At 41.7% G+C, this 141,632-nt stretch overlaps 5 protein-coding genes and 2 long non-coding RNA genes across 20 annotated transcripts; 3 read left to right on the top strand and 4 right to left on the bottom strand.

Moving 5' to 3' along the window:
- Nucleotides 1–1,231: 1,231 nt before the first annotated feature.
- On the top strand, nt 1,232–42,711 carry MIB2 (MIB E3 ubiquitin protein ligase 2). Of its 6 annotated transcripts, none has more exons than XM_035557785.2 (21): nt 1,232–1,318; nt 1,545–1,676; nt 13,595–13,631; nt 13,894–14,235; nt 15,233–15,404; nt 23,044–23,150; nt 25,475–25,669; nt 26,217–26,359; nt 26,926–27,033; nt 28,208–28,312; nt 29,020–29,182; nt 30,158–30,291; nt 32,210–32,358; nt 32,734–32,890; nt 33,213–33,367; nt 34,270–34,396; nt 34,692–34,922; nt 36,901–37,079; nt 38,595–38,779; nt 39,525–39,590; nt 41,494–42,711. In XM_035557785.2, exons 4-21 carry the CDS (start codon nt 13,989–13,991, stop codon nt 41,733–41,735), a joined length of 2,865 nt encoding a protein of 954 aa, XP_035413678.1. In that variant the 5' UTR covers nt 1,232–1,318; nt 1,545–1,676; nt 13,595–13,631; nt 13,894–13,988; the 3' UTR covers nt 41,736–42,711. The 6 variants fall into 6 exon arrangements, with proteins under 6 accessions (XP_035413678.1, XP_035413677.1, XP_035413679.1 ...); XM_035557786.2 differs by having other exon boundaries at nt 1,236–1,318; nt 13,595–13,714; XM_035557784.2 differs by lacking the exon at nt 13,595–13,631 and having other exon boundaries at nt 1,233–1,318.
- A 9,872-nt stretch (nt 42,712–52,583) lies between these two features.
- MMP23B (matrix metallopeptidase 23B) lies at nt 52,584–67,376 on the top strand. Of its 5 annotated transcripts, XR_004780426.2 has the most exons (10): nt 52,587–53,139; nt 56,279–56,424; nt 58,270–58,409; nt 59,280–59,447; nt 60,444–60,608; nt 61,480–61,590; nt 62,581–62,707; nt 63,387–63,962; nt 64,204–64,263; nt 64,751–67,376. XR_004780426.2 is itself a non-coding variant. In XM_035557783.2 (8 exons), the coding sequence occupies exons 1-8, from the start codon at nt 52,963–52,965 to the stop codon at nt 63,559–63,561; spliced, it is 1,209 nt and encodes a 402-aa protein (XP_035413676.1). In that variant the 5' UTR covers nt 52,588–52,962; the 3' UTR covers nt 63,562–67,376. The 5 variants fall into 5 exon arrangements, 1 of the variants encoding a protein (XP_035413676.1); XR_004780424.2 differs by lacking the exon at nt 64,204–64,263 and having other exon boundaries at nt 52,584–53,139; XR_004780425.2 differs by having other exon boundaries at nt 52,588–53,139; nt 63,387–64,263.
- Nucleotides 67,377–67,521: 145 nt separating this feature from the next.
- On the bottom strand, nt 67,522–82,509 carry LOC118253431 (cyclin-dependent kinase 11B). 2 transcript variants are annotated; one of them, XM_035557779.2, is made up of 20 exons: nt 82,427–82,509; nt 82,197–82,329; nt 81,403–81,518; nt 80,758–80,882; nt 80,013–80,151; nt 79,356–79,486; nt 78,094–78,216; nt 76,819–76,914; nt 76,578–76,709; nt 75,740–75,805; nt 74,959–75,134; nt 74,468–74,558; nt 72,305–72,426; nt 71,859–71,964; nt 71,128–71,249; nt 70,858–70,965; nt 69,877–69,993; nt 69,438–69,586; nt 68,318–68,507; nt 67,522–67,937 (listed from the first exon to the last, which is right to left on the bottom strand). In XM_035557779.2, the coding sequence occupies exons 2-20, from the start codon at nt 82,305–82,307 to the stop codon at nt 67,845–67,847; spliced, it is 2,313 nt and encodes a 770-aa protein (XP_035413672.1). In that variant the 5' UTR covers nt 82,308–82,329; nt 82,427–82,509; the 3' UTR covers nt 67,522–67,844. The 2 variants fall into 2 exon arrangements, with proteins under 2 accessions (XP_035413672.1, XP_035413674.1); XM_035557781.2 differs by having other exon boundaries at nt 74,959–75,128.
- A 256-nt stretch (nt 82,510–82,765) lies between these two features.
- On the bottom strand, nt 82,766–96,677 carry SLC35E2B (solute carrier family 35 member E2B). Of its 3 annotated transcripts, none has more exons than XM_050714963.1 (11): nt 96,498–96,677; nt 95,890–96,028; nt 93,954–94,195; nt 92,155–92,676; nt 91,312–91,447; nt 90,299–90,426; nt 89,290–89,410; nt 88,483–88,536; nt 88,025–88,097; nt 87,193–87,338; nt 82,766–86,295 (listed from the first exon to the last, which is right to left on the bottom strand). In XM_050714963.1, exons 4-11 carry the CDS (start codon nt 92,477–92,479, stop codon nt 86,049–86,051), a joined length of 1,230 nt encoding a protein of 409 aa, XP_050570920.1. In that variant the 5' UTR covers nt 92,480–92,676; nt 93,954–94,195; nt 95,890–96,028; nt 96,498–96,677; the 3' UTR covers nt 82,766–86,048. The 3 variants fall into 3 exon arrangements, with proteins under 3 accessions (XP_050570920.1, XP_035413675.1, XP_050570921.1); XM_035557782.1 differs by having other exon boundaries at nt 95,876–96,028; nt 96,498–96,634; XM_050714964.1 differs by having other exon boundaries at nt 96,433–96,507.
- Nucleotides 96,678–108,176: 11,499 nt separating this feature from the next.
- Nucleotides 108,177–130,255, bottom strand: NADK (NAD kinase). 2 transcript variants are annotated; one of them, XM_035557508.1, is made up of 12 exons: nt 130,051–130,255; nt 125,435–125,648; nt 120,378–120,461; nt 116,786–116,915; nt 116,460–116,568; nt 116,132–116,217; nt 115,732–115,834; nt 114,748–114,899; nt 114,110–114,209; nt 113,309–113,466; nt 112,117–112,199; nt 108,177–111,498 (listed from the first exon to the last, which is right to left on the bottom strand). In XM_035557508.1, the coding sequence occupies exons 2-12, from the start codon at nt 125,605–125,607 to the stop codon at nt 111,357–111,359; spliced, it is 1,320 nt and encodes a 439-aa protein (XP_035413401.1). In that variant the 5' UTR covers nt 125,608–125,648; nt 130,051–130,255; the 3' UTR covers nt 108,177–111,356. The 2 variants fall into 2 exon arrangements, with proteins under 2 accessions (XP_035413401.1, XP_050570838.1); XM_050714881.1 differs by lacking the exon at nt 130,051–130,255 and adding an exon at nt 127,241–127,317 and having other exon boundaries at nt 125,435–125,801.
- Nucleotides 130,256–130,747: 492 nt separating this feature from the next.
- Nucleotides 130,748–137,826, top strand: LOC118253288 (uncharacterized). The gene is made up of 3 exons (XR_004780374.1): nt 130,748–130,868; nt 132,252–132,302; nt 137,520–137,826. It is a non-coding gene; the product is annotated as an uncharacterized LOC118253288 (long non-coding RNA).
- Nucleotides 133,540–135,130, bottom strand: LOC118253287 (uncharacterized). The gene is made up of 3 exons (XR_004780373.1): nt 135,017–135,130; nt 134,133–134,391; nt 133,540–133,616 (listed from the first exon to the last, which is right to left on the bottom strand). It is a non-coding gene; the product is annotated as an uncharacterized LOC118253287 (long non-coding RNA).
- Nucleotides 137,827–141,632: the final 3,806 nt, after the last annotated feature.

The raw sequence follows: 141,632 nt of genomic DNA, 5'->3' as shown, positions 1-141,632 counted from the left end.
ATTTTATAAAATGTCCAACTAAAGCCTTGCACTCAGTCCGTCAGATTTCATTCACTCCCTTTCACATTTACCCAAACATACGTGATTAAGTGGTCTGGCGAACACCACTTTTACACAACACAGAGGACAAGAGACCTGACTGCTCAGTCCTCCTCTTCGGCTTTTTTCAAATGGCAATGAAAAGCTTGGTTTTAGACAGGTCTTTGTTACGGTAGCTGCTAGAATACTGTGACTTTTTTGTGTCAGAATTTTGCCCTCTTCAGTCTTCACGAGCTCCAGCCAACGCTGCTGCCCATTGTCTTTGTTCCCACCTTACGGATTTTAGGGCCCTGGACAGCCCTCCTGATGGGCTAGCAGGGAAGGGAATGGCAGATGTGATGGTTTATGATCTTGCTGCCATATTCCGGTTGTGAGTGCGGGATCTCATGGCATGAAGGTTTGACAGCCCGATTAGGAGGTGTCTGGCCTCAGCAGTGGAAGAGGAGATGGAGTGGGCTCTGCTGCACGGACAACAGCTCCACAGGAGCGTGTTACCAGTGTCATCAGTGGAGAGAAGCAATGCAAATTCATGCCTCTCTGAGGAGGAAATCATTATAAATGCAGTAACAACACCTCGTGCTTTTAGGCTCACCCATTTTGAATATGAGTGTCAGCAAGGCCCCAGCTGGGCTGCCTTTCTTTGCCGAGGAGACATTCCTGGTGGGAAGCTGAGCCTCTCCAAGCCCTCCTGACCACCCGCAGAGCCAAGTGACACAGCACCTTGCTGGGTCTGACGCCGAATCCCCAAATCTCCCTCACAGCGGACTAGCTTACCCTCAAATGTAACACTCAAACGTTTAACAAACGCACCTGGGACCTTATAACTGCATTTTTTTTCCAGTCAGAAGAGCCCACGGACTTCAGTGGCCATTCTGCTTGGGCAGAGACGACCCCCAGTGTTTATTTTCGACGCTATGAAGGGATCTGAGGCACAGAACTCAGACGCGGCAGGGGCAGGGGCTCGGAGAGGAGACCATGAGGTCAGGTGACAGGACCCTGAGGAGCGGGGCCCAGCGCGGGCCCTGCCCCAGCCACCACAGGAGCCCCCATCGCGCCCACCCCCGGGGCCCCGCGCTGCCGCTGCCTCACGGGACTTGTAGTCAGCGCCCCCCCGAACGAGGAGCGGCACCGGGGCGAGGAACTAGGAACTACACCTCCCAGCATGAGCCGAGCTGCGAGAGGCCTGGGCGGGAGGGGAGGCGGGGACGGGCGGCGCCGCTGCTGCAGCACCCGCGGGGCCGGCGGGCCGCGGCCCGGCTCCTCGGCCGCTTCCCCGGGGGTGAGGGGCTCCGGGGGGGCTCGGTTACCTCAGCGAGGCAGCCCCCGGTGCTTGGCGGCCCTTGGGGGCTGGGGCCGGGGTGGGAGAGCCGGGGAGGGAGCCCTGAGGGAGCCGGGGGAGGCTTCTGGTGGGGGGCGACTCCCGGCCCGCGGCCGGTGCTCGGCTCCTGCCTCACAGGAGGGATCCGGAGGGAGCCGCAGCTTCGTGTCTTCTGCTCTCCCCTCAGGCCGCAGAGCGGGGCAGCTTGCAGGCTCCTGCACCGAGGATGAAAGAGGGAAGGAGACAAACACGGCTCTGGCTACAGGACAGCGGCTTGCCGAAGGGCTGCATGAATTCTGCTCTCCTCCGTCTCTGCCAGGTATGTGCCTGTTGTTTGTTGTTGTTGTTTTGTTTTTTTTTTTTTCTTCCATTTTCTTACACTAAGCAAGGGATAGATTTACTCTAAGCAGCCACTTTTCCTTCTGCCACATTTACCAAGGGTTGAGCCCGCAGTGGCATCTTGCTCCTGCTTTATTTTTGCTTCTTTTCTTCTGGGTGGCCAGCGGCAGCTGCATCAGAGGGCGTAAATACATCAGAAGGCGTAAATACATCAGAGGGCGTAAATCCAGGTGTGTTCCTGTTCTGAAGGCGTGTTCCTGTTCTGAAGCAGGAACTGCTGGTAAGCCCTCGCTGAGGTGGGAGCTGACAGAAACATTGGGATTGATTCCTCCTGAGCATGTCGTATCACTGGAGCATAGGCCTTATGCTGAATTATTACTCAGAACTGAAACACCTGTGGCTTTTTGTTCCCTCTGATTATTTGCTTTTTCCTCTGATTTATTTGATTTGATTTATCTCCTTGAACTGAGAAAGCAAGAAAAACAAGGGCAAAACTTAGATGTAGAGAAGGCAGTTCAGCTGCGTTGGAAGCTCTGTGTGTTTGGGTCGATTTCCCTGCAGACGCTCAACTCCAGAATTTAATTACTTGAGTAAGAAGTAAATGAGGAACGTGTTTACTGTAAATAACCCCCAGTTTTGTGTTTGGAGTGATGCCGTGTGTCATATTGGTAGTGGAAATCAGAAAGAAGCCCCCATAGCCTTGGCAGAGCTAGCAAAGCCTATCTTGCGCTTTCTTTCTGCTCTGGGTTACGAGTGTCCAGTTTTGTACCTGGAGCAGGTAACGTCCATTGGGCAGATGGTGGTTCCCTTCAGGAAGTTCCTCCTGAAGGCAGACAACTACCAGAGCAGCAGATCAAGCGTCAGGTGACTTGCATCTTAGAGGTTTTTCCCAAACTAAATGATTCCAGGATTCTATGATTTCTGTGGTGACAAGATGTAATGAGTTCATTTAGGACTGGCAAATGTGTCTGCAACACATGGAGCAGAGTTCTCTAGGCATTTAATTTAAGCATCACGACTGGTTCTGTTTCTTGAATGATTTTTCTCATGTTAAGCTTCAACAAAGTAAATGTGTTTCCCATCCCTTTCCACAGCACACCTCTGGTTCGCTGTTGTGAGAATAATTTTCATAAGTGTACGTTATTTGTGTTGGCTTAATTCTCTGCTTATTGTGATATTGCTGGGTAGCTTCCTATGTTTTGGTGTCTGTCTTGAATGCACGTTTGAAACAGTGTGACTGTGGAAGTCCTGTGCCCAGTTAGCATATAAAGAATTTTACAGTTTTCCAGCTTTGCTCTTGAGTGGTCACTAAGCCACTGCTAGGATTGCTTGGAAGAATTGGGATTCCGTGCACAGTGTTTTTCTGCTAAAACTTTTATGGAAGTCGCAGAAGTTACAAAAACTGTGGAAGTGCCACAAATGTGGTTGCAAATGTCTCCTTCCCATTTATTTGGGACCACCGTGGGCTATTCTGAACTGTGGTAGTTCTCTCTGAAACAAGCTCATCTCTTGCCTTGCGTTCGTGTGGTGTTAAAGTATTTGTTGCTCACGGAGACAAGTTGCCAGTGGCTTGGCTGAAGGTGAAGACTTTCTCCAACCTGATAGCTGGTCTCTTCTAGGTCATGTTGCCCCTGCCCGCCTGTTCCTGTTAAATCGGTTTGTTTTGCTCATCGTCTCTGATACAGAATCGCTCCCGGGCCCCAGCAGGATTCAGGGTCACGCTGAATGTGACCGTGCCACTTGCAGCAGTACTGATCGTGCACTTTTATTCTGAGCTTCTGTATTTCAGGGACCCGGGAATAGAATGCAGGGCTTGGTGAGCAGCCTGTTTGAATCCTAGGTGTTTTGTAAGGATTCTGATTCATGGCTTATCAAGGGCATTTACGGAGGGGCCTGAGTGTTGCGATATAACTTGCAGCACGTTCTCACTAGAAACTCTCACTGGGGAGCCACATAAACCCTCCGATATGTTGTTGTTGCTTTCCCCTTATTTGCTCCTTCTGTTGTTTCAAGTGTGATCAGGTCAAATCGTGTTACTGTCCCACACTACTGGTTCCTCTCTGATTCCCAAAGTACCTAATTATCGTATTCCTCCAGCAGTCATATTATTGGAATAGCAGTTAGCAGAAAGAATACCCTCTCTTGTTTTGTTTTTCTTTTCTTTTTCTTTCCCCATCAAGGTTTTTGGTGGGATGCCCCTTTCCTTGACAGAGGTATGTTTCTAAGGCAATGCTATCCTACCCGAGCTGGGAAACTTCATCGTCCCCTTCCTGGTTCTTCTGTGTGGTTTTCTTTGGAAGCAGCAGGCCTTAATCCAATAACGATTGGGCTTTGCATGCATGCAAACACTGAGCTGTTTTCTCCAGAGGTACCGAGCTGATGATATCGGCAGGTCATTTGGGACTTCTTCGCTGTCGGAATACAAGCCTCTTAAGCCAGTTCATTTTGTTTGCAAGTGGTTGAACTTAAAAGCCTCTGCCTTTCTTACAGTCCGCTGTAAGTTATCTCCTTTATTGTGGAATTGCAGTGCAACTCCTGTTGTGGCTGGTACCTGGGAGATGTGCATCTGTGCAAAAGCAGGCAAAGAGACCTTAGATCAGAATGAACACTTTGGTTGTCTGAACAGCGCAAAAAAAAAAATCTGCATTGAATTAAACTGTTAAAATTATATCTCTGTGCGGTAGATATCATGGGATATTTTTCCATCTTTAAGCAAAGATTGAAAAAATGGAGTCTGTTGTTTACTTCTGCTCCCTTTGTAATGAGAGCTGTAGTTTTGTTTGGAATTTCCCAGAATAGGGAGACTTGGAGCAAGGATATGTGAGTTTCTTGCTGGCTCTGCCACCAATTCCATATGTAACCATGGCTCCATTTTCCATCTGTGAAGTGTTCTTGCATTCTTTAAAGCTATCCAGAGCTGGAAGATAACATCCATACTTCTAAAATGTAGACTCGTAAGTGAATTGGTGCGTGTGCTGACCCTCAAACCTCTAAGTCCGAGGAAGGAAGGTAACAGCTTACTACTCAATTCATTCTGCTCCTATGCAGCTGATGTCTCTAGCCAAAGGCAGGTCAGGATAGATTAGACTTAAACCTTTTGATTTGCTTTCAGAGCACAGAAAGGGCAAGTTCTAGGCTGGAAACCAGCAGGAGAGCAGTGTTGGCCATTCTAAAAGCCTGAAGGGGAATCTGAAAGATGGTAGGATGAGCTATCAAGGCTCATCGGAGATTCAGAGGGTTTTATGCTGCAGCTTGCTCTATGCCAGAGCCTGAGGCAGCATCTTTTCATTTTGAAAAGTTGGAGAAAGTTGGGTTCGTAACTCAGACGGTCAGTAATCCTGTTGTGTCACCACCGAGGGCACCCGAGTCTAAATACCTGCGAACAACCTTGTCACAGAACCACAATAGTGTGTTTTCCAGAGCACTGCTCGATCCGCACTGGGGCTCAACACCACCAGCTGTGGGTCAGTTACGTGTTTCTCAGAGGCAAGGCTCAGAGCAATGTCAAAGTAAGAACGCGGTTGAAATCTGAAGGCAGGAGAGACTTCTGGATGTTGGAATATGTTTCTGTGTGGTACTGCGTTCTGAGCTGATTGAAGATAGGGCTGGAAGGGATTTTCAAGAGGCTGCCTCATCCTCCTTTTGCCAAAAGGCGCAATAAGCTCCACCTAAGCCATTCCTGATAGTTATGTTGAGCTTGTACTGTAACAGATTTTTCAGCTTCCCTGGATGAGTTGGATTTGGGTCTATGAAATCTGCTGTTGAGGAAAAAGTAGATGCTGCTCAGCCCCAGCTACTGAGATTTCAAGGCTTTAGGCAGCAATCTGCAAGCTGTCAGGTCCAATTAAAGCAAATGGCTGGAGCTGGTGTGTTTTTCTCCCTCCTGGAGAGAACACAGTTCATCAAAAGCCGGAAGGAAATTTCATCAGGCTCATGAGCAATTATCTTAGGGGATATAGTAAGAGAGAAACGCCAGATTCCCAGTGTGAACTTTCCCTTATCATCACCCCTAATTCTCCAATGAGCAGATGAACAACGATCCCACGGGTTTCAAGTTTGTGAAGTTTTTGTTGGATTTGGCCGATGCTGATTTGTAAACATGAATTTCAAACGTATCTGACTTGGCAAAAGGTATTCCACCTCTCTGTGGTGCACCACGACGTCTGTTGTGGGAAGCTTGTGACAGCTGTTTATTTTTGATTGACCTGTGGTGCTTCCTGAAGGTTGTGTTCTCATCTGTATGGGCTAAAGCAAATATTGACCTACTCGCAACTCCAGGGATTTCATCAGCCTGGTCCATTAGTCAGCATTGAGCCGATTCATTAAAAAAAAAATTACTTTAAAAAAATTACTTAAACCCAAGAAATTTAACTTTTGGAACAAGGAGAATAGAAGATAACCCTGCAGGTTGTTTTTTTTTAAATACCATCAGAATTTTAAATACCAACCAGAATGCTGGCCTCAAGCTTCTGAGCAGGATTTGCACAAAACTACTGTTACTGCATCTTAATAAATTCTCTGGTGCTTCTTTTAGGCCAGCATCCTTTATCAAGGTAAAAGAATAGAAAGGCAGGATGATAACCACAAAAAGTATTGCTCCTACAACTTGCGAAGGGAACATTGCCTTCCCTTCTCACCAGGAGGACTCGGTGCTAGAATACAATCGGTGTAAATTGAATGCAAAATTCAGCCTAGACCAAACGGATCAATAGGCTGGCATTTGTATAGGACGAGTGTTGATTGTAGAGGTGAAAAGCAGGCTTCAAGCCTGATGGCTGGCTAGCTATTCTTAGCATTTCTTCACTCTGTGTCCCAGTATTCCAGGATGTGCGCCTGCTCTTATACAAAACAATTAGGCTGAAATGACAAGATGTTAATCCCCGAGTGAAGGCATATTAATCACCTGCTTTATTCTGTTTATGTAATACAGTTAAATATACTGTGAGAGCAGGTGAGGTTTGGGGTACGGGAATGGTTCAGCCTCGTTCAGGCTTTTTCATGGCCGATCGGTTTTAATAGGCAGCTATCCCGCTTCTAATTTTTCTTTCTGCTGAGAATAGTTTGTCAGTAGGGATGGCTTCATTTATCTGATACTGATATTTAACCCACGGAAGCATCATCTGCTCTTCTCTTCCACTCCGTGCCAGCGATGCCATTTTGCAAAATTCAGACTAAGCAGAAATTCTGAGAGCACGAGAAAAAATATCCCTGTCTTCGGTGAGCTGCGAAGCAGAGTGGTAGTGAGACGCCGTGGCGTAGCAGTGGAGTAGAAGGTGATTCCCTTCCGCCAATTTGCAAATTCTTTTGGTGGGCTACGGAGGAATTCCAAGGGCTTAGTCCGATTCTCAGTGGTTAAGTTTGTAGCATAATGCCTGAGGTGCTGTCACTCTTCTGCGTTAGAAGATCTGCTCGTCCTGGGAGCGAAGAGCCTGTATCTTCTGTGCTCTTTGTGTTAGCCACAGGAGATGGAGCCTCGGAACAGGTAACGGTGCTGGGGTAATCCACTCGCTGCTTGCTGTTGGTTCCTGCCAAGATGAGCGTGCTTTCAGCCGGAAGATAGCTTGTTCTGTTGGTGTTTTACTAAGGTACCTATCACCAATTTACGCTAGAGCATTGTTTGAAAGATTAGCCTTAGTGGCAAAATTAAGGTAGGACCATACTAGTGAGGTTTTGTTTCTTTTTTTTTTTTTTTTAAATTGCATTTAGTTAGAACCAGATGGCTGTTTTAAAGAGGAGCGGTGCTGTCAGGGTTGGGGTCCATCCCTGTCTTTTTTGGACTCGGTCTGATATCGCTGCCGTTGTTTCATGACTTGGAAGCGATTGGCTTCGCTTTGCCAGTCCTTGGGTCCGATCTGCGAAATGTGCAGGAGTAGTGCAGCTCCTGCTCGCTCGACTCCGCCACCCAGTCCCTGTTCTTCAGCCTCAGCGGATAAACGAGGCCTGATCAGACAGTGCAGCTCTTTGTATGAGCATGGGCTGTGGAGTGAGATCTGGGAAACAACACACAACAAAATGGGTCTGACTGCATGCCTTGCCACAACAAGAAGCAGGGCTGGCACCAGTGCTGTGTTAGGAGGCAGTGCTAGAGCCCAGTGTTTGTGCATTAATAATGCATTGAAAGGCACAAAATCTTTACCGTGCATTGCAGTTGAATGTTAGCCCTTATACTAGAGGTACTTTTCTCACTTGGCAGGATTTTATGCACGTTTTTCAGCAAATAATTTAGCACAACTGATTTTATGGTAAATGTCTGCATAAAAAAGATGGAGGTTTTCTCTGCAGCCTTTTGTTTCTTTTACAGCCAGCCTGGGCATCTAAAGGAGGCAGTTTGTGCTCTTGCTGCCATATTATAAATTCCAAATACAGGCAAAACGTAAACCCGACTTTTGCCCATAAATGACTCCTTCAGAGGCCAGTTTATGGGTTAGGTAGATGCATGTTGCACTCCTGCATAAATGGACAGTCACGTGTATGTTAGGGCTGCAAGCGTTACAAGAGAAAGTAGTACCTGCAGCATCACCCATCACAAGGCCAATCGGAAAGAGATTTTTTCAGAGCATCTTAAAAATACTGCTCTAGTTACTTGAGATAAATGACATATTGCTCTTATGTATGCTTATATGTCTGGCTTTTCCTAAAACAGGCATTAAAATGCTAGTGAAAGACTTGTGTGGAGATACTGCCATGGTTTGCCCAGCACTTCACATTGACACATTGTCTTTACACCTGTTGGTGCTACAGTTCTAGCCCAGAACAAAGTCATCCAGAAATGTTTGGGTGCTGTGTGCGAAGGAACACCGCTGGAACAAGCAGCAGGCTGGCCAGAAAGCACCATTACCAGGCGGCTTAGAAAGAGGCCTGCTAAGAAGTTAAAGATTTTTGATCTTTGTATGGTGGTAAGTCAAAAAGGATTGTTTTCTGCTCTGCTCTCACTTAACAGTGAGTATATTCAGCTGTGCGAGTAGCCTTGAGAGAAATTAGACTGGGTCCTGCTGGGAGAGCACACGTGTGCCTGCTGTTGTGCTGTCCTGGGGTCTTACTGCTTGCTGAGGAGGAAGAAAAGTGAAGGCTAGGTCTGAATTTGGGTTTGTTGGCGTGAGAGCTCGCTTTGGTAATGACTAACTGAGCAGCTTGGAGCCTTAGTCAGAGGTATTTGATCCTGGTTGTTGTCTGTGAGTGAAGAATCTCTAATAGGACAGTGTTTATTTCTGGTTTGCAGCTAGGGAAACTGGGGTGGGGAACAATACTTGTGCAGATAGCTACTGAGCTGGCGCTGGTTTCACACTGCTTGTGTCAGGAAAGGGGGAAAATTCAGTCAAATCCCGCTTCTATGGGGCATAAGGAGTAGTGTGGAGAAGAGTCCTAGCAAAAGCCAGCTGCACAAGCACAGTGCTCGTAAGCCAGGAGGAGCTGGCGTAATTCAGCCGTTACATCTAACTTGTTTAGAGGCCTTTGTTTCCAGTGTGGGGGTATAAAAAAGTAAACCTTGAACCTTTACACTAGTGGTAGCTGATCAATCCTAATGTTTAATGTCTTGATATGACTTTTAAAATGGCACTGTGTCCCTGATGCTCCCTTGGAAACCCAAATGTGGCGTGTGTATTGTGAGGGCTTAAAATAAGAACCTTGGTGAGTAGGAGCCACTTGGAGGCTGAACAAGGAAGAATGGTTGAAGAAACAGCTCCAGAGTGCGTCAGGTGCCTCTGCTGCCTCTCCGAGGAGGGAACAGATCCTTTTGATCCCCGACTTGAACTGCAGACCTCTGTTCTTGGGTAGAATCCCGCTGAAACGACCAACAAGGCCAGCAAGGTCACAACCAGCTCCTTGCGGAGGGTTGTTGCTGAATTGTCTCCTGAAGAGTGAGCACCACCGCGCTGACTGCTTGCTTGTGCTGCAGTGAGGTTATTCTGGATTTCTGCTGATGCAGGCGGCGCTGGGGGCGTGCGCTGTTCCAGGCTGCCCGCACCGTGCGTCTGTAAACATCTCCTGCTGTTTGCCCAGTCTGCGCTGGGACCAAGGAAGGGTAAAGCAAGTGGCGTTGGTCTTGACAGACCTCATGGGCTTGCGGTTATTTTTGTGATGTCGAGTGAAGAACGCCTTGGCTGCTTGCTCTGTTTCTCTCTTCCCTGAGAGAGATGAGCCGAGGATCAAAGAGCAAAGCACAAACCCACTATTCTATGAGAGGGGAACTCAGGGCAGGAGGGTGGGTCTTAGAAAACAGGATGTAAAACTCCCCAGATCCTCTTCTAATTAAAATAAGCTTATTTACCCGCCTCCCAGTTGTGCTGAGGATGCAAGAGCTTAATTCTCGTGCTCGCTGCTCGGTACACCCTGTGCAAAAGGTCGTGTGGAAGGGTGGGTTTATGGCTGCGCAGCGCTGCCGTGGGCGCAGTGTGAACGCACCGCGTGTCAAATAAGCAAGTAGTTTCAGGGAGTGTCCTGCCTGGTTTTGTCAGGCAAAGGACAGTGTGTTTTCTCCTCCTAGTAGCGTTACATCCTTTCTGTCCCTGGGTGGGAATTTATGGCAGAAATCTTGACTCCCGGAACAACCACGAGGCTGTCACCCTCGGCTGTCTGGCTTGTGTGCCCAGTGGTTGTGTTTGCGTCGAGCTCTGTGCTGCGTGAAGCCAGGGAGCCCGAGCCTGCAGCCCCGTGGGTCCGGACACACACACTGCAGCCCACGCGAGTCTGGTGTTCCTTGGAGGCCGCTGAAGAGCGAGAGGAGGACGAGGAGCAGGCAGCTTGACCCCTGTGGTAGGTGTCGGGTGCTGCAGATCGTCAGCAATTGGACGTGCAATGATACAAGGGCAGGAGGAGAAGTCAGAGACCGGCAGTAATAAGAGATGGGAGACGATCTTATTTCTCCAAACGCTTAGTGCAGTAACAACTTCTTGTGGGGCTTGTGAATTAACGGCTGGGAAAGCTGGATAGTTCACGCTCGAGCGAAGTTATTAAAAATAATTCCACAGCTCATGTGAGCTGCTGTGAAAAGGGCCCGGTAATAAAAGTTCTGCTGCAGCCGTCTCCACGTGAGCTCCCAGAGGATGCTAAGGAGCTAGGGACTCCAGAGGAGCATCAAAACCTGAGCTTTGTGAGCTTGTGCTACCCTTCTGAAAAAACAAACGGCATTTGCCATGGCCCAGGGCACTTAAGGAAGCATCCTTAGGATTGGCAGAGCTCCCTAAGGTGAAGTAATTCCTCCCAAAAGACAATTCTAGCTGCAGAATACATCTCAGAAGGGAAAAAAAAAAAGAGGAGGGGGGGAAAGAAACACCTGCCTCTTCCTCTGTTTACCATGCTGTCGAAATAACCTGATAACCACGTTACGTGCATGGGTTTTGCCAAGCTGCTCACACCACCGCTCGGCTCTGTTTACCGTGTATCCAGTAGGGCAGCAACCTTTGCCTCTTACAAGCCGTGTGTTGGGCTGCCTCTAGAGCACCTCTACCAGCAGCAGGGTTTGAGTGTTGGCAGAAAAACGTTGCAGACTGAAGGCACTTTCCCTTTGTTCCAGTTAAATATTACTTCTATTTCCTAAGAGTGGTTTGATTACACCTGGGCTGTGCTTTTCCATGGCACAGTAGATGGGGTCAGAACATTAGGTCAGGATTCAGAGACATGTTTGTGTTTTATGATGGAGTATTTGTTCAGAGCTCTCTTTAAACTCCTCTGGGAAACTGTTGTTTTCTCTAAACCGTTTCTGGCAGCTACACCTATCCTTCCCTGGAATCATTTACACTCAAACAGCTTCGAGGGAGGAGCAGGAGCATTTGCTTCAATGAGTGAAACATTTCCACTTAGGAAGTAAATAACGCTGCTCTCTAGCATGATTTAGACCGCGTGTGCGTCGTAATTCATCTCCTAAAGACTCTGAATGCTTTTTCCTCTTGTTACATTGCACTACCCTGCGGATTAGATGGAATGTGGTGCCTTTGGTGCCTTCTCGGGTGGAAAGAGAAGATTGGTGTTAAGAAGTCAGCCTTCAGATCAGCGAGCAGGAGATTACGTGGGGGTCACTGCAGCCCAGAGCAGCATTAACCAGCGCTCAGCATCACAAGCGTGCAGTTAAACTGCGGTAGCTTTCCTGGGTGTTGGAGTCCCGGACATAAGCTCAGAGCTGTGGGATGAGTCCATGTGCAGCTCCTTCGTGAGTAACAGGAACCTGCAGAACCCAGGGAAGCTCGATGCATGTGGCAGCAGTAAAACTGTTTCCGTCTGGATCCAGCGTCTTACGGGCTACTGATCTGACGGATTTTTGTCCTTGCAGCTTGGTACTTGGGGTATCAACAGAGATTGCGTTCCTGGCCTGCAATAAGCATCAGGCCTGTAATTACAGAACTGCCAGGAGACAGCCGAGTGTTTTCTGTAAAGTGGAAAACTTAGTTAAAGCAGTGAAAGCTTAGTTAAAGCAGGAAGGCATCCATTTTATTCAGAGTCATATAGGTTGGAAAACCCCTTCAAGATCATCGAGTCCAGCCGTTAACCGAGCACTGCCAAGTCTACCATTAATCTCTCGTCTGGAGGAGGAGCAGATCATGCAAATCTCATTAGGTCTTGCGATGCTTTTTAAAAAGGATATTCTTTCTCTTAGTTTCATAAAAGCAATAACCAGTGGTGCACCTTAACCTCAGCAACGTTGCGTCCACCTCCACAAAGGTCCAAATGAAAGTGTTGCCCCAGGCATCTCTTAGTGATGATTAGAAGTAAAGATGCCACAGAGTTCACAAGGACATTTGCTTTTGGTGTTCGGATGTCACGGTGATGTGCAGCAGAAAAAGCCTGAAGCTGGGGAGATGCTAAAGCTGAACAGAAATCCGGCTCTCTGTATGTTAGAAACTTCGTTCTGCGTCACATTACTCCTCCATACATTTAAAAGGGGATGTTTGGCTGGGGGAAGAGTTTATTTTTAGCCCTGGGTGGTTTTGGTTGCTTTATTGGTAGGCGGCAGCGTTAGCTGCACGGCACAGCGCTGCTCCTGCTGCCACGTCTGGGTGCACATCCTGTGAGCCTGGTGGCGGGTCTGTCAGCCTGGGGTGAGCCGGCTGCGTGTCGTGGCACTCGGTAAGATTTGCTGTGCTTTTGGAACCTGCACAGTTTGGCCCTTGGCACTCTGCATTTTTGATGCATGTGGTTTTTTTTCATAATTATTTCACAAGATTTGGGGTGTTACAGATAGCTTGAGATGAAGAGGGAGACCCAGGGATGCCCAAAGGTAAAAGGATGCGACAGTAGATTTCTCCTGAGCTCTAAGAGCAGCTTGGCCCTAAATATCGGAAGCTGTATTCCTCCGTCGTCTTCTAAAAAAGACATCTATAAATCCAGAAAGCAGACTGACAATCTGTGATGGAATTCGGAGCTGTGGACGTGCTGCATCCATGTGGTGTTCACCTCATTTACCAATTGTCATGGCAACAGTTGGAGAGGCTATCCCAAGCTTTTCCTGCAGTGCTCGCTGCAGATTAGCTGCCCACCCTTTCCTGTTCCTGCTGTAGCTAGAATAGCAACGAAGGTTGACATTTCTCTAACGTTGGCTCTCGTTTTAAAACTGCTGTCGCTTTTGGAAAACAGTTACATATTGCTTTTCTATGCATCTTTAAGGCTTCCTGTGTCTCAAAATCAATCACAGACTTTCTGGGCAAGATGAACACAGCACTGCAGTATTATCTGAGAAGATATATGTGAAGTCTTCATCAAAAATAGAGCTCTGTTTAAATAAAATACAGATTTATCTACTCAGCATGTCAGGCCTAGTCTGTAGCCAGGTCATTCGGGGGCAGGGAGCGTGTTTCTTGCTATTTCGACTCTCTTTGTGGAGTTGATGTTAAGTTTACCTGTAGTACTATGAAGAAGCAGGACTTCCAATTTCTTGCTAAAGGCAGCTGTCATTTTTTAAAACAGCAGCTGGACTGCAATCAAGACTGAAGCTGAATAGAAGGTAATCAGGATGCATCTCAGTCATCCCTTTACGCAGCATCTCTTTTGGTGGTGTTTACAGCAGAGTCGGGTAAATACTTCAAGGTGGGCTTTGAGTTCTTTTCATTCGGGAAGCGGAATCTAGAAAACCTTGTGGGCCTGCTAATTGAGCATGAGTTTGTGCACCAGGGGCACAAGCTGAAATGGCATCCGCTCGCCTTGCTCTGAAGGTTGTTGCTGTGATGTACGGAGTGACACCACTTAATGCTGCGTTGTCTTCCCAGGTGTGCTGAGCATGCTGCTGCTGCTGGATGTGTTGCTGCTGCCCATCTCCCAGACCCGCGGCGTGAGGGATTTCTGAGGGTCGCTGTGCAGAGCGATGGACTCGGACCCCTATGCCAGCATGCAGGTTGGGATGCGGGTAGTTCGCGGAGTGGACTGGAAGTGGGGCAGCCAGGACAGTGGCGAAGGGAACGTTGGGACTGTGGTGGAGATCGGTCGCACAGGCAGCCCAACCACTCCGGATAAAACTGTGGTCGTGCAGTGGGATCAGGGCAACAGAACCAATTATCGGACTGGATTTCAAGGAGCTTATGACCTTCTTCTGTACGATAACGCACAAATAGGTAAGTGTGGCATGGACAAGGAGCACAAGCATGTGCTGTAAAGCCATCTTCAGCATGTGTAACCTGCCTCACCTGCTAACTGGCACGTGAGCCTTTTGCAACTACGTTGGAATGAATATTTGAGTTCAGCTGTGCTGCTTTTCTATGGCAGGGCCACGGAAAGGCATTGAAATTGAGCAAGATAATTCAGAACAAATGAGATGTCTTCTTAGATCAGTATTAATTCTTTCGGTTCCCTTGTTTAGGCTTTGTATCTGAAACGTACTGAGCTGCATTGTCAATTGTTTGTGCAGAACAAGCTCCCAAGTATTATTTGAGCTAAGTAGAATTTATATTGCCTGTTTTGCATAGTAAACAGCTCGAAAGTCAAGCATCAGAAAAACTGAGCAGCCAAAAATTGTTACAGTTGAATTTTCCTGATTGAGCTCATTTGTTGTAGCTGTGCTTACTTGATTGAGTAAGGGCAGGAGTTATCTGTTGTTGGGAGAAAGATAATGTATTGGAGAGATCTCTAAACAAATACAAAATCTGCTCTGGTTTATTGCACTGGATGAGCTCTAATCCTCTTCGAGTATCCCCTGCTTTCATTTCATTCCCATGCAACCATTTGAGTGTGAGCAGCCTTGTTTTGCTGCTCTGGTGGAAAGAGCAGGGAGACGTAAACTAGTGCCAAACTCAGGGCTGCGTGGTAGTAGTAGTGGGGACCTCTCCTAACGTACAAATCCATAGAGACAGAAGGCTTGTTGGCTCAACCTTAATGCCACCTCAGGGCATTTGTAGGGTTTCTGACTTGCTTAGGTGGCAGCCAGATCAACCCTGCTCAGTCCTAGAACGCTGTGCAGACTTTCCCTTATTAAGCTTAGATGTTCTGTCATCATCTTCAGCACATGCACGTGTTTTCCCTTTAAAAGATGCTAATATAATTCTAACGGCCTTGTCAACCTGGTTTCTCTGAATTTTGTGGGGATATTATATTCTTTTCCTCCTGTTCTCCTAGGTGTCCGTCACCCTAACATTATCTGTGACTGTTGCAAGAAGCACGGTATCCGGGGAATGCGGTGGAAGTGCAAAATGTGCTTCGACTACGACCTGTGCACGCAGTGTTACATGAACAACAAGCACGATCTGTCCCACTCCTTTGAGCGCTACGAGACAGCACACTCACAACCGTAAGTGGAGCTACAGGGGGAGTCCAGTGAAATGTGTTGAGATTTATAAACTACCCTTCTGTAGCAGTGGTCTCCAAAGTGGGGTGCACGAAAAATTGTCAGCACTACTTTCAGTTGTGCCTCCTAAGGTGGGCATGAAGATGAATTTTGTAATCCTAGGGTAGGTTATAGGAAATCAGCTCTTGTGTCTGTCGCTGATTTTCTTTTTTTTTTTTTTTTTTTTCCTTGAAAATATCACTGTGTTGCATCTGTCTTTAGCGACATAATTCCATGGACAGTGCTGTCTGATCTGCAGCTGGTTTTCCTCCCGTATGGGAAGTTCTCTCTGGGGTTATTACCATGGTCTTGCCGGTATCGTTGAGGCAGAATTCTGAGTGCTAGCAAGGGGTAGCTGCTGCTGTCCAAAGAGATCGTCTCTGAGCTTTAAGGCTCGTGTTTATCCACCAGATTAGGATGTTTCTTGAGCTTGTGTTAATACGACAATCCGGACAGATCCTATTGTGAAATGAGCGTCATGATTTCCACTGTGTGTGAATGCATATATGGGTGTGTGTATTTAGTGGAAGTATAAATATACCTATATTTTTACTCTCAGCATTATAGTTAGCTCTAGACAGTTATTCAGGGGCACCTGCTTGTCTGCCGTTAAGGTAGATAATCTTCCTAACATTCAAAGGAAGAAGAAAAAAAACTAGACAACAGTTATCGTACGAGGCTGCGCTGTTGCAGAGCTGTCCAGGTTTGTGGGCCTCTGTATGGCTTCTGCAGGGTGCTGCTGCTTTGGGCCAAATGGTGCTTGGGCTGCTCTGTCATCTTTTCGGACCCTGATCAGGAACACCCCAGAATGCTATTTTTTCTATCAGGAGGGAGATTGCCAGGCAGCTTTCTCCTCAGAACTCTTATCCTTCGCAGAACTTTTCCTTTTCTGAGGAACCTAGATGGCAAAAGATGTAAATAAAGCAGTTTTTCCTTTCAGGGCTTGTATCTCACCTGTGTCCAGGCTGCTTTTAAATTAGGCAATAGAGTGCTTGCCATCAGTGTGAGAAGAGAGCACGGAAGGCTGCTGGTAAACTTGCCAGACCTAGAGTTGCCCTCTGTGACTTGTCTGACTTCGCCAGTACACTGCAGCACCGCTCTGGAACGTTGCCTGAGAAACCTCTGAGCTCTGCTGGGGTCTCTGGATGCAGCTCTCCACCAGCGCAGAACTTGATGTCTGATGATGTTGCCTCTTCGTGCCCTTTTGGTTTATTTGGCTTGCTTTTTTTTCCTGAAATTCCTTTCCTTTTTCTGCAGGTTTGTACCACCCAGCGGTTAGAGATGTGATATAAATAGGCTTTTATTAGTTCTTAAAAGGAAGTCTAGACATAGGCCAGAGTCTGTGATACCGAGTCTTTTGTTAGAGCAGGAGGGTTCTGAGTTACATCACTGTATGTTAGCAGGAGTAGGGGTCTTCCTAATACTAGGCAGCTAATAAAAAAGGAAAAAAAGAGCGAGGGGCACTGTGTGAGCCTGCCAGATGTGGGAGTGCAGGAGCAGGAAGAAGGCAGGACACCTTTGCTGTAATGCAGATATAATCCTGTGATTTCTCGGTCTGTCCTGTGGGTTGCATTAAGAATGGAACTTTCTGATTTTAAAAAAATTAAAAAAAAAAAAAAGAAACCTATGGCAGCAGCTGGGGGTGGGGAAGATCACCTTTGAGCAGCACCATGGAGAGGATTTCTTTGGGATAACTGAGGTCTGAGCTGCAAAGACAACAGTGCCTTAGGCAATGCAGCGTCCTTTTCGAAGAACAGGAATTGCTTGCTTATGAATCGCTGGAGCCCTGGTGTTGTGAAAAGACAACCGCTTAGATCATTCATCTCCATTTTTTTGCTCAATAAAGTAGAAGAGAGAAGCTTTGACAGGTCACCAAAGACTAAAAGGAAAAAAAAAAAAAAAAGCCGTGTATTTAAAAACACGGTAACTGCTGTGTGGATTTGGGTTTTCTCGGGGTTTTGCTGTTACCTGCTGTTGAGCGCCTATGAAATAGAGAAATAGTCTCCTTTGGAGATACGGTTTCTCTCACCTCCTTTCTCGGGCAGGAATGGCTGGGGTTTGGTTATATAAATGGGAAGCGGACAGCCTCAAGCACAGCACTGTTTTCTTTCAAGGCCATCGGTGCGATCAAATTAAGCCCCGTGCAATGCAGCTGTGTTCCAGAGCTTTCCACCAGCTCTCCTTTAACCACAGATCAGGAGCTGGGGCTTGGCAGCTTCCCCCTGCTCTCAGCCCGTTGTGACGGGGTGGATGATCACCGTGCCTCCAGGACTGTGACCGCTGCCACTGCTGATGCTTCGCTGTAGGAAGCTGAGGGGAGCACAGCTTGCGATGGCAGCGCAACGTCCTTGTGCAGCAAATTGCTGCCACCTGCACTGTTGTTGCCAGAACCGCCGCACGACACCTGTGCAGCTAAACCTAGGCAAGGCCGGCGAGTAAATGTTTATAGCAGCTCGCTAATCCTAGGAGTTTTAGAGACCTTAAGCCCAGGCAGACGCTGCAGAGCATTCCCAAACAGTTTCCTAAAGAGGCTTTGAAGACACCTTTACCTGAAAGCTATTTCAGGTCTTAAATAACCTAGTTTGACCTGCTGCTGGCAGGAAGTACTGATTTTGTATATTTTGCCATGTGAACTCATCTCTTCCTGGCATCTGCCAGTTGCTGACGTTGTTTATTGGTCTTCTGCGGTTTGAATTTTATGGGTGCTAATTTTGAGAGAGGCTTTTATCCTTAGTTTAAAAGGCTGGACAGCTCAGTTTCACTGAAGACCTGTGTTTTTCATAACCTAGTATCCATTTGCTCAGTAATTGGAAGATAAGTCAGTGTCTGTAAGCAGCATAGCAAAGCAAAGCTTACCGGGTTTTGTCCTGGCAGTCTCCTGCATCGTCGCAGCCGGTAGAGAAGGTGCCAGTTGCCTCTGCCTCGGGTGCTGTGACTTTGCAAGCAGCTTTGCCAGCTTCTAGTGTCTGGATGCGAGTCCGATGGCCTTTTTCTCCGTCATTCCTGAGAGCTTTCCGAATAGAAATTGAACTGCTTAGAGGGAAAGAGAGGAGAGCTGCGCGTCCTATTGGCAGGATGGCACAATCTTTTGTACTTTTCACTTGATCGTTGTTTTCCCTACCTCCATTTTTTTCCCGTTAGTGACTGTTACTGGGACTAAGCTTTACTCACCAGTAAACCACATCCTTGACAATTCTTGAAAGTTCTGTGTAATTAAGCTTAAAAAAATCTGAATATTTTCTTGCGTTGCGTTTTATACTGTAGTCAGAAACAGAGTTTGCAGTTATTTTCAACCGTAATTCTTAACAGCTCTGCCTAGTTCACCACTTGGACTTCCAAATCGGACACATTAAAAGAACAAGCACGTGCTGTCAGCCAGATACCTGTGTGCAATGCTGGCCCACTGAAGGCAGCTTTAATAGTCCAGCCTTCCCTCTGTGACTGCTTATAGCTTAAGCCTGAGCCGATCGAGCAGCTGAGCGGCAGCCGCTGGGCGTTTGATTGCTAGGCAATAAAGGGGGTGCAGGTTTATTCCCTGTAGTAACCTCTTCAGTGCATGCTATTTATGCAATGTCAGTTTAAGATGCTGGACGAAGAAATTTCAGCGAGTAACATTGAGTTAAATCTGACTCCTGTATGATGATTTATTTCCTAATGTTCTTAAAAACGTTCATTAAGTATGAATTTATTTATTAGCATGAATTTATTTGAATGTTAGGGCGTATCCTGATACTGGGGCTTCTCTTTTAGTTTGGAGCGTTAGTATGTGTCTGGCTTTGTGAAGGCTGCGCCTCGGCATGAAAGCAGAGGATTGACAATGGAAATTCTTGGTAAAAGCAGCTCCTGAAATAGGTTTACGTGATCCTGATCCCTCACTTACCAACGTCCTTGTCTTAGGCTGGTTCATGCTTGAGCAATCAGCATCCGCCCGCCATCTGTCAGAATTTCCTTTCTTTATCCTTTGCTGGAAGTGCTTCAGTAAAAGATTTGGAGGGAGGATTAGAGAATCTAGAATTTCTTGCGTCACGGTCAGTTTTACCTGGAGGTTCTGTAGGGTCCTTGTGCTGCCTCTTTTTTTCTTGAGGCAGCCTGGGTAGACCCTTCTCTATCCTAGAGGCAGTGTGGGTTTGTAACCACAGAAGTGCAGTTCTGGCTTACAGCCGTGTCTCTCTGAGGACATAGATGAGATGCGTGGCTTTGCTCTGCACGGAACATGCTCCCGAGTGTCTTCTGGACTCCGCAGTAATTTAATATCGTTGGAATTTGTGGGACAGGAATGACTGCAGTCCTCAAATGGCTGTTATAATTAAAATTGTTATTAAAGGCAATATTGCAGTGATTAAACTTATCCCTAGGGTATTTCTGCAACACGCCAATAACTTTGGTTGTTGCGCAGTATTTGGAGCAAAACATGTCAAATTAGACTACAGAGATGTGTTGGCTCGGGACAGCTCGTTCTTGCGTCGCCCCTCTGTGTTGCTGGTCAGCAGCGTGGTTCAAGACGAGGTCAGAATTTCTGTGAGGCCAAGGGCAGGAGGCAGTCATGGCGGGTTGTCTCCAGCATTTCAGTGGAATGGGACGTGGAGTTCCTTGCACGGGGATTAAGAAAAAGATGGTCTCTGTTTCTGCTTGTTCACCTACAGAGTAGACACAGGAAAGCGATTCCATACCTGATATGGATTATCTATTCCTGAGAGCTGGCTCAAAAGCTAATATTTTGGGTGGTTGCATGTTTTCTGCCTCTAATTATCTTTAATATCAGTTAAAGAACACTTGTCTATCAAGGAAGGGTCTGTAGTGGTACTTTGGGATGCCGAGAGAGAACTTTAGATTGTAGGATGTAAAAGCAGCAGGGGAATAAAGAAAAGGCCAGCACCCGTGAGAGAATGGTAAACACCTTGGGTTGTTAATGTTCTGTAGGTAACTTTCTTGTGGGTTTCCAAAAAGTTTGGTGGAATGGCTCTGCTCGCTTGCAGCTAATGCTTTGGAGGCCAACTTGTCAGTAAATCGGCACAGACGTGAGCATAGATGGAGTTCAGGCTGTGCTTGCTGGGTGCTTACGGACAGACCGCTGCGGTTAAAAGGCAATTTGATCCCGTCCGTGTTTGTAAGTGACATTAAGGAAACCCAGCTTTCTGAACTGGCCGGCTTTGTTTTCGTGGTCTCTAGCCACAAATTTCGCCAAAAGTGACGGCTAACGTGAGAGCTGATGAGATGGGGAAGGGCTGCTCTTAGGATTATACAAGCATAAGAAAGGAAAAGGGGGAGAGAAAGAAGTGTATTTTTATTGCTTTGTCTCCAGGCTTCATTAAGACATCTTTGCTAAAGTGTTAGAAAAGTATTCGACAAAACACAGTGCACTTAGCATGTTGTAGCTCCGCTGTTTCAGATGGAATACCCAAATCCACGCTGGTTCTTGAAACCAGCCTATAGCAGTTTATCCCTTTTTAAGGCATGACCAGTGCAATAACAAGAACACTGGTAAGCATTTCTTTTTAGCTGAGCCTCCTAGCCCTCTTTCGTGATTGTCTCTTCCGTAACAACTGACGGTGTTTAAAGAGTAAAAAAAAAACAACACCAAAACAAACAAAAACCCCTCAACCATTCAAAAAGTGGTCTTCATCTTCTCCCCTACAGAGCTACAATCAGGATAATGAAAATGAGATGACGAGATGAGTATGTGTAAATAGTCTCTCCCTCTCTTTAAACACGCAGGTGGGAGATCTGGTAACAAGTTAAGAAAGGTAGAAGACTTAGGCTTTTGATGGATCAGTAAACAGTGAGTTCAGGCATAAGCTTTTTATCCTTCTGAGTCTCTACCTCTCTCTGGAGGCATTAGATGGGAAATAAATAAGGTGGTGTGAGGTCAGCCCTGCTGCCAGTAGGCTCCCCGCCCCTTCCCTGTAGTAGGGCTGCTGAACTTTTCACTCCGTCTGGGATCCACTAAGCCTGTCGGGAGGAGATGGGCGGTTAAGGGTATGGATTGCAGCACCTCTGCAGTCACCTAGCAAAGCGGATTGCCCCCTAGGGACCAAAGCAAACAGCTCCGAGGGCTTTGGTGGCTTGGTATCTTATAAAAAGCTTTCTGTTAAGGAACTAGGAGCAGCAGAGAAGCTACTGTAACGTTATGGGAGTTGGAAGCTGCTTTAACAGGACGTCAGACCCCCTGTTCACTATCACGTAGGTAATTTTTTTTTCCTCCTTACGATGAATTGGTGTGTATGCCTGTGATGCAGAGTGCAGGGAAGATAAAGGTCTGTGTTATCCTGGAAACAGGCTAGCCGTAGCGCTGTTGGTCTAATCTGCTCCGCTTTTCAGAAAGTGAATGAGGCAGTGCAGCCTGCAGCTTATGTTACGAAATGTGCTGAACTCCTGAGGGCTTTGGGCTAGGAGGCTGCCTGAGCCATTCCTTACACGCAGGTAACGCCCACGGGCATCGCCTTGGAGTTAGAGGGACACCGGGCAGCCAAAAGGCAGCGCCCCTCTCCCCCTGACGTGATGTCAGGCTTCCTAGAGAAGTTGCAGACTTTGTTCTTACTTGTCCCCCTGTTTCCCCCTCTCTCAGAACCTGTTTTAGAGGTAAGTTTTTTCATTGTGTGAAACCTGTATTAACTGACTTGGGTGTTCATCTTGGGGAAATGCGGATTGTCCTAAAGGGCACAGGTGGCAATGAAAACTACCGTGCCCTGCTGCTGCAATGTTCAGGATTGCTTGATGGTATTTTTGGCAAGGCTTCCCCTGCTCTGTGTAGGCAATGGGGTGAAGTTACTAAAGCCAGATTGGGATAACTTTGGGTTGCAGATGTTGCACCTTCTGCTGTAGAAAGCTGGTAAATGCTTATGGATAAAAATATTAGTTTGCATGCATTCACCGTAGGCATAGTTGGCCCTCAGTGAGCTTCTTTGTCCTAATATAATTAGCAGTTTGTGCTTCCCATAGAATGTGTGGGGAAATATTTCTTCTTTGGAGCTGCTAGGTTGTATTTTTGCCTTACGCAGCCCCCTCAGAGCTCTTGAAGTTCTTAAATGATGATCTTTTTTTGATTCACTGCTGAGCGTGCTGTGTGCAAGTGAGCAAGTGTGGTTGTTTGGGATTTTTGTGTTCAGCTTTCAGCGAGGTGACGTTCTGGTGTCCCACACCGTGAGAGAGAAGCCCCACCACAGTTCTTCTTGTGTGCGGATATGTATGTCTCCATGGACTTTCACTGCCATCTGCCTCTCCTTGTGCTTGCACAGCAGCCTCTATCCCCAATTATCTGCATCCCACAGTTGAGGAAAGCCCAGAGCTTTATAAAGCTCAGTGTGGGTCTCACAAGTTTTGATAATGTTTGAAGAAAAGCCTGGATCCTTCTTAGTCCAGTATATTATTCACTCGTTGTCTTTCTGTAAGTATTCTGACCTTCCTGGGAGACCAGCTTTTAGGATCACAGTCCCTGTTCAGACACTTTATTGTTTTCTTGCATGTTTTACATGCTTTTCAGAACTCAAGCCATGCTTTTCTCTAAGTATGGCACACTTGGTCCTGATACAATGGACTTCAGTTGGAAGAGAGCTTTATAAAGTGAACAGTAATAATAAATTTGTTTTCTGATTTTGTTTTTCAGAGTTGTCGTGAGTCCCCGACAGAATCTGACTCGTATCACATTAAAAGGGACTTTCCAGGGGGCTAAAGTAGTCCGTGGCCCAGACTGGGAATGGGGTAACCAAGACGGTAAGCTGCTTCTCAGATGTCCTGTAAAAGACCGTTCCATTTTTTTTTCTCTCTTTCTTTTTGCCATATTGCTGGTTGAAAATGCACGTGCTGAGCTGTAGCTTCGAGGGAAGCTGTTCAGATGATGCAGGTTGCTGGTTTTTAAATATTTGTTTTCTTGTATTTGTTTAGAGACATACCTGTGGCATAGACTCCATGCATTCATTCAGGGTGTGGGAGGGAAATTTTGCTGCTCTTATTGCATAAATGTGAAAACTCGTGGGAACCGTCCTGGCAGATCTTTTATAGAACTGTAAGTGTACAGCACATTACAAGAAAATAAAGACCTGTCCTCTCTTGAAAAAGCTTCCGTTCGTGGTGGGAATTAAGGTTTGTCTGACTTTGTGTAGTATTCCTTTTTCCTCTGGAGTTCTTTGGAGTTATCCTTATTTGGACACTTGAGAACAGTGAAGAGGAATAGTCTAGGTTTGATGTGGAGCACTGATGAAGAACTGTGTGCTGTGGTTACTGGAGAATGACTTCTGCTTTCTGTGTGAAGTGTAACTTCAGGCTGAAAATGCAGAGAAAAAAGCATTTTCTAGACCTGATATAACAACTGACTCACTGATAGCAATTTTGTGTAGTGCTGCAGGGCTAAGGAAACTTCATGGTCCATTTCTATTCCAGAGCCTTATAGCTGCTTTTTTTTCCCTTAATAATTACAACTGAAGTTGTAAGTCCAAAGGTTCCACCACTTGGTGTTGACCCCACCATTTATTGCAGCTCTGGGTTCAGTGGAGGACGTGGATACTTGCAGGTTTGAGAGCAAAAGCAGCTTATGCTCAGTCCAGCTTAGCCATCCTTCTGAGATCAGATCAACATTTACATGTCTGAGACTGGTGTTGCTTACGACAGTGACGTGAAAGCAGTGGTATGTGCAAAACAAGTGAGAAGAAGCGTAAGGCCAGGTGCTCAGCTGCTCTCTGCTCAAACTGCCTCGTCTTTCCTTGGTGGAGCTGCCCCCATCCACTGCTGTCTGCTCTTCAGCACTTCTCTTCCTGGTAGCACTAACATCAGCTCTGTTTCCATTTAAGGAGGCAACGTGTAAGTACTGGTAATACATAACCTTGCAAACTCTGTCACAGCGTCCAGGGGAGCGTGGGTGTTAATTACGTGGTCTTGTGTGCCTGCTAAAGGCAACGGCATCTACTTGAGAAAGCTGATCGTATGGTCTTGCTCTTATTTGCCTGGGGCTTTTAGTATTCCTGATGCCCTTTGCAAAAATGAGCATTGAGTGCAAAACGTGCCAAGTGACCGGACTTCTTGTTCAGCTGTGCTCAGGGTTGACCCTCACAACTCTTCAGTCATTTAAATCTTTTCATCATATGCATATTTTTCCTTGCTGCCGCCTGAGTACAAACCCCGTGGAAGTGGATGCTAATGCTCTCCTTAGAAAAAATGCACCTGGACAGGGAGGGGAAGTTACAGTAAAGCAATAAAGATTACACTAGTTTGTATTATCCTTTTTAGATACTGTGCAGTTAGATGAGGAAGTAAACTCCTTTAAGTTGATAATTTCCAAAGCTTTGCAGGCAATCAGATCCTCACTGGCAACGCAGTGAGACAGACAGATGTTGCAGAGAGAGGGAGGGAATCTGCAAATTCAGACTGTCGGTCACTATATTCAGTGCACTTTGCATATAAATCTAAAATCTCCACTTTCTGGACTGTTTCAGTGGTGGTCTTCTCTGCTTTGTGTAGGTGAAGTACCTGATGTTCTTCCACCTCACCAGTGCTGGGGTGATGTTGGGCAGATTTTCCAGTGCTGCTGTGTTTTTACTTTGCCACAGTGTGGTGCCATGACGCAGCGTGCTGCCTAGCTGGGCAGCGTTTCTGTAGACCAGGAGAAATGGCACTTACACTGTAACAGAGTTCAGCTTTTCCATATTTATTCCAAAGCAAATGGCTGCGTGGCTTTCAGTGAGCTTCACGTGGAGATTCTCTGAGTCGATCAAATTCAATTGTCCTGTAGTTTAATTTCTCTAGTTAAAAAGTGAGTGAGATTGTTTGCACCTTCTACACATCCAGCATGTAAAGCTGGCCTATGACAGGGCCCCACAGAAATCCTTCCTGGCAGCAACTTCTCCGTCAGGATTTCATCTATCAGCTATTGACTTTCAGCTCTGGGCCTGCTCATCTGTGATGAATAGTTGGAGAACAGACATGTTTTCTCCTTGTTTTTGACTTAGTTAAGAAAAATGTTGTTTAATTTTTGTCTCAGGTGAGTTCCTGTGTGTTGGTCTCTGAAAATACAAGCTGGATGCTTTTTCCCCTCTTTCCATCAGGTGGTGAAGGTAAAACCGGGCGCGTGGTCGATATTCGCGGCTGGGATGTAGAGACTGGACGCAGCGTGGCCAGCGTTACGTGGGCTGATGGCACCACAAATGTCTACCGAGTTGGACACAAGGGAAAAGTGGACTTGAAATGTACTGTGGAGGCATCTGGTGGCTTTTACTACAAAGAGCATCTCCCCAAGTTAGGTGCGTAAGCATGTTTCAATTGAGAAATTGTGACTCTCACTGCCGTTTCCTGACACTAAAGCCATTTTGCTTGGAAGACAGAAAACGAGCAGGTGGTTTTATAAAGGTTCTGCATGATCTGTGTCATTAAAAAAAAAAGTCTGTGTGAACGTACTGTTTTATGGTCGGTAAAAAATAGTTTGGTCTTGTAGCGGTAAGATCATGTAAGACCATCAGATACCCACAGTTGTGTCCCAAGAGAGAGATCTGCCAAGGCAGCTTCTTGATGCTGCAGGTGCGTGAAACTCCCCAAGGAATGCCTGTGTTGTGTATCGTTAGAACTACCTCATGTTTCATCCATACCATGATCCAGTTAGTCAAATCCTCTCGATCTCTCTACGTATGCTGCCCCACAGAGTGAGTACGGCATGCTCCACGAGTAGAATTACGCTGTTCTGCATCAATTAAGCCTTATGCTGATTTGCTGCCCTTGTTACGAAGGCAAGCACAACACAAAGCTGCTTATTGCGTCCTCCATGTGTGTGGGTGGCGTCATCCTTCTCTTTAGGAAAACCAGCTGAACTGCAGAGGAAAGAAAGCACAGACAGGCATCCGTTCCAGCACGGGGACAAGGTGAAATGCCTCCTGGACATCGACATCTTGCGGGAGATGCAGGAGGGCCATGGTGGCTGGAATCCTAAAATGGCTGAGGTATGCTGCTGCTCCTTCTCATTCTCTTGGCACTACAGGAGTAACCCCTGGCTAAGAAGTTACCTGAATATCTTTGTGTAGCGTGTTGCCTTCTGTATTTATATTGTGTTAGGCAAATCACTAATACAAATTCTTTATTGATAGGACACAGGAGTCAGATTTTTACATTCAGATAAATCTAGGGTGAATGAGAATACCTCGCAGAGCCCTGCAGAATTTCTAAGACTCTGAGATAGGTCAAAAGAGTTGCTCCAACATCTTGGAAGCCAGTGCAAAAAAAAGTCTTTTTAAAAAAAAAAAAAAAAAAAAGATTGTAGTAATCTCTGCTCACCTTTATGATTTGGAAAGAGGAGGACAATTTGTGCTGCATTCTCAAGGATTTTTACGCTTTGTATACCTATTGCTGTCCTGCCCCCAGTATGCTGCTCCTTTAAGGGAGCTTCTTAAGCCTCTTTCCCTCCTTTTGCAGAAAAATGACTGCATCTCATTTAAATCAGATTCGGGATTAAGCAATGTGATTCATTTAGGGGTTTTCCCCTGCTTTTTTTTTCCTCCCCTATCAAAAGTTCATTGGCCAGACAGGGACTGTGCACAGAATCACGGACAGAGGGGACGTGAGGGTCCAGTTCAACAGTGAAACCCGCTGGACTTTCCATCCTGGAGCTCTGACCAAGGTATGTACCGACCGGTGAGCTTGGCCGGAACTACAAATGCTGCAGGGAGCAGCTGGCAGTTGAGCCTGCTGTGGTAGGATGCAAGGTGTCTCAAGCAAGTGCTGAAGAAATATACTGCTGTTGTAAAAGCAGCGGTACTAGGCAAAGTAGTGCAAGCACTCAGAGCCGAAACAGATAGCTGCAGACTGGGGGAGTTGGGCTACGAGGAGGTCCAGTTGCATGAACCTTTAGATTTTAAATGTTGGAAGTTCTTACCGTAAATTCTTTCTTAATTTCTGTTCCTTTGATAAGAAAGGTAACAAGTGACCTACAACACCTCATCCTTCTGCTGCCTTTCATCTGTGACAAACCTTCGTCCACATCATTTCCACTTCTTTTTTTTCCTTCCTCGTGTCTTCATTTTGTTCTACTTACATCTTTTTCTCTTGCTTCTCTCTGGATGACCTGAGCCTTTAATCCATCTCTTCTAACTCTGTCTGCATTTCTAAAGCTGATAGCTGTGGCCTTCTCCAGGGGGTCGTGGTCTTGAAATGGGGATTATTAGAAATGGGGCTCATAGGTATAGAAGGAGCTGCTGGAAGACTACAAAATTCTGAAAGAATTGTACAAGATCACAGGGCAAAAAAATCTCCAGCCAACACCAATGGATGGTCCAGTGTCAGACTGTTCTGTGCAGAATTGGTCTCCTTAAAAAGTGGGTTTTGACAGTGCCCCCTTCTTAGCTCAGTGAGCAGAGGGAGCGTCTGGCAAAGGATCAGAAAGAAACTGGAGGTTTTCCTGTTTTAAATAAAATGGATTTAACTTCCTTATTAAAGTGAATTAAAGTCTCCAGGTATAGTGAGGGGATAGACCAAGGAAAGTTCCAAGTACTTCAAGCTATTATTATTTACAAATGGTTTGAAGAAAAAGAAGATAATTGTTCTGTCCAAACTATTACCCTATTTAAATGTGTCCTTGGCTTCAAACAGAAGTACTGGAGCCCATGGACCGTGTTTGTTTTGCAGTGCATTGATTACGGATTTCTTGGGAACTGTACTTAGGTTTTGTAATGCCTTGGTTTTTGCGTGCATGGGCTTCGTGTTCGGTTGGGATTGCTGGGGGTGGGGGTGGGGACTGATCGCAATTTTTTTTGGCTTCATCCCCCAAAAAGCTTATGACTTTTTTTTTCTTGTAGCTCAACACCTTTTGGGTTGGTGATGTTGTCCGAGTGATAGATGATATGGAAACAGTGAAGCGATTCCAACCTGGTCATGGGGAGTGGACAGATGAAATGGCACCTGTGAGTGCGCGTCAGTTCCAGGACAGTCCAGTAACTTCCTGAGTTTTCCTCAGCAATTAGGAATGGTGACTGGGCTTGCATGGCCCTCCAGCATTCCTGCTGGTCAGTGGGAGCACAGACCCTTCTGGGACTGCTGAGGCTTTGCAAAGAAACGTTGCCTAGTGCTATTGGTAATACAATCCTATTGCAGAACCCAAAGCAAAGCGGGTAGGTGGGGAATCTGACGAAGAATTTGACTACCAGTAAGTCAGATAAGAGATTTCACTAACCAAGGTTAAAAAAAAAAAAAAAAAGTCCTCTTAAGCTCTTCCCAATTGTCTGGAACAAGACAGGAAAAGTGCTTGAGTGGGAAAATGGTCTGATTGGACCAGGAGTAATTAAATGCGTAGGGGAAACCTTCCCTAATCCCAATTTTCAGTACTCTTAGGGTTCTGCAGGCTAAGTTTTGTTGTTTCACCAGCTTTCTTTGTAGACATTTGTAATATATTTGGGAAACCCTTCTTACGTAAAGCCAGTAATAGAGAAAGTGCTGAGAACCCTCTGGTGTCCTCGAAGCGGGGGCTGTCTGTGCGCGTGTCACTGTTTAGTGCTTCTTTTCACACAGCAGGAGTGCCGCCTGCAAAACCTCTCTTAGAAGCGTTGCGTTGGTTCTGAGATGAGAAGCCTACTGTCTCACCTGTTAAAAATCCTTTGTCTTTCCATTGCAGACCCTAGGGCACATTGGCAAAGTGATCAAAGTGTACGGGGATGGAGACTTACGAGTGTCGGTTGGGGAGCAGTCCTGGACGTTTAATCCAGCTTGCCTGACAGCCTACCAGAGAGATGAGGAAGCAAATCTCATGACGACGGAGAATGCAAAGGAATCTAAAAGTGAGACAGTGAGAATGAAGGTGTCTGGGCTGGCAGGGGTTGAGAAACATTTGCTCTGCTTGTAATAACAGCAGCACACTGTGGACAGTGCTAAACTCCAGCTGCCTGTTCTTCCCCGGATGGAGCTCCAAAACCAAGCTTTGTCTTTTTTGGGGAAGCACAGCTGGTCCTAACAGGAAAATACCAAGTTCTGTACTGGGGAGCGCTAGCCATAGTACTGCCCTAGGTTCAGTTCTTTCTGCCCAGATCTGTCTCAATTTCCTGTTCTATCCTGCTGCAATTCCTGTAGGAGGATAATAATTTGTGAATGCTTGAAATATTCCCAGGTCTTTTTGTGGAAGTGCTGTCAAACCAATGAGTGTTTTCCCCAGTCCACTCTGAAGTTAGACTTGGCATCTAATGATGCGTAGAGGGGATTCTGCCTGTTTTGCACATCTGCTCCTAAAATTGCTTGTAGCCTCACTAGTTTCCTTTGTAGGTTAGGATCATGTGGGAGAGAAAACAGGCTTGATGACTTTGTTTTGCCACGCAGATAGGTCATAAACTGTTTCCTCAGTTTAGACTCCAGGGAGAACTTGCATACAGGCCCAAGCTTTTTAATTTTGCCCTGCCTGGATAACTGTAGAACCTCCATCCATTCAAACATTCAAAAACCGGTGGCTGGAGAGCAGGTCTGCAAGGAGCTGTATTCTTGCCTCCTACAGCATCCTTCCCAAACCCAGGCATTCCTCTTCAGATATTTGCCTTTTGGTGGTAATTCTTCTGTGTTGGTGTTCTGAATCATGGTCTCTTTTGGGTTCTCAAAACATAAGGCTTGTAAAGCCAGAGTTCTGTGCAAGCTGCAAATCTGTGAAGCTCTTTGTGTGAGCTAAGAGGTACTGCAGGCCTGTACGGTGGTTATACAGCTGTGCTGTGCCAACTGTACACATGCTCTTCGGTGCTGTTAACCTGTTGCTGTTTTTTATTCCCCTCCAGGCACTTTGATTACTGTTTTGGAGAAGCTGTTGTCGCAGAAGACAGAGTCAGACCACGCAGGGTGTCTTGTTATTTGGGCAGCGCTCAAGAACACAGCTAAAGTCCGGGAACTCCTTCAGAAGTACCCAGACAAGGCAGGTTCTGAAAACATCCTGAATGGTTACTTTTTGTTGTGCTTTAAAATACTATCATCAAATTGTGTGGTTGAGTAGGGAGAAGAGTGGGAGAGAAATGGTAGACTTTTCAGACCTTGTGCTAGCTAATTTTGCTGCGATTTCGGATTAAATATGAAAATTAAATGTGAATATTGGATGGCTTCAGAGCATGGCATTGAAGCTGACCTGGAGCTTTGTCCCTACAGTGTGTTTCCAAAGCTGTCTTTTCCTGGATTTCCTGTATGGACACTGTACCTGTAGAATTAGGGAGACCTGTATTCATATATATAGATATATAGATATATGTATGTATGTATATATGAATATATATATACATATATATATATATGTATATATATGAAAACAGGACCAGGATGTCCAAGAATCTAGCCCCTCTTTGAAAGGAAAGCCACAGGTTATGTCTGACTGAATGCATCTGTCCTTACATAACCTTGCTAAATAAATTGTTGGAAACAGGAAAAAGAAAAGCTGCCCAGATCCCAGCACTGTGCAAGTCTGTGCAGAGTCTTATCTCCTGTCTGACTGGAGCAGGGAACTGGGCTTGCTGCTGAGAAATTTGTTTGCAGAGTGTCGCTCTTAGGATCGCATCAACTCAAGTCGCTGCTCTTACCAGCTGACTGAAGATTCCAGCCCTTTCAGTGAGGGTTCTAAGGTTTGTAAGCAGGTTTAAAAAGGAGAACTGGGAAATGAAGTATTTCAGCAGTGTCCTTGGAAACCAGTGGTAGCAAAACTCAAGTTCTGTTGAGGCCGTGTCTGCAGGCAGATGGCTGAAAGGACTGAAAGGACTGATTCTGAGCCCCTTGAAGCTGATGTAGTGGATTGTTTTCTGGTACTTATTGTAGTTCCTTATGTAAAAAGATAAAGGGAGCTCTGGAGGTGGGAGGAACAGCCAAACATCTGTGTTTGTTATCAGATAAGAAAGTGCCAAGAGTCAGGAATACATTGCTGTTAGTTTTATTAGATTTCTATTTTATATTCTACTAAAATATTTCTAATAATGAATTAGCACTTCTGTAAGAGTGTTATACGCAGCAAGAGTGTTATATACTTTGTAGTGCAAGTTAGACTTGCTTGCCTAGGGCTTTCTAGCTTATCAGCATTGTCTGTCTTGTGTAAATGGCAGAATAATGCAATGGCCTCTAATGCCTCCTTGCCTGAATGACTCACCCGTCATCGAGTGAATCGAAGTCTTGCCTGCCCTGCTCTCCTGACTGCTGCACAGAACCAGCTGCAGGGAAAAAAAAACCTTTGTTCTGCTTGCCAGTCGGCTGAGGTTTTGCCAGCTCCTTCGTCTCTTCTCTTTAGCCTCCTGCTGATTTCGGTAGCTTCCTTTCCTTTTTTGTCTTGCATTTCATACAGCCTTCTCTTTGTTCTTCAGTCCCTTTAATTCTCGAAAAATGTCACTGTAGCACCTCAGCACTGATTTACCCTCCTGCCAGTGTGCCTGGTGAAGTACCTGGAGTAACACAGAACAATGGGGGCTTGGCATCCAAAGCCTTATGCAAAGCTAATTTGATCTCCTCGTGCATTTTCCTAATAGGAAAGGAATTGCTGGCAGAGATGTCAAGAAGTATTCTGCTTGCAGGCATAGAGGAATTTGGCATCAGAGCTGCAAACAGAGCCCTGGCTTCCAGCTCTTTTCTCCCTTCTTGACTAAATGTGCTATCCCCTTCCCTGTTAGGAATATTTTGGGACAAGGTCAGCCCTGTAGTTGATGTTCTTAAAGCAGAGCCGGCAGGGCACAGATTCTGCGTAGCATTTCTGAGCATACCGCAGTTCTGCAGCTGGTGGCTTTCGTCCTGCCGAGGCCGGAACTCAAAGGAAGGTCTTTCCCTAACTAAGCAAGCTGTTTGCTGTGTCTTTGTCCTTCCTGTAGGTCGACAGCAAGAATCAGGGCAGAACTGCCCTGCAGATCGCCTCCTATCAGGGGCATCTGGATGTTGTCAAGATTTTGCTGCAGGCACATGCCACTGTCAACCTAAGGGATGAAGAGGGGGATACAGCACTGCACTACGCAGCTTTTGGGTACGAGATCTTTTCTTGCTATCTCTGAGACAGGACCTAAAGGGCTGCAGAAGGACATTTCTAGGTGTAAATGGACTGTCTGCGTGCAGAGCACGTGGGAGAAGCTGACGAGGGAGGGTTTTCTCCATGTTAGAAATTAGCCTGTGATCTTCAGGACCACAGGTGAATTTCGTAGTATGCTGACTTAATGTCCACAGCTAGGTCAGTTTCTATGCTATAAAATTTGGGGGGAATCAGAACAAGTGATAAGAGCGTTTGGTGATTAGAGTTTTAGTGGTTGGGATTAGTTTGGTGGCTTGGTTTTGGTAGTGCATGCGTTTTTCCTGTCTGTACAGCATTGAATCTGATCTGTCTTATTCCTTGCCTTTAAATCAGAAACCAAGCTGAAGTTGCCCGTGTGCTTATTAGTAAAGGAGCCAGCGGAGACCTGCTAAACAATGCAAAGTGCACAGCACTCTATGTTGCTGTCAGTCAAGGATTCGCAGAGGTGGTGCAGGCCCTCTGCGAGCTCAACTGTGATGTCAACCTCCCAGTAAGTCTTGGGGTTTGAGGGATTTGGGTTTCGGTGTTGTTTTTTTCTTTTGTGCTGGGGGGTTGCTTCTCTTAACATCATGCATCATTTGTTGCTTAGCAGAATTTGAAGGTAGTTCTCTGAAAACGCTGTGAGTTGCACCAGGGAAGTATTTGCTTACATTCAGTACTCTGAAATTCCAGTTTGGGGTCTACCCTTTCATTATTGTGAGTCTGCTTGGTTCAGTCCAGTAGCACACTGTTGTGCTGGACTCCTCCTTCCAGTGAGAGCTGACCTGCTGCTAACGTGTGGTGTTGTATTCTGCTTTGGTACCCTCTTACAGGATTCCCAGGGAGACACCCCCTTGCATTACGCTATCACTGCAGATTACAAAGTCATCATTGAGATTCTCACTGAAGTACCCAACATCGATTTCACTGTCCAGAACTGTCAAGGCTTCAACCTGCTCCACTATTCTGCTCTAAAAGGCAACAAGCTGTAAGTGAACGAACAGCAGTGTGCATTCCTGGGGAACACACGGCTTGGCTAGGCGGTCGGGGGTTGGGTGGTGGTAAAATGTTGCTTGAATGCTTGTTGAGAAGCTCTGAACCCTAGCTGGTTAGCACCCAGCTGAGCTGGGGGAACTGACTTACCTATAAGGCACTTAGAGCAGAGAACTTACTACTTTAGTTGTAATACCCATGTAGACAAAAACAGTGTGTACGTGGTGCCTGGGGTAAGGGTCAGTTTCTGAGTACTTTGCTTGATTTTGGGGGGAAAAAAAATGATCTCAAGAATCTGAGTGTTTTTCTTCCTTTTTCTCCCTTCTCTAGTTCTTAATTCTTACGCTAATGTGTTCATTCTCTGCGGAAATGGTTACTCAGCAAGGAAGAAGGGAAAGGCTGAGATCATCTAACTCATTACATCCAATCTGAGATATTTTTAGCAATGCAAGTACTCAGTGCAAAGCACTAGTACAGATGGGCTATGCCACTTTTCTGCAGCAAGGTTCCTGGCAATGTGTGCAATATTTGAAGGCAGCAGAGTGATATAATGCTCTGCCTCATTAAAGCTGCTAGCAAAAGTCTGTTAGAAAACATTGTTCCAATACTTGAGAGACAAAGGCAGAATTTGCCCTGAATTGTGTGCAAGTGTAGCAATACCAGAAAGGAGCGTGGTTCTCTGTGATGATTATGCTGACAAAATCATCAGTAAATGTATAATTGTTTTATTCTTGTAATTGTCTGCAAGATAGTGGGAGCACTCTGCTTTGCATTTGCCAGCTCATAGTGCTGCCAGTTTAAAATCGAGGAACCTAAGAGGCAGGCCTGACTCTTCTGCATTGTTTTCCTTCCCGATAAAGTAACTCTTGTGTGTCTGGTTTACCTCCAATGTTCTAGAGCCATAAAGAAGATTCTAGCAAGAGCTCGACAGTTAGTTGACTCCAAAAAGGAAGATGGCTTCACTGCCCTGCACCTTGCTGCTCTCAATAATCACAAAGAAGTGGCAGAAATTCTCATCAAAGAGGTAAGAAACAAAACAAAGCCACCAACAAAACTCCTAGCTCTCCCATTCCCCAAATCCCACGTTTCCTCCTAAGTTCCGTTGAGTTAATGCTGTGTGTGATGTGGATGTGTGTGGGTCATATGGACAGATACAGAGGGCTGGGTCATATAGCACTCTCTTGGAGATATCTTTATTTCTGTCCTGCAGATGGACTTGAGACTCAGGGCTTTAAGCAAGCACCATAACTGCAGCGCTCTTCTTCAGCCAAACTCAGCAGCAATAGCTCTTTTTGTTTGATGCAATTCTTCTCTTCAAGGGTCGCTGTGATGTTAACCTCAAGAACAACCGAAATCAAACACCTCTGCACCTGGCTGTCATCCAGGGACACGTAGGGATGGTGCAACTGCTGGTCAGCGAAGGCAGTGATGTCAATGCTGAAGACGAGGACGGGGACACAGCCATGCACATTGCCTTGGAACGACAGCAGCTGATGTCAGTCATGATGGAGAAGCGTGAAGGGGAGATGGGGTTATCCCTTCTTTCCAAGGTGAGCTGGGTACTGGAGAAATTCCAGCACCAAGGGCAGGAGAATGCATGATGATGAAGGTGTGGCTGCAGATAGTGGGATCTAAGGGGGCAAAGGACGGCAGTGAAATTGTGCAAAGCCTGTCCAGCTGAACATGAAGCAAACCTTAATGCTTGGGGGAAAGCAGTGAATAAATCTGCTGAGAGTATGCTTGGTTTTATAGCACGAAACTTCGCATAGTCAGACACCAATTCATCCTGTATCCTCCCATTTTTTATTAGCATTGTGTGCTTCTTTCTTGACATGGGAAGGATTACAAATCTGCTCACAGAGCCAAGAGCCTTTGGGTTTAATTCCTGCCCCAGAACCACAGCAATTCATTTCTATCTGATGGCGTAGAAAATATGAGGCTAGCTAACCACAAACACCCCAGTTATCTGCAAATGTACCGCAGAATGTGAAAGATGAGACGTATTATATATGATGAAGGCTATGTTGCTGTAAAGCCTGAAATGGATTTCACCATGTTGCTCCATATTCATGGATATATGAATATATCCATATATATGGATGTATGAATATATATATATATATATATATACACTTCTTTTTCCATCTTTCACTGCAGAGCAAAAGCAAATCATGCAACGCTAGACTTTTTTTTTGCAAGATTTGTCAATTTGCAAAAGCATAAATGCAGTGGAAAAAGTGCTTTTCAGCATTTCTGTTAGTTCTCAGGGATAGACTTTGTATGTATACCGCGGATGATGACATGCAGAAGAGCTGAATTTCTTCCTCAGTCTGAACATGGGTCATTTCAGGATAGGCCTTAGATCTAGAAGTCAGTGCATGATATGCAAGTATTGGAAGCTTAATCTGTCTTTTTAGCCAAGATATTAGATTAGCTTTTCAAAGTGTTTTGTCATCCGTATCAATACCAACATGTGCACACACCAGATTTGCAGTGCAAGCCAAGACTGCAAACACTGGTTATACATCACGGATGGATTGAGAATTATTCCATTGTGGGGATAATATTGAAAAATCTGGCATAGAGTTTTTATTGTAATTTGAAATGATAAGCATAATCCAAACTGACATTCTGAAGGGGCACATGCTGTGTGCCAAACTCCTATTCCTCCTTTCTACCTATTGGCACTTGAAAAAGTCTAGTGCACCACCCTTCTTTCGTGTTGCACATTACCAAGCTACCCGCGTTGATAGCAGGAATCGATGGCTCCAGTGCATGGCCAGCAATACTCCAGCCTCAGGTCCTGAGATCCACAGTGGCATCTCACGCCAGCTTAACAGTCACTTCCGAATGTCTCTGCCCATAAATTTAAGCAAAGGGATCAGCAGCAAAAATGGGTTTTACCATTTCGTTAAAAGTCTGCACAACAGCTTTCCTAGCTGCTGGGCTTTAGCTTGTACTAGGGGCGGCCGATAGCCAGTCCTGGGGACAGAAATCTCAACATGATGTATCTGTGAATGTCGTTCCCAATACTGTTAACAGTAATGCTGTATCTAGATTCTGCAGACTCCTTCATGTCGAATTTTACATGCCCTGATCTGCCTAAACACTCTGATCTTTTAAACCAGTAGGAAATTGTTCAGAGTTTGGATCGCATACATAAAAGCTTGGCTTTTTAAATAGCTGCTGCTGCTTAAGGCTCCATACACCAGCTGCTCGTCAACTGGTATTTACTGCGTTGCCTTTGGTGTACACTTCGTACTTTCCTTTCACTAGCTGAAGAAGTGAATGCCTATTGCTATGGTTGGTAATGATTAGGTACCACTTAGGACCAGTTTTATGTACTTCTGTTCCTGGAATGCAAGGTTTGAATCTGTTACTTGTATGCCGAAGGATCTTCTTGCATTTTGTGAGTGCAAAATTACACTCTTAAATTGTCGGTACAAGGATTAAGATTCTGTTTAGAATTCAATACAGCTACATAACAGACTTTTCTATTAACAGAGAGTGTTTCTCAACATCTTTTAGCTGCAGGCTTCTGGCTTTCTTGGAAATGTGGAGTTGAATGTTGGAACTGCAATTGCATGTTACTTAGCACAAGAAGGAGCAGATATTAATTATGCAAACCATCGGGGAAAGTCCCCTTTAGACCTTGTTACAGATGGAAGGATTGTCCAGATCATCAAAGACTTTTCACAGAAATTCAGGTAAACCCACATCCTCTGGGAACTAGCTGCAGTAAATTTCCTTGTAAAATGTCAAGTGCTCCCCCAGCACTGTGGTGTCACAGCTGCCATGCCAGGAAGGATGAAGCTTTCCTGAAACACATCAGATTTCAGTCAGAGCACCTTCTGTTTCATCTGGAGCTGGTTGCTGGCACTGTGTTTGTCAGGGCCTCTTTAAGGGTGCATACTGCCATTGGAAACAGTTGGCAAAAGCAAATGAACGCTGCTCACGTAAATTCAGCCTCCTGACTGGGAGAGCCCTGAGGCGGTCTGAGAAGACTGTCCACCGAAGGCAAGAGCAGCTCCTCTCTTGCAGGGTAATTTTGGATTCTGTTTTGCTTTCACTGGATTCTGCAGTTACAGATATTTAAAGTCTGAACAGAGAGGAAATGCAATGAAAGAGTGGGTGCCAGAATCTGCAGAATTTATTCCAGAGCTAGATAAATGGTTGTTTTTCAACTAACGAGAGAATAGCTTAGAAAGTGCCAAGGGGAGAGTAGCAAGTCAAATTTCTCAGGTTCTGAGGAACTTTTGTTTGGATTTTGACTTTGCAAACATGAAAGCAGAGTTCTGTTTGATCTGAGAGCATAGACCTGCAGGTATGTTACTGCTGGAGGGGGAGCCAGGCAGCAGCTTCTGTAATTGGCTATGCTCCTGGTTCATTTTAAATAACAGGTGAAATACATCTCTTTAAACGTTTTTAAACATCTGGGGATTTTGTTAGTGGAGTATATGTTGAAATGAAGGGGTCTAGAGGAGAAAAAGCATTTATAAAGAAGCTGTTGTCACTTTGGTAGGAAACTGGTTGGCAGGTTCTTCAGAAACTTACCAACTCGCTATCAAGAGTTCAAAAAGCATCCCCTCGTAATACTCCTGGTGGGCCGGGGGTTCTTGGTAATAATGAAGACATTTGCTAGTGCAACCACCATCCTTGTCCCTTCTGTTCAATCATTGCTCATTCATACAATTAAAGAGTTCAGGTAGTAGGTCTAGCTAGCAGACGACTGGCTGGCAGGAAAAGTAATGGATGGGTTGGGGCTCGTAGTGTCAGGACAGAGGTCTGGCTGGGTTATGTAAGAGCCTGGGTTATGTAAGAGCCAAATTCACAGACAGTCACCCCAGGCACATTTCAGGAATATGTGAACAGACAGCATCCTTAGGGCTGCACTTTTTAAATAGCTCCTAAAAGCTGGCCCCTCTTGGTAGGTGACTACTGTCAATACCTGAATGTTGTCCTCCAAAAGGACAGTTCCAGCTTGTGTAAACGTTAGATGTCCCTGCTCTTCCCCTTTCTTTTTACATAGATTCAGTCAGAACCCAAGCTAGAGGCTGAGTTGGTCCCACAAAGGCACTGAAGGCTCACAAGTTAGAGCCGCAGTTGATCAGACAGCAGTCTCCATGTGGAATGTTTCCCAGGGATTAATGCAATTTTATCCGGTTGCTGAAGAACGACCTGGAGTATGTGGCTCAAATTTCACTACGTGTTCTCTGCTGCAGGGAACAGCAGGTTTCTTCAGACTGCTCAGCTGTCACCTGCAGCCTTCGCCGCGTGCACACCACCCCCAACACGATGACCAACCTGAGTGTCTCAAGCGTGGCAGTCCCCACAGAGTGCCTGGTCTGCTCAGAGCTGGCCTTGCTCATCCATTTCTTCCCCTGCCAGCACAGTATTGTCTGTGAAGGTAAGTCCTTCTGCTTTTTCTGTATCTCCTGTTCCGCCATGCAGCCTCCCTGTCTAGACTCTCATAAATCAAGGTCTATTGAGCTGTGTGTGACCTGAAACAACCCCAGCATGAGTTCAACAACACTGTCTCTAGATAGGAAGGCCAAAGCTATCTATGACAGGCACACGTTGTTCTGAGCACCTGCTGATAGGCCCCCCAGGCAGTGCTTATGGATGCCCTGGATAATTCAGAAGGAAGGCCAGATGTTTCAGTTCTGGCTGGCAGTGTTTTATCCATCAAAACCTCCTGAGAAGGATTTCCCCCTTCTCTGGCTTTTGTTATGCATTTGTATCTCGGTTGTTTTAATGGCAGCTTGCTCAAACATGTCTGCGAGCTTGTAAACCTCATCAAGGCTCCCTCAGTCTGACCCCAGGGAATTTGGTAAGGACTGTGTACGAGGGCTGCATCCTTTTCACACAGAATAAAAAACTGTTTTGCATCCACAGTGCAGCAGTTCTGGCAGCACAGAGATGTGAGGAGGTAAAGTGTTTTAATTGCTACTGACATGGGAAGGACTAAACCAAAAGCCTAGGAGGTAGCTCAAAAAGAAGGCCATGTCCTCATTTCCATGCAGAAACAGTCTCATAATCATCCAGGGAGTTCTCAGGTCATTTAAAAGCTGATGTTCTTCAGCCTGTTCTCTTCCTCTCGCTTCTGGCACCAGTGGGCTTGATTGTAATCACTCCTTGTATCATTTTGATAGAATGCTCCAGGAGAATGAAGAAGTGCATCAAATGTCAAGTGACAATAACCAAAAAAATCAAGCAAGGTATGTGTGCTGTTCCTACTGTTCAGTGCTATGTATTGGGAAGGGTGCTTCACGGCATTTGTTTGAGCAACATCAACGATTCTCAAGAGAAATATGCATAAGGAAGAAAGATGTGTTTTGGGGGGAGAAAAGAGGGGAATACCTGTTGCGCTGATCACTTTCAGAGAAGAAAAAGTGCATTGAGCTGACATGGGCCAAAATCAAGCTGCATAGACAGGACATTTGAGGAAGCTAGATCTCTGCCTGGCTGATTCTCTTCGTCGGGTTCTCTGCAGTTAGAACTGCAGTCTCCTCCGCTCTACCTATTTACACAGGCAGTGATTTAACAATGAAAATTTGTGAGAAAGGAAAAATGGCATCTTGTGGAAGCCTTGCTTCTCACCTGGCTGAAACTCCTGTGCCTGTGCAGGGCTGGCATTGGCCAGCTCTCCAAGAATTGTTGAGCTGGGTTGTTTTGATAAAGATCTTCAGCCCTGTTTAAAACAGATTGTCTTGTGTCTGTGTTACTCCATCCAGAATGGGTAGTGTGTGTCATCAGGATGGTGGCAGCTTTGCACTTGTCTTGGAATTAATCCAGGTTGCCCACCGAAGCTTTTTCCATAGGGGTTATGACAGCGGTTATGATGTCTTTAGAGCCAAGATCACTCTTAAGGAAACTGTAGCAGCGAACATGAAAGAATTGCATGTCCTGCTGCTCATGTCTTAGCATTGTGTGACTTTGTTGGAGTCAGGTAGTGGTTTTCTGACTTGATGCCTGGACAAATGCACAGGGGAGCAATTCTGTCACGTGGCATCAGACAAATGCAGCTGGCAAAGACAGAAATCCTCTTTGGAACTCCAGAGTGTAGAGAGGAAAAAAAAAGTTTGCCTGACGGTAGACAGGAGCATTTGTCTTTGCTCCAGGCTGCTAAACGGCATCAAAATGGCAACAAGAATTCCAGAGGAGACATTTGCATGCAGATTGCAGTTACAGAAAGGAACATCCAAGTCTCTGAGTGTATCAGCAGGACTTAACTATGAGTGATGTCTTCAGTGTGTCTTAGCAAGCACTCTGTTCCCAAATTTGCTTCACTTTTATGGATTTGAAGTCACTTCTTACACTGCTGAACTGCAACTTGTTCCAGGATCTTGGGGAAAGGGAGGCCTATATTGAAGTGTAAAGCTACCTAATCAAAGATGAAGGAGCAGAAGATGAGCAGAGGCCGTATTAAGCTGAAACTGGAAAGAGTATATTTCCCAAAGCTGGCAGTTTTTCAAGTATTTAGGGTTCTTTCACATTTCATCTGTGTAGAACAGGTATCTCTATAAGGTCCACTGAATTTTGCATATAGAGTCGACTAAAGGTCTCTACTTGTGTAGCTTCATGTGTGCAAAAGTCCTTGTAAGTGATATCAAGTGGTGTCGTCTTGTTTTACCATGTGTGTCCTGAAAAATACCAGCAGAAATTTGAATCCCAAGTGTAATCAGGAGGTTGAGAGAGCATGGTACCGCTAGCACTGTGAGGATTCCTGGACTAGTGTGGCAGACCATCACAACCAGCACCGAAAGCTTTTACTTAAAGGTAGCACCAGCGTATTCCAGAACGCTAAGGCAGGACGTATCAGATATTTGCATTTTCCTTTTCTTTGTTTTGTTTCTTTTATCTTTTTTAAAAAAGAAACAGGCAGACAAAAGCAAACAAAAAAAAAAAAACAGCTGAGCAAGAAAACAGGAAAGCAGCACTGGCCAGTGTGTAAAAAAGCATCATCTTGGGCTTTTTGTTTGTGAAATCCCTGGATAAGGCTCCGTGAAGAGAGTTTAGTCTGAGCTAATTGCTGCTCATTGAGGGACAGTCTGATAAAAGACGCTGCACGAGGCAGAGCACAGTGGCAACTAACTGTCTCCCTGCTCTCCCACCCTGCAGACAGCACCGAGGTGGAGTGCAGCCCGAGCTCTGAATCCACAGATCAGAGGAAGCTCATGGAGGAGCTGCAGAACCGCTACCGGCAGATGGAAGAGCGCATCACCTGCCCCATTTGCATCGACGACCAAATCAAACTGGTCTTCCAGTGTGGACATGGCTCTTGCCCAGACTGCAGCACAGCCCTTACTGTCTGCCCCATCTGCCGGCAGGCTATCCGGGAGAGGATTCAGATCTTTGTCTAAGGATATGCTTGCTTCCCTTCCCATTCCCACCTCCCTCGTTTACTTCCTTTTTGTTTGCATTTTAGATGAGAAGCGCTGCTCAGTCTGGGTTTGGCTACCTGCAAAGCCAGCGTGAGAGAGGGGGGAGACAAATAATGTGATTGGGGTGGAGGTGGAGGGAGGGAGTCCCCTCTGCTTCCAGTGTCATACGGGCAAGGAGTGGTGCTCGAGGGCAGGCGGCCACCTCGCCTGGTGCTGCTGATCGATCAGAAAGACGTGAAGTAAAGAACACTGAACTGTCGACTGAAGTCAGAAGAGACGTGCAGACCAGAGGTGACAGACTTCCATACGCAGGTGTTTTCAAGGGCATCCAGCTCCAGTGACTGCAGCACGTCCAGCGCCCTGCAGGGTCAGAGCTGGAGCCTTGGCACTCGGCAGTGCTCTGAAGGAGATGCTGTAGAAGGATCAGCCTTATCCCTCGGCAGGCAGTGGCAAAGCACACGCTTGCACCTCACAGGAGGAGATATCAGAGGAGATCAGTCCTGGCCATCAGTCCTCCTCGTTGCCTGTCGCTGGTAGGGAGGTGATGTCCTCAGACAGCGTGTTCTCCGAGCTGGAACTTGGGGGTTCAACAAGAATTCGGACTGACAGAGGCAAATCTGGATGTGGTGAGATCCTAGGGACAGAGCGTGTGCCTTAGAGATAAAGTAGTGAACACTGATTGGGGAAAACATGTTGTTACCACAGAAACTTCTATGTGACACTCTTCGTCCGTGTTTTTTTCTGCACAATGGTGTGTTCAGAGACTCCTGAGCTTTCTATCCATAATGCCAAAGGCAGGTGTTAAATACTCCCATCAAAGTGTAAAGAAAATAAATAGTAATAATTAAGAGATGAGAAAGAGGGATTTAATTTTGGTTTTTTGTTTTGCAGCAAAACTTAATAAAATAAAATCTATATTTTTCCTGAGCATTAAAATGAATGTACAAACAGTAGCTGAACTATGGATCTGGCTGTATTGTGTTTCCCAACTGTCTGACTGAAGAAATATTATCCAGTGAACCTGTCCTGTAAAGTAACCGTTGGTGGAAGTGCCAACCTGTAGGGCTAGCGTGCCATGCGTGTGTGTATGTATCCTTACGTGTTTGCGTGTGGTATCTATCTTTAATGACACAATTATACACAAGTGATACTGTTTGTTACATCTTGCAAGCAATATTTAAAAAAAAAAAAACAAAAATACTGTGGTCCTCTACTATCTTTGTTCATTGGCAAAGAGATGGCAAATATTTTAAAGAAATCTTTGATTTTGTGTAATATCTGGTAGCTATGGACATAACTTACTTCATCTTAGTCCTCTGGCGGTGTGAAAAAGTGCTGTCACAGTGCCTGATTCTTACAGATGATCTTTCTCCAACTATTCACTTGAAGCTGTTACAAATTCAGTGGGGCTTTGATACAGAGCTACAAACTAAGAACAGATTTAACCCCACATGGGCTCACATTTAACTCACATTTAACACATTTAAGAAGCTGAATTTCAGAATCAGCTTTGGTAAAATCAGAAGTGTGAATGTATTTATTTATTTCCTAGAAGTTCATGTTAGGGTATGTGCCTTTGGAATAAGCAGGTATTTACCCGAGTGGTTGCTGTATTGTGACAAGGCATCAGGTGAAGAGGATGGTGCGAAGGCTGCTTTCTGGAACGACAAGACCGAACCACCGTTATGGTGTAAGAGCTGCCCTTTGCTTCAAGTGAATCATTTTCCAGAATATCCATTACCCCACCTGGACGCTGAGCGTTTCCTGAAATATGTTTTCTTCACAAGCCTCTGCATGAACTCCACCTGCAGTTTACAAGAGGTGAACCCAGTTGATGCTTTATCGTGTACGTTAAATGTATACATGTGCTGGCACCTGGGCAGCAGGGCACACTGCTCAATGTTATTATTCACATCTTACACTTAGGGTGTGTCAGTTTATTCAGGAAAAAACAGCAGGGCACATCTGCTTTTTTTTTTTTTGTTGTTAATATAATTTCTTTGGATACTAAATGAAGAGAGGCTTCCAAGTGATTGTTCCCCCTAAAGGAAAAAAAAAATTAGAATAGAAAGCTCAGTTGGAAGGGGCCCGCAAAGATCATCTAGTCCAGCTGCCTGACCACTTCAGGGCTAAGCATATAAAAGTTAAAGCACGTTACTAAGGGCATTATCCAACTGTGTCTTGAACACCGACAGGCATGGGGCATCAACTACCTCACTAGGAAGCCTATTTCAGTGTTTGACCACTCTCACGGTAACGATTTCTTTCCTAATATCCAGCCTGAACCTCCCGTGTCACAGCACTGAAGGAAGACTGCAGATTTCGACTTCCAGGTTGCACAGCTGTTGCAGCAGAGATTTTCTGTTTTCCTGCTAATAGAGATCTTGTAGAGAAAGAAGAGCTCCCATCAATTGTACGTTTTATATTTTTATTTATTTTTTAACAAATTCCCTTTCAAGAGCTCCTGATTTTTTTTCTGTCTGCAGTTCCTTGTATTGCTAAATGAGAGAGAGGGTTTTGCACAGCACGATGTACCTGCTTACGTAGCACGGGAACCGTTTGTAAGCGCAGCTTTGGGGTTGGGGCTATATTCTTTCATTTCCCTGGTTCTGCTGTCATTGCTTTTGATGCCCGAGGAGCGAGAGTCGAGCCGTTAAGCACTGTTTTGACCCTTTCATTACCTAGTGAGAAGAAGGGAATTGCTGCACCAATGGAGAAGAACCAAGCTGGTCGGCGGAGCTGCAGGACAGGAGGGGACCAGCAGGAAGCAGATGCCTATGTCCAGGTATGGTTTTTGACAAGCTTTGTCCTCGTGGCAGGTTCAGCTCCACGGGAGTCTGTTTTCTCCTCTTCTGTTTTTGGGAAATGAACTGGGGAGCTCCGTGTGTTCCCTGGGTCTTCTGAATTGCAGCTCTGTAGCTTGCATCAGTGTTGGTTTTGAAAAGGAAAGATCTTGCTGAGTCTGGTATAAATCTTTAAATATGAGGCAGCAGCTGAGACAGGTTAATGCTATAACTAATGGGCTCTGTGTAATCCTCCTAGCTGAAATGTCAGCTCGCATTTCCCAACTGGCCTACAAGGAGGGGGGTGGTTTTTCTTCCATTAACCAGCCTCTTCTGGTTGCAATTTTTCCACAATATTTATGGGTGGTTTGAACACAGGCTTCTCATGAAATTGAAATCGATATCATTATTCCCAGGAACGAGCCTTCTGTAGGAAGGGTATTAAAATGTCCCAGGGGAAAAAAAGAAAAAGATATTGTCCTGCAGACAATAAAGCGGGACTTTATTTTACTCACGTGCATGGAGCATAGCACGTACTTTACTAACCTGGGTACTCTTGTGACCTTTATTGAGTCTTCACGGTTGGATTTTGTTTATTTTTTTTAACCTTACAAGAGGTGGTTAGATAGGTGCAAGTTGTCTGGTTGTGAGAGCTCTGGGTGTGAAAATTACCAAGTTTTCCCCCACTGCCCAACCCAAGAGACCTGTACGCTGGAATCTGACAGCTTTGGCTGTTTTGGGCCAAGATGCAAAGCAGCAGTTCTCAGTTTCTCAAGGTTTTCCATCAGCACCTGCCATTCCGGGCTGTGCAGAGCATCCTCTTGCTTTGAAATGGACTCTTGGGATATCTCAGCGTGGATCCTCCAGAAAATGTCTAGTCGCTTATGCAGTCTCGGCCATCATTTTGGAGTGAACACAGTTTTACTTTTTTTGCTGTGGATACTTATTTCTAGTTACTCTTTAAATGAACACGGTCCTTCTCAGTCAGTCTCCTATTATTGGAGAATTTCTGTGCTTCCTTTAGAATACAAAGGAGTCTGTGTGCTATTCTATTTCTTGCCTTTTAGTTCAGCCTCAGGAAATACTTCATAACAAGTGTGACCCCTTTTACTTTCTTACTTTCTTATGCATGCTGTCACTTAATTTTTTCCTGGCAGATAGTGTGCTAATCCAGCTGGGAGACTGGTATTTGACTTGGCAGCTGGTCTCATGAGCAGGCTTTTCATGCAATTGGATTTTCATGGAAAATTGATTTTGTAAACCTGCCATTATTCTGGGCAAAGTAAGGACACAAGCTTGCAGGGAGAACAAACTGTCTACCCAGTCTTGCGCTTTGTAAAATCTGGGGATTCTACCCCATTTTATTACCACTGCCATGACACCGCCAAGTAAAGCTGGATTTGTAGTGTTTTCTTTTGCATGGGTTCGGTGTATTCTGAGTCCTTGCAGACAGCTATCGGGGATCGCTTCCATCTGAACAGACAGGGGATTAATTCAGCACAGCTGGGTGACTTGGCTGAAGCTGGAGCAAACTCTTAGTGCAGCCAGTGCTAGGTGGCTCTTCCCAGATTTTGAAGTAATTTTAAATCACCCTTTCTGCAGCTGAAGAAAGGTAGATGTACCCTTCCCATCCCAATACGTGCTTTCTCATCCTTGGATTAAAATGACTTTTCTTGTGTTACCCTCTCAATCAGAACAATGAGTTTTGCAATCACTGCAGAAAAAAGCACGCTCGTATCCCTCAGAAGAGGTGGTTGGCTTCTTCCTCCAGCTGGGAAGGGCAGTGAAATGCCACGGAGGTGCCCTGCGCTGAGTGCTGCCTTGTTAAAGCCAGGGTAAGAAATTCCAAGCCCCTCCCAGGGAGCTTTATAGAATGGAAAACTCACAGCGTAGTCAAAAGATTCCTTTTCTGGAAACATCATTAATATCTGCAGCAGTGCCTGAGGTATACTGCACCAGGGCTTGGAAGACTGGGTTCTCGGGGCTGCCTAGGTAAGGAAATTCCTTGCAGGACAGCTCAGGTCACAGGTGGTCGCTGCTACTCCAGAAATGAGAACTCTTCTGCTTATCTAGGCCACCAAAAAGCTTTGCCTAGGTTTTTCTCATGAATTGCTATGTATAGAGAGAGCTCTGAGAGGGTATTTTATCACAGTTGTGCCAGGAGCAGACATGTCGTGTCACTTGGTGTGACCCAGAAAGCAGCAAACTTTTCTGTGTCTGCTGAAAGGGTTACTTACAGAGATACCTGGGTTGGAAGAGTAAAGGGAATAAAGTGGGCTCAGGGAATGCTTAGATCTCACGTGTCTGCTAAGCTTTACATCTGGGCGTTGAGCAGCCACCTCGGGTATTCTCCAACCTCCTCTTTGACGAGCCGTGACCTCATGAGTTCAGTAGCACACTTTGCACACACGCCCATAGACAGAAACCTCTGAATCCTGGCTTCCTCCAGAGGAAAACAACAGAGTGGAAACTCTTTATGATGAAACTGTCACGATTGCCTTTGGGTTTGGTTCTCTCTTAGCTAACAGCTCTTTTACAAATAGCTGTAAGCGCTCCTTGAAGGATCTGCATTGTTTCCAGTAGAGCACGGAAATCTGCTTTGTTTGTCATGCCTCTTCCCAGGGATCAGAAGGTGTTGGTAGGGCAGGTGTTCTCCAGTCTTCCCTGGGAAGGTCGCTTCTTGGATCAGTTCCTACCACGTGCACGTCTTTGTCTTGCTGTGAATTTTTTAAGTAAACTGAGTGCTGCTGAAAGCAATTGGTTCCCAACCCAGGAGATGGGAGTCATCTGAAGGGTCAGCCCTAAGCCTTCTGAAATCTGTACGTGGGGTTCTTCCATTTGGCCTCAGTGATCTTTTTGGAAGAGTGCTTGGTATGCAAAGGGATTGCATGATCCCGGAGCAGAAAGTGCCTGCTTTCGGTGGGCAGGAGGTAGGCTTCAAGTTTGAAGGAAATAATAATGCAAATATTTGTAATCCCATTTCCTTTGACCACTAAATTATGCTTTCTTCAGAGCCCAGCCTCGAGTTCTGTGGTTCAGTTAGTCTGCCAGGGAAGTAATTCAAGCTTCCCTGTTTGAAAAGTGAGTTTGAAAGTTTGGTGAGAAGAGCACTTGCATGAGGACAGAGGTCCTCCACCTTCTTCTCAGTCTCCACGCCAGCAGACTGAGGATCTGTTGATTTAAGAGAACAGTGCTGACAAACAAATTCCCCCACAGTGTGTGTTGATTTGTCTTGTTTATTTAGCTATGACAGTCCACTACTGTACGGTCTATGCATCCCTAAGATACTTAAGAGTTTTTAAAAAAAATAATCTGGTCTAAATAAAATAACTTGTATTTCCTTGTACTGTATGGGGTAAAGACCTGTTAGCATTTTCTCCAGTTTATTTACCCTCTGAACAAGAGGATGAAGTTGTTTAACCACTGTATCTTAACTTGGTTTTTTTTTTTTATCTGAATTCCAGTCTTCATTGTTAATTAGCACTCCTTTTGCAAAGTCTTTCTCTATCCAGGAAAGAGGGTGGTTTGTGTTTTTTTTCTGGTACAGATTCTCTTTCCTCCTCCTACTGGCAAAACTGAACTCAGTCCTAGGAATTTGTTGCTGATGGGCTTTGTCAAGCCTGTTTATTTATAATTTACTTTCCCAACGTGATCTGCAGTCTTTGAGTGGCATTTTCCCTTGGAGTCCAGGATTTCATGGTATGTCTAGAGCTTTTTCCTTTGTTCTTTCCCTCGTGCTTCTTCCATATTCCAGCGCGGAAGTATCTGTTTCAAGCAGACTTTCTAAAGCTCTTCACTTGGAAGCGTAGCCAAAACTCCACGTTTTACAGACAGCACGAGACTCTGGGAACAGAGGGAGGGAGATAGCTTGTCTAAAGGCAGAGTCAGGAAAATAACCCATTTCTCCTTTGATTTTGTTGCCATTAGTCCATTCTTTTCCCATGATTTCAGGAGGACGGGTCCCTCCACAAACAGATCACAAGTGATGAACGTAAGCCTACCGAAGAGCAACAAAAGAAATATCCCCACGATCCAGGGGAGCGATTCTTACTCCTTATGGACACTTTTTTATCTGTACATTAAGAAAAATTTCTCCCTCATTTCATTTCGGAAATTCTACTCACTCTGGGGCGGGAGCCGGGCTGCTGAGCTCCTAACTGGGGTCAAGAAGATGTCTCTTTGGTAACTCGAGGTCAGGCCAGTACAGGCACTTCTGTAAGCTGCAGCTTCAAATTGACACTTAAGCAAAGTATTCCATTTTCTTTGCCAGCTGGAGCAAGCCCTTGTTTTCAGCTCATTTGCTATTCAGCAGACCATGGATTTTTCTAGGAATATCAGCAGATCACAAGGGGTGCATGATAGAAAGAGGAAGAATACTTGGGGGACTAAAAAAGCTCTCGTCTCCCCCTCCCTGGGGAACGTTGCTCCCTGCTGTTACTCCAGACAGAGTCCTTTCTAGCGCATGACCCACTGAAAAAGTACAAGATTTAACCACCATTCCCACAGGAACCAGGCAGGAATTTTTTTTTCCAAGTTGTGAGATGAAGGGATAAATATTTAAGTGCTTTTTAAAATAAGAGCTATATGAGGATTTGCTAATTCTTTTCACATGGGCCACCAAGGAGCCAATACGTGGTAAATCACATTCAGCTGTGCGCCTTCCCCCCTCCTCTGCCTGGGCTTGGACTCATGCCCCAGAGATGAAACACTGGAGCTCCCTGTCCAAGTCACCAGACACAGCCTGATGTCAGGTCCTTCTTCCCCTGTCTTCTCCACCCCCGTGTAGACCTCCCAGTTTAGGAGAGGGGAGGCTGGTGGCAGCAGTTCGGTCCAATGCTGAACAATATGCGCTTAGTCCGTCAATAAATAAGAAGTGCTTTGGTTTCACGTGGGCTGAGGTTTGTTTTGGACAGTCAGACGGCCGGAATTGCGGTGCTCACGGCCGTGTTCCGTGTAGCACCTCGAGCGTGAGCGTGGGCACGGGGCAGGAGATGGCTCTTGGCTCATCCTGGGACTTGAACGAAGCAGCACCAGTGGGGTCCTGGCCTGCAGCACCACAGCCAGCTTTCCTGGTGGCAAAGTGGCAGACCTAGCAGAGACCCGTTTAGAAATAGTGCTGAAAGTAATGTTTAATTTTAACAATGCTGAATAAAGGGGAGGAGAGGGGGAGAAATTACAGGAATTACCCATTATTCTTAATGGTAAGAATAATGATGTGAGAGCATATTTATTTTTAGCTAAAACTTGCCCTTGAAAATGTAACTGTACACCGTGCGTTATACGGCAACCCATTTTAAACTAAACACCTTGGCAATTAAGATTGAAAGGAGCAAACTGAGGCTGAGGTGTTTTAACAAGGGAACTGTGTTGTGTGGTGCAAATGATCCGATCCTTTCTGTCCTCCGAGTCTCCAGCTGACATCGTAGGTTTGGTGCAGCTTTCGTTCCCCTCTGACAGCTGTTTACAAACTGCTTTTCCATGTGACTTTTACTGCACGCAGACATCTCCAGATAAGCATCCCCGACTGTTTGCATAGAAAATCCCAGCTCCCTGAAGATGGCATCCAGGTCCTCGTCACTGCTGCTGACAGCATGAAGGCAAACCAACCCAGCTCTGTCCCTCGCCTTCCTCTCCCGTCCCCCATTACACCATATGGATTCCCTCAGACCGTAATGTGTTCCACTGCATTTCAACGCTGTGCAGAAGCCGAAGCCAGGAATGTTTTTCTGTCCAAATATAGTCAGGCTGACAGTCTTTGCCTGTAGTCCAAGCCAAATACCCACACTTCAGAACCTGAGACCAGCAAAATTCAGCTGAACTCCGAAGTCACAACTGCACTTTTCCGCCCTTGTATAAAGGCAGTCTTTTCAGGGGTCGGGCTGCCTGATAAATCATGGAGAATATTTTCAGCTTTAAAGAACCAAAGGTGAAACTTGAGAGTTTGACTGTCCTCTTGCCCTTGGTATGGAGCAACACTATCTCTCAGGAATGGGTCTGGTGAATTGTCTGAAACATCTGCGAGAGGCTTCAGAAACAGCGAGGTTCTCCGGAACGCGCTTTTATTAAAGATCTAGATCGTAACTTTCAGGGGGATCTGAACCAAGGTGTGTATCTTATAAAAACCTTTGCTTTCTCTACAGGGGGACAAAGGAAATTCTTAGGTCTCTCAGGCTATGTGTTTGTAAGTTCTCAATTCATGTTTTAAAACCCAGGTCCACTTGTCATCTTCAGGACCAGTAAGACACTAACGGGTGCTTTGAAGTCCTCGTTTCAGGCTCCTGCTCTGTGAGATTCCTGCTTGACCTCAGAAAGTCTCTTACGCAGTGCTGCTGTCTCAGCACTGACCACAGGTGCAGGTAAGGTGCAGATTACGGCGCTGCCCTGCCCTCAAGGCGGATGTGAAGCTAAATGCTCTGAGACTGAGACACTCGGACACTTCGGCAGGAGGAGAGGCCACACATAACGGTGCACAGGGTACGTTTTTCAAACAGCGCTGACTCGTATGAGCCTTATGAAGGGCAAGTGCACTTACTGCTGTTACGCAGTTGCACGGCTGAAACTCAATGTTCTTCCAGCACTGTGTTTGCTAGCAGTATTTCTTCTGAGCCAGTACTACTTTACTGGAGAAAAGTTCTTGGCTAAAGTTTCAGTCACATTCCAAGGCAGGTCTTTGCTTTGAGATTCCCCTTCTCCATCAGTCTTCTGCAGACTGACAGAAACTTCTTCAGGGGCCTGAGACAGTGCTGAATTGCGGAGCCGCTCACTTACCAGTTTCTTGCTTCATTCTCTGGTCGTAAAAACCATCGGAGGTGCATTTGCACCACTCTTGGGGCTCTGAATAAAGCACAGGTTGGGGGTGCTCAGGCGCAGACTTGTCTCCTTCCGCCAGCTGTGCTACTGGGACGCGGTGTAACTCCCTGCAAAGTGGCAGCTAACAGCTGAGACTAGACAGGATTTCAAACTGCTGCAGTTCGGCTGCTTTGGTCTGCAGGTGTTGGAGCCCTGTACCCTTGCTTTCTGCCCTTTTCTCCCAGTTCTATCCGAAACTTCCTTCTGTGTTACTCCTCCTTCTGTCCTGGTGTCTGAACAACTCCTGCACTTTGCCCACTCTGCAGAAAGCATGTTTTTTGTCTGGGGGGGAACTTGGTAAAAACTGAAAATGTTCATGGAACTACACACAGGCTCATTGGTCATCTTTGTTCTGAGTTGTTTGAGAAATCTGGGCCAGCTTTAGTCCCAAAATACGTGAAATCTCTGAAACGTCACAAACCCGATTACGAACTAGGAAAAAAATGTCAAATTAGATTATTTTTAATTACTTTATGTACAAGAGGTTTCTGAAACCTTTCCATCTTTCAGATATGCCCTAGGAATGTTTCTTACTGGCACCAAAACTGCCCGCTCCCTGCCTTTGCTGGAGCTGGGAGATGGCAGCGAGTTCCTTTCCTCTGCCTGGTCAGAGCCGTTCAGCTGAGGACCCCACCTCCGAAGCGCCGAGTGTCCCGCGCTCGGTGACCAGGCAGAAATGAAGAACTGAGAATTTCTGAGTAAGCTTTTAAAAAGTCCCAAACTGACTCAAGCCCACAGCCCGGAGATGCTTTAAAGGCTTCAGCTGCTCTAGGCAAACTGGCCACCTTCCTTCTCCAAGTCTGTCTGCGGTGCTCGAGCTGAGGTACCCCAAACCAGCATGACTGAAAATATTCCTCTTTGTGAGCGTAACAAGCCCTTACTGGGTCGCTCTCAAGTACCCAAGGAATTTGCAGGAGTCACTTCCCAAGTTTCATGGATGAGGGAGTTGATGTTTACTTTGATCGGAGTTTGTAAACTCCCCGACCAAAATTTCCTGAGTGGAGAAATGGTGCTTGCTCTCGCCCAGCATCTCCTTTTTCATTCTGCTCCTGAAGCCAGGCTCTGACAAATGACAGCTCCCCTACCACGGAGCACCCTGAGCAAGCATTCCGCGGGCGTGATGCTGGCTTCTGGATTCCCTTTTCTGCCCCCTCCCCCAATTTCTTCATTACATAAAGCTGACAACTGCAGATTTGTCCTCTGCTGATTATACAGGCAGTTAAAGAGAAGAGTTCATGTCCATCCCAGCTTGTTTCACTTTGCTCCTTCCCCGCCAGCCCAACTTTCAGCTGCAGTAATCTGATACCACTTGGCAGAGGCTAAGAGAATGAGAATTTTTGGCACATTGGAAAGAGGCTTAATGTAAAGTCGGCTTGCTTCTTGCTTGCTTTTTTTTTTTTTTTCCTTTCCTTTTTTTTCTGAAACTCTCGTGGTTCTGCACAACTCTGGCAGTAGCTGCAGGACTCCTCACAAATGTTCCAGATGCAGCTGTGAGCAAAAGGATTAGCAATGCATTCTGCAAAGGGGATGCCTTAGGAGCTCTCATCTCCCTCTAAAAAGTACTAAAGACTGACATGGAACAAATAGAACAACTTTGTGCAAGCAGAAAGAAGAGCTTCAGCTTCCTCTTGGTGGACAAGAAGAAGAGCAATGGCTATCGAACCCTCGTGGGATTTTTGTGCATATTCCCTTTGGTGGCTTTGCTGGCTGTTGTGGGAGATCCAGCTGGAGCTGCAGTTCAGAAAAGTCAGGTAGGGAAAGGATCAAACTCTGAAAAGCTTGGAAGGGGAGTGGGGATATCAAGTGTGTGTGTGTGCTGTTTTTAGGCGACTGATAAACTCAGGAAGCAATCTAACCGATACGTATGTGACTGTGCTAAGGCAACCAGATGTATGTCTATTCAAGCCCCTTTTAGCAAAGGATCCTGAGAGGTTACGATGCATCTAAATAAAATCGGATTACTAGAGATGTGTACACAGCTTGCAGATGACCAACTGGTGCCTGCATAAAAGCTTTGTGTTTGCCCTCAGAACTTGAGCTCTCCTGAGCACCTCTGCTCTCCCAGCCCGGCGTGATGTGGCACACACATATTCTGGTTTCTGCAGCAGCTGAGATTCCTAGGAACTCCAGAGGCAGGGCTCATGGTGTAAGACAGAAACTGGGAGTTGATGCTGGACCTACAGAAACTATTAGCTACATTAACTCTCTGTCAAGGTCTATCCGTTAGTAAGATAAGCTGGGACAGACTGGGCTTCGGGTGGAGCTATAGCAGGACACTGGGACTCTCAGAAGCTGATGTTCACTTAATCTTCACTTTTAGCTTCATTTTAGCTTTCAATTTTAGAAAAAGAAACAATTTAAGAGCTTTTACCACTTCCTGCTGTTTGTGTTTATGATGACCCTGGCAGTAGCATCCCTCATTTGCATCACGTATTCAGGGCTCTTATTAACTTGGTTCTGAGCCACGGAGTTGTGTTGCTGTTTAGTTTGAGAGGGGAACTGCACGACTAGGAGAGAGAGAGGAAAGAATTACATTCATTACAGCTCAGTGAAGTGAATTAATGGAGGCCTGACTGCCTGGGGTGAACAATATAGACCAGGGATGCTGACCAGTGTCTGCCTTTATCTGTATATATTTTAGTGTCTGTTGAAATTGTTAGGGAAGGGCGTTGAAACATCTGTCCTTCTTGTGGTATCTCCCAAACTTTTTGAATACTTAAGACCTTAATCCACAGTCGAGTGGGCTTCCTCCTGGGAATTGCTGACCTCTTCTCCAGTTCTGAATATTCCCATAGTCTCGGCTCTTTGGCATCCAGACAGATGCTTTGATCCAAATTACACTGTAATTTTTAACTAGATCATTCCCGTTTCTGTCAGAACCCTAAACCTGAGCTACAGCATGTGTGTTGGGCATTGGTTCTGAGATGAAAAGCCTACTGTCTTTTTACACCCTATGCTGGTGTAATTTATAGCCCCGTGGCAGAGAAGGCAGAAGAAGCAGTGCCCATCACTCAGGCCCTGCAGCTGGTGGCTCGGTGCTATCACAAAGTGGAGATGGCAGCAGTTGGGCTGTGCATTATAGAGGCCAGAAAGCAAACGTGCTGTGTGTTCTGCTGGCTGTGCTAAGGAGCAGGGGGATCTATCACAAACAACTACCAAAGGGTGTTAATGTCTGACCTCATCCCCTTATCAAGACTCCTGAGTCAGCCTGCAGACAGAGCAGGAATTCCCAGTACCAGCAGTCCTGGGCTGGTGATGCCAGAACGAGCGTGCAGTCAGGCCCTGTGCTGCAAGGGATCATAGAGAAAGGAACAGAAGAACATAAGAAGGTAGGATTTGCCTAATTCTACCCTACTAGAAAGAGATGCAAAAAGGAGGATAATACCTTACTATCCCATAATTATGAGCTAATCTTCTCCAGGCTTCTCTTACAGCTCCAGCAGAACTGAGCACACTACGAAATACGGGTTCTTCAGACAGATCCCAGAGTAGAGCAAACTAGGTGACAAAGGTTAAAAGGGAGAAGTGACCCCGAGTGCTCATTCAAGAGCAAATTGGCACCGGAAGGCTCCCAGAAATGTGATCAAATAATGCCCTGCCAAAAGCTTTGAAGGTAAGATAGTTAACGTCTCTCTGTGTCATAGGTGACACTGTGTGGCCCTTGCGTGCCATACGTTCGCTCTGCTGAACCCAAACCGTGAGTCAGGCCCACGGCTGAGCTGACAGGCTAGAATAGAAGGCTGTCCTAGAAAAGAAAGAGGCTGAGATTAGAGCAAGCAGAAGCCAGTGCAGCACACAGACACGAGCAGAAGAAACTGGTTTCCTGTTGGGATAGAGTCCCTCAGCCTTTCCCCAGTCATGACTAGCTGCAGTCATGGAGCGATTTGAGCAGTGTCTGGCAGCTGCAGCTTCTGGCTTCTCGTCCTTCCTTGCCGTTGGCTTGCTGTAGGCCAGGGATCTGCTGTTTTGCCTCTCCAAGCCTCAGCTGTTCCACGCGTAAAATGCAGACTTCTGTCGGATGTGCTGTGAGGTCGGACAAACTCAGACTGGTGCAGCTTTTGTAATGTTGCCACTGTACGGACTGCGTAGCGTTGGTCTCGGTGCCTCTGGAGTAAAGATGACCCAAAGACATTCGGTATCTTCCTCCTGAAAGGGGAGGCAGAGCAGGTGGACTTCCAGAGCTCTCTGCTGGTCCCATGCCTTTACCTCTGCTACTGTAGGTAGAGGCAGGCGTGCCACCGAATGTGATGTCTTTTACTGTGCGGTGGCTTTAAACGCACTCCAGGGTTTCCAGGGCTCCAATTTACTTTGAAAGCATTTCAGATCCACAGTCCAGCTTTATAAAGAGCTCTCGCACAAAGGGTTGCCTGTTCGACTCATTTATCCAGTGCTTCATTTCTTCTGTGGTTAGGCTGGAGAGCAACAGCAAAGTGAAAAGGAAACGAGAACTTTTCAGGAAGAGCTGCAGCTCTGCTGGGGCCAGGAGCTTTCTGAGGCCTCGTTTCTGTTCCATCTGTGCTGCTCTCCAGGAGAGAGGAGCAGCTGCAGTGCCCTGTCCTGGAGTTATGCAACAGCTCAGGGGAGCCTACAGCACCGATCCTCTGGGAGCTAGCACCGAGGGATGCTGCTCCCTTCTTTCACCTGAGCGATGCCCCAGGAATTCGTAGCATAGCCCCTCTTTTGCTCTGTCCTGGTCTTGTTCAGCGTGCTCAGAGCAGGCGTGCTCTGCCAAGCACTGAGCAGCCGATGTGCCAGTCCCTTCTCCTGGACAAGGGAGGGCTGCCCGCGCTCCCCAGCCAGCACGTGCCCCACACCCGGTAGGTTTTCTTTTACGCTGTTCTATCCTGCAGTCTCTCCCATCTCCTTCAACCTCCTGTTTTGTCTTTTAAGGAAGATGCCACATCGCCTGGTCTTCGTGGAGCGAGCGCCTCTGCTTTGCACAGCTCACCTTTCCCACCTCGGCCTCCAGCACGGAGAAAGCGATACACGATCACGCCGGGGCACTTGAAGTGGGACCACTTCAACCTGACCTACAAGTATGGACTTGCATCAGCCCCAGAGTTGGCTCTTTCTAAGTGACCATGGGCTCTGAGTTTTTTTTTCTGCTGTGGGCATGATATTAACCGTACGAATATTGCTAATCCATTTGTCAGTGAGTGATAGCTGCTAACGGCACTCTAAAGCAGGAAGTTTTTCTACCACCTCTCACCTCGGCTGCGCGCTGTCTGGAGCATCCCCACTGCGCTAGAAGCAAGTAGCACATGTGGCAGCAAGCTGAGACTAACAGTAAAACTGTTTGGGGGCAAATTGAGGCTTCCCAGAGCTAGGGCTGCCCGCAGAAGGTAGGGAATTGAACACTGGCTCTGTCGTGCTGTTATTTTTAGAAGAACTCCATCTGAACCTAAGTCATCACTGAGGGAAATTGCTGTTGAAAGGTTCTGTGATTTCAGGAGGACGGAGCTCCGTTAGTGTTGAGTGCTTTTAGGAATCACTTTCTCCCTGTTGTCTTCGGGAAAGCACACCAACTCTCAGGTTACTAACAAACAAAAAAAAACCCTTGGCAATTCTAGGGTGAGTGAATATTAACCCCAATATTTTCAGACTTTTCTGCCAGAGAAAGTGGCTGTTCAGCATAGCGGTGGAGCTGTGTGTATGTGCAGTGCTGGTACTGCCAACAAGCAGGCTGTTATTCGGAGCCAAACGTAATGGACTCCTATGGATTTTCGCATTGAACTTTCACGTTGCTGTCTGGCTGTACTGCTAGCGTTAGTTTTGTTAAATCCTGCTTGGTGCTTAGCCTCAGGGCAGGCACGCTTCCTGAATTCAGCAGTGGCTGAACAGCCCCTGAAACTGCGGTGAGCTGTGGTGGCAGCATCCTGGACAGATGCTTTTTCTCTCTGGGCAAATATCTATGGCATTGGTGAATGTTTTCAGGAGAGTTAGGATGAGTTCAGACAGAGCAAGGTTTGGGGAATCCCCTTGGAAGCAATTTCATAAGACGAGCACTGGCAGGTGGAATCGGGCTGTCCTGGTAAGCTCAGGCTGGCAGGAGTCCTGGAAGTGTGACTGGAGAGGCCTGCTGATCCCTGCTGGCTGACAGAGCTGCACATCTTCTGGGAAACAGTGGAGCCAAATCATTTTTTTCCCAACGTCTAATGTGCTAACAAAGGCCTTTTTAATGAGGCTGCTGACTCCAGCCTCTCCTTTAAAGTACAGAGCAAGCCCCAAACAGAGCCCTTGAGGGAGCCGCCATCCCCAGCAGGTAGGCAGCAGGGCTGGGCTGGCAGGTCACGTCGGGCTCTTGAAAGCATCCCAATTGCTACACGCAGGCAATTTGCTGAATGCAGATCTGCTTTTGGGGTAAGGTAAGTTTTTAGGAGCCTTCTATACCTTACCGTGGTACAGACAGGGGTTCTGCCATCCTTCACTAGAGATTTTCTTACAGATCAGCTGTGTCTGTACCTGCAGCCTAAGCGAAAGCCTTAGTTTCTCTCCCAAATGATGAGATTTTTTCAAAGGAAATGTCTTGTTTTGCTATCAAACCTTTGGAGCCCTCTTTCAAAAGTGCCGCCTGAGAGCATAGTAACTCAGCATGTGCGTGTACGTTGTAGCCGCAGCGATGGGAGGGAGTTACCTGCTGCTGGAAGGCAGTTGCTTTCTCTTCTAGCAGCGCTGCACCACAGACAGGTAGGCGTTAGGATAAAGTGGATTTCCGAGAGAACCTTGTCTAAAATATTCTTAATATCCAATCCAAGCTACTCCTGTTTTGAACCTGTTAGAGTGCATGGAAAGTCTTGGTTGTCTGATACAGCCCTGAGAGCCTTTGTCTCATGTGTGGGGAGGGAGCAGCATTTTCCTGAGGTTGTTGTGTGTCCCTACAGAATCCTGTCCTTCCCGAGAAACCTCATAAATGCCAGGGACACACGCAAGGGGCTAGCAGCTGCATTCCGGATGTGGAGCGAAGTTTCGCCATTCAGCTTCAAAGAAGTCCCACGCCACGTAGATAGTGACCTGAAAATAGGTGAGCTGCACAGCCGCCTGCGCTGCCAGGAGGCTGTTGTGTGTGCCGTCTGTCTGTCTGCTGCTCTCTCCTCTCCTTCCTGTCCTTCTGCCCCTACCACCACGCACAAGTCACCTCCTGACTTTCTCAGGCCTAGAAGAATGTTAGCGCTGAGCTCTTACTTGCTCCGTCTCAAACCCAGCTGTACGTTCTCCCTGGGATTTATGGCCTGTGCACACTAATTATTTCTTGTGCAGATGGCAGCAATATTGAAATAATGAGCAGAGTTTCCAGTGTTTCGCAATAAGCAGTTCAGTCTGCTGTTGCATGAGGCTACTTCCAAGCACATGATAAGCCTTCCCAGGGGCCTGTCCTGCTACCACTTGTGAGCTCCAGGTGGCCCCGTTCCAGTGGACGCAGGGTGCATTGTGAAGCTGTTGTGGTGCTAGCAAAAAGTCAGCAAGCAGCTGCAACTGTAAGGCTGTTTGTTCGTTTGCGTGTAAAATTCAATGATTACGTCCTGGGGTTATCATCTCACTGTCCTGTGTCCTGGGGTTAGTGTCACACTGTCGAACTTCACTCAGAAAAAACCCTGAAGTTTCCTTGTGATGTTGCAAAAAGCATTCAGCATTCCTTTCTGAAATATAGATTCCTTTGTGTGCACTGGGGACAGCTCTAAATCCAAGGTCATCACTGGGCTGAGCCTAGTTTGCCTCACAGCCCTTGTTCCTGACAGTTGCTTTGCATTTATTTTTCCTGTTGTGTCTGTAGGTTGCAAAAAAACCATGTGGGATAGAGCAATAGATTTCTTAGTAAACCACAAGTTTACATGCCTCTGTCCTGGACGGGCTTATCCCGCTAGATACACTAAATCTGTTTCCTTTTTCATAGGCTTCTACTCCATCAATCACACGGACTGTCTGGAGTCTCTCATTCACCACTGCTTCGACGGAACAACGGGGGAACTTGCCCATGCCTTCTTCCCACCCAACGGAGAAATCCATTTTGATGACCACGAATACTGGATATTGGGAAATACCCGGTTCAGCTGGAAAAAAGGTAATACGTGTCTGAGGGAGGACATCGATGATGCCTGTAAGATTTAGACCTTAGTCCTGAGTGCCAGTTCTGCCAGATTCTCTACCATAGCAGCCTAATTCCATTCTTTTATTGCAGATAGTTCAGTAGTTGATTTGCGTACAGTTCAGCCACCTCTGTACAACTTCTCACTTCAGAAGGCGAATGTGAGGCTAGCAGTACTTGTTCCCAATTACTGCATCTCTGCCCAAAGCTGAGCTAGCTCAGGTATTGGCTCAAAGGATGGAAAAAAGTAGAATAAAATTATTGTTCTTCCAAGTCACGTCAGTGAGATTTAGCAGAAGTCTTTAAGAGCCAAAAAAATCCACTGACTAAGGATTCCTATTTAATATGCTGATAAGTTAAGCACATGTGCAAGCTACCCCCTTCAGATGCTTTCTTCCCATAAACAGTTGGATTCAACACAGGAATTGTGCGATACTGCCGTGGCCTGTAATTATGCAAGATACCAGGATAGGTGTCAGTAATAATAGCACCTCTTTTGAGTCATCCTTCAGGTAAAATCCATCCCTGCTGGAAGCGGGCTTCAAGGTGCTACTGAGAAGCCTCAGTTCAGCCCCACAAGCAGAAGTCAGCTGGAGGCTTTTTCAGGCTGGAGTATTGCAGCTAGCAACCTCACCCCCAGGCAGTCAGTTCCAGTCACAGCTCAGGGCTGCAGGAACAAAGCAGCAGAAAGCTGCCAGGAGGTTGTGAATATTACAGGGCACTTGCCCCCATTTCAAACATTGCTCTTCCAGAGCAGTCTTCCTATAGTCTGGCAAGAACCGCTGATAAAATTAGAAGTGTGTGTAAGTAATTGGCTTGACAGTTTGCACCCAAGCAGCTACAGAGAAGGTAAAATGGGCAACCTTTCATAAGACCACACCTTCTAAGTGCTAAAGTATTTCCTCTGGTTTTACACCAGGATTAGCAAATGTACTTCACCACAGTCAGCTTTTTTTTCCATTTCTCTTCCAGGTGTTTGGCTTACAGATCTGGTACACGTAGCAGCTCATGAGATAGGCCATGCCTTAGGACTCATGCACTCCCTGAACCCCAATGCCCTCATGCACATCAATGCCACTTTGACTGGGAAAAAGACCATCTCTCAAGATGAAGTCTGGGGAATTCAGAGGCTTTACGGTAAGGAAGGCAGGGTTGTGCTTGGGATTTGGCTGGACTAGGCTATAAACCAGGGAGCATTACCCAGGAGGAATTGTATTCCTTTTTTATTTAAAGTGGAACTAAAAGGAGGTAGCGTTGTCTGTTTCTGGCACTGATAGTTCCACATGCCAAAGACAGGAGGCCAGCCACAAAGAATAGATTACTGTGTGGTATCTGGCAGGCTTCATGCTCCCACCTCCCCCCGTGGCGGGTCTGAAAGCTACTTGACTGACCCCCTCAAACCTTACATCCTCAGCCTGTGCTGAGCGGCTCCAGCACAGGCACTGCGGTGTTCCCTTATGCCTAGATTATTGTGCTGCAGCCCAGCACCACCTCTGGGCACGTACTCTGAGCCTTACTTTTGTACCGTGCTTCACCCAAGCCAAAAGGCTAATTTTAGCCATAGAGAGTCCCGACAATGCGTTTGTACATTTGCTAACATGAAGGGAAGGGAAAAGCTCGCATGCAAAGGAAGGGGGAAGGCAAACAGCTGTTAATTACTCTTTCAGCTGGATTGGGCTGTGTTACCAGAACATGACAGAGCTCTCTGCAATCCAGACAGGCTGTGGCAAGATGCTCTGGAGTTCCAGCACATTTGCCTGCCACTCTTCAAATGCTACTCTGTTTTTATCACTGATAGTATTGCGCTAAAGTAGCACAATGTCTAGCCCCCGTTCTTCTAGTAAAGGCATCCTGCTCTTATTTATTTTACTCCCATTTTAGATCCCTTCCCCTCTCAGCACTATCGTTAACATTGAGCAATCTGATTTGGGTGAAATGTCAATTTGTTTCTTAGAGGGAACAGTCTGTCCCCCCAGTCGCTCTAATGCCTTGTCTCTTTCTGTTTCAGGATGCAGAGACAGATTATTTATGTGCCCATCATGGGCACGAAAAGGTTTCTGTGAGACACGCAGGAAATTGATGAAAAAGCACTGTCCTTCCACCTGTGACTTCTGCTACGGTACCGTAACTTTTCTTCTGGGGTTTTGTGGGGGGTTGCAGAGGGAGGAGGTAAAGCTTAGCAGCCCTTGCTGCAGGGGTAGGCAAGATCTTTACACTGGAGACCAGAGGATGCAAGTGACTAGCCCCACCCAGCTCTAATGAGAAGCGTAGCAGAGATGCCGTCCTGTGCATCTGAGCCAAATCAAGGCTTGGAAATAGGACTCAGCTTTTATGTTTAAATATTTGTGGACGAGACCATTAAACTGTCCCGTTGTTCCCTAGTTTAACTGAACCAATGCTAGGGAGTTTCTGAACACACAAGTGCTCCACGTGCCTCAGACTGCTTCCCTTTTGGACCCAACTGAGGCAGTGAGCTGCTGATGTGTTAAATTCAGAGCTAAGAGATGCAGTACAGTACCCGATGCAGTGATGGGACAAAGACAAGACAAATGAAATCTCGAGCACAGCTGGACTTGAGCTGCTCCGCAGAAAAGGAGATAAAGTATGTTAATCACCTTATCTAGTCTCTCAGTTTTATGAATTCAGACAAGGGACTCATGCAGGATCACATCAACTTACTGCAGCTGTGGAGCTGAGTTTTAGATAAAAACCTGCTGCCCTTTAGGAGATGCACCATATAATTAGTATCTCACCAGTACAGAGGTGTTTTTTAGACCAGATTAATGCAAAAATGTGGTCAGATCGCTACAAACCCAAATATTCTAGGGGATCGTTCATAAACAGAACTTCTATTTTTCCATGTATATGAAATGAATGTGTTGCTTTTTATCCATCTCTATCAGTTTACATGCCATAAGCTAGTTATCTCTGCATATGAACAAGGTTAAACGTCCAGCCAAGAACTGTTCAGTGGGAGGCATTTTTAATAAATACTTTTAAGATTCCTTAGGTGATAACATAATGCTGTGAAAGTGTTTGGGGATGACTGAAGCTTGGTAATGAGACATGCTAACGTTCGTCATTTCTTTCTCGCAAATTCGGTGGACAGAATTCCCCTTTCCAACGGTTCCTCCTACTCTGCCCCCACCAAGGACAAAAACCAAGACTGTTTCCGAAGGCAGGAACGTCACCTTCCGCTGTGGACAGAAGATCATTCATAAAAAAGGCAAAGTTTAGTAAGTGCTGTCATTTATTTCAGTCCCTTAGGACACTTTGCAGCATACGTACCAAAAGGGAGGAAGAGTGAGGGCATATGACAAAACATTGTTCATAAGAGTGCCATTTATCTTCTGCAGCATGTGACTGTCTTTCAATTGGCACTCTGAGTAGAAAGAGGGGTGGCTCATTAACTGTGAGAAGGGAATGTGCAAATACTGTTTATAACATTATGAAGTATTATTTTTGGATATTTTATTTGGATAATTGTTACCACCAAGTCAAAGTCACAGGCCTGTATTCTGCAAAAACCCTGTCTTAAACGTTTATCCATTCACTAGCTTTCTAACTCTTACTAATGTAGAAGCATGTTATTTCTAGATGTTTCTTACTTCTAGATGTATCTAAAGCTGAGAGAAATATGCCTAAGTCCATGCGTTAGTTTAGACTCAGAACCCAATTTCCCATTCACTTTCAATAGGATTCAAACTCGTAGATTACTCAGGATAACGCACTGTTAAAACTGCCATCATCTACCTGAAAGAGACAGTGAAACTTAACGTCATTTTTGTTCAAGTCCCAGCTGTGCTGCAATGCACTTATTTGAACAAAACTTAACCAGCTGAGAGGACCGCTAACACATATTTTGTATTGTACTTGATATTTTATAGTTTAATTTCTATTTTTTTCTTATGACAGCTGGTATAAAGATAAGGAGCTTCTGGAATACTCATATCCAGGTTACTTATCCTTAAATGAGGATCACATGAGCATCATTGCAAATGCAATTAATGAAGGAACTTACACTTGTATAGTAAAGAAAAAAGAAAGAATCTTGACCACATATTCCTGGAGGATCAGACTGAGACACTAACGAAGGCTCTGGAATAAGAACTTCAATTACTGCTAGTTCTGTTTCAAATTCAGAATGGTTCTGTAGCATTTTGTATTTAATCTCCAGTAGTGCAAATGAACTTCTAAATCAGCCGCTTCCATACCTTGGGCAAGAAAGACTCTGGGACTTGATTACTGGAAGACAAAACTTTTCCAAGTTAGTTTTAATGGTAAATAATCCATCGAGCACATGCTGTTCAGAGAATTAAAAAATTAAAGAAAAAAATCAAGTGTAAGATTTTGCAGTTAACCTGGATCACTGCAGACTGCTGAAAAACAAGACCATAACCCTTCACCAAACACGTGGACGAACTTTGATGGCTCAGCTGTGTTGCAACGGAATCAGAGGTATTGTGGAAGGAAAATGACCAGTTATACTCTGTAAGTGTTTTGCTATCGTTTTCTTAGATCCTGGTACATAGTACTAGAAGCACATGTTAAAAAAAAAAACAACTAATAATTCTTTTTCTTTTAAACAACCCCTTTCTAATTACTCTATTCCACGTTTCAACACATTCAGTTCAGGTATCCGCAGAACATCTTTCCCCACAACCACTTTCCTGTGCTTTGTATTTATTACCTGTGTAACCTTAGCCCATATACTGTTTACTTTCATCTGCAGCTCCTCATAACTTGTCCTTTAGGTGTCTGGTCAATAAACTTCTCAACTCCTTCACCAGAGGTAAGATAACTTCCATTACTGTCACCCCCAGTCACTAAGAGATGAGGTGAATGTGCACAGCCATAGAAAAATAGCATTAGCTTGCTCGGCAAAGCCCAGTACACTCCAATGTCTGTATTAGCGAAGGATTCGTTTGCACAGTTAACAATCCCTGACAGTCCTTACGTTTAATAAGTACACGAAAGAAAGATCCTTGTCCAGTATTAAAGCAGCCTACATTGTTTTTTGCTTAGGTTCATCCATTTTTAGTTGTCCTCTTAACCTCTTCAAAGAAGTTTCTTCCTACTTTGAAGCACCACCAAAACTGCAAAGCATCTCATGTATTGCATTATAGGTCAGCAGTCTAGGAAGCTCTCTGTATTATGACAGCAAAAGTGCAAGGGAAAAGTAAGAAACTAAATCAGAATGATTTGTCTGGTACAATTGCAATGACAGTCATTTTACTGGCAGACATTTAGCACGAACTCTGCACATCTTCGTTTAACAGACCGGAGCAACACCACGTGGAGCTGAGCATCTCCTCTCAAGGCAGCTCTGTCTTCAGGATTTGGAGAAGAGAAATGAGAGCAACGAGCTGATCGTCACAGCCTTCAATACCTATCACAAGAGGATGTCAACGCTTCAGCTGCACGGATGCTTAATCCTAGGGCAGATCTGAAGCCCTTCAGCTCACAGCTTAACACTTTCTAAAACATCGTTTATTATTAACGAGTTTCGTGCAATTTCTCCGACTGCTGTTTACGTACATGGCAGTAACCTACCCCTACCTCCGCAGTGCTCTCCAGTTGATGCTCCTGGCAGGCAGTGTCCATGACAGAGTTTGGGGAATAAGGGAATGCCCAGGCAAAACTGGAGGCAGCTGCAGGGTAAGTGCTGCTAGCTACGGACCTGCTCTGCCACCGCCATCCTGTAAGGCGTTAGCCACCTTCAAATACTGGCTGTGGACCTGAAGGCCACTGGAAAAAGAAACCAATGAAACAAGTTGCACGTTTAAGACACCAGGCCACTACCCAGCTCTGTCACTCCTCCAGGATGCCACTGACACAAACCTTCCAGTGCGCATAGCTGTTCTGGCTACAGTTTCAAGGCTAGCTTGTCACCCCACACACTGTTCAAGGAACTCAGAAAAAAATTAAATTTTCTGTAAAGAAGCCAACAGCAACAACGACAAATTATGCTCTCTCTGTTGCCTGCACAGGAACACTGCATGACAGCTTCCATTTCTGAAACATAGATTTGCTGGGACAGAAAACACTTCATAGACTGGGTGATCTCTTCAAGGTAAGCAACAAAACTCACTTCCTCTTGGATTACAATCTGATTTTATAAAAATAAAAACTGAAATAAACCAACAACAAAATACGTACCTAAACTACAACAATCCTGTGATTCCACCGCACACTCGTGCACTGAAATCATTTGGAAAAATGGAAGTTCATCTTTGCAGATTTTCCATGGTTGGTTGAAATCAATCATTTAAAAAGACATGATTTCAAACTAATTGAATACTACAGTACTGTTCCTGGTAAAATAGACCTGAAAATATTTTCTCTCTTTACTTGCCTTTGCATAATTTATGTATGATTAAAAGCAAACAACAACTGTCAGTGTCAAAAATCCAGATCTGTTAGCCCATGTTGGAAAGAAGAATGCCTTCCAGCCACATCTGACACACCTGTTTAAGTAGTTACAGATCAGTAATCATTGCGGGTAAAGCACCGTTAGCATTTCAGGATTTCTGTCCCCTTTCACTGCTCACGTATTTAATGAGTAAATAAGCTTTGGATTCGGTTTTACCATCACGGTTACCTTATAGTATAAATATAAAATAAACTTCAAAAATGCATGGGTGCACGGGACAGTTAAGCTCAGAATCATACCAGGCAAGCACTGGGTGCCAAAATAGACATTTGAGCCAAAATAGGAGTTGCAGTACAGTAACTGAGGGAGAACGGGTATTTCCCTGCTACAAAAAAAAAAAAAGAACAAAAGAATTACACATCTCTCTCATAACCATATTGCATTTCCATTGTAATCCAGCATGAGGTTTTTGTTGTACTAAAAATATCCCAACCGAGATGAATAACCCTTTGTGTCAGGAAATCACCTCTTCCAGCGCTGCCTGCAACGATGTCAAGGAAGCTAAGAGGAAATAATGTCACCAAGTGCAAGATGCACAGCACAGCCTGAAACACAAGGTATTCAGTCATGGTTTAAGCCTTCACAGCACAGCACAGGCCATGGCAAAATAGCTCTCCCTGTCTGCAGGCTGTACAGATGTAGCAAAGAAACTGCTTTCAGTGGGTTCCTGATCACCACTCCTACCCCGCATAGACAAGTCTTGCTAAAATCATGCATCGTTAACAAACCAGTGGAAAACCTTTTTCTCCTTAGTACTAGGCAATCAGTGAAGAGACAACAGTTCTTCATTTAGCCACAGAAAAAATGGTTTTGTAAATTTACTACAATTTTAGTAATCCAAATTTTTAAGGTCCAAAGCCTTCATCCCGTAAAAAAAACGAACAATCAAACAGACAAACCAAAAGAAAACCAAAACCTCTGAAAATACACTGGAATGTTCATCACTTGAGCCTATTAACTGGACCGTTGCCCAGTTCTGACTGCACGAATACTCCAGTATTTTCCAAATCTTCCTGTCCCAGAAAAGGATGACAGCATTATAAATTACAGACTCAGAAGGCTGTGAGCTTCCAACATAATTCCTCTGGACATTTCCCTTATGAGAAAGGACTGGAATATGGCATTATTCAATCAGCAAAACGAAAAGTTATTCTTTCTATGAAAAAAGGACATATTTAAAAGAACTTTATAGAAAATAAAGTTTCAAGTCTCCATATTAAATCTTTTTGATTTATAAAACAATATAGTACTTCTTTTGCACCAGTGCCATCATAAATACATGTATACAACACATCGAACAGTGGTCAGCCCAGCAGTGCACTCCAAAATGTCAACGCGTATCGAGCCCAGCCCGGCCCAGCCCTCTCCAAGCTACACAACAGGAGAGATGATGCATAAGCATTATGATTTCTTGCCCAAACAACTGCACTCGGACACATAAAGCTTACTTTAAAAAAAAGAAAAGTTGTTTTCCTGGGCTGATCATATACTGCAATAATGTCAGCACAGACTGGGGGAGGGAGAGGATTAAAAAAAATAAAATCCACTGTAGAAGACTTAATGCCACTAATAACCAAGTTTGCTGCATGTGAAGAAATGAAATCCTTCACACTGATGAACAATTAAAAATGTATTTTAATTCTACAAATTTACAAGGGGAAAAAAAAAAAAAAGGAAGAAAAAAAACCAGAAACTGTTCCAGGATTGTACTTCAAGTTTTCCTTTGTCAAATTCTGTAATGATCCTTGGCTTGTCACGTTAATTCCAGTCCTCTAGTGGAATGCAGCACTTATACTCCACACCCAGGCAAGAGCCTTTGAAACTGTGATGACATTCCCCCTGCGAAAAACATCTGCTCTCCCTGACGGGAAGAACAGAACCAGGGCACTTAGAAATCCACTCACATGAATGGTTCTCTTTTTTTCCCCTTCTTTCTGAGTTTAAAACTTGAGGCTGAAACCAGGTCCTGCAGCAGATGCTCCTTGATTTGTGGTGGTCAGATGAAAACCTGTGTCTTTCAGATCATCATCACCCTGTAAAAAACACACACGATATCAGTAAGTGTCTGCACGTGCATTCATCTCTCCAACACAAAAATCAAACTTTTTAAAAAATTTTAATCTAAATAAAAAATTGAAGTATCTTTAAGAGAAGAGCAATAAATATTTGACTATGTATTGACATGATGATTCTGTGAATCCAACAGAAATTGGATTTGAAAAGGAACAGAGCAAAAGCTGGGCTTTCATGCTGTCCTCGTCAGGCAAGTACAGGTGAGTCTAAGAGTTCCAGGCCCTGAAAAGCCAATGGAACACAGTCCTCATGCACTTTTCCCACATCAGGATGAGGACATCTGTCAGCCCATGGCAGGAAGGACAGCAGAAAATGCCAGCTGCTGATGTGCTGTGCTTACCAACTGGCTGTATCCAAGGCCTCCCTCAGGCGGCCGGGGGCTAGTGCCACGTTTCACCCTTTGCTGTTCGCTTTTTGCTGGCCAGGTTGGAAACATGGAGGGGTCAATAGGAAGGGGAGTCTCTCGGAAATACTCGTGCTTCAAACCATCTTCAGCAGTGATTCTTCTGGCTGGATAGTACGTCAAAAAACTGAAAAGGATTTAAAAAGACAATGAAGTAGGGAAGAAGGGAGTCAGGCAGAAAGAAGAAACACTTAAGCCCCAAAAGTCTAAATTCTTCAGAAATGCATTTTAGAATTTTCCACTTTCTAACAAAGAATTCTGTTAACGAGCGTGATTCCTTACAAATGGACTAACACAGAAAGCTAATTTTAAAAGCATGCTTCCCACAGGAACCTGTAATTAATGGAACTCCATACCAAAAGGAGCCTTTGCTAGGGATCTGTTTAGATGAGTGTATATCATTGAGACACCGCGCTACTGCGGGTAGTCAGACACAGCTCAAAAGGGATCCAAGATGGTTCAATTGAAATATTTACAAGGCTTCTTTGCTTTTTAGAGAAGACAACTGAGATTATATAGATACACCACATAACTGTACAGCTCGTGGTTGACTATTTTAAACATTTCACAGTGCAGAAACGTGTGTTACTGTACTGTTCGTCCTACCAGCCTTTGGCCCTGACTATCCAAAATCTGTACATGGAATGGGTTCCACTGCCTTCTGTACACTTTTTTTTCTTCCTTTTTTCAATTGTAATTTAACAAGATCCACCAGCAGACTGCAAAGAAGACTCCACAAGCTGACTCACCACAAAATTAAAAATAACATTAATCAGCTAAAACTACTACTAAAACATTTTCCTGTTCTTCTAGGACATAGGTGTCCAAGAATAATCTTGGACTGAGGTTTAACAGCAGGTGTTAAAGAGCATGGTATGCTGAACAAAGCTATTGTGAGTGAGGAATAGCACTGAAAGAATGTCACAGACCCTTCAGCATGTTTTGACAAGATGTTAAATCTAATAAAGACATACCACACTTCACTACAAGTCATTTTCCACAACTACCGTACAAGTGAAAACATTTTCCCAAGGATACTCTAGAAGCTAGCACTTACTTGTTCATCAGATCAAAGCCCTGATCAGAGAGGAGTGCTCCAAATCTCTTGCGCAGATTGTTATAGGGATATTCTGTGAACGTCATCTTCTTTACTGCTGGCAGCTCGTTGTAACCAGGCCAAATTTTTTCGCTTGGAGTACCCAGATCCTACAGATTAAAATGTCTTCTTAATAAACTCATTGTAGAGTGCAACCCTTCTGCTTATTCATCATGCAGTTACAGGAGTTGATAAATATCCAGAGAAAACAGATAAAATACAAAACATAACGTAACCCTAGCCTAGAATTGGTACTGTAAAACAAAAAAACAAAGCAGTGAGCCTTTTATTAAGGCCGAATCTTTGTCAAAGAGCTACAAGCACTTTCATTTTCCTACTGCTCTACTATAGCTGCCTCTATAACCAGTCAGTTAGAATCCAGAGGTGTTAAAAGCGTTACCTTAAAGACTTTGTTAATCTGGTCGATTTCTGACTTCCCTGGAAACAATGGTTTCTGAGTTAACAACTCTCCAAATATGCACCCTACAGACCACATGTCTATCGCTGTTGAATATTCCTAAAAAAAAAGGAAAGAAGGTACCTTATAAAATCAGTAAGATAAAAAAAAAAAAAAAAAAAAAGAAAAGAAGAATCTGCTCTGACCAGAACATGTACAGTCATCCCAATACCCAAGACATGGGCCTCAACTGTATTTATTCAAAAGTCAAAGTCGCTGTGAATTCAGAGTAATACCCATAAATACAAAAATACACCAAGATGAAGCGTGAAAGTTGCCACAATGCTTCACTCAAACAGCATTACAGCTAGCAAAGTGTTCTAAAGTTGCCCAGTGTTTCACAGAGGTCCTTACCCCTTATGTTCCCACAACAGCAATCTCAGGTTATGGGCACAAAGCTTGATCTCCATGATATATCTTCTCTCTTAAATGTAGCTTTTTCTCCTTTCACAAAAACGTCTTTGACAGATAGCATAGGGCTTCTTCTACTTTTGCACCCATATTTTTTGGTGACAGTGCAGTATTTTTATTCTGGTGTGGTAGATAACAGGTAGGGAACATTGCCAGAATGTTGCCAGTATCTTGTTCTGCTCTTGGGTGTCACAGATTTTAGACCAAGACAAAGAAATCCAGCTGCCTAGCATTGCAGTGGCAGTTCCCACCAATCCATAGAAGTCCAGCAGCACTACCACATCAGCAATATAATGGAGACCAGCTCAATCTGTCACCCACCCATCCTCTGTGGAAAGCGGAACCTTTTTAGCTTTGTTAATGGGAAAGATAAAATTGAAGTTTCAGAATTTCCACTTCTAACTAAGTCAATATAAAGAATCGAGCATACTTATACTTTGTTCATGAATTATAAAATAAAGTTAGTCTGAAAAGTTATTCCTCTAGCTCCCAGAAGAATAAAGAGACACAAACCTTGGCTCCAAGCAGCAGCTCTGGAGCCCTGTACCAAAGCGTCACAACCACTGGTGTGTAAGGCTTCAGTGGAGATCCGTATTCTCGGGCTAGTCCAAAATCTCCAACCTGAATGAAAAGAGAACCCCACAGAGAAGTCATTTTCCACCCGAGGAAAGAGTTTTTGTTACATTAAAACATTCTGTCCAGCTCTTAACATAGTGACAATGCAGTGTAATTCTGCAATACGAGATTTTCTGTAAGTGTGGATACATTTCATGAAATTCTTACTTTTAAAATGCCTGAATGACTGAGCAACAGGTTGGAAGTTTTCAGGTCTCGATGAAGTATCCAGTTGTCGTGAAGATGCTTGACTCCTCGCAGTAATTGAATCATCAAGGTTTTCACTTCACCTGAAGGGAAAAGAAGCCAAATACATTTAAAAGACGCAATCTGTCTTTTTTTTGTTTGTTTGTTTGCTTGGAGAAAAGGGGGAGGAGGGGAAGGGATGTTGAGTTAAAAGCACACCATCGATTGCACCATAAAAATGTGTCGTAGAACAAAAACAGTTAAACCCAAAAAGCTGCCAGTACAGCACAATGAACTTGAATAGCTGGAATGCATCCAAGTAATGCTCAGAAATTAATGCTTCTCAACAAAGTGGCCAAAAATAAAACCCAGTGTTCACTTCCAGTCTAGCACAGAGGAAACTCCCTCTTAATTTCAAATCTGAACTTCAGTTTCACCCTCAGCATGCGAACTGGATTCCATCAGCCAAACATCTCTATGAATACCAGCACTGCCAGCCTACCTTCCTATCTTATCTGCTGTCAGTGGAATCAGATTAGACAGAGAAAAAGCAGTGAAATCTCTATTCCAAAGAAGGCTCAGAGGACATTCCAAGGCAATATATGTCATCGTGCAAGCTAGCTCCCTGATGTCAGTACAGCCCAAAGACAATGGGGTTTTTAGAGGTCAGTCTTTCAATTCTGACTATTAAAGGAGACTCTGGCAAACACTACCTGGTAGAAATGGTTGTTTCATTGTTTCCATCAGGCTCTTGAGATCATGTTCTACATAGTTCATTACGATATATATTTTATCCATATTACTGCCTACAACGATTTCCTAAAACACAAAAACAAATGATCAAAACAAGCACACACTATTAAAAATAGCATGCAAAAATGAATTTTAGGAATTTACTTGGCAAGAGGACAAACACAGCCTGCCATTGGTAAAATCCACGGAAAACCTATATTAGATTCCCAAGACAACAGCTTATTTTTGCAAAATGGCAGATTTTGTATAGACAAAAACTATGTATTTAGTTTTACAGGTAGTACAAAACTGCTTATATTAACAAGCTCTGCTAGGAATGATAACATTTTTATGAGGCATGTTAAAAACCAAGAGGCAACATTTCAAGAACAAAAATCCTTTTGAAATAGAAGGTTTCTGGACTTACTCTGACAGTGACAATATTTAGATGCTGTGCTTTCAGAATAGTATTTATTTCTCTAAGAGATGTAATGGGGAAGCCTTCCTTTTCCTTCTCCATTTTCAGTCGCTTCAGCGCCACAATTTCATCTGCAAGAAAAACAGAATTATTAACTGCAGACTCCCCATCATATAGCCAATAAAATTCGTTTTAAGAGGTCCCCCAGTGTTCTTTTACTACTTCAATGCATTTGAATGAAAACTGTCACAGAGGACATTATATTGAACTTACGAACAGTCGGTCTGGCATTAGCAGTGTAAAAACAAAACAGACAAACAAAAAACTGCCAAATTTAAGGAAAAGTAAGAAAATACAGAATACAAATCCAAAATTTACTTCATGAATTTTAGCATATTCCAACGTAACTCATCCCAAAAGAGATTAAAAGGAAAAGCCTATTCAACTCTAAATCCTCAGAGTTTGGATGAGGTGATAGAAATGCCTCAAATACAGTTTATGTCTCTTTTAAGACCCAACTCAAAACATTACCAAAGTGAACAATTTAAATAAATCTGCTTTTGCATGATATTATAGAGAATAATGGCTATGTCAGCCTCTGAGCCAACGCCTCAAGACAGATAAGGAAAAGAAGAAGGAGCTGATGGCAGATATCCAGTAAATGAGTGAAGTCAGAGAAACCATGCCGGCTGTACACTCCCATTCCCCAAAAGGAGATCAAAAGGTCATATTATTCTAAAATAAACAGAGAAACTGAGACATCGAGAATTTTAACTGTCACCAAAATCACAGCTTGTCAGTTGGAACCTGAGAATAACAATAATTTCTAAACCTGCTCTAGAACACAATTATTTTCACAAGCTCTCTTCACCATCTGCCACTTCTATTGAAAATTGCAGATACTTAATTTACTGTGCTACAGCTCTCTTTGAAAATGACCAGCTTGCAAGACAGTAACATATCACTAGTGATGGCAACACTACAGGGAAAAAATAGAGATCAGAGCCAAAAGAACGGATTGTATCTTACATTATCTTTTTCCAGGGAAAAAGAAAAGCTACACTAATATCACAGTTTTTGTTAAAGCATTCAAGCAAATATTTCTTTCACTTGAGAAATCAGCATGGGAGAGGAACACAGAAATGACCTGATGGTTGACTCTTGCACCATCCATAGGAAATGCAATAATTTCCTCCAGACGCTTGCCATTACAAACCAGGTAAGAAAAGAGATTTTGAATTTTAAAAATATAAATCCACTTGTGTATGGAAATTTCTTTCTACAACAAAATACTGCAGTATATACTCATGGCACACAAAACAGTGCATTTGTGAATTCTCTCATCAGTCGCTGTGTTTAGCGTGACACCTGGTGGCACACTTATTTAAATTCAACCAACCAATCAATCTGTTAACTAGCTAAAGCAAATCACAAACCAGAAATAATTGCCTAATGGGCCAGAAACCGAAATCATATTAACTGATTTTAGCATCCAATAAAGAAATTACTTCTGAACTCAAATAGCTGCTAGCAAAACCCATACGTCAAAGTCCATGTCCTCTTAAAAGCATAGATTAGCCTCAAAAAAGGAAGAAGCATTTTAAACATTTTGTTTCTCAATGTAGATGCAGAACCATAATTTGCATATAACTGCAGCTCTAAATTTATATATGGGACACAAGTAGAAATTAGCTAAAAGAAAAATTACCTTTTTACAGCTTTCCCCTTTCTTAGGCAGGAAGACTGGTACAAAAGAATATCAGTTTTGTGCTTAAAATGCAATCTGCAAGGCAAGATACCCGAGCTGTATTTCTCACTCTACCACAGACTCCCCTTTCTGTACTCCGTGGTCAGTTATTGTGAAGGTTGCTTGAATTTATAAAGCTCCACTGGCAGTTGTGCAACAGAAGAGTCTACAGAAATGCAAAACACACTAGATGCAACTTGTGCGTAGTTCTTACGCATGACACTGATGATTCCGTATTTTCAAGAACAGGTAAATTAGCAAGCTTTCAACTTGCTAGTCCCAAAATTCATAGCAATCCCCACAGATGACAATAGCTGTCATGGCAACACAGATCTTGATTGAAATGTTCTTACATTAGATGATAATTATGACACAATGCTTAGCTAATACCATGAAGATAATAACTGGAGACCGCTTATACTAACCAGTCTTTTTGTCTTTTGCTCTGTACACCACACCATATGTTCCCTCTTCAATTCTGTTCAAACACTGAAATTCTTCCACACTACGACATCCCTGAGAAAAGAAAGAGGCAACATTTACTTCTGGAGTGTCTGCAGGAGCGTTGCGCTTGTTTGTTCTAAGAAGACATAAGTTAAACTTACGCAACTTCACAGAAATAGTTAAAATTTACCAAGAGAATTGAACAATATGGTTAGTAATAATCAAAGGTATTATACTTTTATCTATATGTAAAAGTCATCTCACTTGTGCTCCATGCATGTCTTTTACTCGTCAAGGCAGTAATATTCCACACAGAAACGCGTATTTTGTGATGTTGAGTCAGCAAGACATATTCTGCCCGTAAACTATTTCATGCATAAATGCTACTGCAAATGTTTATCACGTTAGTGAAGCAGCTCCTGAAATCTACTTGCGTATGCCATGCTCAAGCACCCTGTAAGAGATCCTCTACCTGAAGTGCGGGAAGGTACTTAGGAAGCTCTTGTTTCAGTTCAATGGGGGAAGAGGCTGGGGAGTCGGGAATATAGTCTCCTTCTGTCATCGCGTTGGACTGGGGGGTCCCCTCCCCTACTTCCTCTTCTTCCACTTCGCTTCCGGCTGAATCTCGATCAAACCTCGACTCTGTAACTTCAAAAGTCAGAATCAGTCGTGGAAAGAGGGGGTCATTTGGAACAATTAAGTTCAGCTTTAGACAAATAAGGGAAGAGAAACACTGATCACTATAAGACAGCAAAGGTATGCAAATTTTGTTGGTGGAATACTGAAGATCAACGAGAAGAAGCCAAATTTCTCCTGTTTGCAGAGAGATGATGCTTTCAAGCATTCCAGTTTATAGTCACGTACGTACAATTTCCTGAGTTAAACACGGCACATCAAAAAAATAAATCTTTAACAGAACACAAGAAAAAAAGTGACCAACTATCTCTCATTATGATTGCAAAGCTGTTTTGATGAGAGGCCAGGACAAGAGACCCAAAACGAAAAAGAAGGAAATTGTAGCTCATTAGACTAGGATCTGATTTCCTCTAAACCTAGACCTTGGTTCAGATTTCAAGGAATTTCTGATGCTGACACGAGAATGGCCTTAAAACGCAAAATACACAATGCCTTAGAATGATGGTAAAACTGCAACAACAAATAGATTTCAAATATTTTAAAATATTTTTAGAAATAGATTTAGCAGCAAAAGTTGAGACAACCATTTCTTTATGCATTCAGTATTTGCATTGTACCAACTGGGATGTGGTTTCCATTCTCCCGTTCCTCCTCTTCACTCATTTCTTCTTCGCTCACCTCTTCTGCAAGACAGAACCAAGTTCAACCGAATCAACTCGGCACTTCAGTAGTTGATTGCAATGCAGATCACTCTTGAAATGCTTTTCTAATTTATTGTGCCTTCTTTACTGTTGTCTAGTTCGTGACCTCATACTTGCTTTTCACTTGGAAAACAAATGCTTCCTCAAACTCAACAACTCAACATTAGTGGGGAGACTAATGAATGTTTGCTTAGTAATTCTGATGGATTTTAAAGAAAAATATCCAGATAGTTTTTTAAAGAAAAATATCCGGAGTGGGCTGCTGTGCTTTTTTCTGTATTAATTAAAGACAAGAATGGCTGTAAGACTTCTTTTACTAAACCTTTTTAATTTTTTTTTATGTTCATGTACTTGTACTGTAATGAAAAAAAAATCTGATATTTGCAACTGAAACAATTCAAAACCAACAGAGATATGTGTGTCTCACCACCCCCACGCAGACAGCAGAATTGTTCTCTACAGATTGTCTGTTACTGTCCAATACAAACTTATTTGAACTGTTAGCATTACACCATTTAGGAAGTCACAAATGGCTTTCAGTTTTCTTATCTGGCTTCTTAGACAAATAATTGGTATTACCTTTATATGAAACACTAAAATGTGACTTGTTCTTTTTTCTTTTTAGCTATTTTGACCTGTCAGGTCTTAGCCTATCCTAGACTAAGAGAAAAGGAAAATACCCAACTAAAATACAGGATGGGAAACAAAGAAAAGCTGTAACACACCACACTGGGACCTGCTTTACATTACTCACCGGCTGACTGCTCAGACACTTCTTCAGAATTGCTTCCTGTCTCCTCCTCCTCCTCCTCCTCTTCTCCCTCTTCCTCAGATCCTTCACTGCTAGACTCTTCCTCCTCTTCTTCTGAGCCTGATCCAGACTCCGCTGAGGAATAGTAAAACAGGGAACTAAGTAGATACACTATCTAATAACTGTGTTTCCTCAAACAGACAATTGTGTGATTAATTGTATCTACTACATTGCATTTGATTACCTGATGAAGACTCTGCTGAACTGGTTTTTCTCTCACTGTCACTGATATCTTGCAAGTCTGAAAGAGGATCTCTCTCTTCTGGTTTCTCTTCTTTCACTGATGATACCACAGAAATCAAAAACAGGGTGCAACTGAATTTCACTTCTACTTATAGGACTATGAATACCCAGATAACTAATTTACTTTCCCTGGGCATTAAATTGGTGCTGAATATTCATCCAATACTGAGCAACCAAAAATTTTCACATTCTCCTCAAAAGGCAGACAGCTTTTCTGAGCTGCAGTGGTGCACAATCAACAGCCACAAATGTGGAATGTTGACTTTTTTTTTTTTTTTTAAACGTGACATAGGCCTACACCCCTCTACGTCAGATATGTATTTACAAAAAAAATAAAGGCGTAATGTGATAACAAGCATGACCACGACACAGAGCCTCATTAACATACGTACACAGTGCTTCCTGTGAGTGCTAACTGCTCTCCTGCGGTCCCTCTAGATCACTATGAAAGGGCACACACAAATAGATGTTGATCGATTAAACAGCAAGTTCAAAGGACTCACTGCCTGCCTCTGCCTGGAATTCCAGCTGACTGCACTGGGCATTCAGCTTACCTCAGGTAGTTACACTGATTTTTACAGCTACACACATTAACAAAGCAGACACAGAGCGCTTCTTCTTTAAACAAAGACATCCTTTTTGTCAGTCGTGCAGTTTCTCTACTCACAGTTAGGACTGTCTATGTACCACATTCTATCTTAGAAAACAAAATTCACCATCTAACCAGAATGCTGCTTTAAGCACTTGTTTTCTTCTACAACATGACAATATTAGTCATGCTTAAGCTGTGTTGTTCCCTCTAAGATTGTTTTTTAAGGTAGCTTAGTTCCTAACACCAAATGCAAGTGGAACTAGTGCAAACAATCCCTTTTTAATCTGCAAAGAAATTAAATTACAAAAGTAGAAAAAAAAAATCAGCTGTCTTTCATCACTGAATGAAGTAACTCACTTTGAAACTTCTTTAATGACTACCCCTACTACTGAACGGGAAAGATTCATTCAATTTGTCACTTACACAATTACCTGCAGAAAAGCATTGCTTTAGAAAACAGTGCATGTGCCATCCTTCTCCAACACTCCAGAGTTATGCCACCAGGGCTGAAGTGGACATCACTTTTCATACAGCGCACAAGGGATATATACTAAAAACCACACGCTACCCCAGAACGCCTCTCCTAGCCTCCAGGCAACGACATTATGAGGTGGCAAATGCTACCTGGTTTCCTGCTCTCTCCTTGCTCAGGCTTGTCTCTTTGCTGTCGTAATGGACTGCGACTCCAGGGTCTCATTTTCACTTTGTCTCCATATTCTTCCCTTACTGTTCTATGGTGTGCAGAAACTAGTGAAAACAAAACCAAAGGAAGTTGTTAAATCTCCCTGCCCTAATTAAAATTCTTCTGTCTGCCACAGCCACCTGCTTTGCACATTTCTCCTTACAAAATAGTCATGGGGAAGGGTGGAAGTGGAACCTAACTGTATCTAGGAGAGCAAAGATACCTAAGAGAACAAAGGACTAGGATTCACCTCGTGCACAATACAATATGGGTTTGGACTACTTACAGAAAGGTGCTGCCATACTTAGGAAACAGATGCAAGATGCCCTCTATCCTATCCAGTAAACATCCCAAACCTGAGGCTTTAAAGCACGAGAAAGAAGTGGACAGACTAAGGGGATACATAAAAGAATGAAAACAGCTAAGGAGCCAACAGAACATTCAGAGCAATAAAAATAGCTGAAATGAAAGGCTAGGTACATCGAGGAAGACCTGCAAAAATACCCAGCACAAAGGAGCTGTTCAGGATGAGCGGAACTAGAAAGAGCAGCAATAAACATGACCTCTTCTGCTACTCCTGAGCAATCTTTGTCACAGGAATGGGTTCAGGTTTTTACCTCTGAAAGCTAGGACAGAGGTCATTTAAACAAAAATGATCTGAACTTAAAAAGCAAGAAATCTGATGCAAAGTGAGAGCTCATGTAGAAGTGAGTTTAAATTGACAAATTCTCAGATCTTCCCCACTTGACTCCTATTAGTCTTTTACGTAGCTGGACTACTTAGAAGATCTCTCCCCATCCCCTTACCATTTATTTTCCAAAAACCTTAACACACTTGATTCTGAGACTTTAGTCTCTACCAAATTGGGTTAGACTCAGCCAAGGAGCTCAGAAGCAACTGCAGTCATGACAGATACACACGCACACACACACAATGCACACGACGACTCCAGCAATTACATAAACCTTGTTTCTATAGAAAACCAGAGACTTATCGACTACTCCATATGCCAGGACATCTGACATTGTTTTATTTCCCTTTGTACAACTTTAGAGATTTTTTTTCCAGATAGAGCCACCACCCCACTTCCCACTTCTTTGTTGTTGTTGTTAATTCTGGCACTGACCTAAGTAAAAATTGCTTTCTATACCTCTGTCCCACCACTGTGGCAGACATTGAGCTCAAACAATATTTATACAGTTACCTTCTCTTCTGGCTTCCCGTTCCTTACGTCTTTCTTCAGCTCGCCTCTCACGTTCCTTTTGCTCCCTTTGTTCTTTTTGCTGCTCTCTGATTTTTCGCTCTCGCTCTCGCTCAAGTTGCTCCAGGCGATCCCTAGAAAAGAACTTTTGTTATTTTTTTGTTACGTTACAGTTCACTATAAATTCAAATTATGAAGTGAAGGTAAACTGTTTTCTGTAACCAGCTACAAGGCTGTTCAATTTCATTAGCAACAACACCACAGCAACGGAGCTTTCCAGCTGATCCTTTAAAAACAAAGGCATCAGCTTGAAAACTCGTGAGCTTCTGCACCTTTACCAGGATTTAAACACAAAGTAAGGAAGTTCAGTCAATAAATCCTACTATGCCAAACTGGTTTGCTGTTTTCTTTGTTACAGTAAAACAGTGAAAATGACTTCACTTAGAAACATCTCCTGTAATAAAGTCACTTACAAAGGCAATCAAAGTCAAGAACCCATTTTAGTTAGACAACACATTCACAGGAACATGGTACTGTCACCAGACCTTACCAGTTTTCGCTCTGAATTTGTGTGTCATTTCAGAGCAACGAAAGGTTAGAGATACTTTTAGAGGAGGAATCAGCTCATCTCTTTGTTAGTCTGTCCAAGGGTGGATGTACCTCTCCCTCCTGGAATGCTCCCTTGCCATTTCTCTCCGTTTCTGTCTTTCCCATTCACGTCGGGCCTTATCCTGCTCTTCTCTATGTCTCTTCCTACGCTCATGTTCCCGTTCTTTCTCTTTCACTCTGGCATGTTTCCCTAAACAAGCAAAAATTAATTTTGGAGTGTTACTGTTCAAAACATTTAATGCTCCTGTTTTCAAAAAGTAAAAGTAGAAAGGATGAAACTTACGATAACCTATTTCTATGCTCTCTGTACTTTCCTTAATGGAAAAATCCTGATCTGAAAGGGTGTTAAAAAATTAAAAAATTGTAAGATCTTGCACAAATGCATTGAAAACAACCAAAAAAAAGGTTGTAACAGGAATACAAAGTGTACGTTTCTAGACTCGTTAATACTGAAAGGATATTTGTCTCTTTACAGTCAGGTACAAATAATTCATCGCCCTGACTCAGCGAAGCCAGAAAGAAGCACAACAGACTTCAAAGAGCAAAAGCAGACTCTGGGTCCCTGACAAAAGTGGTTACTGTCCTCTCAAACGCAAACATGCACCTGTTGTTCTTTGAAGAGCATTAGACAAAATCAAAGAAAAAAAAAAAACACGGAAATTTAACTTCCTTTGTCTTATCCGAGTGTTTTCTCTGGTCTGTCAATTGTTGTTATTTACTGTCTATATAGCACCTGTTCAGCTCGACCTCGGAGAGCTACAAGAAGCATTAGGCAAACATATTAATTAACACTCACCTTCTGCTGAGTGACTACGATGTCTACGCTTCTCTTTCCTCTTTTCATCTTTTCTATGATGGGTTTTTTCTTTCCGTGACATTTGCTGGGGGGGTTTTATAGCCAAAGAATCATCTTCTTCTCCTCTACAACATCAGGCAAATTAATCAGCTGAGGAAGGTTACATGTACTGTCTAACAAATTGTGTTATTTCCTCTTAATTTTAAAAACAGCATTCTTTTCCTATTTTATTAATTTATATTAATTTCTATAATACCCATGAATCAAAGCATTAACAGTAAATTACAGAAAATCATAGTCATACAGATGAAAAGTCAATCTATCGTTACATACCAACTTTTAATACACAAGCAAACTAAGGATGAATTAAGCATCAAAGAGAACTCAGCGTGCCTTTAACAACATCTTGAGCAAAATATTTCAGGTAGCAACCAAAATTGGACCACACTACATTGTTAAGCCTGAATCAGCCCTTCAAAGAGATATCTGGGCATCTTCTGGTAACAGGAGATAAGATAGAACACCAACCTCCTCAAAAAGCTAATTTTTTCCCATTAAGATACTTTCAAACGCTCTCCTCAGCACTTCCACCATTTCATTTCAGCAACACGTTCTAAGATGAGAACTCTGTTCTCTCATTGTTACCTATCTTCCATAGAGTCTTCCCTCCTGTAAGGTGAATTTCTGATCGTTATTTCCATGCGGTGATCCCTCAACTCCCCCTCTTCAAGAGAATCCCGCTTCGAATCCCTATCATCCGACTGCCAAATAAACACAAGAAAGGGGAAAAACAGAATGGAAGTAATTTGTATGTCACAAAGAACAATAAAATAGTACTCAACTCTTCCATTTTTGGAAGAAAAATCTCCAGCTGTACAGCACGCTGACTTATGAGAGATTTTTGTAGTGTAAGCAGCTAAATACAGCTAGATTACATTTATAACAGTTCAGCTGTAATCGCAATGTAATTAGACAAGATCAAACAACTATTAAGCAGTTATATTAACTAGTGTTATTTTTAACGCAAAGTTACTCCGTATAAAATTGTAGAAAGTAATGTAAAAGTTATTTGAGAACATTTAACTCCATTTTTCTATAAAACTTCCGAAAAGGCTTTTAGGCGAAGTGCCACTGCCATTTAATTGTTGTTTTTTTTTTTTTTTAATTTTTCTAACAAACAACCACAAAATGAAGAAATATATAATAATTATTAATATATATTTGTGTTATACGTAATTATTGTATAAAATAACGATATTAATGACACGTATAACGTAAGAGATGAAACAAAATCATAGGAAAACGGTGCTTTCTGTCAAGCTTTGGCACGGGGGGGGCAGAGATCACACACGAAGCGTGCGTACGAGCCCGGAGGATCCCCCCCGGATCACAGAGATCCCCCCGGGATCACCAAGGATCCCCCTCCCCTGTCAGCTTACGTTCTTCATGCGCTTTATCTCTGCCTTCTCCTCCTGCTCCTTCCTCCGCTTCTTCTCCTGCAGAATCTCATCTAAAGTTTTCACTTTCCAAGAATCCTTTTCATCACCCATTGGAGTTTAAGAGCCCAAACCCCTGCGAATAAAGCACAAAAACCCCGCTCCGTTACCGAGCCCCTCAGGCCCCAGCCCCGGCCCCCCCCTCCCAGTCCCCTCAGCCCCCCCCTGCTCACCGCCGCCGCTGCCGGGCCCCGGGACGAGCAGCGCGAGGCGAACGCGTCACTTCCACCCGCCGCGGCCGGCTGATGACGTACACGGGGGGGGAAACACGGGAGCCGGGAGGGGCCGTGTGGGGAAGGGCCGGCGGCGCCATTTTGACGCCGGGGTGTAGGGCAGCGCGGATCGACAAGGAACAGGCGAAGCGTGGACTTCCCACAGCGCTTCAGCCCCCTCAACCTACTTAGTTTTTAAATAAATACCCAGCCCACTTAACGCTTTTTAAAAAAATACTCAGTAAAGGACTGCGTGTATATCATTCTTGAGGACCGTCCTTAGAATTACGTTAAAAAAAGGCACACAAAAAAATCAATTTTATTGTTCCTTCGAGTAAGGCATGATTCCAAAGATCACTTAAACAAATCACATAATGGCAACAGAACTCATACGAGGAGAATTTACAGCAATCCAGTGTGACAAGGGCAGTTCCTAACCAGTTCCCCATTTAAGACCGTACACAGCTAGAACTTGAAACACTTACATTAACATGGTTAAGGAGCTTAACCGTAAAGAGAGATTACAATACATCACATCTCAGGAAATACTATATACAGCTTCTTTATTGTCCATCTTTTGAGCTAGGAAATAATGTCATTTAAGGACCATAAACCACTGCAGGTAGCATCTCACACTCTACGTTCTGCAACAAGCACTTGTGTTAGCTCAACACTGCAGGCCTGAAGAAACAGAATTTCACCTTGTTTCTTTATTTTGTTTTTTTGAAAAGTGACACATCCTCTCCCCAGAACCTAAATGCTGAAATAATACGAGCCTAATGTTACTGTTTGTAAAATCTGCAGCAATCCTGCTCATTACCTACAGTCATATTTAATTAATTAGGTATTTAGATGCTGAGAGTTGCATGGCGTTCCAGAAACAGAGTTCTATATGCAATGTGATGCACAGATGTTCTTCCACTACTTTGTGGATATGTTTTTGTTCTTGGAAACTTGAAGTTTTCCATGGTTTCCAAGGGAAAGACTAATTAGAGAACTGTTGTTGAAGTTTTATACATCTCAAAGGTCTGCCTTTTAACCCAGACAATGACCAGAATCCAAGAGCTTCTGTGCAAAGTAGTCAACTCCTCTTGTTTTATTAGAGGATGTGTGAAATTAAAGACTGATATAACAAAATATCTCCTACCCTTTGCACAACAGTTTAAAGCATCGTATTAAGGAAGGTGTGCTGTTGCTACAAGAACATACTTGGCAAACGTAAAACAAATAATCCATATAACTCTTGGTCATGGAGCTTGTCTTGATTAGTGCACAAGAATCAGGAATGTGGCTGTGCTAAATGCCAGTAGGATCGTAGAGTGTTACTGCAGAGGAACTTCCAAAAGAAATTGGGCAGTATGACTGCCATCAGAGGAAGCATTTAAAAGGCAGAGCTCAGGCATAACACTGTAACGGATTCTCAACATGGAAAAAAAATGGTCCTTTTTACCAAACAGGAGGAACTGCTAAGAGTCACTAATGTGACTGGGGAAAGAAAAGGTCTGTCTTACAAGTGGACAGTAAATAAGACTGGTTTACGTAGTCCAATAAAAATAAAGGTCAAGAACTCTGCATATAAAAGTACACAATAGAAACACTGGAAAACACCCCCCCCAGTAAAACTGAATTATCATGCTGCCACCAAACAGGCAGGGCTAAAACACTCACTAATAAACCCAGCTGTGTTAGAAATTACAAGTTCTAAAGTCCTCCTAGCTGGGGTTTCACAAGTTTTCCACTACTATGAAATAATATAAGATGCAAAAGTCTGCTAGCTTCTAACACAAGGCTCAGTTGACGAAGGGCATTACCTGACAACTGAGTTAGACAACCAGAAAGCCATTTACATTTTTGTACTCCCACAAGAGTAAAAACATGATACAAAACAGACTGTTTTCTGCTAAATACAGAGATTCTTGAAAGCATAACAAAAACACCTGAAAAACAGATCTCCACCTCACAGTCCACAGCTTTTTGCAAGTGATACAAACAATGACAAAAAATCAGACATCATACAACGATGAAAAAATGGCATTTCCCTCCCACTCAAATCTTCAGGGTATGTACCTCAGGCACCCAGTCATGTACAGGAACATAACCTGAAGTAAGCAGAAGACACACAAGCACACACTATTCAAACAGAGCCAAAAAGACAGGCTTCTTTAGATTGCCTGCCTTGCAAACACATTTTTGGCCTCCACAGGAATGGTTCACTCAAACTAACAGAATACCTCACATTGGAAACGTAAGCACGAGCTTCAGTTTTGCAAGAACTCTACTTTTGACTTCCTATTAGAAATAATAATTATTTTTTTACCATAAAGAATACTATCTAAACTTTTAATGCCAAGCTATCTTTTAGAACAGAGGCAACTATTGAAAAATCAGCTCAATTTGTTAGTTTAGTTTTATTACCAAAGAGTCCACTTGAAGGCTTTTGCAGGTACATGTGTTTTTTTCAAAAAAAATAAAAATTACTGATATTTAAGATTATTTTAAAGGAAAGACAAAAGTTAGCTTTTAATTGTTGATCAACCATGAAACCGAACTTCTCCAAAAAAGAACTCGTTATCAGCCTCAGTTTGTGGTCCCCTTTAGTTACCTTTGTCACAGATACCTCCAAGATTCTTTACACAACCAGAAATGACAGAAATACCTTGCACATAGGGTAATAACCCCGAGTTTCTGAAAGGCAGCATTTTTGTTGCAGTCTGCAGTCTTAGAAGCAATGTTAAAAAAATCCTCATAAAAATACATAAAACAAAAAAATGTATATAAAAATGGTTTCTGATAGAAATAGAGAGATCATGGCTCCTTTATGAAAAAAAAAGAAAAAAGGAAATTTTGGCAATCCGTAAGTAACTGCACATATTTATTCCAACGCTGTTTATATAGTGTCAGTATGTACAGTTGCATTTCAGTATTTTAAATACGGAAATATTGCATCCTGGTTGCATGTTAAATTTTAGCAGAAAAATCCTGTTTCATTGCTAGCTTTGCAGTTGGAAATAGCTCCTCATCAGTTCTTTGGGGCACGGACTCATTTCTAGTTTACTTCAACTAAAGGTATACCAAAATAAGTCATTTGCTGAGACAGGAAATGGGGGGTGAAGAGAGGGAGGTTCACCTTCCAGCTCTACAACACAAACAAATAATGAAAGATGCAGCACACAGTAACCAACAACTTGAAATTTCAGTTATGCACCGATTTCATTTCACTGCAAGCCTAATACAGGGATGGGGCAATGTTTTCACATTATTTCGATGGGTAAGGAGAACAGAATCATTTTCTTACAAGATACAGAAGTTCCTTCTCTAATATAGGCTTGTGTGTTATTTGCAGTCAAAAAGATCAAAAAACCCACATTTACCACATTGCATGACACTAGTTCCTCTGGTATTTCAGTTTCTCAGTAAATCAAGGCTTACTGGGTTCTTCTCATTGTTTTCTCTCTGCTTCAAGTTCCATGTCTGACCTGCTGTGAATTCAGAGGAACCACATCAGCATCAACAGCCGAAGAAAGAACCGCTTTCAAGAAGAGCTCCTTTGAGTTGCACTAAGTTGTAAGAATAAGTGACCATATTAATCATACGGTTTCAAATCCTTGGAAATTAGTGGCTCAGTATCTTCAGTCGTACTTTGTGCGGGTTGCGGGGCTGCAGCTGCCAGGCTCTGTATGGTTTCTTGCTGATGCTGCTTTGCCTTGTTATAGAGCAGAACTCCAATTGTCACTAGAACAGTCCCAATGGCTGAAAGGCTTGTGATTTTGTTACCAAACACAATAATACTTAGCCAGATTGACAGTGCATGCTTCACAGTACTAGCAACACTGGAAAGGAATTACAGAAGTTAGGGCCAAAGAAAACTCTCTCATATCCCCCACATGATCACACCTTAATGCAGTGGGATCTCTGTTTTACTTGCTATTAAAACACCGAGTCAGATTCTACTTTTCCTACTTAACATAATACTGTAGCCAAACTGGTTGTATATTAGCACTAGAATCCTTAAACTTATCTTAATTTTAGAATTAATAAATCATCTCATATTTTTGGTTTTAAGCATGCAGTATAACATTAGAAATTCAATTCTAGCTAAAACATACCCAGACAAAACCAACACAACACAACTATCAATCACTACTGAGCTGTTACTATGCAGGTAATATAGTAGTATAAGCAAAAAATAACCTGTATCTAAAACATACCAATAGTATAACAGGAATTGTTGTATACACAAATATAAACACATGCTTTTACGGCATGTTAGGTAGAGAAAACTAACTTCAGAATACATGTAAACAGTGAACTGTCACAAGACTGTAGCAGGGACACCTGCATGTATAAAACAGCAGAGGCCTGCAAAGTTTAGGACCAGGGTTACCCCACAGGCCTCAGGGCTATTCATACAAATAATGAATTATTGAATCCAAACTATGCAACAGCCTATACTCCATCCTGCATTTAGATGTATTTAAGTATTGCCTTATCACTGAAGCAAATGTGAGCACCTCTTCCATAAACTCAACAGCATGTCTCAAATGCTGCTCTCCTCACATAACAAGGGAACAAACCAAGAAGTTTTGGTCATCTGGATGTGAAAAGATTTCTTACATTTGGTACATTTCTGCATTCACATTATTTCTTTGCATGAAAGATTTATTACCTAGTTCCCAAACAGAAATACTAAGAAAAAATGAGTTCTTGACATGAAAAGACAGTTTTACCTGAAAGTCACAGGAGAAATTTTTCCCATCAAGGCATAGGCTGTAACACTTTGCAGGTGGAACAAGACTCCATCTATTAAGAGAAGTACAACAACATCTTGGTTGTAGCTGAAGCTCCTTCCACTTTTCCCAATCACTGGCACATCCTAAATGCAAAAAAGCATTTCATTTATAAACAAATCTAAAAGTGAATTTTCACCCTCCTCATTATTTTAATAAGATACTAGTTTTACATTTAAATGTCACCAAAACAAGATCTAAAACATAGAGGACATTCATGTTCTCCAAGTTTTCATTCCTAAAAGATTAAAAAGAGCTCTTATCTGACTGAATTTTCCACTGTGTTCAGCTTGCCAGTGAGGTATTTTTGAACACTGATGCATAGCAATAAAATGCCAATACAGTAAGGATACATATTTATTGTGACACATTTTATTTACCTCACCTCAATTTCACTTTTAGAGAGTTAATATTCCTGCACACCACATAAATATTGGCAAAAAATCAACAATTACTTAAGATTTGTATTTCAAATCTTTAGATAAAACTTTAAATGCATTTATAAAGTCAGACAAAATCATGATTTTGTCTGACTTTAAAATTCTGAATAAAACCAGGCTTTTTGGGTCACCTGTCAACTCAGGCCTGTGACAAACCATTTCTTTTAACATTCTCCCCTCTCCCCACAAAGCTCTTACAAATGAGAGATGAAGTGTATTTCATGGTGATTTAAAAAAAAAAAAAAAAAAGAGAGGAATTAAAAGCAAAATTAAGGTTAACCATACGCACAAGTGAAAAAAAACACAAATCAGTGTTAACAAATTCAAATTACCATGAAAAATATCCAAGCTGGAATAAGCATAACCACTGCAGCAGCACTTGTATAGAACTGCAGCTCTGGGGCCCTACAAAGGACAAAAAAAAAAATTAAAATTTTCTTCTTCTTAGAGCTGAAGAAAATTGCATCAAATTTAAATACATGCCTCCTTGATGCCTGTAAATACAATAATAAGTAATACAGAGAAGTTGTGTACTAAGCTCTGGGGACAACACATTCAGCAATCTCTTGCAAAGGTAGCATTTCGCGTTCTGTGTTGGCCACGACGGACTGAAGATAAAAGGCAAATATTTTCACGACCAACACGAGCAGTAAAATTTTATGGTAAAGTTCGTGTTTCAGAAGTTCATAAAGTTCATGGCAGCTTACTCCAATATAATTGTAAACACATGGATTCCTTATAGAGCCCAAGGTCAATCTTGAATCAAATCTGAAAAATTTTAAATACTTACGAAAATCTGTATTTGTCTCCACTGAGTAATTTTTTGGAAAAGACATTCTGCAAACTAGAAAAGAAACAAAAAACATTTACCTGTAAATATTAGTTATGACAAACAAATCAAACCATGAGAAAGACAACTGTTTCCCTTAGATACGTAGATATACCTTCTACACATTCCACCCCCCTCACCCGATCTCCAACCAAAGCTAGGCTTAAATTTTACTTTCTTCTAAATACTACATAGAATTAAATGAAATATTTTAAAGTATGGTAAATTTGAAAGGGTAGACAAAGATATTAATGGTGAAAAAATCTCTAGCAGATAGCATTGCTAATCTAGTGCACCCCTCTTGAAAATAACAGTTCTGAAGCATATTTTGGAAGCTTTCATACTGTCTTAACATGCTGTCATGCCTTATTCTATATATAGCTTCCTTATAAGAAGAGTGAGTCAATACATATTTCAAAGCGTTACTTTAAATAAGAACACGAGAATCATAACACCACCACTCTCAAGGTGAAATGTGACCATTTTTCAAAGTAGCTGTATTTCACATTCATCTCCTGCTCTTTTAGGATTATTACACAGAAAACTCCAACCTGCTCTGTGACTTAATGCAAAATGTTGATATACCGCACGTGAAAAATGCTCATTTTATGTCCTCATGGACCCCAAGTTTCAGAACTATTTAACCTTTGCTCTGAAGCAGAAACAATTAGAACCCTAAATTAAACTAAATAACCCTAAAATAAATAAAAATAATCCATTGCCAACTCCCCCCTTTATTCCACACATGTACCTGTCGTTAAGCCTTACCAGTCCATGATATTAGTAGATAACGCTGCTGAGAAACCTAGAATGTTGAAACTGATTTCAGTAGCTGTACACAGAGCTAGCCCACCCATAACAGGAATGAGAGAGAGATTAACCAGCAATCCTGAAAATGAAAAAAAAAAAAAAATCCAGTTTCAGTTACTACATTTTCCTTGACGCATATGAAACTATATAATTTTAAAAGGTTTAAATTTGGCCTTAACTTCTTTATTTGAAAGTAAAAGTAACTTATTTGATTGCATTTTAAAGTTCAGAGGTTCTAAAGTGAGATCTCGGGCAACAGCAATATGCTCTTGAGAACAATATGGACATGTACTGACTGATAAAAATATCTGTCTTGGAGAAGAAAAATGGACTGACTGTCTTTGTTTCATCTTTTTCACTAAAAGACAGAAGAAAATTATACTCTCCCTGTTTACTCTGTGATTGGATTACTCTTCTTCCTCTGGCTCATTTCAGCCTTTTGCAGTTTGAGCTTTGCATCAGAAAGCAATCTATACATTGCTTCTGTATAATTCCTGTGATTTATAGCTGGCTAGAAGCAAAATCTCTTCAAGCAAATAGTATGCAATTGCATGTCAAATTACAAAGAAATTATACTGGAGACTTGAACTGTGGTAAGCCAGCTATTAAGTTTTTAGCAAGAGAGTGAACACAGTAAATAAATTCAAGGTTTTTAAATTCTGAGAGGCAAGCTGTCCTCCTAAGAAGACACACACAGAACTTCAATTATTTAATGCTCCAATTACAGTTTCTTAACAGAAAACTAACTTCAGAGCAACACTGCCCTTACACAGCTACATTAACACAAATCTTTTTTCACTTATAAACACTCAACATACTGTGTTCAACAAGAACGATTCTTTCAGCAGTACGCAATGACCTACATTATTTCAGTGGTATCTCCCTGTCCATGGCCAAATAAATGACACTATTATACAAGATATAAATATGATTTTAAAATCATATTTAAAAAGAGAACAGTACTCACCAGTGTATTCCCCTAATATCATCCTAGACATGATAACAGTGAATATAGGTGCAGAGCTTTTAACTGTTTCTGCAAATGAAACAGCCACATTTTTCAAGCTGACAAGCCCCAAGACTACTGTTGCAAATCTGTAATCGAAAAACAAATGAAATTAAGTAGAAAATAAAAGAACGCTTTAATAGCTGCTCTTACTTATCTAGCACAGAAAAGAATTACATTATACTTTCCCTAAATTTTACCTGCAGTAACTAAGAATATGGGGAGGTGTAACTAGCAATCAAGTTATCAAATTGTGGTAGCTTGACTGAACTGCAGTAACTGTTCAGCTTTATTCCACGGCACCTGCTAAGGAAATTACATCATTTGCAGTTATCCATCTGTGCTGCAAGTTAGGTATGCTACATATTTACCTATACTTTAAACAATTACATTACAATAAAACTGCTCTGAGTTAATAACTGCTGCCCTGATGGTTAATTTCAGCACTGCTACCCTATTACCATTTGTGCAGTGTTGAGAAAACTGAATTACATGTCTTTTTTTCTCTCCTAGACCACAGACTGATGCTATCCCAGCACACAGCAAATAATTACTTTTAGAAGGTAAATGTCAAGTCCGTATCACTTGAGGCAAATTGCTGGAAAAGGTGACAGAACAAAGCAACATCATAATAAATACTACTATACTAAACAAATATCAGCCTCAAAAGAGAAGAGGAAGAAAGTAAATGGAAAGATAACATTATGAGGAGAAGTATGTCATGAAAGAGGTTAAAGTGATGGTAGGCAAAGCTAGCCAAAAATTGACAGTTGGAAAAATGAACATCGCATTTACCGATAGGAACTAAAAATAAAATTATCTTGTGATTTTGGAGAAGAAAGATGAATAGTATTTTCCAAACACCTTCCAGTCTTTCTATGAAAGTAAGAAAGAAAAGGAAGAGAGAATAAAAACACAGCTTCTGTTCAGAACACAATGAACAATTGGGATATATCTCTAATTTAACCTTTTACCTCATTAATCCAACAAACAGCATTATCATGATGAAATTGGGTGGATAAGAGATGCGTGTTTTGTGCTGGTACAAGCAGCATGGAACAAACATTTTTATACAGCCAATGAAGGTGGTTGAAAGCATTTGAACAGCACCTAAAGAGAGATGGGGAGAAAAATCAGAAGATAATGGGAACGTCACAGATCAAGCATCATGAGAAAATTTCTTACATAAACTTATCTGCAGTGTTTCTAGACTTTATGGATTCTCACAAAAGCCCTTTACTTCTACATCTACCAGCAAGGCAGCAGAATAAAATAAGATCACAGTTAAAATGCTTTTTGTTTGCCCTTAAAAAAAAAAAAAAAAACACAGAAAAATAAGCCCACATGAAGGCAACCCTTGCATTTTTACACACAAACAAGTTAATCTTGTTAATTATCTCGTTAATCAAACAAGTTAATCAGCTCTGTAGACTATCAACAACTTACTCAGTTTTATTACATTTTTCAAGAACCCACACTACCCTCTTGCAGAGAAAAACCAAAAATTTAATTACACTTCCCCCCCCTGCCCCCAGCTGTTATTTCTCAAACACCATTTTACAGCTCCTCTATGAGCAAAATTTCATTGTGTCTTCCAGAAGGTGGAGGGACAAGAGAAGGAAAGGACACCATCAGAAAGTCCTTTAATAGCTGAGATTACAATTTACAAGTTCTCAGCCCCAAAATCCACGCCCACATCTCCTAACTAGGTCCTTTTCACTTCAGCTGAACCTTTTACTCCCTCAGCTTTATATAGGAGGAGCTGTCATTGTCAAATATGTTACTGGAATTGAAGTGTAAATGAAAGGTAGGATTACCTAGCATGCTGGGCTCTCCTTCCAGTAATGAAAGAATGTATTTGTTAAGAAAAAGAGTGCAAAAGCTGAAGAAAAACCACAAAGTGAGGTAGATGAGAGCATGAGAATTCCAGATGCCCAGGTCTGACTCAATGACTGTAGTCTCTGTGATAGTTATTTTCAGAACATTCTCCTCTGGTACACTATCGCTCCTTGTGATTACAAATTTTTCACTCCTGTTAGTGAAGAGTGAACCCAAATGAAATAGTGGTTTTCCCTTTGGCTTTTCTTCAAGGAGGGGAGGGTTAGGTTCCTCCGGTGTCTCAGCACTTGTCGCAGTTGACATGATGACATTAACAAACTAGTATCCGTCCTTAATACAAAGCAACATTGACTTAGCACAGAACAGCACTTAGAGGGGAAAAAATATCATGTGATTAATCTTTCATCCCCAATGGCCTCTAAAAGCGTATTTGGTCCTCCAAATAACATCTTGCATAAACTTCAGATGCTTCTTCATGTGCTTTGTTCCACTTTTTCCACCTAAGAATGAAAAAAACAGAAGGAAAACAAAATTTAGCCATGACCATAACAACACTTTAAATCCCTAACACAACAAAAATACCACATTTTTGCTTGCTATTTATGAAAGATGAAAAGTATCTCGTCTTCGGTACCTCGTCTTTCCAACTGAATTTTGCACTGCTAATGTGACTATGACCTTTACTTTTCCCAAATTACGTAACGTTAGTTAGTATCATAATGCTAACAAAGTCCAAAGAAAGAAAGAGCACTTGAGCAGCTTATCTGCAATATTAAAATATGTGGTCGGATTTATAGCTTTCTAATTTGCACTCTATGTTTTAGGAGCAAAAGAAAAAAAAATTATCAGATGAGAATGAAACGACAAAGTCTTTTGCCCCTCAACAAATAAGCACTAGGGGAAATTAGAGTTTAAATGTTGTATTTATTTAAATCTAAAAGTACATTTACTGGACAGATAATATGGTGGGCCTTATGCAAATAAAGTGGTTCTTGTATGGATAGTTAATCATTGGACATCTTGGAAAAGATGTCTGAAATAAGATCATAACACTACAGTGCATCAAACAGTGACAGCACAGGAAATAATCAATGCTAAGACAAAATACAAGGGTTCTAAACAAGAGCTACTGCACCTGCCCTGATTTTGTTAACAAGCGAACAGGATACACTATTTTCTTCATGCTTTTATAATGTCCAATATGGTATCTCAACAACAAAAGATAATCATAAAGAGGCACTAAAAATTAATTTTATGATGTCAGTTGACATATTCTACTTTACATAGAAATTTTCCATTCCTTGTGTGCTCTATTTCTGTTGTTACAGTCACGCACAGAACATTTCCACCCCATCACCTTATCCCTTTCCATTTATCAGGGAATCATGTTAGCAGCACATTGAGGTACACCTGACACATTCATGTTAAACCATATATACACGAGTGTGTTACCCAGCTTAAAACAAAACTAGCATAACATGAAAAAAAAAATGCATTCTTTAAGATAATTTGCAATGAAAACCTGGTTCTTCCTTTTTCATGTCTTTTAGAAAAAAAAGAAACAAGCAAAAAAAACACTATACCTTTAAAACCATTAAGCTACCAAAACTTTGTTAATACTTCTCCTATTCACACTACTCAATTAAAAATAAAAATAATTATGCACAACAAACTTTCACCTTCAGTAGCACTGCATTTTTGTATTTTATATCACCGATTCCACATGTGGCAGGAAGTAGAACAGCAATAAGAAAAAACACACCCCTAAATTACTGACCTGCTGCCTTAAATCAACTGGAAAGTCTTAAATTGGCTGAAAGAGTTCTCCATCTGGAAGTAATTCAATCATCCTCCCTTAAGAGCAACCAGCAGCTGATGTTTACCAATAGATGAAAACGTGGCAGTAGTTGGTAGACTGTTTCTGTTGGATTACGTGCAAACATTGAGTCTTCCAGCTCGCAAGAATGAGAAGCATGCTGCACATTTTACACTCTTCCTTGCATCTTCTCCCATTTTCAACTATATTAACAAAAAAAAAAGCTTTAAAGGTTAAAACACAGGGAGCATAAACTTTTAAAGCCTCAAATTTTGACTTACAAGAAGTAACTACTCTTAGTAGTTCAAAGTTTACTTAGGACTGCATTCGTTTCAAACTTAAAGGGGAGCAGAGAAAAACCCGTTCTCAGGGAACTTTTAAGAGCGAGGAAAATAAATAAACGCACATGCAGCTAATGTCTTCAAGCATCTAATTTTAATAAAAAATACTACTCTCCCTCAGTTTTTAACAGAGCAGTCATACTTGGATGAGAAAAACAGCACTGACTCCCATACTCGCATCAAATTGAACCCAGTCCATCATGGTTTGGTTACTACATCACTTACACTATTTTCTATTGTGTACAGGTGGCCTTTGTAAGAAAGGACCTTATTTTGCTGCCAGCCAGACTGCATGAATATATAGAAATGACAGATATCTGTATGGTGCCTTCTCTGGAAGTGGTGTCACAATTCAATAAGCACCAGGTCACAGCTTCTGTGACACATGGTAGCCCCTTCACTCGCTCCTGCTACAATAAATGAGTTTTGGACCAAACCATGGAAACTGTTCTCCACTGAAACTTAAGGCTGCAGGAAAAACACTGCTCTTAATCCCTGCTAGGATTAGTGCAGATCATCTACTCTTAATCCACACCTGTGCAGTTTAACCACATTGTTGTAACAGCAGTATGAAGTCTACATGAATAGTTTTCTACAGAAAAAGAAGAAAAGACACCCCAAGTTTTGCAGACAATAAAATGCAGAGGCAACACAAATTAACAAGAACGTGCACGCTGCATTTTTGCATTAGTTTTCAAAAAAAATGTTTTCAAATACAACTATAACACTCCACACTGAAGTAGGTAAGAGAACAAACAAGAAATAGACCTCATGTAAAGTTTTACAGCAGTAAAATTGTGTAACACAATTTAGAAGCAAGCAAAATAAGTTTTCCTTTTCTGGTGAAGAGAAGATTTGTGTCACATCACTCCACCAAAGAAGAACAACTGCAGAGCCACAAGTGCAAGGCAGCTGGTGAAAATCCCATTGCAAGCGCTGAGCAACATAACAGGACCCTGAAACATTCTGCAGCTGGCCTTCGCTGAGCTTTTACCAGAGCTGCAGATTAGGGAAGGGCAGTCAGCTGGGCTGCCTTCGCCCAACTCTAACAACCCCCACTCATCTTGTTTGAAAACATGTCCAGCCATGTTTATAAAAAAGCAAAAGGCAAGAGGAAAAAAAAACAACTTGGATATTAATTGTTTCAATGGGATAATCAGGCATGCTTCAAAAATCCTCATAATAGTATTCACTTAGCTTTCTTTTTATGAGACAATGCAGTTTTAACCTTTAGGAAACTGTCAAAAATAAAAAAAGGCAACAACACAATTGTTCCATATAGCCAGAGTCTTACCTTAGAACTGAAAGGCTAAAATTGTTTAAAGATTAACACATACAGTGATAAGAAACAAATTAGGCAGGTGAAAGAGGAAATATGGTGTCTTTTAAAAGTTACATATACTGTGCCTAGACACCGCTGATTGTGAAAATAAAAAATAACATTTCCAGCACTACAGATTCTGTGCTTTTTAATTAATTCTTGCAACTCTAGCTTAGCACAGTTACAGATTTAATATAAAATTGTGCTGTCATAGAGCTGACCTTGAAGCAGATACCTTTTAGTCGGAAGCTCTCATTGTGTCTTATACAGCAAAGCAGTTTCTGACCATCACCGTTGCACGTGACACCCCTGGTTCCTTACCGCACTCATTCATCCACGACTGGAAGAGCTCTGGACTTTGGAATGATCACCATCTGACAGGGAAGATAAAAAGTCACTGCTACGGTTCTTCTGGCCCCTTGTTAATGCACACAGACAGATACCTTTTGAGAATATCCACAAAGACCTCTGTAAGGTCAGTCCTATATTCCACACAGAAAACCTCAAAAAAAGTTGCAAGTATTTGAGAAAGCAGAGCTAGCCTGACAGCAAAAAAAAATGACCAGAGGTCGGTGTGCATGTCAGAGCCTACAGCCACAGCACACAAGGCACCCACACGCTGCCTGCAGCAATTGCCAGGCAATTCCTCCTTCCCAGTAAGCAATAAATATTAAGTGATTTGCTAAATGACAACGAGAGCACCCAAGACGTTTATAACGGCAGACCACGAACACAATCTAGAAGCACTGATGCCTCCTGCACAAAGGGATGCCCGCACCAGCTGAGGTCGCCCAAGCCCTCCTTGTAGCCCAGCTGCACGCCCGGTGGCCCCATCCTGCCCACCTTGCACCTCGGGGCCGGTCCCGCAGCCCGGGGTAGGGCTGAGTCAGTAAATCAAGGCGGTTTTAGGGTAAAAAGGCGAGAATAAATGAGTCGATCCAGTGCAAGGGGCCAGGGCTCCGCCGCGGGGAGCTGCCGGTAACGGGCGGGGAAGTGACGTCCCTGCCGCCCCCGGAAGAAAACAGAAAGTAAACAGAAAAAAGCGCCTCAAATCCTTCGGAAAACAGGCACGAATCCTTCGTAGATTGCACAGAAACGTGACCCTTTCCTTGCAGTTTTCTAAAAATCTCAGGAAGGGTTACTGGAAGAAAGCTACGTGCTGACCACGTGTGCTGTGATAGAAAAGCAGGATGTAGGTTGTTGTGATAAAGCAGAAAAATCCAGGCTGAGATCACTTACCGACAGAGTTCTCCCTTCCTCAGCAGCTTTGAAGTTTCGATTCCACTGTAAAACATTTCTCTCTTTTCCCAGGAAAACCCTGCGCTTGTGTCAATTACCTACTTGCTTTAATGTGTTTCTTAGGAAGAGCAAACAGTTCATGTTGTGATACGAGATTAAAAATTTTCTTCCTTTGCAGATAAAGCCCTGTTCAGAGCTGTCATTCCCTGGGAAGATCTGTTTCTGTGACTGTTCTGTCTCTGCTAAGTGTAACAGGGCTAACCATAGAGACACTTGTTCCACAAACTGAGGAAGATTTCACCAAATGGTGAACTTATACGGTTAATTGGAGTTGGTAAGAAACAAATTCTTTGTATTTTAAAACATACATTTTTTTACCAAAGTAGTAATTAAGAAGCAATTGAAGTTTCTTATTTCTCTCCATCTGGCATGATATATTACACATAGAATCTTCTACTAAGGAGTTAGATGCTTTTGCCATTGTTGTTTTTGCCAGTAGTATTTTAGGGAGGAGATCAGCAAGAGATATGCTGTCATCCAAAACACCTCGATGTGTGAACAGTGTGAAAAAAACATTCAGGTTGTAGAAAGTTTTGCTGCAGTTAGTTTTCCTCATGGTATTTCATTAGGCAGATGTAGCAATGACAGCCTTTCATTTCATTTTCAGAAAGATAACTGAATGTTCATCAGTGCCAGAAAAAAAATTCCTATTTCCCATTTCAGCCTGTGCTGTCGTCTGTTAGGGAATTCAGGGGTGTCCACACTCCGAGGCTTGCCACAGAATGCACATCTCCTGAGATACGCCGTGCTTATTTCTGAGTGGTAGCTGGTTTCAAGGAACCTTCTTACTTTGCAAGAAACCAAGTATATGCAATTTGATCTGAAACATAAGAAAATGCTGTTTTCTCTCTTTGTAAAGTTCCTGCAAGGATGTTGCTTCACCTGAAATATTTCAATGAAGAAAAATATAGACCTCATTTTTCTTAAATCCGTCTTTTTGTTTAATAATTTATGTCCTACTAGAAGCAAAATCCAGACTTCCTTGGATATGTCCTAATATAGCTTCAGCAGAAACTGTATATTCATATTCCTGGGTCCATTCATATTAAATAGAAATGAAACTTAACATGAAAATCAATACAACCATAAGTATTCCAGGAAGTCCTCGTTAGTGGTTTTAGCAAGTTTTGGCTTTTAGCTACCTGACCAGAACGCTCAGGGGTGTAACACCTTGTGTACATGCAGGGCAGCTGGCCTTCACATTGATCATAAGCAGTCATTGCTGTCCAGCTTTATGTTTTCCACCCAAAGGGAACAAAGACAATAGCTTTGCTCCGGACTCCGTAATTAGGCACATACAAACAACACATTTATTCTAAAATGCCGGTTGGATTAGCAGCTTTTCACACAAGATCTGCATACCAACAAAAAATGCAATCTTAGAACACTGGTGCCTCCAATCTGTCACACTGGTTTTGTTAGCAATTGCTGTTTTGTGCTTCAGAGAGAAAAATGGAGAACCTTCATAAGAAACCAAATGAATCATGATATTGTATATCAGGAAGGCAAAAACGTGCTTTCTAATCTCTTTTTCCCTCCTACCTCCTGTTGATAATTAGCATCCTGTACTGCAGCAAACGTGGGAAGAAATTCACGCCTCTCACAAACCTCTGGTTTAGGTCAGGAGAAACAATATATTTTTAACACATTACTTCAGATCTCAAAGTTTTAATTAACAAACAACAAAAATAACAAAAGTTATTGTTTTAACACATTAGTTGGTAATGATAACATTCATGGAACAGGTTAAAACTATAATTGACTTGTCTTGTGATTTAAAGATGTGTAAGCTAAACATAAACATGCCAAACCCCCATTTTCTGTAGGCTAGACAAAGACTGACAAAAATTGATATTAGTTCTTTAAAGAAACATAGATGGCCCAGTTGTAACAATCATTTGGACTTACCACTAGAAAGTTACTTCAAAGGCAGTTTTGAATTTAATTCGTTGTAGCCTTCACTTTCCAAAAACCAAGGGGATGTCTTTTATCTCAGAAACGTGCATATGCCATCTCTGCGAACAGTCTGGGAAAAGTTTGTTTCCAAGTTATTTGTACGGGCTTCTGCTTTAGGAGATGAATTTGCAAAACATGGAAATACCGTCCTGCATCTTTCAGGTCTTCCTGAGGTCATAACACGCAAAAAAATCACGATTCACTTTTAGTTTGCTAATCATTTTCAGTTTTCGTGATTACTTTAATGGAAGAGAAAAAGGAAGTTCATTCACCTTAAACCTTGTTTAGAGCAGCTGAAGTTACTATGTTACTTTGAAAACTTTTATGACCCTTTGTCACAGGCTAGAAAAACTAGATTACTTCATGTGCCAAATCCAGGAAGTAAAACTCCGGGGAAAAAATATATATTGTTACTTTGTCTATGGTAAGAATGAGCTAGTGTTTGCAGGAGCATCCTGCATAGGAACAAAGCACTGATTCCTGTTTTTATAAAAGGAAAGACTTTATTTAAACTTTGTAGAGTTCAATAGTGACAGCTAACTGTGGTACTGAGTGGTGTTTTTTTGATGTATTTCACAAAACATTACCTCCGAACTTTCCTGAATCAGTGTCTTTCTGGACTACAGTTTGGTGGGTGGTGTGTTTCAAAATTTCCACAACACAAATGAACTGTTATGAATCCAGTCTAAGTAAATTTCAACACACGTAGCTGTCAGAGCCAAACAAACAATACCACATGTATATGAGTAGTATAGTCCTTGCTAGTCACTGGAATTACTCACTGGAAAGATTATGTAATTTCAATTCTTTAATAAAATAAAAATAATGTTTCTTCATTTAACCCAAATATATTGTTCAACAGTATAGTATTCATGTAATAAAATATACCACAGCTGTTAATTAGTTTGGATAGCTAATACGTTGTTATATTCAAAGTGTTACTTCACAAGTAATTTAAAAGTCCAATGAAATAATTCATTCTTTGTATGCTAAACACAGGGAAGAGTACTCACAGCATCTGACTGGAAGTATCATATTCAGGCTCCTTGGTAAGAATGAAAATATGCTCTTGACTAAGGATTGCCCAGTTTTGATACTTCCATTTTGTCACCTAGATCAAGTATGTTGAAAAATAGCACCATGTGCAATTTGTGTTCACCTGTAACTGACCTTTCCCTTCTCCTTCCCAGTGTTCTGTGTATACTATGTGACTAGAGGAATCCTGCAGGAAAATTGGCAGGAGCTCGTTGTCTTTGGTCTTATCTTCTTGCTAGTGATGTTTCAATCCATCATCAACTTCACAGTTTTCTCTGCTGAGCAAAAGCCAAAACTCCTGGTTAGTCTCCTGACTTTAACTAACTTTGCTTTCGTCCAAATCTTGGATGTGAAAATCTTAGAAAAACATCTCTGATATGGGCATTGATAACAGAAAAATCAGGCAGAATTATTCCTATCATCAAATAACAAAATGTGCATCTTCACAATGACAAATGTGATCCTGTGATTCTGTGGGTTTCTCTATGACACTATCTGAAAGTAACATAAATATAATTTTACTCGCATAGGATTACTACAGAATTACTATTACTACTTTCACTGTACCTACTCTACATCAAATTTCCATACGTAAAATAACTGTCCCAAAGTCACATAAATCTAACCTATGAATGGAATCGGAATCTCAAGTCTGGATGCAATGACACAGCTGTTAGCCACTCTCATAATATCCATAAGTGCAGCATTGTGTTTTTAAGAGAGTTGTGATACCCTGCTGCAAGGAAACAAAAGGATATGGTGTGCTAAGGGAGGTATTGCCATTCCAGATTATCTTGTTTGTATTTCACAACAATAAAATGTAACACAAAGATTGTATTCTGTGTGTTACTAAGCTTTGTAGTTGAACTTCCCCTTGCCGTGCTTCTTAGGAGTCTTTCTCTTTTGTGGTTGCATACCTATCACAAATGTGAGAAGGAGGTTCCTTGTTCCTTGAAGTCATCCAAACATTATTTTCAGAGAGAAGAGATGCCAGCCAAGCTAGGAAAATTACAGTAAAGCAGAATTTGCCTATTCAACTTATGTATTAATGGTACATTTAGTTAAATATCTACAGCAAACTGGGTCAATAAGGAACAGGCATCAGAGATGCAGATTACTTTGATGCATGCATCCCAGCCTTCTGTTTAAATATTAAACAAGAAAAAACAAACAAGTTAATCCTGGTCTAGAAGATGCACTATTAAGGAGGGTTTTACCACTATAAAAGTCACTTCAGTTACTGTAACTCCTGCTTCCTGAGCAAAATTTCTGAGCTGCAATAATGCTTACTGGTATAAACAGTTTCATATCAATGCAGTTATGAAGAACATTTTGCCACTTCAACTGTCTGTAAAAAGCAGACATTCAGTGTGAATGACAAGAAAACCATGGATAAAACCCATCCCAAACCAATGTTTTTAGAAATTTAGTAAGTACAGCATTCAGAATAACCCACTGTCCCCATTGATGTCAGTGGGGAAGATTCTTACCAGGTGGTTTATGCCATAGAGGAATTTTAGAGCCAGACAGGAAGGATGTCTGTCATTTTTTGAGGAATAATTTTATCCTTCAGAGCTCTGCCCAAGTTACAGTCACTGGGAGTTTGTGTCAAGTATTTTGGTGGGCTGTATGGTCTCAAACTAATAATTTTAGCAAATCTTTGCCTCTTCTCTTAACATAGTCGTGAGTTTCTCCCCTGAGCATAAAGGTTGAGAACACCTCACGCTATCATTACTCCTTTTTGAGGGACATCGTTTTATTCTCAATCCTTGACTACCTACATTCATGAAACATACAGGATCACAATATTTTTAGTACTTCTACCTCTCTGACAAAGTCAGGTGAAATTGGCAACAGCCCTCCAAATTATTGTGAAGATGGATATACAGACACAGTGAGATTACACCGGCCTTATATCCTTAGGAGATCACACCAAAAAGATGAGTGATCCTTTATCGGGGCAGCTTTAAAGGTGAGTGATAGTTTTCATGTTAATATAAGGATTTGTGGACTTGTGCTTCTTGTTAGTCAGACTGAACTCCCTCTGAAATCTCGAGAACTAAGAAGGACTGCAGAATCAGTGCCAAAGCACATCAGATATGAGTCTGGTGTTACCAGGAAAAAGCTAGGGGGATTTTTATTATTATTACTATTATTACTTTTACTTTAAGGTTCATTGGTTGTTTGCTTTAGCCAAATTCCTGACAGCTGAAATACAGCTTTCCGAACATTTGTTTGCTTTCCATGCTAAAAATGGAGCCAGCACCAAGTACTGGACTTTCAACACTAAAATAAGTTCAGGTGAAAAGTTGCAGATTCATCTTTTTCCTGGACTTTGGAGTCTTGTAGCCACTAGCATTGATCCTGTAGGGAGAAAAGGAGACAGGACAAAGTGTGGACGCTCAGCCATGCAGATAGGGATCTTATAGCTTAGTTTCCTTGTAGGAGCTCCTCACATACTTTTTCAAGGCACTGGATCTTTGTTTTCAGTTAAATTGTTTCAGGTGCGGAAAGAAGGGAGCGCTCAGAACTTTCTGTCTGCCGATGAGGATTAAACATATAAACCTTCCACTATTTCCCCCCACCATCAGAAACCAAGTTGGTCTGACGAACTCTCTTTCACAGATCTGAGTTCTTTGCTTGTTCTTGACTTTTCCATAAGCATTAAAAGAGGCAGTGTTTCTTTTAGGTAAAGAAAGTGGCACTTCAGTTAGATGGCCTCATGTTGTAATACACCTGATATTCCTCATGCTTTCAGCAATAGCAAACATGTTTCTTAACAGTTCAACTAGTAATAGCAAATGTCCTAGGGTAAGTACATATTATTGCTGTTTGTTCAAGACTGTCTGCATCAGAGGTACTTGAAAGCTACTTTTTATCCAAAGTATGCTAACTTTACCTACATGGACTACAACATGTATCAGTCTTCTCAGAAACTGCACCTGCCATTAAAGTGTTGCATAATAAAGGTATGTAGACATACAAAATCCACCAGAATATATAGCATAAAAGGGGATAAGTGTAACAGAAGGGAAAGCTTGGGAGCCCCCATACACAGTCTTTTCCCATAGCTGCGGCACCTGGAAGCACAGCTTCACCTCAAGGTCCCTCATTTCTGGGTTGAAGCCATATGCCATTTCACAGAGCCACTTCACATGTCATTCGCTATTTTTCTTTCATTCTTGTATATGCCTTCCCATTTCCTTCAGTGGATTTATTTTTCCTATCTGCATTATTTATTTTAGGATTCATAGTATTTTCTGTCTTTTCTCCTGTGAACTTCTAATTCTCCCTTTCACCCCTCCTCTTGTTTCCTAGGCTCCCTATACTCCATCATTTCTCAGCCTGTGTTCTCCTTCTGGTCTTATCCTAAGAGGAGCACTAAGCAATATTGCAGAAAACAGAGACAGTAGTACAGGTGGCAGAGAAAAGACAAGCTCCCTTAGGGGAAGGACAGTTCTCTCAATGCTTTTGTAGAGGTTCATATACTGACCACTGCAGAAGGATCAGTCTTGGTTCTGGGGGAATCTGTACTCAATCAGATGCATCAAATCTTATCGTAGTATTGGCCCAGTCATTTCTTTCATTCATAGTGACTCAGCTGTTTTTCTTTGGTTTGCTCAGACCTGCCCTTCCAGTTAAGGATTGCTGAAAGTCGCTGCCTGCTGAAAACCAGTCCATCATTTCTTCTTTCCCAAGCCCTGAGGTTCAGTGTGAAACGGTTTTTCTGATAGTTGTTTCCCCTACGTTTTGGTTCTCATTGACTTTACTTCCCTGTAGAAGAAAGAAAGCTGGAGGAAGAAGTCACAGAGCATGTTTAATCTGTAAGCTATGAAAACATTAATTTACTAGAGAAAAAATTGAGTGTACCCAAAGAGAAAGTATATCAGCTTAGATGCAACTGTTCTAGAAGAGAGCTGCTTCTCCATTTAAGCTAGCTGGGAGTTGTACTAGAAGCATTAGAAGGCAGGGCTCAAAAGGATGCCCAGATAGCTCAAACCACGCACAGCTGTCATGATGTGCCCATAAAACAACCAGTTCTGATTTCACCACCATCACTCCTGGCCCAGCTTAGTGGAAAACACTAAGACTAGAGGCCTCCACCTTACTACTGGATCCTTAGGCCCAAAACACGGAGCCTTGTTCCTGAGCATACACCTTCAGTGCAGCTCCTTTTAGAATCAATGAGAGCAGCAGGCACATCCTACATCTTTTGGGATCAACTTCCCACACAAGAACTATGTCAAATTGCTCTTGAACTGATTAGTTAGAGGGAACTTTCTGCAGCTGGCACAGTATCCAGAATGAGGAGGAAAAGATTAAACAAAATCTTCCAGTGCAAGGTATTTATGCCTCCTCTCCTTCCCAAGAAATCTCCAAGTGGTACCAGGCTTTTTGACCAGCTGGAGGGTCTTAAGTCATATTTTAAACAATTTTCCTAGGCAGCACTCCCAGCTGTTGATCTTGATGTAGGCAAAACAAGAGAGTGTGCAAGCCCAAAAAGCCCCGTGTTTAGCATTTTTTAGCACTGTAATAGTGATAAAGCATTTATCACTAGGGCACCCAAGCAGCTCCCACAACACATGTGAAAGGAGGTGAGGAAGAAGGGCAAAGATTATTCATCATGGGAAGGGCCCAACTGCTGATAGCAGCCAGTGTTTCTCATACTTGACATAAATAGTCTCTGAAACTGATAAAAGTTCAGTGGCTACAGTCATCCAAGTCCTTGTGGTTTTATTTATGAAATTATGCAGCCAAATCAGGCTCTTCCAATTGTTCGCAGGTCTCTTTGATTTGGCAAATCACAAAAGGACCACACTGACTTTGGTGGCTATACTTTACTTGTATTGCAGTTAGGAAGAAAAATACAGGCAGGAGCAATGTAGCAACTTGAAAATAGCTAAATCTCCTTATGCTTTTGCACAGCAATAAAGAAAATATAGGAGTGCCTGGCAAACGAGGGCATTGGCATGCAAGGCAGTACTCCTCCCTACCAGAGAAATCTAATAAAATCATTTCTCCAAAGCAATCCTTTTTAGCACCTTTTATCTGACTACCTAAAAGATAAAAAAAAAAAAAAAAAATAAACTGCACTTACCATTAATCACTTTGGTTCTAAAAAAATGGTAGATTAAGTCTATGTAGCAGCTGCTTAACAGCCCTCTGTAGTACAAACAGGAAAACTGATAGAACCGTACAGACAAATAAGTGTTGTTTATAATTATTATAATTATTTTTTTCAATCTGAACACTGATTTCTTTAATGATGCAGAGATCAGAAAGTATAATGCAATTTTGCTAGAGTTGGTATGCAGCCAGGGAATCACGTAAGCAGGAAAGAAACTTTAAAAGTGACCCATTTTTTTCCTCTCAGTTACTATCATGTGGCTTCATCCAGAAATTGAGTGATTGATTGCTTTTTATGGCTTCCAGGTTTTGGGGCACTAGGTGTTGATCGTCATGTGTCTCCATTTCCCCACAGGTGATAAAAGAGTGGGGCAAAGGGAATTCTTATGCTGGAAGCTGCTTTCGTCATTGGCTCTTGCATTTCTGTTGCAAGAAAATCTGTTTTGTTTTGGGTGTTGATTCACGTCTACTGCAGCTCTGGGCAGGGGCTGAGAGAAAGAAGTAAGTACTCAAGAAAGTTAACTAAGAAGGTTGTAGCCTATTGTTTCATGATCACAATTAAGTAGAGAGCTTACCAAGCCATGAAAACAGCTAGGAATGATCACAATAAAAGGCAGATGCCTAATGACATCAAGCAGTACTGCAGTCTTGGAATTTACTGGCCTGAGAATGTTCAACAGCTTGGTTGGAACATGTGTGAGATCTTCCTGAAGAAAACTGGTATGTCAAACCCATACAGGAATTGCTGCTGTCCAGAAAAAGAGACCTGTGTAGGAAGTCTCCTCTATAAAAAAGATGTAATTCTTCTTTATCATTCTGTAAAAATATCTAATGTCTAGTAAATAAGAGACAGAATAAATAGACCTAGAGAGCCACTGATCTTAAACTACCCAAACCTTTTAAAAGGAGGATGCACACTGATAGGCATTGGTGCTGGCTGATCTGCCTCTTCCTTTCTTCCCACAGTGTTTTCTTCCTATGGAAGGATTGACTCCTGAACATCCCCTTTGTATTCCAACTGCAGCTCTTAGAGTGAAATCATAGCTGGGAAAGGTCTGATCAAGTACTTGCACTCAGAATATAAGATAATGGGTCAGCTTCACAGCGGTAGAAGAAGTTGCTCAGAAAAGTGTCTTTATCTTTCTTAGTTTTGTGCTAGGGAACTAGAGCAGAACAGCTGGTAACAGTTTATAAAACAAAGTGTGCTCAGGAAATCAAGAGTAATCCTCTCATTCAGGGGGTTTTGCTGACAGGACAATGCAGCTTTCACTCCTTTTCCTGATTTTGCTTTGGAACTGCAGAAGGTTCATGACATGCATGTGAGAGGGGCACATGGTTGATATAAATGCTGGCGTTATTGATACACCAGCATAACAAAGATAATTTGCTCGTCAATCTTTTCTTACTGAGGCTAGAAGTGCATTGCCCTGCCTTCATTCTCATTGGTGTTGTTGACTGGAGGTCCCAAGAGCTCTGTAGTACCTGCTTTCTCACACTACCCTAGGTAGGAGTGGAATTGCAATTTACATATACTGTAAACATTGCCATCACATTCCTCTTCAGCTACATCTTTAAGTGACAGGTACCCACATACTGCAAAATGTAGTCAAAACAGTTTGTTGTAGCTTAGTAGGGAAATTTACAGAGAAGATCTCAAGACTTGTATAAGTATTTTCCTCACCCTAATCTTCTCAACCTGAAACAAATACATTTTATAGATAACATGGAGGCATGAAGAGGTTAAATGTCTATGGTCAGGCCGCATACAGCTGGCAGTATCAAGAGAAAGCACGAGAGTACCAGCTGATGACTGTGACTTTATTTCACAAGTCAAAATGTGACTATGTATTGTTGTTGAAATGGAGGAAAACAATTAAGCATATTCAATGCTTTTCTTAAATAAGCAAACATGCTGCAGGTCTCGCCTAGAACAGAAACAATAAGGGAAGACTTCTATCTGGAGGAAGCCTATACTTGGCCAAAATTATCTGAAGAAAGCAGGCTTGTACTATGCTCCTTTTGTCTTCATAGCTAGGGATGGCAGAAATAATTGTATCATTAGAAGGGGAAAAAAAGATGTTATCACATTCAAACATTTATCTCCCCAAAAACAGCACTGTATTATCATGCCTTGGGGAATTAAGCTTCATACTTTCACAGAAAAATGTTCTTATTTCTGACAAAGGTCTTGTTAAGTTCCTCTGGAAATCCGTGTGTTCTTTTTTCACAAGGTCTTTAAAAATACTGAAGTAGTACTACACTTAGCTAGCATGCTAATCAGCAAGTTCTAAGTAGATACACACCGCACTGCCAAGAGTGCATTTGTTTTTTTTATGTTTTTTTTTTTTTTTCAAATAAGTCCACATAAGTATCAGAAGAGGACAAGTTCTCTTACATCCCAGTTTCGTCAGTGAAGTTAATGCTCGTGTAAGTACTTTCCTCAACTGCAAAAGACCAGGGTGCTGGGAGGTGGAGAGTACTTTCCACGGATTAAACAAACCCTGGTGTTGCAGCCCTTTGCTGGCTCATGTGAACAGTAAGAAGCACTCATTTTGGCCAATTCAGGACTAGCAGACTGCATATAAATCATCTCAAAAGAATCATTTTACTTGTAAAAGTGAGGGTCCAGTCTTTGGCATCACTGTTTCCCTGCTTCTTGCATAGGCCATCAAGTGCCATTGTCACAGACATGCTGGGTTATCATTTTGGCTATGGACAGCAAGAGTTTTTAGCTAGGCAGGCAAGAGAAGATGGAAAACTCTTTTTAAAGCACCTCAAGAAGCAAATGAACTCCATTTAAAAGCAGCTATATTTCCACTTTTGTACCTTAAAAAAAATGGTTAATGTAGCCCAGCTAGCTGAAGGGAAGATTTGTTTCAACTTGCACATTAAATCCAGAAGCTTTTATTTTGAAACTTTTGAGAAAAGACTTGTATCAGACATACACAATCACAATAGCCTTACATATATTTCTTAAAAACAGAAACTACCATCTAGAAACTACCATGAGATAATGCATCAGAAACCCGCACTGGATATTCATCTTCCAAGTAAGCAATTGTGTATACCTAATTGTATAGTCTCAGTCAAATGCTGCTAAACAAATCCAACTTTACAAAAAAGATTTTATTGAAAGGATTGAAAAATATTTGATTTCAACAATATTTAAAACAAGTTTTCAAAGCATTAACAATATGTAACAAGATTTTTCCTCTTTCAAAAATTCAGTACACTCTGCTTTATACCATACCCCACCAGTTTTTAATAACTTGAACTCTCTAGTAGAGACTTTTTTCTTTTTAACCAATTTCCAAGCTTCCATTTTGGCCCTATGTAGACTGGAAAATGTTTACAGGTACAGTGATATTTCCAACCCTCATATTAAAAAATAAAAATAAACCAGCAAAACTCTGTTTTACTAATACAGTTTAAACTAGTTTGATTAAGCTACATCAGCAAAATAAGCTTTTACCTCCAATATAACCCAGTCTGTGTTAGAGCTTTTATCATTCAGGTGTAGTTTGAACGTGTTACCCATACTTCAAGCAGTTAAACATGCAGAAAACTTGAGTGCTGATCAAACTTCACTAGCCTGCTTGCGAATTGCTGGTTTGCAGATTAAAGGCCTTGAAAAGAGACTTTGTACAATTCAATAAATTCATAATGTATTAACACAAGTAATTTGTGTTGCATTTTGATACAAAGCAGCTAGTACAATTATAATCAAAGGAGCTTTTCTGAAGAAAAAGCAAAGGACTAAAGCCATCATATGACTTACTTTCCTGTGGTCAGTGATTGTAGTTCTCTACTAGGCTGAGCAGTGATCCAAATAATATTGTTATCAAGCAGGAAAAGTTGTACAAGCAAAACTGCAGAAGCTTCAAAGCCAGTAATTCAATTGCAGTACGTGATAAATTTAAAGACAACTCCAGCAGATCTGATTTAGAAGAAATAGGTAAGTTTCGTTTACATTTCATGAACTATGCACTCTGCAAATTAAAGTTCTACAATTTATTAAATGATAGTTTTACTATTATAAAAGCATAAATAAAAAGTGCTGAATATAGTTTTATCTTTACAAAAATACTAGATAGATAAGGCTCATTAATTTCACCTCACCTCCACAAAATGATTTCCACTTCCTAGTGTGCCTGGTATTCTGCTTATTTTTCACTAAACAATATATTTATTTAGCCACTATACCCTGTTCCTCTTCTCAGTTATTGCATGTTTAAATAAAAGAATAGTTTCAAAGCAAAAAGTTTGATGCTTTTTTCATAGCTCAAAAAGTAAACAGCTATTTAATAACTGAATACCCCAGCTTAGAAAACCCGTAAGCAGCTTCAAAACAGTGATAAAACAATTAATGCAGATTCAAGTGAAAGATAAATCTCAAAAGCTATCTTGACATTCTCAAGATATCACAAAATTTTTCTGTTTAGACCAAAGTAAACCAATATTCTATTCTACAAAATTTACAAAATGAATATTCATTTATATTAACACTATTTCATTGTGATATTTTTTAATCATTAACTAAGAGTTTGCTCCTCTTTTATGGAAAAGTGCTCTCATCTTGATTTAATAAAATTAGACAGACTAGGGCAGCATCCAAAATGGAAGAGACATTATTTAAACCATTAGAGCACAGCACGTTAGGCAGAGTTCAGAAGTTAATACATTTCCCATTACCACTTTGGACCACATAAACAACATAAGACAATCATGAAAAGTTAACACAGCTTCTCACTCCACTTTCAAGGAAATCCCACCTTCTTCGGTAAGAAATTATCTCCTCTGCAATTTTATTACGCAGGCTTAAATTTAACTGATAATGTCCACTCCTTCAATGGCCAACGCAGCAACACTGTGAAAATGCTGAAGTTTGGGTAGTATGACCATGAGACTGCACCACAGAGAACATAAATGTAAACATTATTCTTGGGTTTGTTTTTTTCAGTTAAAGTACAGTACAAACCCTTTTCTTTTTCCCAAACTATTTTTTTTTCATAAAAGCACATACAATAAAATATGTACAGAGAAGTTAGAAACATTTGAAAGCATCTTAAAAAAAGTACATATGAGACTTAGAATATCTTGAATGTGCTGAAGGCACCATTGCTACTCTACTGGGAATGTGTCCTCTCATTTATCAGCCTACCAATGCAGTATCCCTTTCTGTATTACTCAGCACCCAGAGTTGGAAGATATCTGTGGAAGTTAAGGGCATTCAGGACACTATTGTCTTCAACAAAATAGTAGCACTATGCAATATAGTAGTAAGTTAAGTCCAGATTCTTCTTGAATACCTCGAGATTTTATTTTATTTTTTACTATATTGTCCCTAACACTACCATTTGTTCTAGAGAATCAACAAAAATAAAATCAACACATTGATGATTCCCACCAACAGGAGCTGCAGAGCTACAAACTAGCTCAGCTGCAAAAATGAAGATCACTGAAATAACCAACCCAGCACAAGCAAATGCTCGTCCATGCTAGTGGAGGATATTTACACAGTGATGACAGCTAAGGGTCAAACACCGTTCAAACAAATGGGCACTGTGTGCACGTGTTTGTGCATGTGTTATTTAGTTTTCACTAATTCCATCTATTCACAAAAAACATTCTTCATGAGCACTATATATCTTATGGAGATATATATGTATACTTTTTTAACACTATTTTCATCTATTCATAAAAACAGCTGTGTTCCTTCACAGGTTTTGTCACATTTGCAAGTAAGAAAAAAGTATTTTAAGCTGTCTTAATAGGGAGGTGTTCTGGGGGAGGTGTATTTAAGCTAAAAAAAGAAGTGCTTTATTTTTTTAAAGTAATTTTTAGAGCTTTTATATGCATAGATGTCTTAACAAATGGAATTACATATATAACAAATTAAACAGACTATTTTCATGCCTCTTTTCTACTGCCACTTTTCTATTATGTATCTACATACAGCCTACCACATTATTGGTAAGTTGTGTTACAATCAAACCTACAGATGTGGTTGTCAATACCAATCTGAAATAACCCATTTTCAGACTGCTCATTTAAAGGAAATTCATCAAACTGCATTACAACAATCAGAGCCTCACTTCTTCCATTTCTTTTCCTGCTGGACAGGAAGTAGCACAATATTTCCAGCCATCAGCAGATCAGACGGATATAAAGTATATCGCTATATATGTGTCTGAGATGGTGACCACACACGTTAGCAAAAACTTTAAAAGCATATAAAAGGGATACTGCCACTTTCCATTCCCATGAGTCATTAGATGTAGACTCTCAAAATTCTTCTTCAACAAAGTTATTTTGCTTCTTCCGAACATTCCAGTGTAAACACTCAGCCAAGCTTTCAAACCAGTCGCTCACAGGATCTCGGAAACAGATCGAAGGAAGGGGATAGCAAGAGGTAGTGATGCTAATACTGCAACAACACAGGAATATCCCAGGTCAGTCAAGGGCAATAAACAGCAATTTATTTTTTATTTTTAAATCTTCTAATCACTAGGCAGCCTAGCACTGCATTCTTTTGCTGGTCATCACAAACTCAACACTAGGACAAAGGAAAATTTAAGCCACCACCTTGGCCTTGAAATTTCAAGTGTTACCAATAAGCGACATCACTAAGAAATCTAGCATATAACAAAGGTCCAAATGCAAAATGTGATGCTTGAATCCCTACTAGTCTCCTGATCTGACCTATGTACTTTTCAACCTAAGAGGAAATAAAACAGTTCAAGACAGAGTGTCTGGAACAGACAGTTCATGACAGTGTCAAGACATGTCCATCTTCCTTGCCAAGCATGCAACGTTACATGCTTTTGTCTTAATACTTTATTTGCTTTCATAGTAAGATCTAAAAGACTCACATGAGAAATAAAGCACAAACTGTGCTAAAAGTGCTTAAAGAGATGTTAGGCTTTATAAAAGCTTTTTTCTTCACTGCCAGCAACCTTTTGACAGTCCGAACAGAACAAGAAAAGTGCGTGGATCAGTATTTTCTACACTTCAAAGAGGTACTACGATCAAGAAAATATTTCACCTGTCTCCATGGCATATTTCCTGTCTCTTCCTTCCATCAAATGAAACCCATGCTGTATTCCTGGCATCCGGGGAGAGCATTATCTGAAAGAGAGAAAAACTAACCTTCAGGTCCCAAACCTAATTTTCCAAGGAGCAAGGAACACCTTCTCCATCCTCCCTGTGAGTAAAGAACTTACACCTCAAATTTTACTGTTGCACCGAAATTTGTAAGCTGTCCACTACAGCGCTGCAGTAGCATAACACACAGGTTCCAAATATTCATTTCGTGTTTGGGACATATACATATTTTTCTATGTGGAATAAACAAAAACCCCTCTTTATACCAAGGTTATAAAAACAGAAAGACCTTCCAGCTACAGCCAGCGCATGCCTTAACCCAGTTACATGTGTTGACTCTAGCATCAATTTTGAGAAAAAATATTAAATTAATCCAGAAAAATAAATTTCTAATAAGTAATGAATCTAAATCTGTCAGAGTTAGGAAGTTTTGCTCATATTTAACATGCATTCCTATTAAGAGGAAAGAAGTGAAATACAAATAAAATATTCAATTTATTTCATAAAACAAGAACATAAACCCCAGTGTACACTTCTTAATCCTAATCTTTCAATATACTTAGAGAGCCCATACAGCCCTTAAGGATATTAGCTTATTATTACAAGAAGATTGAAAGCTGGAAGGGGTTCTTCCTTACCCGTGGGCATTTGTTAAAAATACCCATTAAGTCCATTTTGTATTCAGGTTTTACAGGCCACTTTTTTCTGCACAACACCATTTACAAAATTGATCAGGGAGTTACAGATAGTATTACCACTAATATACTCCAGATCTAGAATATTTGTTGTTTAGCCCATGAAAGTAGAATTTTTCATTCCCTTAAACTCTACTGGTTTACATGGGCTTTAGCAGAAATGATTTAAAATTTTCTTTGCCCGAATGTAGATGTACGTACTCCCATTTTGCAGACGTTTACACAACTGCAATCCAGTAGAAAGCAGTGTTAAGTCTTCTCCTAGCGGGCGTATTATTTTAAACAAAGATACATTCTTCAACCAGACTTGATCTGGTCCTCCTACAGACAAAAGAATGCAGGATACGCACAGTGATTCCTAACCTCTTCTGTTTTGGTCAGGTTCACATGGTTATTGTGAAAGTTTTTATCTTGAAAAGAGAAATAATATAAGCTAACCTTGAGTTCCACTCCAGCAGGAACAACTATAGGTCTGAAAGACAACGAATGAGGGCAGATTGGGGTGATCATTATTGCAGGAACATTCGGATGAATCATAGACGCTCCTGCAGCAGCTGCATACGCAGTACTACCAGTTGGTGTGGAGACGATGACTCCTGGGGAAGCAGCAAAAATTTCACTTCCTTTAACATCGGAATCAGTGCTGTTATTTAGGAAGAAGACTAAGAAATAGGACTGCTAATGAAAACATAGCAGAGAATATATCAACTTGTATTAGATTACAACTCTTCTGTGAAGCACAAGAAGTCAGAAACTCTTCTGATCCTGGCTTGGCATGTTTGTCCTATGGGCTCACATAAATGGTGTAAACTTAGAAATATGTGTAACCTGGGATTTAGAACAGAGACATTCATTTGCCTCTAAAGGTTAAGAATTACGGGTTAAGAGCTTCTGTATTTCATCAGTTAGATTTGAGCCCTTTAGCAAATTCCAGATATCCAAGCAAATTTCTGTTGAGCTACTTCTTGCCCTTTGCTCTAAAATATCATACCAAAAGAAGCTGCCACATGCCTCCGCAAGCCCATAAACAAACAAAAAACCCTTACGTTTAAGGCTTCCTTGACAACTTATGCATTCCACAATGAAAAATCTGACCTATTCTTTACACCCTCATGTTTTCTGTCACCAGGAAACTGCAGCTTGAGATTTTGTTTCCATGTTAGAAAAAGCATTCTCCAGTACAACAGCAACAGTCTACACATGAACTGACAAGCGATTTAGCTCAAGAAAACGACTCACCATCTCCTTGCACTGTTGTTATCAGGTGTCCATCTAGAAAGACGTCTACATTGGAAAGGTAAGAAGAAGGACCACGATCCACAACAACTTCATTTAGGACCTGCCATGACATCAAATATCACCAGTCTGCTATTGCTGGTTTGGCAATTGATTAAATGACAAGCAGAAACATGTTTTCCAGATCTTTGAAAAATTCTACTGATTTGGTACCTGTGAAACTAGACTCTCTTTACAATTTATTTTCCTTAAGTGCCAGCTGAAGAGTTTTCATTTATTTATTTACAGGATGTTAAGAATTAAGAGTTATTTTCAGAAAATTGTTACTAGCAATGTGCAGGGCTTTTCTTTTCATTTATAAGGTCTTTGGGAGATCCCATTTTAGAACTACTCATTTTCAAAATAGACGGAAAATATTTGTACAGGAAAGTACAATATTAGCACTTACAGTTGCAGAAAGAAATCAGGTGCAACACTTTCTCATTATTTAGTGTACATATTGCGCCCTATATCAATATGAATCTGTCCCACACTACTGGGACAATGTAGTAAATTACCAAAAATGGGAAACTGATAATAAAACACGTATAAAGCAAATTACAAGGCACATATTAATTCCTTTGCTTATTTTGCACTCCGACCTGATACTGCATAATTTGCTTGCCCACTTCTTTCTCTATATTCGTAGGCACCACTCCATTTTCTTCTATACCATTTTGTACTGTCATCTTCTCTCTGTGCTCTTTTACTACTTTCACTTTCAGCCTGCTTCGCAGAACAAGTGCTGCATTGCCTAGAAGTAAAATATAGGAGAAAGTACAAGAAAGTTATGCTAGTATATTAAAGAAAACTGCAATGACTAGCAACCTGAATGAAATATCATTCATCTATTTCCCGTGCAATGTTCCCAGCTTCATTCACAAGAGAATTGTCTGCATTTGGTTAAAGCTCAAAACTGATTTTTAGTAGTAATGAGCAAAAATGAAGTCAAATTTGAACCCCATCCTTCCTCCCTTTCTTTATAAAGTAAAAAGAATATTTAAGTTCTATATGGATATGATCAAGATTAGAAAACAACGTTAGGCTTAAGTGATCTACACTGAGACAAAAGCTTAGCTTGAAGAAAATTACTGCATTAGAAACACCTATTAAAAGAATTTTCTAGCAATTGAGAATTTTATACATCTTTTCAGAAATCTACTTTGGATGCAACTCAAATAACCTCCTATTGAAGGAACAAATTATTTCTTTCCTCAATTATTTCATATGCCTGACCTCTCATTATTTAATCACTGCACTTCTTAGAGGAACGGACTATCATAGACTTCACAGCTACACTCTAAAGGACAGCTAAACTTATGAATAACGTATGTTTTGCATCTTCCCCTACTTGCTTACTCCACACGGGACGAAGATATTTCTTAGCCATTTTCCTTTACACAACAGTATAGAAAGCAGCACTGAATGCATCAATATAATGTAATACTTTAGTTTGGTATATGTTTCTTGTGACTCAATCTTACGGGACTACCTAAATGAGTTGGTTAATAAGTTAACCAGTCTTGGAAAAAGCTACAGAAAATGTAACAAAAAAGAAACACCACACCTTGTCTCCTTAAATTTACCTTCTATAACCTGAGTGACTTGGGACTGAAAATTCTCAAAATTAAATGGAGTAAGAAATCCAAGGGATCCCAGATGAAAAGCCATAACTGGAGGTACACTACCCTATCAATAAAGAAAAGAATTTAAAAGCTACTGAATAAAAGCAATTCATACTTCAACTAATTGCCTGTAAATATTTTGACTATTGATGTAACTTCAACTGTTCATAATAAAAAACAAAGCCATAATTAAATTAAGCAGCTCATATACGCATTATTTTCAGAGGGTATCAGGTAAAACAGGCTTGACAAAAAAGAACAAACAAAGGACAAATGCAGTCCTTGATAACAAAGAAGAAACTCTTCAAATACTTCAAAAAAAAAAAAGAGGCCTTTAAGTCTATTTCCAATAAAGACCAACCTGGAAAAGTGAAGAAGCATAAAGTAAGGTCCCATCTCCTCCCAGGCATATGATAAAGTCTATCTGATTGGAGATATCATCATAATCTAGAAGCAACATTGAAATAAAAATTTTGAATTAGTTTTTTTCAAAGGTCTTAAATTCCTAACATAAATTATGTGCAGCATGCCAACGTTAATTCATGAACATAAAAAAAACTAACTAGGATGTGTCAGCAACTGTTTGCAAGAGACATCTTAACATCACAAACTTAATTCAATGACAAAGAAAATGTTAAGACAAATAAGCACTATGCCCCAGTTTTACTTTCAGGAAGTCATTACCATACCTTCTCTAAAGGTACAAAATTTCTTCTTCACTGGTCCAAAATTATCATCATTAGCTATAGCAGGGTCTTCCAAAACTTTTTTTTCTACGTACACTATCATATTGTTCACCTAAAAAAGGTAAAATGAGCTAGTTAATAACCTCTTAAAGTACTTGCCTCTGCCTATAATCTGCATTAGTTTAAAATGTATGAATAGCAGTTACAGAATCTGTATCTGCATTATACAAGTCCACGCATTCCACATTTAACAAAATCAGTAGCTGAAAACAGGTTAGAAGTTTCTTGTTACAGTTTAAAAAGAATGGACTTTACTTTTTTTTTTTTACCTCAGTAAGATACACACAGAGCTCTTTAAAAGGCTGCAGCAGACTGGCATCACGTATCTTTTTAATAACAAGGACACTCTTGGGAGGTTTGTTCCATGTCAACCGCTGGCTTGCTGGATCCTGAATGTGCCTAAAGAATAGAAAAAGCACAATGTAACATAAATATTTAGGACTGTTAGATTTAAAACATTTTTTTTATCAGAAAAGGTCATTATAAAAGAAACAAACAGGTGACTAAAAGCATTGAGTAACTGAAAGAAACGGCAGAGAGGCACTGCAATGCCCACAGATTTTCAAAAACGTTACTATGTTTCACCTTGACAACATTCTGGCTAGTTAAGAATACATCTTACCACATGCCATATTGGAACAACAGGAAGAAGGTTAGAATAGTTTGGAATTATAATGATGCTTTTTCCCCTGCATGAAACCAAGACAAGTCTTATTATCAAGACTATTCAAAGACTTGAGAATCTCAAGAACTAAATATACGTACACAACTGTTTTTGTGTTTTTCTAGGGGTAAAAATGAGTTCAGTAACAGAACTTCACGTTGTTCTATAACACATTTAGTTGATGTAGGAATACCCAGATGTAACCTCTTTCTTCATTTGGATTCGCTTCTCAGCTCCATGATTTCACAGTTGTATTTTGTGCATCACAGACATCCCATCCTTTTCCATATGGTGCAGATATAATCCGTAAAGCAAAGCAGATTAGTATATGTGCTGAACAAGCACATATTTACAAATTTACAGAGATTTGGATTTAGCATTTCAAGGGTTAAAATAAAACAGATGCTGATGCTGGAAATGGTATAACCAGCTCCTTTTACTTTCAAAAAAAAAAGTAAAATGCTTATATTCTATATAAATACAGCAGGAACTACAGACTAATAGTCTAATACCAACAGCCTTTACTAACAAACACTGCCAACTCTCTCTCTAAATATTACATAACACAGAAGAGTACAAATAAGCAGTTATATTCAGGATCATGTAGAGGCTTTCAACATCGCATTTATACTTCAACTCATTGTATTTTACAATCAAAGGACCACAGAATACAGAGAAGGTTAGAAGGGTCCCTCAATCAACTAATTGGAGTCTAGCCCAGTCCCCTGACACAGGGCTGGGGAGTTTTGAAAATGCTATACTTGGTCGAAAATATCACCCTGAATCTCAGATTACTATGAATTTGGAAGGCTTCTTCTGACTTGACAATAGCTAAAAATAAAAAAACTAAAATAAAACATTGAACTGATTAATGCAACTTTGTTTAGCCCTTTCAAACAGCTGCAAACAAATCAAAGTTGAAGTTTTATATGCTATTTTCAATTCAAACTGTGACTAAAGAAATTAACTTGAGTACAGAAAAGAGTTATTTTAAATAATTCCTCAAATCTAAATACTGTTAAAAGGCAAAAGTCAGCTGTAGAGAAACCACCCCCAACAATATTTCAACATGACCATGCTACCTTGTAAAGCTGGCAGAGAACTAAAGATTGCAGCATTGCTTTTCACTTAATAAACCTAGAACTAACAGTTTTTATTCAAACCAAAAAGACAGTCTGCCCACTTCAGTCGTACTTACCAATTCCATGTAGTTCTAAATGAAAAATTATTCATAACATGCTTTAAGATCTTCATTTTTTTTCCTGAAGTCAGGCAAATGCAACAGTTCCAAAAAAAGGCTGAGGCATTTATCTCTTCCTAAGAAACTGCTACTTCAAGAGAAAACATTTTTCCCTGAAGGTTTTTCTTTTCCCCTCAGCTAAATATTTCAACCAGTCCCAATAAAATGTTGTGAGGCTTTACAGAAAATTCCCTTATATAAAGTATATTCAGAAAATATACTTCAAAAAAAATACGGCCTTCAGAAAGCAGTTTTTTCAACACTAGCATTTAAACAGACACCAAGACCTTGACTAACTGAAGCCCAAAGATAAAAACTAGGATTTTCTGTTATATCCTCTCCAGTGAAGAGAGTTTCACATTACTAGTGACAGTAGAGAAGAAAAAACACAAGCAAAAAGGATACGCTTGTTTTCAGAAGCCACAAGAAGTCACAAAAAAAAAATCTTACAAGTAGTAAGAATAGTAATTTGCAATTTGATTGTCAAATAGTCCTTTTCTTTGATGACCCGAGCATGCCCTTATCTCCCCAGCTATTCTGAATGCTGCGTAAGCAGGCTTTTCCCTGGCAAGTAGCGTGCGTTTAGGATTGCATAGCACCTCTGTACTCAACTGATCTTGACACTATTATTATATTGTCCAGTGCTGGCTCAGCCCATGGGGAGGAGCATATTCATCAGGATCAGGTGGGTAAACACACAGGGCAGTATAGCAAGCCACAAACGTTAGAAGAGATGGAAAGAATAAGGAAGTTCAGACTTCTCGCATACTGCAAGATTTCCGCCACACCTGTGTAGGAAATGTTAAGGTACCACCAACTTGCTTAGAGGAAGACCACTATTACTTTAGGTATAGATTTAAGGAAATAAATATTTAATTCAAATATGTTAAGTGTAAAGTCAAAACAATAAAACGGAACTTTTAAAAAGGAGAAAATATGTTTGCACGCCTGCTGAGTAGAAATGAACCCTTACTTTCACGCTAAATTTATCAGCAGACTGAAAAAACTTGCCTTGATGATACTCAGACAGAAAGCGCTGCAGATCAAACCACTACCTCAAACGCCTGATACCAAGAGGGACAAGGTTTTCCTCAGCTGAGATTTTGCAGTACACAGAGCAATTCCTCTGCCTTGTGTTGTCCATAAAAATTTTTGTTTTTCTCTCACAGAGAAACACTTTTCTTTGTGGAATAAAGAAAATGTTACCAATTGCTTCTCGGTACCATAATTGCTGTATGGGTGGTTGATACACACGGAGTTTACTGTCGGTTCTGTTGGAAAGGCTTTATTACCATTGCCACTGTTGACCACAAGCTAAGGATTGAAGATTATGCAAAACATGTCTAAACAAAATTTCAGTACTTAATACTATTTGCATGCCCTGTCCTATTTTTTTTTTTGTTTTAATGTGAAATGGTTCATTTTCTTTTCAAAATATATACATTGGGTTAAGAGTAAACTCCATTAGTTTAGATAGTGGATTGTGGGCCTCAGAACATCACATGGACTACTAAGGTAAAAGTAAAATTAATTCCCTTTTATGTCTGTTATCCTGAGGGAATTATTCCAACTGGCAAGACTACTAAATGTCCATACAGAGAAATACTGATTTTATCCTATCATAACACGGAGAACACAAAAACAGTGACATTCAAATATATACTTTTTAATATGCAGATCAAGGTAACACATGTTTAATTGGTTTTACTTGAGAATCCAGTTCAGCAGTGCTGTACATTCTCTTCTCAGGCAGACTCTTCAAAGGATCAGCATGTGATATAAACTGCATGCCAATTTTTGCAATGCACACCCTAGAGCTTGGAATCAAGCAACATAAAAGTCTCTGAACATCACGTAAAACACAAACAATGCTGATTGGGCGATAAATAGTAGAAAAGTAAACTTATCTTCTTTCACATAGAATAAGCACAAAACCATTCATTTGACAAGTACTTACATAATCGCTTTAGGATTTTGCAGCATACAGGCCTTTGGTCCAAATGTGGTCACTGGGCATGGTCCATGCAAGGAGCGTGTTCTCCTGGACATAAAAAGTTAAGTAGTAAAAGAAACGTGATGACAAACTAGGTATTATTAGCTCCCCAACCACCAAAACCACATCTTTGAAAGAGTCACGTTAGGCAATGAAGGACAAAGTCCATTTCTTAAACCTACATTTGTGGTTGAGTAGCCAATATAATTTTACACATATTAGCTCACACATTTCAAAGCTAAAATTTAACTCCTGTACCTACTTCCTTGACAGTGATTTTAATTGAAACCTCATTCTCAGCTTATGCCCTCTTGACATGGCTAAATGCTAGCCTAAGCGGCAATACTAGGCACATATTCTTGCGTTCATTTAAACTTCACTGTGCACAGAGGAAGCACCACAGCCTCTAACAAGAGATGGCCAAATTTTCCTCAAGCTGGTTCTGTGAACTCATTGCAAGCCTGCAAAGTTTCTATTTAGTTACAACTCTCCTTGGTACTACAAAACAAAACTGTACATTGGTCTCTCAGGGATACAAAAGAAGTAGATAAATCTCAAATTATGAAAACATAACCATTTTCAAGGTCTCACTACTGTGCAAAGGAAAACTCCTGCATTTATGGAATCAAGTACAAATAATTCCTGTTTCAGAATTAGCCATATAATACATATTTTTAAAAAGATAATTTTTTTCAAAGTTAGAATAATAAAGAATTTAAATAACTGAAGAACACATTTTTCAACTCCTCAGTCTTGTCTTTTCTGTATTTCCTGAAGAACTACAACTTATCTAGGAACATAGAGTTTTAGAACAGGAAATGCGGAATGTTTAAGTCCAGTATAAATGCACACAATACAGCTTTTTAAGGTTTTTCCTTTTTTAAGGAAAAAGTGTAAGTCTTGACAAGCAGTTAGAAAGAAATCCCACAATACCAGGACAAGACCTTCAGATTTTGTTGTTGCTGTTACTCCGTGTGTCTATCATAGTAACTATGTCTCAATTGTGTAAGCTTGATTTTAAGTTTGTATCTTTGTACTTAATAAACTAACAAACAGAGGTCTTTAAATTCTAAGTCATACAGAGATATGTATCTGGTACATCAGAATTCAGTTCATTTTATTAGGTACTAGTTTTGGTTACCTGCTTTTCTTTTTTTTTTTTTTTTTTTTTAAATTTCCTTTTTATTGATCACATTAAAAATGGTTTCCATTTCTTTCCACCTCCCACAAAGAACACAAGGCTTTTGACTTTTCTAAAATAGGCTATTTAACAGACTGCTTGTAAGGTTAATTTAATCCCTTGAAAAATAAATTGAAGACATCCTGGCCTGAGATTAACTTTTTTTTTTTTTTAAATTCTTAAGAGAACAAGCAATGAAGCATTATTCAGGCAGTTTTGCCTTCTACCATTTAGTGACATGCATGAATTCCACCACATAGAGAAACAGATCACACAGCAATCTCGCAGAACGTACAGCTTGCCACTTCCAAGGCAAGTGGAAACACTGATAATAGAACAGACCCTCCACACCTCACTTTCACAAAACTACTTTTAAGTTGCTTGGTAACTTCACCTCTTCCAGTCTATAGCAGACTTGCTAACAGTACTACTGCAGCCCGGAAGTGTACCTTGGCCAATCACACAGGACTGTAAAAGGGCACGGTTTTCCAGCACTCTAAATATTTTACAACTTCCTTAAGCACTGACCCTGAATTAGAAACTCCAGCAATCATGGAGAGAAGGAAGGAATAGTAAGGTTTCAATAGTAAGGTTTCCACTTCACTAGCTGATAAACGTCAAGAAGCCTGTTTTTCTAGTAGTTTTCATGAACTATGACAGTCTTAATACTGCTAATACTTAATATTGGTGAAGTAAACCAGAATTACCATGACACTAACAGGATTTCATTACTAAGAGATCTCAAAATAAAGATTTATATCATCTTTCCTCTTTAGAATTTAAGTTTCTTTGCTTACTCCTACATAAATCTAAAAGATATGTTGACATTGAGCCTTCTAAAAATCATTGCCTCCAATCTTCAAACTAAGTATTTTTGGATTAGGTAGAAAAATTGCTAATTTTTCATTTATCCAATTACTGTTAATACAGACTTTGTCTTCCATGAGATGAGATTTGAAGAGTCATTTATCCTCAAACTTAAATCCCGCCCAGAACACAGGATTACTCCTGGCTCTAGGATGAGATTATCTGGAGCAAGTCAGAACTGTTCTGCCTTACCACTCCCCACCACCACCCCCCTCAGCAAATCTGTATATGATAGAGAGTAAAACTAGCTTGCATCACGTAACTGTTGAAATGTTACATAAAAGGTGTTAGAATTATTTAATTAAAAACAGGTGGGAAATATGCCTTTCTTGTGCTTAATTCAATTAACAGAGGAACTGGTAACAAACCTATTCTTTGCTAGCAGTAAATCATCACCACAATGCCTTTTATTGTGTATATTGTAAAGTAGCTCAGACCAGCCAGATGACTCACTTGTAACATCAAAAAAAGACGCAACAAACCACAGACATCTACTAAAAAATCAAAAATAGATGACAGGTTAAAAAAAAATACAATAAAATTAAGAAATAGCTGCAACATCTCATTTGTTCCATGTCCAAGAAAATATTCTTGTGCAAGATTTGAATACTGATAATTAAAATTTATCTCCTACAACACAGGCGTGATACCTAGCTGTTATTCAAATATTTTTTTCCATTTATAAATCCGGGCATGGTAATATTCTTATCTGTCTGGATTAGTTACATGTGTTATGAAGTTTCTTATTTACATTAAAAGAGAAAAATGAGCAAGGACTTGTATTATTAGAGATTAATGCGTGCACAAAAAGCTCCAATTAATAATATGTATAGATTTTGGTTAAGGTTTTGCTTGTTTTTTCAACGTGGCCTTTGCTAAGAATGAGCAGCATTGCACTGGAAGTTATACATCTTTTACAAAGATGTACGCGCCCATTCAAAGCAGATAGACATCTACTTCAATTTGAATGCTGCACAGCAAACCTGAGATTACTTTCAGTCTGACATTCTGCAAAATGCCTCATGACAATTTTACACTAATTTGAGGACAGCCAGTTAACAAATGTAGAGCATCTTAATGAAAAAATACTGTAAACAATTACCCTAACTTCTCAGTTTTAAAGATTTAAGTGGAGAAGTAAAACCACACCAGTTTTACAGCAGGCTTTTAGTGTAAAGACTTACCTGTTGACTCTGGTACAGAGCATAGCAGCTAGAGCAGCACAGTCAGAGCACAGCCCTTTGCGAACATTTTCCAAAAACATTAAAGTATACTGACTGAACTATGTATGCAAAACAAGTATTTCCAAGTATTAGCCTCTTCAGATGAAAGCCTTTTATTATACCTCTCTTCACCATAAAGCTTCCCCTGGGATCTTCAGGTCTCACCCACATATGCTCTGCTTTGCAACAGCAATTCTACCAGCAAAGTTGTAACTCTGGAGGAGAATTTCACCTGTTGAGCAATGCCTCTGTGATTCTGTCCATGCCTCTCAGCCTTATATAGGATCACAATATAAGGAAGTTCTGCTACGCTTCCCACAAGATCCAGACACGCTGCTACCATGGCATGCTGTTTGATATTTACAGTGGGTCCAAAGATCACAAAACTGAAAGATCTGTCCAAGTTGCCCACGTGACAAGAGCCTTGAGTCTAGATTTGGAACTTGGCTCAAAGAAAAGATGGGCGTTTCTCACTGTTGTGATACCATCTGCAAGCACCAACCTATTTTGTGCTGCGTCATCTTACCTTAACCATAATTCTCATACAGGTTTTTGATGCGCAGCACAACAGCTCCAGCTAGGGCAGTTACAAAAGCTCACAGAAGTCACTCTAATGTTCATGGATTATTTTTGAGACTACAAATGCTGCACATATCTGCTTTGACAGCCATGCCATTTTGATCACAGGTCTGTTCCTAGTTTAGTCCCCACCTTTAAACTTCTGATTTCATTTTAGGCTAACAACCCTTTAAAGTGCATTTTAAATCCCTTAAAAAGCAAGCGGTTGAGCAAGAGGCAAAACTCTGCCAACTAGTCAAAGATCAGGAACTACAAACAAAACTGTTCCTTTGCTGTGACTTGAGCAACTATCAGGCTATAAATTAACATAACTCAGTAAAGATGCATTTGCATTTTATTTCTGGAAGGTACTTAAAACTTCTGAAGCTGGGTTGAAATATGACGTACTTAAGTATTCAAAGTTCAAGTCTATCCCAAGACCCTGGAAGGCAAGTGTTTAGGCGCAAGGGGTTCCTCAAATTTCAAACCATTTTGTGTTTGCCTGTTTACAGGCAATAACCTTCTAAGCTCCCGTATTTAAAAAAAATTCCTTCACCTGGAAATGTACCCATACTTACTTAACTAAGTTTCTCTACTAAGAGAGAATTTCAATACGTAACACTACAGATAGCAGTTTCATGTTCAGTCTGTCTTCAAAAAAGGATTTCTTATGTTTCCTTTAGCCATTTCTAAACACAAACACTTCCTTGAATCCAGACTGATGTACTGACTTCAGACAGCATTCAAATGGAAAGCTTTAAGACAACACATTAGCCATTTGCTTTAAGAAGTCATACATGCACATGCAGAATGTTGCTGAAACACATCTACAAAAAAAGCAGTTTAACATCTACCAAGAAATACTGAACCAGAAGCAAGTTGTGAGAACCAACCGGAACCTACTCACATGAATGCCAATTTAGAGATGACCACACACATGGCTACTTCAGAAATTCAAATCCTCTTCACAGCATGGACCACAACAGGATGGCTCTCTAATCATCTCCCTCCCCATTTACTACCACAAAAGAGTTTTGTTCTTTCTATTCATTATCAGGTAACACAGCTGTAAGACTATGGTTATTTAAAAAGAGGAGCAAAAACTAAAACCTACATAATTGTATTCTTCTTCTTCTTATTATTATTATTATTTTTTTTTTAAATAGCAGAGCAGGAAGAAACAAGAGCCATACCTGAATTCTTTGGTGCTTCCTAGGGCTGGAGAAGCAGATAGGCTTCGTGACTTAGCTCGTCCCCGGCTAGTACTGCTCCACTCCTCATCATCGTGACACGCTGAGCAATGATATGCAGAATCTGCGCTCACATCAGCCTTACCGGTGCACAGTTTTTCTTGATTCACCTCCATACTGGAAGTGGAAGAACCTCAGAGAGGGAGAAATTTAATTCCTGTGGAAAAATATCAGGGGAAAGGGGATAGAAAAGGGAGAGAAAAAAAATCTCAGTATTAGCAAGCATCAGACACTGAGTTGACACAATTTGGTAGACACTTCTCAAAAGCATCTGGGCAATTGAGAAGTTCTTCAAGGTCATCAGAAGACACTGGAAAGAAAGAAGAGCAGAATTAAAACTCGTATGTTCCCAGATTTACAGCAGTTTCCATTTGAAGCTGTTGAACACCGTTAGTTCAAGACCAGCGCGTCTCCAGTTATATCCAGCAAAAATAAATTTATTTTAGAGACTGAAGAGGAAAAAGAGCTGAACTATTTGCCAGGAATCAAGAACTTGGGGATATCTATAAAGTCATCTACTAAACGATACATACATCAAACAAAACTAGGATAAGCTACAATAGAAAAAATGTCAAAGTGAAAAGAAAATACAATAGTGACAATCTTAATAAACTTCAGTTCTCAACTAAAAGGAGATTAAAACCAAGCCGAGAAGAGACTAAAGACAAGTCAGAGTTCTGACTGAAGTGAACTGAAATTCTCGAATCATTTGTGACAAACTGAAGAGATGGTCCAAGCCAAACAAGATGAAATAAGGACAAATGTGAAGTACTTCACTTCCACTAATAATCAGCACAAATGTAAGATAACAAACAGCTGGCTAGAAAGCAATTTTGCAGGAGTAAGAGAGAAATAATTTAAATATCCATTCTTCCCAAAAATAAAAGAAAACTCACATTTAAATTTGCATCATTATTTGAACTGAATAGAAGCCTTGTCACAAAACTAGAAAACAACTTTCAGTGTGTAAAGAAACACTAAACTGTACACAAGCAGTATCTGAAATAATGAAGTCTAGAGGAACAGTACATTCCTCAGATGATTTCAACACAGGAAAAAATGTTGGCTCATTAAATTTTTGCAGATGTTTCTAAAACAGCTTTTAGCACATTGGATGGGCCTCTTACCGTATCCTGTACAGAATGGATCGGGACATTATTGTAACTGTTAAAACAGTCTTGGGGTCTGGAAAATACTCATGGAATAATAGTATTTGGCTGTACAGTTAAGAGGATAACAAATCTCAGTAATTTTACAAGTACTACGCTTCACAGCATCTCAACTTTTAGATAACAAAAATATCAACAAAATGTAGTAATTTATAAGGAATACTGGTTCATTGCTCAATTAGACAGAACCACCACCTAACCACGTTAGAATCTATTTTTGCTCTTACTGTACACATTATGCCTACCCTAAAAAAACATCACTACAAAGAGGTACAATTAGAGTCAACCATTAATAATTGATAAGATCCTGTGCTAGTAAATATATCAATGCTTAGTTGTTGGTTACTCATTGCTTAGTATTACCTGTGACTAAGACTCAGGAAATACTCGTTTCAACACATTTTTGACAGCTGAAATTAGAAGAATGTAGCTCCATTTTTTAGAAAACTTTAAGCTTAAAATAATATTTTACCAGTTGATTCATGTGAATAATTCTCTCTGATCATGCAAGCGCATCCGTAAAATACTGCAAAATCTGACTCAACAGAAGTTAGTTTTATTAGATTTTAATTTGTATTACCTATAATGACAGCCTCATCAAGTTTCAGGAATACATCCCTGGATGTTGTTTCTGAACCAGGTACAGAAAACAGGTTGCTTAGATATCTAAGTTTTAGCAAAGAAGTGACTTTATCAGATATTCAGTATCTCTCTCTGGAAAGGGTCTTTCAGCATCTGTGCGCACATGAGGGAAGTTCTTACAATGTTTGTTCTTGAAATCATAATCTCAAACTATCTGTAATCTCTGAAATAAAAAGTCTCAAATGAGCATTTTACTAATATTTTTCCCCTAAAAGGCTAACTGGATTCTGAATGGTTTTCCCAATCAAATATAGGAAGAATCCAAAATTTTAAGTTCTGAATTTTAATAAAGAGCACTTTATCTATTAGGTTTACGAAAAAGCCATAAAGGAGGTTAGAAAACTTGACACTAATTTACCATCTGTTTGTAGATATTCAAACGTGCAATGTACTTATCATTTCCGGCCTATAAATTAACATATCAAAAAAAAAAAAAAGCACAATAATTTATGCTTTTAAATCTAGGGATCATTCTTTATAACCAGAAATCATAACAAGTAGATTACTCTTGCATTTGACGCATCTATGTCACGGGGTCTGAACAGGCTTCTCAAGCCAGCAGCAGTGAGCAGTCTCTTATCATCCCTTAACTTATTCTCAGAGACACACTCCTCAAAGATATTCATATATCCCTTTATATATATCCCCCCTGCACATCCATGCTCAAAAGTCACAATTTTTAGTCATTTCTTAAGAAACTGTACTAAAGATAGACACACAAAAATTTGACAGCCCAGGACGTGGCACCCATCCTATTCCATAGCATCATCATTAACTAAGAGGTGCAGAGAAAAATAATTTATATCAGAAGTAATAAATGAGGTGTGCTTCCAAGTGACTTTGAGAAATCTTGATCTGACAGATGCTGTCAGCGAAGAAAATCAGATTAGCACAAAACTGGAATAAAGACATTGCGCAGATCTACTACTAAATACAGCCTAAGAACTTGATATTCCTCCCTTGTAATACTTTCCAATTCAGGATGTTTTAACTACAGCTTACACCATGTACTGTTTAATTAACATCCCCTCACAAGACCTTTATTAAATAAGCAGACCTGACATAAGGACAAAACTATCACTGAACAGCTCCCAGGATTGGATCCAAAAACTTGAAGCACAAATCAACAAACGAGTGAAAAGGCTGCTCTGGTCTAAGTCACATCCAAAATTAAGAAAAACAGAAAAAGAAAAGATTTAGAAGCATAGCATTACAGAACGAAGGACAACTGAGAGAGATATAACACTTGAACAGTAAAAATCCTGTTACGATGACATGAAGTAGCAAGTTGAGTCACCTTGGACCTAAATAAATAAATATATTACTGTAGCCTATCCCATCTTCAGCTTCTCCGTGGTTACAAACGAACACTCCCATGAACCAGAACTTGACACAGGTTTTGTCAAAACCACCTCTGTATAGAAGGAAGTGCTACCATAACATCCCACGAGTTAAACTATTATTAAGGAATCACACTCCAGGCCTACACTAAGAATTCTAGCTATAAAAGAAGCTTGAAACAATTTTACTAAGCCTTCATACATATGTAAACCACATCCTGGTAGCCTAGAAAGAGTCATATGCGCTCAGCTTAAAATGCAATATTCACCACTGTTAGATCACATTGAATATAGCATAAGAATCACGCTCTTCTGATGCACAGAGCTACACAAGGCGCATAAGGCTGCAAATCATCCAGAAATTTAAACCATTCTTTGCATGAGATTGCTTGTCAGCTACTGTTTTGTAACAAAGTTTTCCTCTGTGAAATGCATTACCCTAAATCCTCACAATGAGGGGATTACTGCAGGTTCCATCCCAACCAAATATACTACTTTTAACATGCCTTTGAGACTGTAGCAATTCTACTAATTTCTTAGAAACTGCATTAGCCAGCTGAAACTCTTAGTTCTGTAACATGTTATCAACTCTAGTATTACAGCAGAGAGAACAATGTTGTATCCAAAAACTGGTATCAGCTGCCCTGCTGCTACAGACCCCTCTGTGTTTAATCACTTAATTCTGTAGTGGTTTGTATTATTATTACATTTTACTGAACAAAGCACTCCAATAGAGCTTACATGCACATGACTCCATCCCCATGGCACTAAACCTCCTCTCACCTAGAAAACTACAAAAAGAAGGAACATCAGCATGGGATAGACAAGGTTTTATTTTTTTTTTAAGTTTAGAACTTCATATCCTAGACACTATCCTGTGTGAAGAAAGATCTTCATATCCTAGACACTATCCTGCATGTGAGGAAAAATCTTCGTATTCTAGACACTATCCTGTGTGTGAGGAAAAATCTTCGTATCCTGGACACTACGCTGCGTGAAGAAAGATTTTCATAGCCTGGACACTATCCTCTGTCTGAAGAAAAACATGAATAATATCCCGCACTGAAATCCAGCTGCCTGGAAGCAGTTGAAATTCAGTGGCATCTTTTTGATTACATTCTACCAAAAAAAAAAAAAAAAAAAAAAAAAAAAAACCAAAAAGAAAAGAACACCACACCACAGATAGCATGACCATCACGTGTTAAACACCCAGGGAAAACAAGCCCATTCTTTAACCCTTCCCCTCCAGAAACACCAGCACACAGAGCGAGCCTCGGTCTCCCCGCCGGGAGGTGGCTGGCGGCCCCCTCAGCTCGCCTCAGCCCCCCGGGCAGCCGCGTCCCCGCACTGCTCGCCCTCCCGCCGGCCCGGCCACCCCTCAGCGCTCCCTGCCCGGCTCCCCACTCACCGCGGCTCCCTCAGAGGCCGGCCGGCCGCCCGCGGTGGCTGTGGCGGTGGTTATGGCGCTGGCGCTGGCTATGGTGGCTGTGGCGGTGCCAGGGCAGGGAGCGGGGCCGGCGGCCCCTGCGCGCCTCCATCGTCCCGTCCCCGCCCAGCGCCTGCGCCGGCCCGGCCACGGCTGCGCATGAGCGGTGCGGCCCAGGGGCAAGTGTAATTAAGCGGAATCAGTTTAATTAAGGTGGAGCCGAACCGGGCCGGGCGGGCCGTGCCTGCAGCTCAGCGGCCCGGCTGAGGGTTTTGTGCCAGCCAGCGGGGTAGCTGTTGGTTTGTATGGAGACGGGCCCGCGCACAAGTTGTTTTCACTAAGCTATAGAGCGCCTGCTTGTTGTTTGCAATTAGAAGTTAGCCGTAATTACAGTTAGTCCCCAGCTAAAGACAAAAAAGAGCCCAGACCAAATGTCACGACACACAGACAGGAGCTGTGGAACAGCTGCTGTGACCAGGTGCGGGTTCCCCAAGCAGCCACAGTGCCCTCAGAGGACACGAGCGCAAGGCAAAGCCTTACACAGCTGTGGCTGCCTGACGCACAGCCTTGGCAGGCAGGTCTAAGCTAAACGCACACACACAGCCATCGGAGCCGTAACACACCTCCTCGCTCCCGGGGCAGGCCTGAGGACAGGCACAGACTTGTGCACCCAGCTGGCCCTGGTCGCTTCGTGCCATGCCTCGCACTCCCGGTGCCCTGGCTGTGGCTTGCAGGCGGTATGCCCACACCCACCTGCCCTACAACAGCAGTCGTGGACTGGGACATTCATCTTTCCTTAGGTAACTCATCTCAACAAGAGAGAGAAGCTCTTAAAATACAGAAAACTATTTTTCATTCTGTCCTTCTGAAACTAGTTTTTTAGCGCTCCTTCACGGCTGCCAAAGAATTAGGTTTTCTAATGTCTAGATTGCATTTTCTACCAATACACGAGGTCATGTACTAGATTGTACATCAGGGCAAACCTATAGAGTTCCCAAGTTACACAATTTGAGAATGTGTTAATTTTGGCTTTTTTCCTCTTCCTTTATGTATAAATATAGGTTTTCAGGAAAGTGGGGAGTCACAAAGAAGTGACAGTCAGTAAATGAAGAAGCAACCTTGAAAAGGGGGAAGTAGTTGCTACATAAGGGGAAACACCATAGGCAATGTTATATAATTTTTTTATTTCATTTTTTTTATTTTTTTTAAGTAAAGCCAGTGTTCTGAGTCAAACTTTTGCTTTATTCCTCCTTCCAGGCCATACTAACGGCCCAGTCTGCAAGAAGTTAATGAGACAATACACAGTTCTATGAAGTCAGTTATAGCTTGGAGACTCACAAGTCTTTCAGGTACTTAAAAGGGATGTTCAAACTGCAAAGGGACAACAGAACATGGCATCAGGAAGGAACATAGCACTAAGTTACACAAAGTCAAGGCATTTATCTCAAAAATTGCAGTAAAACATATTCCAGCAGGAGCCACGCTTGGACACAGTGCCTTTGTTAACTATGCCTGTCCATACCCAAATACCATCTACAAAAGCTGACCAAAGAGCAAATTTTCATTTGAGTTGGCTCGGGGGGGGGGGGGGGGGATTTTTCCAAATCCGTAAAGATGAAAGACAGAAGCACCACTAGAACCGTTTCCAAAAAGAATACATATTGGCTGTTATAAAACAAACATTTCAAGGTGGCAATTTTTTCTAAGCACAGTTACATCATACAGGCGTGTAACATTTTGCAAGAGGCATGAACTCTGGACTTGATGAACACTTATCCTCATTAACTGATGGAGATCAGATAAGAGTGTAATCAGCTGAGCCTATCCTATTTATAAAAGAGCTACAGTTACAATAGCAGCTCCGAGCTGCCCAGGTTCAGCAGTGATCTTGGCAGCTCTACTTGCTGGTCTGGATGCATGTAACAGAGAGACTGGTAACACCTCTTCCCTTCTATACAGATTGATGTGCCATGAGAAATTACATCTTACATCACTTTTGAGCATGTTCTCACTAAAGAACATAATCAGAACAACATAGCTCATTAACCAGGTTGTGCTTCTTTTCTCCCAGAGAAAACACTAGGGAAGACTGAATCAAGTGAAACTGAATAAAACAAACATTCACAGTAACACTGAGAAATAAGCATAAAAACATCATGCTTTATTATTTTTTTTTCTACTAGGGCTTTCAGTTCTGTGAAATAAATTCGACTGCCTTTAGATTAACAGAAGAGGTAAGTTAACAAAAATGCTATTGCTTGCCCAATTCATTGCACAGAAGACTGGTGCCAGATATGGAGATGCTCTGCTCTGTCTCAATCTACAACTCAAACCTACTTTCAGCAAAAGGTGTTTCCACTGAACAGGAAAAAACTAACAAATTGTCTCCAGTGACACCTAAGAGGGTTGAAGAACATAGTTCTTACCTCTTGAACCTCATTTCAAACTGTCTCCAATGATTCAGAATTCCTGAGGAATCATGAGAAATAAAAATGTACCAAGTTTAAATTCTGACGAAAACAGTGTCATGAGTGTGACAAATAAGCTATTATCAATGTGCCAAACTACAGAGCTACTGACATAAGGACAGAGTAATGCATGCCACAGCATTGCATTCATTATTCAGGCTGATTACAAATACCTCCAATAGTTACGTAAATGTCTTCATCCCCATTTTAAAGACTGGAAATTAGATTAATTGACTTGCAGAAGGGTTCACAAATCTGTGCCATAGCTGAGATAAGCAATCAGGAATGTTGGCATGGAGCCCCACGCTCAATCCACTTGACAATACAAACCGTCTTTGATAACGCAAGGATAGCACTGAGAGCTGCTGGCAGCCAGTAAAGAAAACTTAGGTAACAGAGAGTGGAGAGAAGCAGGAGAAATCTAACATGCAAAGAATATTGTAAAGGGGAAACGTGCAAATTCTTTGAGTGAGTGAAAGGCCAAAAATTTAGCCCTGTTATGCAAAAGAGCTAGCTAGAAAAAACATACCAGATTGTTCTAAGTGCATTGGCTCCAGTTAACACAGACTACAGCTTTCATAAAGTCTTTGAAGAAATTTTAGCAATGTTAAGACAACCTTATTCAGTAGAAAATGTTCTTAAAGGAGTTTAAGGAGAAATTCTGATGGCTGAATAAAAGTAATATAAAGCCACACTTCAGATGGCCTGCTAGCCATGTGACACAACTTAGGGATAAGACTTGCAAAAAGCACTGGGCTGGATAGCCTGATTACCTCGTTGGACTTGATTATCTGGGATCTACAGGGATGAGACCAAAGTGACCACATTTTCACGTTTTTGGACAGAACAGGTGGCTAAATGTAAATTTCAAGCTCATACAATTCAAGTTAATATCCTATACTCAATACAATCTAGATTCATGCTAAATTATGGGACAAAAATGGGTTTGTACCACTGACCTGCTCCTGTTAGTGTGCAGGACCAACAGCCAATCACACTTCTGGATCTTCCTTTGGAAGTTGAGAGTCCTAAGCAAATTCTAAACGTCTCCCGATTTTTCACAGTTTCACTGCTGACAGGCTTCAGTGTTGGAATGAAAACACAGAGAGAATTCAGCTTCAGAAAGTTCTCCTGCCCCAAAGAGTACAATGATTATGGCAGAAGGCAGCTGAACTGAATAAGTCTGTAACTAAAGGCAGTTTCTTTTTTGGAAACACATGTTCACAGCTGGTTGATTCAGTCCATGGCTTTGAACTGCTCCTAAAATTTCTAACCAGTATTGAGCTGTCACAGTGTTGAGCAACATCCACAACCGAGGATTTTTACTAAGTCTGATCAGTAAAGACGACTGTCCCATCTTGATGAACAATGATTTGGCTTGAACTATACTTGGCATCTGATTTATGCCTCAGCTGGAAGTCATCAATCCTGAGGAAGTTTCAGCAAGTGAAAAGTACTTATTTTGTCTCATCACTAGTAAGGACTATCCCAAGCAAAGATCTCTCCCACCTCCATATAATTCTCTATACGAAAATAAATGTAAACAATTATGCAAATGTATCTTATTCTTTATGAAAATAGACACCTGGGACTTACCTCCTGTCTCACAGCAGGATACAGGAGAGAACTATGGAGAAGGGCTTGGGCTACAACTTGGGGTGTTTTGGGAGGTGCTCCTGTCTCTCCCTGTGTGACTCATGCAGTCTGTTTTTCTGCCTCCAAAGTAGAGATAAAACCAATTACTTCCCTCTTTTTCAATCTTCTCAAGACTGTTGTCTCAATGATACAGGAAATACCTCTTTGCACGCGCCTGAGAAGTGCGCAGTCCGTATTTTAAAGATTTCCAGTTGCTACCCTAATACAAATATGAATTAAAAAAAAAAAAAAGGTCTATTTATTACACCATACTTTACTGTTCATAGGAGACCTGGTAAAGGCAAGCATGCTGCTGCAGCACTGAATTTCAAGCCAAGTCAATAGTTAGATGTGAAATCCAGGGGAATCCAGTTTTCTGCAGGATCCCTCCAAAGTCAAACGCCACTTAAATGTTTACTAGGCTAGACTTCACACTGACAAGGTCAGCACTGTCTGCAATTCCAAGTGGAAAGACTAAAGGGAACTCTAGGGAAAAACTCTTCTGGGTTTGCCATTAAATGCCTTTACCCTGACTGCCTGGGGAGGTCTAGGAAATTGCAGTTCCTACCTGCCCCCAAACCACCAGTGCATCCAATGTTTATGAAAGAATACAGGAGACAACTCCTAATCCAGGAATTGGAGTATTTCAAGGAAACTGGCTTGTTTGTATCACCTAGACTACCCTCAAAACACTTCCCATCACCATAACAAACAGTTGAAATATTAGAAGTCCAATTTCAGCTACTAGCTGGCTTTTGAGAGTCAAGTACACACATTGTTCTTGGTCCTGTTCTTGGTCCTTTACTTGTCAGGAGCTAACCAAGTCAAACAGATAAAATAAACACCTTATTGTAATAGTGGATGAAGTTGGTTCACAAGCTTTCATAATGTCCAAACTTTGAAAACAGTCTGAGAAGCAGTAGCGGAAAAACAGAATAAGAGGGTTCCTCTATGTTCAGTTCCTCTTTGTTGTCGTGTGTTATCAGTCATTGTGACATCTGGAGACCATTATGCAACTGTGGATATAGCAAGAGGCATGAGTTACAAATGACACGGAAACTAAAATGGCCAAACCCTGTTCTTGTCACTATCAAGGGTCAACAGGTGAAAGCACTACCATTACAGGCTGTTGTCTAGGTGCTGTACATACATGAAATTCTGTTATTTTTCTAAAGAGAATGTAACTGAAACGTTCTGACTTAGGTTTAATTAACCTCAACAAAATCTGATACTTACTGTATTGAGCTGGTATGAGATAAAATATTCATATGATGTGCTGCAAACATGGACATTCATTACCGCAATGCAGCTGATGCTTCTTAACTCCGTATGATTTAGAACTCAAATTTCTGCTTTGAAAGTCACTACAGACCCAATTTGCAGCTTGGCCATTAAGAAACATTTTCTTGCAGCCCAGGGACACTGCAGTTCCAACCCCAAGAGCTTTGTTGTTAAGTCCACAGACAGCAAAGTCATGGATATCTGACTATATGGCTCCAAAATCCTTGAAAGTAAGCACTGCTTTGTAGTGGCTGGCTTATCATAGCACTTACAAAGGGCATTCTTGTAGTAAACACTGCCTCTTTTCTCCTTTAAATGGTCTCTTGATTTAAAAGATTACTCTTCCTCATTTTTTTTTCCTGTAACTGAAGTTCTTTGTTCCCTTGACCTCCAGGTTTGAACTGTCCTTTGAGTTACTTAATTGCACAACAAAGAATTCCATCCAGTGCCGTGGTAGTCCTGTGACTTCCCCCCCCCCCCCTTCATAAACCTAGGCTTGATAGTGTCCAGATCCTGATTTGCTGATAAGGGTCATATGGAACCAGTTTTCTTTTTACCAAGAAGTGAGCCAAACTAAGGCCGATGTCAATGCAACATAGAACAGAGACAGAAATAACCATTGGAAAACCTGTGCAAAGGCAAAACTTAAATGCCATTCTGAAAACAGAAGCATATAAAACAGTTGATATGATCAATGCGACAGAAATGCAGAGAAAACCATTTTGGTATCCAAAAGCTTCGATCTAAGATAGGGATTAATTCTGGATAAAAGCCTTACATTGCATTCTTCTGTCAAGAACAGAAATGAGAACAGATTAGTCTCTGCCAACTACTGGTTCATTTGCATTAGAATTCTTGACACCCCAGCATTATTAATGTTCTTCTTTTTCTGTTTTCAGCTCTGTTGTATTTTGCAGATGCTCAGATCACAGATGTATTTGAAAACCTTCCCATTCAAAACCTTTATTCCAGTTCTGAGAAAGCTACAGAAAGGTGAAGGGATCCTTTTCCTTTGCACAAAAGAAAATGTACCTACCAAACACTCCATATTAACAAAACCCAAAAAACAGCCTGCTCTACAGTTAAATGATCCTCTTCTTCATAGCAAAGGGTGAGGTAATTTTTCAGATAAAAGACTGACACACTCAGGAGGTCTGCACCTGCATTTACAATAGCTTGGATGAGATTTCTGGTCCTACTCCCTCATACAGAAGGATTAGATTAACAACTGTGGACCCCAGTGAAGCCTATCCTTTCTCTAAGACGTTTGCACTAGAAAAAGTATCAAAAGGAAGCACATCTGTTCTTGTAGTAATGAGAACAAATCAGTCCTAACTAGCTGAACTTAGGTACCAATTTACGTCCCCTTCAATTAGAGGTGATTTTGTTAATTCAGTGGTGAGGCATCTATTTTAAAAATCAAAGTATCATCCAAAAATATCCACAAATATTGCCATCTCCCACTACACTCATCTCCACCTCAGTCTCCCAGGTAACTATCTATTCCTGAAAGACAGTGTTTTTTTGGGCCTAAAAGATATATGTTAGTTTCCTGTGTGGTCTGATTATTTCTTCTGCTTATGGAGAACAAACTTTGCAGCCTTTCCAGTTCTAGCATTGTCCTCCACCAACACTCAGATTTCCAGTAAGCATGGCTGACACTGAGTCACGCTTTCACTTCCTGTTTTGTCTCCCAGTATTCACCTGTTGTGGGACAGCAGGTTAGTCACTCAGAAAACATTTCAGTAATCAGGTCAACGATGTTGTATTTAGAAGTCTATTACAGAACAACCCCTAATCATAGAAAAATAGGAGTTAGCGAGACCTCAAGATTCCTCTGGCCCAAGGCAGGATCGATATTACCCATGTCATGTCCAGCAAACATCTACCAAAAACCCATCTACAAAAATCGTTCTTAAGGATCTCTGACGGTAGAAACACTACAGCAAACTCAGGCAATAAAGAATGGAATATATTTCAGTGTTATTTGTAACTGCTGCATTAATAAGCTTTTCTAATGAAAGTCTTTCTTGATGCAACTTAAATTCCCATTATTTTTCCTTGCAGAACAGCACATGAAATTGCAACCATTACACACTGTCTGAGGAACTACCACCGCACTGGAAAAGAAAGTTACTTTGTAAGGCTTTCAATAATTCCATCTGTACAACCTAGGATGATGCTAGTCTTTTCTGTAATGGCATGATGTTGTCAACTCATATTTGACTGGGACTGTTTTAATTCTGTGATCCTTGTCTGAAGCAGTGTTAATTACATTTGTCTTCTCGAGCTTGTATTTTTGCATTTTACTATTTTTTCCTAAGTGTATGATCATTTCTTCCACCAATGTTCATCCAATTTTTCTGGACTATTTCTCTAAGCGCCCTAATCATTACAGATTTCAGCATGCTCCAGCATATTTATAGTCCCCTTCAATCTCACATTATCTACTCAAAGTGGACTAAGTGATAAAGATTTTCCTCACATCTTTTGCAAGTTTATTTTTAAAGCAATTGATTTTTGAAGACATTTACTTGCTAAGACAAAACGTGAAGGTATTTGAAATAAGTGAGAAGTTTTAGAATCAATAGCCCTCGTTTCAAACACTTTGACCAACAGTTTTTAACTGATCTCGACTTGTCACATAGAGCTTTCTTGGGTACAAAACCAGCATCAGTTACAACAACCACATTAATGTGTACACATCGGCAGACAAAATGCCATGCTGCCAGCTTATTAATATGGTTGTAATTGCTTCCACTTACACTGAGCTTGTACGTGTGAGTGAATACAGCAAGCTGTAATCATAAGTGTAACCCTGCATTCATTTGCTCGGTACCAATTCTCATTCTTTACTTGCCCTGGAATTTCCCTGGGGCATCTAGTGTTGGAATTCCTAGAGTCCCAGTTACTTCAGGGCTCAGCAAATATGTCACAGGCTCAAGCAACACAATGTGCTATGCAATGAGGAACCCTGTTGCTTCAGTACAAAAACAGGAGGTGCAACTCTGCCCCCAGGGCAGGGGTACCCAGAACTGGGTCTGCCTGGAACTGGGAGGTGACACAGGCAGTGACAGAAAATGCAAGTGCTGCTGCTCCTATCGCACCACTACCCCCTTGTGCAAGACACCACCACAGTGGTGGGCAGGGAGCACTAAACACTCAATTCTAGTTACCAGGAAGGAAAATGCAATAAAAGTTATTTGAGCTTGCAATTAAAACACTGTAGAGGCAGCGCCCTCTAGTGTTTATGAGATGAAGCAAAGGTCTTAATTGAACTTTTAAATTAAGCTCAAAAAGTTCAACAGTTTCAAGCACAAAAGGGGAACTTTTAAACTAAGCTTGGTAATGCTGCTTACACAACCTCTGTGACAGCAGACTGGCCATCAGCCAGAACAAACTCACTTGTGTGTTCTTCCCCAGACAGTTTCCTGCAAGTAACTTTAGGTTACCCTGGTTTGGAACACCCAGAAGGTTGGCTTTGTGATACTGTTACACGCTGGCTGCAAAGTCTGAGGGCGCAGAAGAAATAGTATCGCCTCATCATACTTCATCTCTAGAAGATCCAGAAAAACAGCATGTTTTGCCAAAGTATCTAGAGAGACAGAAGCAATATCACTTTGTTTTGCAGGTTTTACAAAAAAGAGTACTGTCTGCTTCAGTATTCCCTAACAATAGGGGATATATATCTACAAACCATTACAAAACACAAAAACATGCAGTTGGACACTTCCTGGGGCAAGTCTTGTCTTGGAAAAATTAAGCTGGCCTAAGCATTTGCTTGCCATTTTTCAGCTAAGAGGCTTCTCACCATGCATTTTACCCTACTACACACACTATTAAGTCGCTAATAAACAGTACATTCTTAGTAGGTTCTGTATAATTGCTGGTGCTCCAAAATTTTGGAGTAAAAAGATGTCCAACAGGTCTAGGACTTTGTTTATAGTTTGCTTATTTCTGTAATCAGGAATGACCTAATGAGGCAATGTAATAAAAAAATACACTATATCAACCTATATCAACAGAAGAGCTTGGGTTACATGAGCAGCCTTAATGGTATACTAAGCTTGAACACAAAGCTGTTTACCTTCTTATGTACTAGTAGCTTGTCGAGTTTGCATTATTTTTGTGGGGTCCTCATGGAAGTTGTCAGTCCCTCTGATCCTTAGAATTGGTGGGCAGAAGCTGTTGTGGAAAAAAAAAAGTCTCTCTCTCTCTCTCCAGGGTTTACGTAAATCAGACCCTGTCAGGAAGAATTAGAGGGGAAAGGCTGACAAAGTCAGGGCTTAAGGTTAGAACTAAGAAAGAGCAGTGCATGAGGTTCCAACGACATTAATGAGTTCAGAAAGAGCTTATGAAATTAAAAGTTGGTCTCTCCAGAAGCTTTATCATACTGGATGAATAGAAGCAGCCTCAAGTTTCAGAAAATTTCCTGTAAAGCTTCCTTCTCTGATTGACAGGTCTAAAGAATAGGTTTTGAGAACACCACGTCATATCCTCTTTTAACAACATTCTTATAATCTGTAAAGTGGAGCAGAAAAAATTAGGCTTTCTCCAGGAACAAACCACAGTAACAAGGTGCAAAAAATAAAAATAAAAAAATCCCAGATAGTTACAGTGCACGCTCTTCAGTGCTGTATCACATGCATTTCCAAGGTGCTTATCACAACAGGGCTAGGGTCTATGAAACATATCATGAGTTTACCTCATTGTGAAGATGCATCACGAAAAGATATGCATGTTCTCACGAGGTAACGCAGCAAGGAAGACCACATTGTGGTATTATAAAGCATCTAGAGCTGGTATGCCCCCAGTAGGGCAGCACAGCCAGCCATAACAAGGCAACAGCTGTTGCCATCCTATCTTTTGCTATCTCATTTGCCCTTGGGGAACACCCTGACCTTGAGAAAGCCCCTTTCTCTTGCAAAGCATTATGGATCAGTGTGACACGATCCCAGGCAAGCTGGGTATGAACACCAGGTGGCAGCACAAGCTGCAGTTGTGTGCACTGAAGTGCCAGTACGCGTGTCCAGGGGAACATTGACCTCACCAAGCGACTTGCAAAAAAAAAGCCTCAAGTGATTCATATCCAGACCGCTATTTCTCCACATTCTAAACGCATTCACTTAATGTAGAGAGTTGCGATACTAAACCACAAACGTTTTTGTGTTTGGTAGATAGGTTTATGTTTTAGCTCTAATTTAGTGCACATCCACGAAAGTATGCAATACCCTCCCCATACCATCTATAGCATGACAGCATCTATAAATAGTCCCCGCTTTAGCGATTACATTAGCAGTATGAGGCTGCAGGGGATATCTAGGTTTATTTTTACTGTGTACCGACTATAAAAGCAATACAAATCAAACTGCAATTCTAAAAAGAAACTCATGTAAGCCTTTCTGATGAACTTGGAGAGTTCCCTTAACTCCTGGATTCCTTCCCTTTCATAAAATTCTTGCACATTGTTAAACATTGAATTGAAAACAGAATTTAAAATTTTTCAAATTTTCAACATAAGTAACCAGAAATTAAACTTCTTGTTTAGTTATAGTTAATTATACAGTTATGACTACCTGGTCAGAAACCAAAAATCCCAGATGTCATACAAGCCTAGGAAAATAATTGTTTGATGTTCACATATAGCAAAATCCTCAATTCCCAGCAGCTGAACAGTCTGCATTTGACCACTCATGCAGACAAAACCCTTAAATAATGCACAGCACTACCATGAATTGGTTCTTAATGCACACACTTTCTGGTAGGATCACAAATCTTTTATTTCAGAGGTTCAGGTGGCCGTTCTGAAAAGTGGGATACAAATTAGAATCGCTTCCGGACTATTTCATTAATGGATCCTAAATAGCACCAGAGTAACGAAAACTGTTGGCTTTGTGACATGGAAGAGGGGGGAGAAAGAAAGATCCCAGTAACTTTCAGATGTGATACAGCTGCCAAGCTATATAACCTTTCAGAGAGCCCAGACAATTATTTTATGGCCTGGTCTTCCTTCATAGAGCCAAATTTCCATACTGCAAAGCATTAAAGTCTCTCAAACAATACCAAGAAAAACAGGGCTATCATCATCTGAGGAGGAATAGGCTCATAAATCCCCTTGATATAGTCACAGAGGATGTCCTGCAAAGAACTCAGCCAAACTCAGAAGACTCTCTATCTCTA

This window comes from Cygnus atratus, chromosome 21, assembly GCF_013377495.2.
Source record: "Cygnus atratus isolate AKBS03 ecotype Queensland, Australia chromosome 21, CAtr_DNAZoo_HiC_assembly, whole genome shotgun sequence".
NCBI classification, from domain to species: Eukaryota; Metazoa; Chordata; class Aves; order Anseriformes; family Anatidae; genus Cygnus; species Cygnus atratus.
Note: the sequence above shows the minus strand (reverse complement) of the source record. Positions and strands in the feature narration are given on the sequence as shown.

Excerpts from the sequence above, each read along its gene's own strand:
- MIB2 (XM_035557785.2), top strand. The coding sequence starts at position 13,989 with ATGGACTCGGACCCCTATGCCAGCATGCAGGTTGGGATGCGGGTAGTT. Across the intron at positions 15,405-23,043 it reads GAGACAGCACACTCACAACC|AGTTGTCGTGAGTCCCCGAC; the intron begins GTAAGTGGAGCT and ends TTTGTTTTTCAG. Across the intron at positions 26,360-26,925 it reads GGAATCCTAAAATGGCTGAG|TTCATTGGCCAGACAGGGAC; the intron begins GTATGCTGCTGC and ends CCCTATCAAAAG.
- MMP23B (XM_035557783.2), top strand. The coding sequence starts at position 52,963 with ATGGAACAAATAGAACAACTTTGTGCAAGCAGAAAGAAGAGCTTCAGC. Across the intron at positions 56,425-58,269 it reads CACTTCAACCTGACCTACAA|AATCCTGTCCTTCCCGAGAA; the intron begins GTATGGACTTGC and ends GTGTCCCTACAG. Across the intron at positions 61,591-62,580 it reads CACCTGTGACTTCTGCTACG|AATTCCCCTTTCCAACGGTT; the intron begins GTACCGTAACTT and ends TTCGGTGGACAG.
- LOC118253431 (XM_035557779.2), bottom strand. The coding sequence starts at position 82,307 with ATGGGTGATGAAAAGGATTCTTGGAAAGTGAAAACTTTAGATGAGATT. Across the intron at positions 81,519-82,196 it reads AGATAAAGCGCATGAAGAAC|TCGGATGATAGGGATTCGAA; the intron begins GTAAGCTGACAG and ends TTTATTTGGCAG. Across the intron at positions 69,994-70,857 it reads AGCTGCTGCTTGGAGCCAAG|GAATATTCAACAGCGATAGA; the intron begins GTTTGTGTCTCT and ends CTTTTTTTTTAG.
- SLC35E2B (XM_050714963.1), bottom strand. The coding sequence starts at position 92,479 with ATGTCAACTGCGACAAGTGCTGAGACACCGGAGGAACCTAACCCTCCC. Across the intron at positions 90,427-91,311 it reads CTGTTTGTTGGATTAATGAG|ATTTGCAACAGTAGTCTTGG; the intron begins GTAAAAGGTTAA and ends TTTCGATTACAG. Across the intron at positions 87,339-88,024 it reads CAGCTTGGATATTTTTCATG|GATGTGCCAGTGATTGGGAA; the intron begins GTAATTTGAATT and ends TTTTGCATTTAG.
- NADK (XM_035557508.1), bottom strand. The coding sequence starts at position 125,607 with ATGGAGGTGAATCAAGAAAAACTGTGCACCGGTAAGGCTGATGTGAGC. Across the intron at positions 116,569-116,785 it reads TCTGTGTGTATCTTACTGAG|GTGAACAATATGATAGTGTA; the intron begins GTAAAAAAAAAA and ends TACCTTTTTTAG. Across the intron at positions 115,835-116,131 it reads ATGCTTCTTCACTTTTCCAG|GGTAGTGTACCTCCAGTTAT; the intron begins GTTGGTCTTTAT and ends CTTTATTGATAG.